The sequence below is a fragment of the Myotis nattereri genome (genome assembly GCF_964212035.1).
Source record: "Myotis nattereri genome assembly, chromosome: 18".
NCBI classification, from domain to species: domain Eukaryota; kingdom Metazoa; phylum Chordata; class Mammalia; order Chiroptera; family Vespertilionidae; genus Myotis; species Myotis nattereri.
Genome location: NC_138093.1, coordinates 9,143,001 through 9,286,258, shown reverse-complemented (window position 1 = coordinate 9,286,258; position 143,258 = coordinate 9,143,001). Strand labels below are relative to the sequence as shown.

The following is a 143,258-nucleotide window of genomic DNA, read 5'->3' as shown; positions in this document are numbered from 1 at the left end:
TAGAAAAGGGTGGGAAGATAGTTGACTGAGAGGGAGGAAGTAGCTAGAAGAGATTAAGTGGTTGGTGGCTTCCAGAGAATGCTAGTGGTTTCCTCGTTAAACTGGTGTCTAAACACTTTCCAGCTCTCCAGTTCTGGTGGAATGGGTTTTGTTTGGCAACTTGGGGGCAGATCTATTAATCAGCTCCATGGCTCCTCCGTTGGCCATCCATTTTATGAGCAATGGCACCAAAGAACCATCTCTGCCAGGGGAGAGAGGAATATTCCATTAATCTGGCTCTGGGTTATTAAGCCACTCTTTCTTCCTGTCACAAACAGATTGTGAAAAACACTGTGTTCTCTCCCATCCTCCGTCTCTGCCTCCTCTTCCCCTTCCACAGTCTGGGGAGGATGGTGAGACTAGCGACGTCTCACTGTTCTCCACCCTGGTGGGTGCTGGCCTCTCTGGCCCTTGGTAATGGGAAGGGCGCCCTTTGCCTCCTTCCCACAGCTGTCAGTCCCCAGCCACCTGAATGTCCCCTCCAGAAACCTGGCTTGCAGCGCTGGGCTGCTGGTCAGAACGGGAGCTGGTATAGCCTTTGGCAGGGGATCAACTCCAAGAGTCATTGATTTCAACTGCTCAGCATCTTGTCTCAGCTCTTCTTGTGCGTCTGCCTCTCTCAATTCGATTCTAATAACTTCATTGGCACAAGGAGGTGGAGAAAGCATTGCCAAAGTCAATAATCAAGTCTCTGCCACCGGGATGATTCGATTTCTTTTTCCTTGGCTGTTGTTTCATCGAGATAAGCACTGTAGGGGTTCACAGTGTGCTTTATCTTTGGGTTATTCTCTGATGAGATAGTTCGTATTAGGAGGCCTGAGTCAGATCATTTCTCCCAGTTCTGCAGCCTCATTATTTTCTATTTCTTGATTTATTCTTGTTTGTTTCCATGTCCTTTTCACACAATGTTTTTAATAATGAGAAAACCAGGTAAGCAAATATTTACTGAGCACCACTATGTCCTAAACAGTGTGATTGGGGTATTTAAACACATAGACTATTTTTTTTTTTAATTTAGAGCAGGAAAAAACCGGGGCAGGCTATACAGAAGTGACCAAGTGTGGCTACCCATCCATCCTAGGCGACAAATAATATCATCCCTGTAAGTTAGGAAGGAAAGGAGCTGAATGGCTGTGTGTGTGCAGCCCAGCTTTCCCCCCCACCTCTGTGTGACTCTGGGCAGACTTCCTTGTGCCTCAGTTTCTTCACCTACGAAAAGGGGAAAAGAACAGTAGCACCCAGCTCTTGTAGTGAGAGGCAGATAAAATGGGGCATAAAGTACTCAGAAAAAGCCCTGGCACTGAGTACGCACGTCATGAATGTTAGCTGTCGCCATTACGGTGACTTACAGAGACCCTCACGGTTTTCTTGTCTAAGCCAGAGACAGAAAGCCCAAGAGACAGACTGGCCCGAAGCCAGAGTTTGTGTCTTTAATTCCAGATAAGGATGCTCATTACCTGGACACCGTGCTGCCCCCTCTCCCCATCCCCCCCGGTCAACGGCGTGAGTTTTGATTCTGGAAACTCAAGCAAAATGTTGGAAAGGGATTTCTCTTCAGCCCACCATGGCATTGAATAACCCCTCGCCAAGAACACTGGGGATTTCATGGTCTCCCAAGCACTCAATTTCTTGGCGTGGAGTTGTATAGACATCACCAGCATCCAGCTGAACGATGGGACGCTGGCTACAGAGGGCGTCAGGATGGTGCAGTGGTTAAGGGCCCGCAGTCTGGAGCCAGTCAGAGGCGGTTCAAACCCTGGGTCTTCCCTTTTTACGTGCCGTGTGACCTGGGGCCCTCTCTGGGCTTTAGCTCCTCACCAGTGGGGGGATGATGCTACCCCTTATGCATCATCATGAGGATGCAACGAAAGCGTGTACAGAGAGCTTAGCCTGGTGCCCAGCACGCAGTGCCACTCACTACAGGGACAGTAATACGATTTTTATACTGTGTTTTAGGGATCTCTTGCTTCCATAGCCTCACTTTATCCTCAAGACATCCTTCTCAGAGAGAACGGAGAGAGTCTTTTATTCCTACTGCCCATCCGAGGGGACGTTAACTAGCAAGTGGCAGTGGCGGACCGAGCTCACGCGGGCGTAGTGACTTCCCAGCCAGTGCCCTGTCTCCTACAGTCACTAAAGCAGCGGTTCTCAACCTGTGGGTCGCGACCATCGGAAAACACATCTAGCATATCAGATATTTACATGACGATTCATAACAGTAGCAAAATTACAGTTATGAAATAGCAACGAAAATAATTTTATGCTTGGGGGTCACCACAACATGAGGAACTGTATTACAGGGTCGCGGCATTAGGAAGGTTGAGAACCCCTGCAAGGAACCTCAAAACAACCTCATAATTCGGGGGGGGGGGGATAAAAAACTAGAAACCTGAATAGGGGCATCATAAAGTGAAAGTTACAGCCACGCTTTTGCTATTGCGACACATTACATCAAAACACGCCCAAATGAAGCAGATGAAGAAGAGATGGAAGAGAGGAGGCTCCATACAACCCCGAAAGGAGAAGGAAGGAAGGAGGGAGGGAGGGAGGGAGGGAGGAAGGAAGGGAGGGAGGGAGGGAGGGAGGGAGGAAGGAAGGAAGGAAGGAAGGAAGGAAGGAGGGAGGGAGGGAGGGAGGGAGGGAGGGAGGAAGGAAGGAAGGAAGGAAGGAAGGAAGGAAGGAGGGAGGGAGGGAGGGAGGGAGGGAGGGAGGGAGGGAGGGAGGAAGGAAGGAAGGAAGGGAGGGAGGGAGGGAGGGAGGGAGGGAGGGAGGGAGGGAGGAAGGAAGGAAGGGAGGGAGGGAGGGAGGGAGGAAGGAAGGAAGGAAGGAAGGAAGGAAGGAAGGAAGGAAGGAAGGAAGGGAGGAAGGAAGGGAGGGAGGGAGGGAGGGAGGGAGGAAGGAAGGAAGGAAGGAAGGAAGGAAGGAGGGAGGGAGGGAGGGAGGGAGGGAGGGAGGAAGGAAGGAAGGAAGGAAGGAAGGAAGGAAGGAGGGAGGGAGGGAGGGAGGGAGGGAGGGAGGGAGGGAGGGAGGAAGGAAGGAAGGAAGGAAGGGAGGGAGGGAGGGAGGGAGGGAGGGAGGGAGGGAGGGAGGAAGGAAGGAAGGGAGGGAGGGAGGGAGGGAGGAAGGAAGGAAGGAAGGAAGGAAGGAAGGAAGGAAAGAACCTGCAGCTACCTACAGAGATGGACAAACAAACCAATGATCAGGAGCTCCTTGGAAGCTCAAGCCAGGAGAAGAGCCTAGTGAGTCACCCCGCCAGCTTATTCCAGGTCTCGGGCAAAAGCAGACCCGGAGGGAGACGAGCAGAGGGCTGGGTGGCCTGCGGGCCTGCACAGTGCAGAGAAATGATTGGGAAGATGAACCCGGTTGTTAAGACTTTAACCTCTGTTTCTGTGTGACCTTCCCCCCGGGGAAATGCTCATTAAGTCCAGAAGCAATCGATGAGGAGCGAAAGGATGCCTGTTTTCGGCAGATCCTTCCTCTCCCTCCCTCGCGAGGCGCCATGAAGGAAGCCCAGTGTAGACCTGCCGAGGGGACGAGCCATTTGTGTCCGAAACAGCTGTCTGAGGGGACCCTGGAGCCAGGAGGGAGCCCACCCTCCGCGCCCTGCTCCCTGTGCCTGCGTGTCCCCAGAACCTCCCAGATGTCAGCCACCCTGTGATGGGTGGGACCGAAGCAGCAGGGAGCGTGGGGCCAGCCCACATCAGAGGGCACAGGTTCCCAGCCCCAGGGGACCCTGAACTCCCAACAGCATCATGTGGCTCCGGCATATCTGAGACTCTCTCTCCTTTTTGCCTCACTGATAATGACTCTGCGTTGTCTTATTATCGGTGTGTGGGTACCGTCATGATGCTCTGGGTCACCCAACAGAATCTCCTAGTTCCGCACGCAGGTCAGCTGTCTGCTGGGGCTGGGAGAGTCCTGACCCACCACCGACCACACACCCTGTGGAGGCAGCTGCCAGGTCTGTGGGGCCCGGACCCTGGGCCTCCCACCGGCTGCCACCCCAGTGACTCCGCTGATGGCTCCCTGGTTCAGTGGTGAAGGGGTGGCTGCCAAGGCAGGTGGGCGTGGGAAAGAAAGAATATTGTGAACATCTGAGAAACAGGAGAGGAAGGTGGGCCGCACGCGGAGAGGAAGGGGGGATGGGAAGGAGTATGGGATGGAGAGAGAGGCCATGTGGTCAGGGACCTGGAGTTGGCATTCCTGCCTGGAAGGGCACAGGGGACTTGGAGAGCATCCACAGAGGGGACCGAGCAAAGATTAGACCAGCGGTTCTCAACCTGTGGGTCGCGACCCCTTTGGGGGTCGAACGACCCTTTCACAGGGGTCGCCTAAGACCATCGGAAAACACATATATAATTACAGATTGTTTTTGTGATTAATCACTATGCTTTAATTATGTTCAATTTGTAACAATGAAAATGCATCTTGCATATCAGATATTTACATGATGATTCATAACAGTAGCAAAATTACAGTTATGAAGTAGCAACGAAAATAATTTTATGGTTGGGGGGTCACCACAACATGAGGAACTGTATTCAAGGGTCGCGGCATTAGGAAGGTTGAGAACCACTGGACTAGAGGATGCCCACATGAGCGTAATGGGAGTCCCAGGGGGTGGGCACTGGTCTGGGATGGGCAGGGGAGGAGCTTCTAGAAGACCCTTCTATCCTCTCCCTGTCCCTGGTCTCGCAGCCACGTTGGCGTGTCCTGACTCCACCCCCTGTGAGTGGTGCTTGGCAGTGGGCACGGGGTGTTTCGGTTGGTGCCCCTTTTCAAACGCGCTGCTGAAAAGGGGTGCGGGGCTCAATGCATGAGTTTGAGAACAACCTTTGCTCAAAGAGAAGGAATCTTCCACTCCTCGAAACCTCAAGACACTCTTTGAGGTACGTCCTCATGGGGGCTCTATTTTGAATTCAGTCAGTTCAGTTGGGATGTAAGAGCCAGCGTGCTCTCTGGATGTATGGGCAATTAAGTTTTTAACCCAACATTTGTAAAGTGCTATGTAGCTCACAACCATCTTACACATGACCCACTTGGTCCTTGAGAAAATTCTACTGGCTCCATTTTCTGGAGGTAAGAGCGAGATCTTAAAGAAGATTCAGAGAAGCCACACAGCTAACGAATGCCCATCAGACGTCCTGATGTTGCTGTTTTGTTTTGCTTCTTTCCTCACACAGCAAATCTTTTGCCACTGCACCAACCAAGTAAACCACAAGGCTATTCCCTGGTGCCTGGAGTGAGTGAAAGGGTACTGTGAATCTCCTAACACTGTTTGCAGGATTTGCATGCGAGCGCAGATGGGCTCTCTCTCTGGGGAGCGGGTCCACAGCTGGAGCAGATTCATGAGGGTCCTCGATTCCCAGAGCGTTGAACAACACAGTATGAAAGGCAGGGCTCTTTGCTGAACATGCCTTTTGCAACCAGTGCCTGCCCTCTACACACAGCAGTGCACAACAAAGCAAAATTCATGGTTAGCACAAGATAACAACCTCCAAAAGAAGCTTTTCCTAATCCTTTCAATTATCTGGCATTAGGCTACGGAAAACATTCAGATCAATTTGCAAACAATGCCAAAAGGAGCCCCTTTAGAATGGAGCAGGAGATGTCACGCCCGAGAAGCCAACTCGCATGTCCTATACCTCAACCCTCGCAACATTAAAACAGAGCAAAATAACCTTTGGATTGGGCCTGAGCAAACTGTGCCCCCAAACCCTGTTTACAAAGACAACAAATAAATGGTGATGGAAGGAGACTGGACTCGGGGTGGTGAACACACAATACAATGTACGGACAGATGGGCTATAGAATTGCACACCTGAAACCTATCTACTTTTACTAACCAATGGCAGCCCGATAAATTTTAAAAATTGGGGGAAACGTAACAAAAAGCGGTTATTTTGACTATGGAATGGTTTTTGCACGGCTGCGTGGACGTCCTACTTATTAAATTTCTCAAAGCCAGTGTTGTTTGGGTCCCGAAAGGGGCGTTTGCAAGGTAACCTGTAAATCTGTTTCTCTTCGAGGCACATAGTGCATATTGATGTAGACTCCGCATCCATTCCTAACCTCGTTTCTCCTTTCCCTGCCTCCCTGCACTGCACGTGAGGTGTCGGCTGGCCAGTGGGACGTAAGCAGGAGCCTGCAGGAGTTTTCTGTGTATGTTTCGCTTTCCTGAGAGAAGGGACAAAAGAGGCAGGACCATGCTTGCCCTTGTCCTGTCTGGAGGGCGACGGTGTTGGCTGGACCTGGATCTTAATCTTCGGTGCCCGGAGGAGAAAGGCCAAGACATCGCAGAGATGTTGGCCCTGATGTTGTTGAGCTGCCAAACCATCGGCAGCACCATCTACCTCCTGACTTCTTGTTATGAGAGAGAAACAAGCCTTCTTTGTTCAAGCCACCGACTTCTCTTCCTCACTTAAATGCTAATATTTGCTCTCTACTGGTTGCAGAAACCGCTTAAGGTCATTGCCCAAACCAGGAAGGACCGGCCTGAATTCTAGCAAATATGACAGACGTGCCCATAAATGTACCTTCTGTTTAGTTTTGTAACATGAAATGTCACCATGTTAAAGAAGGTTGTTTCAATGACTACATAAAACCCAGAAACAAGGAAACCCAAGGACAGGTGCAGTCTTAGCCTCCCATTCAACCTACTTTTTAAATTTTGTTTTAGCCGCAGAGTATGGAGAGAATTCTAGTCACACCAATGAGTGGTTGCAAATATACGAATTTGTTCACCCTACGATTTCAGGTCACGAAATATAACAGAGGGATGGAAAGACAATCTCCTTCAGAGAGGAGTCAGACCCGCTGTCATTCCTTAACTGGCAAGCGTCCAGTCTTGAGGAAGGCAGTCAGGGACCAGTTGTTTCAACCAAGTGCGTCTTTGTTGTTCAAAGACAGATGCAACGAAGTGAGTAAGTTAGAGTTCAGGTTCTGACCAGTGATCTAGCATGAACCCTGAGCCTTTCCCTTGCAAAGGAGCTTAGCCTTTAAGAGGAAGAGAAAAGATTTCAGATCTTACAACAGGTGCTGAACCGATGCCTAATGTGACACAATTATTGGCCAAGTGTTGCTGTAAGACAAAGGATTGCGCCATGATCACACATGGTGCTGAGCAAAAGTACCTCTTACCTGGCGTTTCATTCCAGAAGGCCCACGCAAAGCTGCAGCTGATACTCGTGTGTACCATCTTATGTGAACAGAGACGGGAAGACCTGCATAAGAAATGATAATAATATCATGAGGACCAGCACTGGGCTACAACACTCTGCATCAGTGAACATGGGCAAAATATTTATGGCAGGAACTCTAGATACAGAATCCTGTAAAAATGAAAGAATAATTTAATATGTTGGTTGTTTCTAGGATATGAATGTTTGGCGTGTGAAACATTTAACTGTAATTTTTTTTAAATGATGAACAAAATTCTGAATGAATTTGAATCAAGTATTTGTAGGGTTCTAAAGCATTTCTGCATAACTATAGGGGTCCATTGGTCAGAGTTTTAAAATTACATAAATTATCATCAACCTCTGAACATGGTTGTGCACAGGTATGAGGGCTGGAGCTACGGCAGTCATATTGTGGCCATGAGGGAAAATGGCCAACATGGCGAGGAGGGCTGCGCAGAAAATACAGAAAAGGCCTCGGTCCTTGATGAGGTTGATGAAATACTGAATTAACCAACCAAGGAACTGCCCTCCTTTTAACCTCCATGTTATTGAGATAGCAAATGCCCTCCTGGTTTAAGGCATTTGGAATCGAGTTGACATTTGGTTAGTTGCTCATTATATATCTAACACTGCACTGGGCTCTAGGAAGTCTCGGAGTTTTGGTTGAAGAGGCTCCTCCCACCTGAAGAAGGAAGAGATGAGCTCTCTAACCAACTTTTCACAGCACTCAGGAATCATGGGAAATTCTCAGTCTCCACTTTTGTATAAACAAAAGGACTGGCTCTCTAAGTGCACTTCAAACTCTAGAGTGCTCTGATTGTGTATACATAATTATTTATGAAGACGGCCTCTGTCCTGCTTCAATGTCACTGTCAGTGTTACTGTCAGCAGCATGCAATGACCCCTGTTTCCCTGGCAGCTTAAGCAGTCATTACGTTAATTTGATGTGATGGGAGAACCAGAATGTTGCCTGGGAAATATCTTTTAATGAGAAGCAGCGCTACAAGCTTCCGAAGCAAGCACAGATGCTAGGAGCTTGGAAAAGAAAGGGAAAAATCAACGTAAGTAGAAATAAGAATTTAGAACTTGACGCTAACATTAATAAGCGATTCGTAAACATGGGACTTTTGTCCTTCTAAGATTCTGTCACTGGTCAGATGCCCTTTCAGGGACAAATGGGGCCCCTGTTTCTGAAGTTAGATGCTCTTCAGACAACCCCAGGTGCTCACTTTGAGCGACCGTATGTAGACACAGTCCTGTATATGCTCAATAAATCTTTAATGAGCATCTATTATGTTCCAAGCACTGCTGCAGGTCCTTGGGACATACACACAAAATACCGGGTCCTTTCCTTAGGATGCTATGTCTACTGGGAAAGATCAAGACTTTGAGTAAAAGTTGAAATTCACTGAGACAAGTTGTCAGAACTGAGGACCTAACGCAGGGGAGATACTGAGGAACGGAGGAGATGGGGTCGGTCCTGCCTGATGCAGGTGTCGGGCTGGGAGGGAGTGGGTGGTGGATGAATGAGAAGTTGCCATGGGAAATGGAAAGGCAACATTGAGTGGTAGGACAAGAGTCTAGTAAGTATCTGCTGAAAACAAACCCCTACTCTAGGCCCGTTTCAGATGTTGGACTGAAGGATTGGGGGGGGGGGGGTGGAGAGAAAAGGGCAGGCTGGGCCAAGACTCTCCTGATGGGTTATTGTCCTGCACAAACCACCAGAAAGGCCTAAAGTGAAGGTCATTTACATCTCAGTCAACTCCAGGGTGAGGTGAGGCACTTGTCCTGGGCCCGAAATTTGGGGAGCTTCATCAAGATAAAGAATATTTTAATGAATGCGAGAGCCATATTACAGCTCAAGGCAAAAGGCAAAAAATCGGGAAATCCTGGTCCTGTCCATATTTAAAATTTGTATAGTTTGTTCTTCAAGGAGCTTTTTCATTACTCTTGATTTTTTAAAAATATTGCATCATAATGTCATGTATTTTACAGATTCTGGAGTTTGTTGACTTGCTGTTAAGTTCTGTACCTCCGGTAAGCTCATCACTGGCCTCACTGCGGTCCCAGTGCTAAAGTATCTGGAAGGGTTTTACCAAACTCTGAAGGGAAGACTTCTTCAGTTTTCTTGTTCAGAATAATGTTTGTTGTGGGTTTGCATATATCCGCTGTAAATTAAGGGCTTTCCTTTTATCCCTGGCTTGCTAAAATATTTATTAGGAGTGGTCACTGAAGTTTAACGAGTGCTATTTAAGCGTCTATTAAAATGATCGTATAGTGTTTCTCCTTTAATCGAAGTAGTAGTGAATTACATGCATAGCAGTAAGTCAACATTTTCCCAATTTTTTATCATGAATAAATAATAAGCATATCGATAGATCAATGCTTTTCTGTCATTTGGATTCTGTCCTGAGGTCAGAAACCTTAACATTCTCATAAACAGTCAGTGGGTTGCCATATTAAGCTTTTTCATTTTCAACCCTGTTTCCCAATGAAACACGATTTTTTGACAAAGCGATTTGAATAGCAGTCCTTCTTCACTGCTGGTTTGGGGGAGTCTGACACATTCTCACTTCCTGGTGCCTCTCATTGTTTCTCTCGCAGTTTGTGCGTGAGAGACAGGCTGGCGGTACCGACAGTACAATAACCATTAAACCTGATGGAAATTTTCAATGCATTTTATGGGAAATAACAGAAAGTCCTCACATACAGCAGGTTATGTCGAGGGGATTTCCTGCTGTAGAATCCCCCGGCAGCTCGAGTGCTGCCGAAAAATAAAGTCAGAGTGTGGGTCTGAGGACAGGTAGCCAGCTCTCTTATGCCCTCTCGTCAGATCCTGGCTGGGGATGTGGAGTGAAGGTTATTTCATGACTGACTCGCCAAGGGCGGTTCAATCGCCTCTCTTTCTTTTCTAGGAGAATCAGCAGGCTGTTGATTAACCGTCTGTATGTGGTGAAGCTGTGGCAGTTCATGTGACTGTCCAGGAGGAGTGTGGCCAGTGGTAGGGAGTGGACTAGGACTACAGGGTAAGCACCGTGAGAGCAGGGGCCTCGTCTGTCTTCATGGCTGCATCTGAAGCACTTGGTATAAAGCCCAACACATAGGAACACTCAGTAAATGTCTGGTGATGAATAAAGGAATGAACCACTGAATCCCACCATCGAGGACTGAGCTAAGGAGAGGAATATGAGAAGTAATCAGAAAGTCCAGTGATATGGTGTCGTGAATGCCTAAGAAAGAATGGTTTAAGTGGAGGGGATAGACAACATTGTGTTAACTGCTGCTGAGAAGTCGTATGCGTGACAAAAGAGTTCACTGGAAGTAAAAAAGGAAAAGGTCATAGCAATGACTGAAAAGAAAGGCTTGATGTTGTTGTTTGTCTGGTGCATAATAGGAAGTTCAGAGGGAGGTAGTCTAAGACAGGGGCACTGGCTCAACAATGCCATCAGAGGCCCAGCTCCTTGCTCTCTGTCTGCCTTTTGCAGTGTGTTGTTTTTTCTTCTGTTACAAGATGACTGCTGCATCCCCAGGTATTGCGTCCACATCCAGCGCAGAAGAAGGGTTGGAGGGGGCGGGGGGGGGGGGGGCTGGGAGGGTGGACAAAATAGTAAGGAGCAGGCCAGCCACATGTGTCTGTTTTTTCTCAGGAACACCAAAGCTATCCCAGAACAAGCTTTTACTTCCTGCTCTTTGATGAGATCTAGGTCATATGGTCACCTTTAGATCAACTTCTGAACACAAGTCTGAAGATCCCATCACTGTTTTAATCTATCAGATTCATTCTCTGTGGCTGAGGAAGGGCCTGTCCCTGAGACAATGGTGACTGGAAAAAAACAAAAAAGGATTCCATTGGAGGGAATAAGGCACAATGTGTGTTGGGTAGACAATGGTGTCTGCTACAGAAGTTGCTTTGGGGGAGGAGGTGGGGGAGGGCTGGCTCTTTATTTTAAAAAGACTCTTGTCGCCCTAGCCGGTTTGGCTCAGTGGATAGAGCATCAGCCTACAGACTGAAGGGTCCCAGGTTCGATTCCAGCCAAGTGCACATGCCTGGGTTGCTGGCTTGATCCCCAGTGAGGGGTATGCAAGAGGCAACCGATCAATGGTTCTCTCTCATCATTGATGTTTCTATCTGTCTATCCCTCTCCCTTCCTCTCTGAAATCAATAAAAATATTTTTTAAAAAAGACTTGTCCATTTTCAGTATCAAAACAGTTGCACTGTTGGTTTCTCTTTCTCCCCATCAGCCCCCAAAGAGACCACACCAGAGAAGAGTACATTTTAAGCCAAAAAGCTGCAGAGTGCACACCTAACAGACCTCACAGAAACCTCACCAATGAGCGGGTATTTGCTAGGAAAAGAAACTTGTAAAGATGAGCACACTGCCAGCCAGACTTCAGCGAGATCTCACAGCCAGATGGGGTGGCCAGTGCACCCCAACCCCAGAGAAGCCAAGTTTCAAAATAATATAAATTTAAGACCAGTTTTGTACATAAACGATTCGAGCTTTCTCCAGCACGAACGGATACAAAGCACAGTGAGATGGCACTGTTAGAGGCAGCCGCTCCAGACCAGAAAAGGATGATGAGCTTCATGTGGCACCATCAGTGGTCAAAACATAATTTCCTTTTCTCAGAAGTTACAGGACCCGCTGAGTAATTCGTGGGGCCTAGTGGGAAATGAGAATTTAGAATCTCCTGTTCAAAACGTATTGAGAATTTCAAGACGGCAACAGGGGAGCACGGGGCCGAGCGTGGGGCCCCCTGCATGCGGGGCCCCGTACCACTGCGTTCGTCCCATGCCCACAAAGTCAGCCCTGGACCCGAAGCTGTCCACGGAGCTGGAGAGTGGGAGTTCACTGGTCAATTCGGGTGAAGTGGGGAGAAGGGGAGGAGAGGAGAACACAGGAGGGTGAGGCGAGGATGGGAGGTGAAGAATGGGAGATGGCAGCCACACTCCTGGGAGAAAACAGGCTGATGCCATGGGGAAAGCTGGCTAAGCCGGGAAGGAGAGAGCAGAGTGGGAGCGGCTACCAGTACCCAGCGAACGGCTGCCCAGGCATCTTCTCTCTCTCGGGGCCAGCTTGCCTGGGGGTGACGTTCACGCAGGGCAGGTGAGAGAGGGGCTGGGCCACAGCATTCCACCGACCCCTCAACGAGGCACAGGCCACTGAACCAGGAGATCGTGGAGCAAAGGGGAGAGGGCCCTGGGTCAGAAAAGCAGTTCTGCGGGGGACCACCAAACTCTGCGTCTCTGTCCCTGAGCTCACCTGTCCACGGAGGGCAGCGCAACTTCCGTCACGCAGGTTATGGGGGTGACGCGCTACACAGGGAAGGCATGGATAGTCCTTGTCCTTCGAGCCAACCCCCTCCTGCCCATCCCTCCACCGCTACTGTCCCCAACCCCTCAATACTGATTGTAAGAGGGGCGTCCATTTGAAGGGATTCCATTCATTACATAATGACCCTGTCAATATAAGTGGTAGGTGGGATGGTGCAGGGAGAGGAGGTAGGCATGTTCGTGTTAACCCACTCTGCTCGCTCCGTGCCCCTCTGCTCGCTCCATGCCCCTCTGCTCGCTCCATGCCCCTCCGCCCCTGCCTTTGCCACCCACTGGCGACGGGCTCAGGGCTTATGCCGCTGGGCGATGTAAACAGTGCTTCGGTGATGTCACCCCCGTGGATGCCAGGAGACATAAATTTCATTTCCCAGAAGATGCAGCAGCCAGTAGCTTCTGGGCAAACAGTGACTCTAGAAATAAATATTGGCAGAGGAGAGATCTTTAATGGAAAAGCTTTATGAACCTAGAGCAGCCAGGCTGTAAATCCCCAAACAGAGAGGGGTTTAATATTTTAGATCAGAAGGCAGCATCGTCAGATGCAAAACAAATCATGCCAAAGCCTGTCTGAAGGAGTCAGCTATTAAAACCCAAGTGCTAACTAAGAAGGACATCGGACTGAGGTCAGACGCCATAGACAAGAGGCAGCAGCCCCCTCCCAGAGCAGCGGGGAGTGTGTGTCCCCTGTCGCCCCCTCCCCCCCGCCCCCCCCCCAGACGGAGGCGGAGAAAGCAGAGCCAACTAGGTGGCGGTGGGCGGAGCCTTGCTGGGCCGGGGACAGGCAGAGGGGCAGGACCCAGAGAGCCAAAAGGTCGGTGTCACAGGGATGGAACTTCCCCTGACAGATTCCGAGCGAAAGGTGTGGGGGAGGACAGCGAGACTAAAAAGGACACGCTGCCGCTTAAATAAAGGTCAGGGAGTGTCCCCCAAATATCACTTGCCAACAAAATACACGGGAAACTGAATTCTGTGACATTTAAAGTCATTTAATGTGAATTTCCATTTGTATTCCTCCGCAGGGAGTTACTTCAAACACGGACTGTGGGAAGGAAGCCTGTCTGGGCACCTCCTGCTGTGGAACAGGTTGGCTCCTGCCAGCACCCAGGGACACCGCCTGGGCCTACGTGACCCAGGACCCCACACGCCCCTCCAGGCCTGGCCAGGGCCACGGGCAGACCTGCATCGGGGAAGACGGAAGGGCTCCCTCCGGTGAACTGCATCTGCACTGGAGTGACGGCGGCTGGGGGAGGCAGACGGGCCAATCAGCCTCAAGTGGCCGACAGTGCACACATCTCCCTCCTACTTGGAAGCAGCAACCGTCTTAAAAGTGTGTCTGCAACGATCATGCCGACCGGAGACCGCCCACCTCACCCCTGGAATCCAGGACAACGGCCACGCGTGGGAAAGTGTGTGCGCGCGCTCGGCAGGGAGGAATGGGGGTAACCCCGCTGTCGGGCACCGTGCACCCCGATGGCTATTAGCAGACGAGAAGATCTACGTGCACTTGTGCTGGAAACAGGAAGTGGGCCCCTTTGGGTGTGTTCCACCAGAGGTCAGTCAACTGCTGTGCTCTTTTTGCACGGCCCACGGGCTAAGAATTCAGAATGGCTGCTACATTTCCAAGTGGCTGAAAATCAAAAGGCAACTCTTTCATGACATGTCCGAGTTACATGAGACTCAACTGTCAATGTCCGCGAAATAAAGTTTTATCGGAACATCGCTCACCCGTGTTCCTACCTGCAGCTGCCCTCACAGTGAGACGAGGGCTGCGATGGAGACGGCAGGGCCCACGGAGCCCAAACTGTTTCCTCTCGGGCCCTTCACTGAAACAGTCTGCCCACCGCTGGTCTAGGCCTTCGGTTCGACAGTCAATGAGAACGGCCCGTGCCAGGCTCCGGGCTCACCCCTGGGCACCCTGAGGGGAGACGCGCTGCCTCTGTCCTTGTGAGGCCCAAGGGCGAGTTAAAGAGCACACAGGCTGAGCAGGTCGGGCTCTGCGTTCCCAGAGATGCCCCATCCATCCTGGGACCCCCGCTTTGTGTAGGGATCCCAGTTTGAGGCCATGTGGCCCCTGCAGAGGGTCCTAGTCACTCCTGCTCCCACTGAGGGCACCACACTGAGGGGTGCACCTGCCCACTGAGGCATGTGCAGGGGTGCCCTGGGGCTGGGTACGAGCTGGCTCTCACATCCAGCTGCCACCTGCACCAGCCTGTTCCGAGTGGCTCTTTGCAAACAAGTGTGGGGAGATCCGAGCACGATAGGTTGAAGTCCCTCAGGCCGAGTCTCCAACAGTCCATGGGGCACCTGGCCTCTGTGTATAGCTGTGTCCCCTGTTCCTTTGGTGGATTGTTTTATTGTTGCAATATTCCTGCTTTATTGTGGGCTCTGCATGCAATCTGGTCTCTTCCTCTTACTCCTCTCCCGGCCCCGGGGCAGGTAATGTCTCCTTCCCTGGCTGGACTCACCGTGTCTCTCCTGACGTCACCTTTGGTCAGAGGCTTCTCCTAGGGGGCAGGGGCAGAGCTGGCAACATGCAGCACCAAGCACGAAGCGGTAACAATGAAGGACCGAATGATAAAAGAACGTTCAACTGCCAGTGGCCGGAGTGTCCCCCAGTTTAGTGCAGAAGCAGAGGACCCTCCGGCTCAGTGCGAGGGAGGAAGTCTAAACTTAGAGTTATACAGGCCCAGGACTTCGGCTTCTTTCGATGTCCACCACCCCCACGCTGCTGCGCTAAAGGGGTTGATGAGCTGAGCTCAAAGGTCATGGGCGGGGCTAACTCGGGTACTGAAGTGAGCCCTAAAGATAACTAATAAGTTAAAGAAACTCCGGCCCTGGCTGGTGTGGCTCAGGAGGTTGGGCGCTGTCCCGTGCTCTGAAGGGCTGCCGGTTAAATTCCCGGTCAGGCCACATGCCCCAGTTGCGGGTTCTGGCCCCGGTTGGGGTGCATGCAGGAGGCTGCCAATCCATGCTTCTTCCTCACATCGATGTTTCCCTCTGCCCCCCAATCTCAACGGATACCTTGCTGCCCATTTCATGGAGAACAGAAGACAACCTCCTCACACTGGGCTTGTACCTGTGGGTTTCCTTTCAGTTACTAGGCATGTACTGCCCTGCTCCTTTTTAAGGCCAATCCCTACATCTGCGCACTCGGCCTCATCAGCTCTCACCCGTCCAAGGCCATCGCTCCGAAAACTACTGCCCTCACCGGCAAACATGCGCTGCTATTTTCCACCCCAAAACAGCAACAACAAAGCAACAAAAAGCAAAACCAAACTCCCTTGACCCCAAGCCCTTCTCGACCATGACCTCAATTCTGTTTCCCTTTTCAACAAAACTCTGGAGATCTCCGTACCTGCTCTCCTCACTCCCTCCTCTTCATTCTCTCTGGAACAGCAGGCCTCGCTCCTTTATTGCTCTTGTCAAGGTTAGCGATGACTTCCTGGCGCTTAATTCCAGCGGTGAAGTCTAGTTCCCATCTTACTCAGCCCACGGGCAGCATCCGACACGCCCGTCACTTCTCTCCTGGGACAGTGTCCATGGTGCTGACTACTGTTCTCTCTAGATGCTCCTTCTCAGCCCTTTCCCGCTGGGTTGTCTTTATAGCACTGACCGCTGAAGGCTGGGGAGTCCATCTACTCCCTCACTCTGTGTCGCTTCATCTGGCGCCGGGACTTTAAATGCCACCTACGTGTCAGGCTCCCTGGTTTACACCTCCAGCCTAGATCTCTCCACTAAAGTGCAGACTCGTGTATCCCAGGGCCTACCTTCCACCTGCAGATACATAATGGGCATGTCAACGTCAGCACCTCCAAACTGGGCCCCTGCTGCCCCCCAGAAACACGCACACATGGATACCAAGTTCTTCCTCCTCCTCACAGCAAAGGGAGACTTCCTTCTTCTTGGTCCTCGCACCAGAAGCTCCAGGTCATCTTTGACCCGCCTCTTCTCTCCCACCACATCCAAACCATCAGCAAATACCATCACGTCTACCTTCAAAATGTACCTACAATCTGACCCCAGGTCACAGCTTCTGGTGCCCCGACTCTGGTCCAAGCCACTCTCGCCTCCTGCCTCCACTCATCTCCCTGCCTCTTCCCTTGCCTCCCTCTCCCCACCCATCACCTGTTTTCAACACAGCCAGCCAGTGTGATGCCATTAAAATGTAAATCAGATGTCATTCTTTTTTACATATATATTTCTTAATTGATTTCAGAGAGGAAGGAAGAGAGAGAGGAAGAGAGAGATAGAGAGAGAAACATCAATGATGAGAAAGAATCATTGATCAGCTGCCTCCTGCATGCCCCCTACTGGGGATCGAGCCCACAACCCAAGCATGTGACCTTGACCAGAATCGAACCTGGGACCCTTCAGTCCATAGGCCGGTGCTCTATCCACTGAGCAAAACCGGCAGGGCTCACTCTTCAGCTTGAAATTGCACCCAGAGCAAAAGCCAAGATCCTCCTGCAGGAGCGCTGGCCCTGGATACGTCTCTGACATCATCCCCTCGCTTCTCTGCGGCCACACTGCCTCCTTGCAGTTCTCCACACACAGCAAATGCAAGTTCACCTTTCTATTTGCTGTGGCTCCACCGGGTACCCCTCCTCAGAACCATCTGGGCCCAGCTCCTTCCATTTCTGCTCCAATGTCTCCTGAAAGAGACAGACACCCCTGACACCCCAAAATGAAACAGAACAAACCCCTATCTTCACATGCACCCCAACACTTCCTCTTCCCGATTCCACCTTCATCTTCCGGTAGCGCATATTACCACCTGACGTATTATAGACATATCTGCTTAGCGTGTGTCTCTCCTCCCAGCATGTACGCGGCATGAGGACAGGGGATTTGCTCCCATTTCAGGACTCAGTAATGGAATTTGTAATGGGAAAAGGAGCTCCCATAGTAAACCAACTAATTGGCAACTGAGTTATACTTTGGACTCTTATGAGTTAGACTAGAGGTAGTCAGTCCTATATTTCCAGACTGAGCTTCTGATCGTCAAGGCCAAGAAACAGACTCTGAACTATGTTCTCCCCCTGTAGGTGCTGTCATGCCTAGAGACCCAGATAGCCAGCCCCTCTCATCTTGTCTCGGATTCCCCAAGTCCCGGGTCCCTAATATTTAAAGACACTGATGGCCAATTCTTTTTGCGACGCAGGTCATTGCTCCCTGATTGATCGAGTTTACCACCATCCATTCATGTGCGTTGTTTTTCTCCAAGCTGGCTACACAGGTACGCACCCACAAAGAAACGTGCCGAGCATACTGCACCCCCTCCTTTCCTGCCGCAAGGTAACCCCCACTCGGTTACAACAACCTGAGAAGCCAGACTAGGACCATTCCGATGACGGTGTCCAGTTGCTGTCAAACCATGTGCACCCTGACAAGCAAATGGTTGCTCGATCGGCGGGCCTCCCTCTTTGACTGCCATGGCTGTGGCTTTCTTCTTTGATGTGAGCCAATGTTTTCCTCATCCCCAGACAATGTGTTCTTGGGGTAAGAATAGGAAGGAATTTCAAACGGCAGGAATTTCCACGAGGAATGGTCTTGCCTGGAGCCCGGCCAGGGTGGCATTTGACACATGCCTGCGTGACCTGGAGTGGCCTCGCAGATGACCTTTCCCCTCTTCTGTGAAAGACTGCATTTCAGGTTTGGCAACAAGCCAACAGATCATGAGATTGGCAGGATGCGACAGAGGCACCCGACCGACCGGAAATGAGGCAGGGTGGTGGCCCGCCACCGAGAGGGATTCAACTGAGTAACTGGGTTGGAAGCGAAGGCAAGGGGTCTGGGATGCTGAGAGGGGTTGGCAAGGCTTTTATTATCTTGCCAGTGGTAATGCACAGGTGACCCTGGGTGGGAGCGAGTCACCTGAAAATAAGGCGAATTCCTTTCACTGGGGGAAATCTTTGCTGAACGGATCATTAATTCTCTACCCCTTGCGGCAAGAAACTAAGAGCCGGTTGGGGACATTTCGTTTTGAGCAGGTAGCTGAGCTGTGTGAAAGAAGTAATCAACACCGGAATGCCAATAGCAGGTTCACCCTGACTGGAACTGGGCCAAAGGCTGTGAGAATGGCCTGGGGCCACCGAGTGGGAGGCGTGAAGGAGAGAGAAGTGAAGCAGCAGGTGCCCCTGATGGTTAGGCTATTAGGGCTGGTTTTCCTTTACTTGTGCTGGACTGTGTTTTAATAGATGGAGGACTAGCCTGAGCTCAAAGTGCTTTGTAAACTGCAAGAGGCAAAAACAACAACCAACCAAACAAAAATCGCTGTAAATTTAGTTGCGCGTTTCCTCTGTCCCTTTCTTTCTCCTAAGCTCCAAGGGCCCTTCTCTTGCTGTAACTTGTTTCCTGAGCCTATCTCTTCTCCAGCTCACTTCTCCTACCTCTGTGACTGTCTAAATAAATCCTCTCTTCTAGTTCGAGTCTTGGCTCTGAATTCTTCTCTTAGCCAGAACTCAAGTACCCAAGTTGCTGAACTGAGGCCCTATCACCGGTAACAACTGGTGCCATTTTTGCCACCAACGTAAGCATAAACCCCACTGATACCAGGTGGCCACTGGGTGACAGATGGCCACGAATTCTCTGATCCTCCCAAAGGGACGTGGACTCTATGTCCCCTCGCCCTGACTCCAGGCTGCACGGTGGCTTGCTTCGACTGCAGCAGAAGTGACACCGTGCCGGTTGTGGGCACAGGAAATGGGTGTCTGAGGCAGGGTCAGGGTGAAGTAGAAGGTGAGGAAGAAATTGGAAATGTTGGGACTCCAAAGAAAGACCTTTCCTAGGGTCTGGCAGGTGGCTTTCTGCCTGGAACACTTGGTGTTAGAGCCCTGCCGGTCATTTAAGAGGTCTGGCCACCTCGCTGGAGAGGCTGTGTGGAGAGGCCTGGAGTCTGCATGCAGAAGGAGGTGCCCATGGAGTCTAGCCCAAGAGCCATCCCTACCAAGGAGCCAGCTGCGTGAGCAATATTGTTTTGGACGCTCCAACCCAGCCTCACCACTAGCTGAATACCGTTGTGTGATCCCAGTCAATGTCACCTAGAACGGGAGAGCCGCCCTGCTGAGCCCTGGCCTGATCCCTGGTGTACAAGACACAGCAAGATGATTGCTGTTTAAGTCACCGAGCTTAGGGGAGTCTGTTACGCAGCCATAGATAACCAGAACACTGTGTACACAGCGTCCTTCTTGTATGTGAAATTCTGTGCCACTTCACATGCGGATATTTGACACATGGCAGAGAAAATATATACAAATACGCACGTTCATCACATGGGCTTGTGGATGTGTGTGACATTTGGTGCTACTTCCACTGACTCTGATTTCTCGAGTCGATTAAATGGCCCGTGGATACGTTTCGACAGCCACATGCACAACCACTAAACACGGTGCCTCCTGGACGGTGGCGCCCACGGCCGGTGACCCAGCACCAAGGGCAAGGTCGGGCTTGCTGAGGACGCGGGAGAGCTGGGAATGGTAATGACGGCGCTCGGAGGTGCAGCCCTCACACAAAGAGGGCTTTGTCTGCTCCCGGACACAGTGCGGCCATTTCCCGGGGTGAAATGTTCAGTTGGGGAGAGATTTGCGATGTGAAAAGGGGGGGGTTGGTTTCCTCCTCTGCCCAACTCATTTCCACCGTCTCGGATCCCCAGGGGGCCTTTCAGGCAGCAGAATGAGGGCACGTGTGGAGGAAGCGCAGCCTCTTTTTCTGAATGTGCTTCTTATGTAAAGGCCGCGGGAGAGAAGCCACCCTCTGCTTTCCACCTTAATTCTGCCTTTACAACCTGCCAAGTGCACACGCAGGGAAAGACACCTTGAGAGCTCTTTGGGTTTCATCTGTTTTCCATTTTCACCTCAGGCTCCAACGCTGTTGTTTTTTTTTTAAATCCTTATTCTCTACGTTAAGCATATTTTATTTATTTATTTTGTTAGGAATTTATAATTTAATTAAGAAGCTAGACACAATTGATCTATTCCCAAATACCTTAAATAATAAAGAATGCTAAATATGCATGAGCATAAATAGTTTGGAGAATAAGTTAAGCACATTTTAAAAACCATCCTCTGTTGAAATGGGAAATAAAAAAAAAGAAAATGATGATTTCGGTCCATTTAGACACACAAGACACTTCAGAATGATCTCATAATCTTCAGAGTGCCGCAGTTCAGTAGGGCGGCCCAGAGCAGGGGCGTGAGGGGCATTTAAAGAGGCCCCTTCTGCCCGGCCAGCGTGGCTCAGTGGTTGAGCATTGACCCATGAACCAGGAGGCCACGGTTCGATTCCCGATCAGGGCACATGCCCGATTGCGGGCTCCATCCCCTCTGTGGGCGTGCAGGAGGCAGCTGATTAATGATTCTCTCTCTCCCACTCCCTTCCTCTCTGAAATCAATAAAAATATATTTAAAAATAAATAAATAAAGAGGCCCCTCTGAGGCTCCGTGCCCCTGCCCCAGGCCACAGTGCTTCTGGGGCGTGAGGGGGAGAGGAGGGAGAGAAGAGGCCTGCTCCAGAGTCTCTTTCAAAAGGTTTTCTGTTTCTTCCTGACTCCCTTCCATGCCCCCACTCCTGCCCTCAGGCGGAACTGGCAGGTATTCAGGGCTGGGGGCCCACCCACAGTGTGACTATCAGACTACCATGCAACACCTCACTGTCCTGACTTGTTCAGTCAATTCCCGATTGGGGACACACAGCAAAAATAATAAAGAGGAACGAATGAATGAATGAATGAATGAATGAATGATATGCTTGGGAGCACGGTGCGTAGACCATGTTCAGTGCTGCCCTGCAGGCCGGTGGGTGCTGGGTGAGGGCCCTGCAGCGCTGACTGTCCCCCACTGGTTAAGTCCCATCTAGGCTGTGGTTCTTGCTTCCCTTCCTCACCTCAATTTCTCAGGCCCTGCGGTGACCACAGCGGCCGCCATCTAAATTAATGATGAGAGAAAGCAGCCTCTCTCTCCTCAAATCCCAAACCGAGTTAGGAGGGAGAGAACAATAATCATTTATCATTCTAGCGAGCCACAGCCAGCCTTGGCCCCGCCCAGGAAGGGGATGGAGACAACATCCCCCCATCCCGCCGAGAGCTGGAGGTACCAGCAGGTGGGAGGCAGGTCAGCGCAGGCGCAGGTGGGGCTGGGGCCGGCCTGGCAGGGTGGCCAGGGCTGTGGCTGGAGGCGTGACCGAGCCAGCCCCGATCCCTTTTTAAAAATGTATTTTTTTATTGATTTCAGAGAGGAAGAGAGAGAGATAGAAACCAATGATGACAGAGAATCATGGATCGCTGTCTCCTGCGCACCCCCTCCTGGGGATGGAGCCTGCAACCGGGACATGTGCCCTGACCTGGAATCAACCCCCTCCTGGTTCATAGGTCGACGCTCAACCACTGAGCCACACTGGCTGGGTGCAAGCCCTGTTCTCAGGGCACAGGTGGGACCCCACCCCATCCCCAGCCCAGCCTCTGGGTACCAGCTATGAGCTCCCTGCGCTGTTGTTCTCCTCGGTGCCTTCCTTGTTCTCCCTCCCCGCCCCGCCCTCGGCTCCAGCGGCCCCTCCCCAGGTGCCTAAGGGGGGTGGGGGACAGAGATCCCCATGGACTGCAGTGAGGTGGGGGTCAGGGAGCGAGGGGAGGGCACCAGAGAGGCACTGTCTTTGTTGTCCTCTCCCCACCCCCTCTCCTGGCTCCTCCTTTTTTCCTTCCCTTTCCCCCTCCGCCTCCTTTTCCCCCTCCTCCTCCTTTTCCCCCCTCCCCTCTCCTCCCCCCTCCCCTCTCCTTCCTCTGCAGTCTCCGGCAGCCCGGACCACCCCAGAAGGCTGGTGTCACCGCCTGCAGTCCCAGCTCCCGCTGATGTTTTCTCGCTCTGCAGTGAGAGGCAGCAGGAAAGACAGCTCACGGCCAGCCCTGGCGGCCATGGCCCAGGAGGCCTGCGCCCCCACCCCCCTCAGGCCGGCTCCTGGGGTTCCACAGCCGCCACTGCCCTGTGTGCTCAGATCAGGCTGGCGCCCAGCCCCAGTACACCAGACACCAACCCCAGAGCCCCAGGCTGGGGAGGAGAAAGGTCCCAAAGCCAAGATGCCTTCCCTGTCTCCCGTGCCTCTGGGGGGCACACACTCCAGCAGGGCTCAGGCTGCTCGCTCAGCCCACAGTGGGGGTTGGAGTGTGGGTACCCGGGGCTGGGAGGGGGCCCCTCACACTAAGGCTGCAGATCCTGGGCCCAGGCCAGCCCAGAGCGGAGCGGAGCCTTATCCAGACTCAATCCCGCACCCGAGTCTGAGGCTTCCTCTGCTGCTGCGGGGTGGGCTGCGCTGCAGGGCATGTTGCTCCGGGAGAGACAATCATCGCGCTCACAACTGTGGCGGAAAGCGCTGCCTTACAATCTTGTTAAGGTTTATTTTTAGAGCCTGCGTCTGCTGGCCTTATCACCAGAGACCAATTCTGGAGGGGTCTCTGCTCTCTGACCTTTGAGAACAGCCTCCCGGGGGAATAGGTCTTGCTGTGCGTGCTGCCAGCTCACCTGCCCAGACAGGGAGGCAGCCCCAGGCTGGGACCCCCCGGCTTCCTGGGTGCACCCACAGTGCCAGGACAGAGGGGCTCCTTTCCAGGCGAGAAGGCACTGCCCCTCCCCAATTCTGAGCCTAGAAACCCTGCCTCCTGTTCTTCCCCCTCCCCTTGCCCCCCACCATGCCCAGTGGGCCCTGGGAAAGGCCAGACTGGACTCTGGGATGGTCTCAGAGTGACCCGCCATCACAGGGCTTCCTCACGCAGGCGCTGTCCCCGTGTTCTACAGTGACTCGCTTAATTCTCACCACAACCCCGTTCCCATCCCCATTTCACAGGTTAAAAATGGAGGCACAGAGGGCTTAAGCAGTTTGTCCAAAGCCAATCGGTCCAGAGCTTTCTGATGGTTTTCCTCCTCCTAAGAGAACCCTGCCCGCTGCCTGGAGGCACCCCACTGAGTCCTCCTGGCTAAAGCACTGCGGGGCAGTCCTGGTGGAGAGCTGGGCCCACACTGAGGACAGGGGGAGAGGAAGCAGGCGTGGGGAGGAGGGGAGAGGGAGGAGGATGGAGGAGGCGGAGGCCGCAGCGGGGCTGCTGCAGAGGCAGTGACTGTGCATCTTCAGCTTGGAGCCGTGCCAGCAGCTGCCTCTCCTGCCAGGCTGCGGACCCATCTCCCCGCCTCTTGGACTGCCAACGCCTCTCCTGAGAGCCACCAGCCGCCTAGCATCTCCCTGTCCGTCAGACTCCAGAGTCACGGGTCCCAGCAGCCCCCACAGACCCAGTTCACCAGCTGTGCAGGGCAGTGGGGAGGCTGTGAGTGAAACCCTGAGACCCAGCCCAGAGCCTAGCAGTGGCTCTGAGGCAGGGGTGGGCAAACTTTTTGACTCGAGGGCCACAATGGGTTCTTAAACTGGACCGGAGGGCTGGAACAAAAGCATGGATGGAGTGTTTGTGTGAACTAATATAAATTCAAAGTAAACATCATTACATAAAAGGGTATGGTCTTTTTTTTCTTTAGTTTTATTCATTTCAAACAGGCCGGTTCCGGCCCGCGGGCCGTAGTTTGCCCACGGCTGCTCTGAGGGATGCTGCTCCCACTGAGAGGGGAGGTGCCTGCCTGGGGTGGGAGAGGCCTGGTCAGAGGATGTGGGGGGGGGGGGGCGTGCAGAGCGTCATGGGCAGGTCCTGCCATGGCTCTGGCGACTCCTGGCCACTGTCCTTCCTGTGGCTCAAGCACTGTGTCTGAAGCAAATATTTGCCTGCTCACTTCCGATGTGGCCAGGGGTCGGTCCGCACGGTGGGGGCAGAGCAGGAGAGGAGAGCAGGAACCAGTGCGGGGTCCAGGGAAAGCTGGAGGGCCATTCCCTGCAGGACTTCCCGGCTCACCAAGAACCAGCTGCCTCCCTCTACAGGGGCCAGGGTCGCCGGGGGGCACTGCTGGGGGCCTCGGAGCAGCAAAGGTGAACGCCGGGGCGGGATCAGCCACCATCGCCGACAGACACGCGGAATGTATGCCCATGCACACCCACATCTACACAGCTGTATACCTCTGCCCGGCCCTCACTCACACTCTTTGACACACTTTATGCTCATATTGGTACATAAGCCCTGATGCGCGCGCACACACGCACACACATACACACACATACACACACACACACCGCAACCCAGTGAAGTGCACCTTCATGAGACACACATCTGATGACGCCACTCACCAGCTGTGTGACCCTGAGCAAGTTACTTAACCTCTCTCGGCTGCAGTTTCCTCAACTGTGAAATGAGAACAATGGTAACAACCACCTCCTGGGCTCTTGTCAGAGCTGAAGGAGTCCGTCGGCCAAAGGCTGCAGCGGTGCGCGCGGGGCCCTCCAAGGAGGGCAGGGCACTGGCGAGAGGCCCGAGGCCCAGGGGCAGGCGACAGGTGGCCGATGAGGAGAGGAGGGCGGGGTGGGGAGAGATAAATGGTCTGGCAATGACTGCAGACCTGTGTCTCTGTGCTGTCAACTCGGATATTCTGGAGAGAAAATAAATAAGAGCATGGAACACAGTGTGCTCGGAACACAGGGACATTTTCTCGTTATTATATAATAATACAGAAGATGATGTCCTCCTCGGAGCAGCCCAGAGCACTTAGAGATGGCACAGTCAGGGCCCGGCTTGCACAGGCTCGGGTTAGAGATGGCACAGTCGGGGCCCAGGTTAGAGATGGCGCAGTCGGGGCCCAGGTTAGAGATGGCACAGTCAGGGTCCAGCTTGTGCAGGCCCAGGTTAGAGATGGCGCAGTCAGAGCCTGCCTTGCACAGGCCCGGGTTAGAGATGGCACAGTCAGAGCCTGGCTTGCGCAGGCCCGGGTTAGAGATGGCACAGTCAGAGCCCAGGTTAGAGATGGCGCAGTCAGAGCCCAGCTTGCACAGGCCCGGGTTAGAGATGGCACAGTCAGAGCCCGGCTTGCACAGGCCTGGGTTAGAGATGGCACAGTCAGAGCCCGGCTTGCACAGGCCTGGGTTAGAGATGGCACAGCCAGAGCCCGGCTTGCGCAGGCCTGGGTTAGAGATGGCGCAGTCAGGGCCCGGCTTGCACAGGCAAAGAAAAGCTGTCCAGGATCAAGTGTGAGTCTGATGCAGTGAGGACTTGATACTTTCCTCCACTATGAAGCCACAGTCGATACTTTCCTTGCAGGAGAGAGAGAGAAGCAGGTGCCTCTTGCCTTGCCCTCCTGGGCTCTCAGATGCAAACACTCGTGCTGGGAGCTGGCCCCCAAGCGCCTTCAGTGAAGGATGGATGGGCCACTACCATTTCCTGAACATTGTATCTGGCACCGGGGGACCCACCGTCATAACACTTGCGGCCTGGATTTCCGCAAGATTCAGGTCTCACACGGATGTCATAAGACAAGCGCAACCACTGTATTCCTGGTGCTTACTGAGAGCCAGGCACATAGTAGGTGCGCATGGCTTGTTGAGGCCTTCCCATCGCCGACAGCATCATCAGAGCCAAGACCCTGACAGCAACAGCAGCCCCCCCGCATCGGCTGATGATGGGCTGGCACGGTTCTGCACGCTGAGTGTATGATCTCATTTAATGTTCTCCGCAACCCCGGGAGGCAGGCAGATGCGGAAGTTGAGGCACAGAGAGGTTAAGCTGTGTGCTTAAGGCCACACAGCGGTCGAGTAAGGTCCAGGCATTTCGCTGTGAGCTACTCAGTCCCCTCTCCAGCTGCGGCTCCTGTCCGTTTCTCTCTCTTCTCCCGGCGAATACTTAATTCCCTTCCCAGACTCCGGCCACCTCCTTCTGGAAGGCTCCCCTGATCTGAACGCCCTCCGTCCCCAAGGCCGAGTGGGGCGCCCCCCTTTGGTGCCTCCATACACACATGCACACATGTATGACCCCAGCACTGCACACGCTGCACTTGCTATTAGGGTGTAGCTATTTTCCGTCCCACAGCTCTCGCTCCCTCAGGACGACCATGACCTCTTACCTCTTACCCATCACGGCCTCACCAGCACCTGGCAGGGTGGTGGGTACTTGCTTGTTGAGTTGTGAACTTGACCTTTAAAGGGCCAGAGAGTAAACACAGACTTTGCAGACCCCATGCAGAGCCTACCACTTCCTCTACTCCTCCTCCCCCCGACCCTTTGAAAACATGAAAACCATCCTTAGCACCAGGATCACACAAAATCAGGCTTTGGGCCAAACTGTGCCCAGGTTCATAGTCTGCCAGCTCCACTGCCACTGGGTAAGACATTTCCCAGCAAGAATGACCAGCCACACCAATGTCGTGATTTTCTTGTGAGGGCCATACAGGCATCTCAAAAATGGGGTAGACATTCGTGGTTGTCACAGGACCGGGGTGGGGGGAGGGTCAGCCACACGTGGTGCCTGCCCCCAGGATGCCCGTGCTCCGGGCAGCCCTGCAGAACGGCGACAGCGACTCACCGAGGAGCATGGCTACCCATTGCCGCTTCCCTCCGCCTCCCGGCAGCAATGACACCGCCTGGGGAATTCACCGAAAGGAAAGACATTAGAGAAGCCGGTCCCTCTCAGATCCCATTATTCCGGGAGGCAGGAAAGGAGAAGTGAGAACGCGCCTCGAGGCGAGGCCCCTCATGGTTCTCCCTGGGACCCCCGCGTGGCACCAGCACACGTGGCCTCCGTGTCTGTGAATGTCGCCCACGTGCTCTGAGGCGTGGCAGAGGGCGCCACGCATCAACTAAGCACTGGGAATACAGTGGCTGCACTTGTCTCACGGCCTCCGCGGGAGGCCTAGAACTGCAGAAACCCAGGCCTGAAGTGTCCTGACGGTGGGTTCCCTGGTGCCGGCTGCAATGCACCAAGACCTGCTGCAGCTCTGTCCTCTGAGTGCCCAGAGCAGGCGGGCCCTGAAGCGCTGATGTCACCCGAGGAGGCTGGGGGGGCAGCAGGCTCCTGGGCCCCCACAGGCCAGGCCCATGTGGGAGGCCTGGCCGCTGTTTCGGAGGCACTGAGCTGCATGCTGGCAGGCTTCCTGGGAAATGCAGGAGCGAGCCACGCAGCGGAGAGGCGTGGTGAGCGGGCAGCCCAGTGAGCCCAGAGCACCTGCGGAGAGCCGGCTTGTCCCTCTGTCTACCTCACTCCATCCCACTCCACATCTGGACTCCATGCACACGTCACGACTGAAGGAACTAGGGCAAACTCTCACATACCATCACCATGAAAACGCATCGAATATTAGTGTAAGCCATTCCTCAAGTGCTTGCAGGCACTTTAGAAAAATGTGCCAAGTCCCAGAGGGTTCAATCGCCTTTCGAATAGCTTTAATTAGTGTCCCCTAGGCCAGCGGCCGCCAACCAGTGGTCCGTGGGCCACTGGTGGTCCTTGAGGTCTAAAAGGTTGGCAAATGCTGCCCTAGGCCATAGGGATCCGTTAGACCTGGACATAGAAGACAGGGTTCAAGGCTACCTCCAGCCCTTCTTAGCAATGGGTGAGTTCTTCGCTTGCGTAGTAGCTTCACTTTCCAGCCTTCTTTCCCGGGTGTGATTTTGGTAACCCAAGAGAGATGAGGCCTGCTAAACAGCTTTCACGAACTATAGAGTACCATCCTATATAATAAAAGGCTAATATGCAAATTGTCCCTTCAACCAGGAGTTCGACCAGGGGTTCGGGGCTGGCCAACCAACCTCCCATGTCCCCTCCCCCCAGCTGGCCGGACCCCACCCATGCACGAATTCATGCACCGGGCCTCTAGTAAAAATATAAAAAATCCTCTAGGAGGTCTTCATTTTGAAATGAGTCAATCTGGTTCTTCCTGAAAACTCTTTCTGCCTGGAATTATTCCTCTTTGAAACAAACTTGTTATCTGCACGAGAACTCAGGTCACAGTGACCTTATTTTGGGGCCGGAAAATAAGGTACCAAGATGAGTTCCAATTTCATAGCACTATTTGGGAGTTCCAGGACTGACGTTCATAAAGCGCTGGGATGGTTCACTCTGTCACTGATGTCTTCATGGCGTCCATTTACACCTCAAAGCTTCGGCATGTGCCCCGCAGTGCGAGGTGCTCTTAAGATCGCCAGCTTACGTTCCCAGTATCATAGCAACCCTGGGAGGGAGGTATGATCTCCCTGGTACAGATAAGGAAACGGAGACTTGGAGAGTTTAACTTGTCCAAGGAAATTCAACAAGCAATTAACACACACACTCTCACACATACAGACACAACCATTGTCTATGAAATGAAGTTTAGTTATTTCATCATGGCTAGGAGATGCAAAACAAGTGTTTTCTTCTTGTTAAATCACCAACATAGGCACAATCATTCTTCAGTAAAAACAAAACAAAACAAAAAAAAACAACAACAAAATATGAAGTGCAAAATAAATTAATGGGAAAATGCAAATTCCAAAATTCAGAAACATTGCAGTTGGTCTGCAAATCAGTTTTTGAAGCAAAATAGGAAAGAAAGTGAACTATGTCTGAACACTTCGGGGAGAATGAACAAGACCGGGTTATAGGACTTTGAGCTGTTAATTCTCACTCTCTTCAGGTTGGTGGATCTCTCCTGGGTCTCTAAGGCATGGAAGCTGTTTCTACCTCACGCACGAGCAAGGGCCCCCGGGCCTGAAGCACATGTTTCTCTCCCACCCCCTGCCATGCCCACTCCCTTTTCACCTGCCTGGCTCCTGTCAGCCAGAGAGGCCAAAGTCCCAACGTTAATTCCACTCGCGTTCACAACAGGGCGGCCTGCCCCAGGACCTGCCGAGGAGCAGCTTTACTGTCTGGACTCCTCGACTCCAGTTTCTTAGCTTAATTTCGGACAAAATGGAAGATCGGGCTACATCTGTGAGGGAAGTAGAACATTCTTTCTTTGTTGTTGTCACCTCACCTTCGCCTCTGCGGGCCCAGAAAACACTGACCATACCCATTGCTCCAAAGGCTTTCGGAGAGGCCTTCAGCTCTTGGAAGAGCCTTAGTCTAAAGAGTCCGATTAGTTCATGCCCCAGAGGAGTGTGAATTGAGCAGGCTCAGCTGGGCTCTGAGAGGAGAGGTGTCCATTGCCAGGCAAGGTTCCCTCTAACTAGAAATGGCCATCCCCTAAGACCTTCACAATATAGAAATCCTACCCATTCTCAAAGCCCACCTCACACTCTTGACCTTGACCGCCTCAGTTGCCGCGTTGATCTGCCCTACAAAGATGCATGTATTAGCGACCAGCATGCATCCCACTTTTTTGCATGAGCATCCTGGTTTCCCTCCTGGACAGTCAGGTCCCTGAAGGTTGGAGCTAAATCTCATGCAGCCGTGGGCTCCCAACAGCACCTACCCTAGTACTCGGCACACAAAAAGTGTTCAATAACTAATTCAGTTTTGTAAATAATGGCTATTTTAGATATCTTCTATTTCCCTAGGTTTCATGGCTTTAAAAGCATCTGTCTGGAATTCTCCAAATACTTGGAAATTAAACAAAACACTTAAAAAATCCATTATTTAGAGGGGAAGTCTCAAGGAAAATGAGAAAATATTTTGAACTGAATGAAAATGAAAACATAACATTTCAAAGTGTATGGGTTGTACCTACAGCAGGGCTAAGAGGGAATCTTATAGGATTAAATGCTTATGCTAGAAAAGAAGAAAGGTGTCAAATAAGCTTACACCTTAAGGAGCTAGAACAGGAAGAACACAATTAATCAAAAGCAAGCAGAAGGAAGGCAGCAACTAAATAAGAGCAGATATCAATGAAATTAAAAACAGAAGGACAATAGGGAAAGCAAGGACCCCAAAAGATGGTTCTTCAGAAAGATCTATAAAATTGATAAACATCTAATGAAAAGGAAAGAAGATATCCAGTACCAATATCAGGAATGAAAGAAGGATATCACTCCAGGTGCAGCAGACATTAGTCAATGAGATAATAAGGGAATTATTATAATCTACACACACACACACATCTGCCAATTTAGATGAAATGGACCAATTCCTTGAAAACCACAAACTACCAGTTCAGTGATGATGAAATAGAAGATCAGAATAGTCCTATACTAAGTAAAGACACTGAGTTCATAGTTAAAAGCCCTGTAAAAAATAAATCTCCAGGCCCACATGGTCTCACTGGTGAATTCTAGCAGACATTTCAAGAGGAAATAAGAGCAAATAGAAGAGGAACACAATGGACTTAGCAAGGTGATCACTTTGTAAGGTATATAATCGTCTAGTCACTATGTTGTACATCTAAAACTATTATAGTGTTCCTAGAGGCCCGGTGCACTGATTCGTGCACCGGTAGGGTCCCTCAGCCCGACCTGTGGGGAATGGGCTGAAACTGGCTCTCCGACATCACCTGAGGGCACAGGCTAGGCCAAGGGACCCCACTAGTGTACGACTGGGGCCAGGGAGGGACCCTGGAGGGCTCCAGGGTGTGTCTGGCCCATCTCGCGCAGTCCTGATCGGCTGTACCCCAGCAGCAAGCTAACCTACTGGTTGGAGCGTCTGCTCCCTAGTGGTCAGTGTGCATCATAGCAACTGGTCAAAAGGTCGGTTGGAGGGACAATCAGCATATTAAGCTTTTATATATATAGATATGTCAACTGTAAACAAAAAATTAAAAAACACACGAGAAATTCTCCCTAACTTATTTCATGAGGCCAGTGTTACCCTGATACCAAAACCACACAAAGGCAGTAGAAGAAAAATCCAGAAAAATCCAAGTCAATATCCCTTAGAGGCCTGGCTGGTGTGGCTCAGTTGGTTGGAGTATATATAGCCCTCATAAACCTACATGCAAAATCCTCAGCAAAATATTAGCGAATTAAATCAAGTGACATAGTCAAATAAAACTACACCAGGACTAACATCCTTCAATGAGTAAATGGAGCAATGACACTTTTCCACATCCTCACTGTGGTGAGGGTTACACAAATCTACACAAGTCATAGAACTGCATATGCGCACATGCATGCACACACACACACCAGTCAATTTTACTCTAATTCCTAAAATAAAGTTTAAAAAGCTGCGTTTTGTGTGTGTGTGTGTGTGTGTGTGTGTGTGTTAGCTCTGTGATAATGGTCACTAGCATTTGTACTATCCTTTCATACAAAGTCCTTTCAAATACAGTTCCCAGAGCTTTCTCCACAAAATCATGCTGGGCATGGATTACTGCTCTGTTTTTTTACAGATGGGAAAACTGAGTCTTAAAGAGGTGGAATGTCCTCACACATATTAGTGAGCAGAGCCAAGCCACAGCCCACTGGGGTCCTGGCTAATTGAAGTGGCCAGGAAGAGTGGGTGATGTGCCAGGAACACGCTACTGAGAATTGTGCTAATGAAAACTGTTAGATATTTGTATCTCTCTTCCCATCTTTCAAGTCAATTACTATTTATCATACATCTGGAGGGGTATGTGTCCAAGCAATTCTTTGTATCCCCTCTTCATCAGAGAAGTGGATCTCGATGGCCAAGGGCCATTTTTAGGGGACTTCGTTTTAAAATGGAGTAACAGCTCAAGACACGGCAGGAACTTTTGCCAAAACCCTGGAAGCCATCGGGAAACTGTGGACAAGCGAGGGGCCAGTGCGCTTCCCAGGGGTCACCAGCGCAGTCGGTACCCGACTGCAGTCACTCTTTGTTGGCTTCCGTGGGCTCGATTCTGGCTGTGACGTCCGAGGCTGAGTCATCGCCCACCATCCCAGCCCCACAGGAAGACGTCTGGCGTGGGGATGAGTGAGTTTTGGAAGGCACAGGAGATGTAAAACTGAGTGCGAGACTACGTCGGAGGGGCCTCCACAAGCTGTGTGTGGCGGCGGAGTACAGGCAGGCCACGTGTCGTGTACTGACACTCGCAAACCATGGCAAAAGGCAAGAGATGATCCCTTCTATTCTTACCGGGAACGAGGCAATGGGCATACTTTTCAGGGAAGCAACTGTGGGCTCCTGTGCCGGAAGCAACACACCCTAAGGGTTGAAAGAGGCGCAATCCCAGGACATACTTCAGGGAAGAGTACGAGAGAGCCAGGTGCTTGTCCGGCAGCCTGAGCTGATCCCGGGAGCCCGGGTCCCTTCTTCCTTGAGGATCCAGAGGGTAGATTTTGAAATAATTTTTTTAAATATCCCTATATCCAGAAGGCTGCTTCTTCTGGGGACAGACAGCCTGGCCTAGTGTTCTCCGGACGAAGCCAGCGCAAGGTCCCGGGATAACGCCGAATGAAGCTCATGATGGCGAGGTGCTTTAGTTTAGCTTAAGCAGCAATTTCTCAAACGCTGTCTCATCTGGTTTCCCAGCTCCCTGGGGCAGGTTCTGTGATCCCCATTCTACAGGGGAGGAAGTGGAGGCTCAGAGAGATTAAGGAACTTGCTCCCCCCTCTCAACAATGACGAGGTGGAGCAGAAACCAAATTCAGACCCGTGTCCAGCCCCTGCCCTATGTCACCTCTCCTTCCTGGAGGGCGGTTCTCACACTGCAGGGCCATCCCTAGGGATGGCGAAGTTGACAAATGCAAGATGAGAATGTCCTTTTGTTGTAATTCTGCATTTAACAAGGCAAGGTATGAATAGGGGCCTCACTACCGGCCGGAGCTATTTGTTTAAATGTTGCCCAAGTCCATGTCCTCCTCCCTCGCTTCCTTCCACAAACACGCACGGAGGGACCGCTACGATGAGCTGATGCTCGGCCCGTGGGAGTTGCAGGAATCAGTGAGACTCAGATCCTTCCCTGGAAGGCTCATAGGTAGTATTTGCTCATGAACAGGCGTCTTACCAGTAGACCATCATGAAGGCCAGGGAACCCACCAACACAAGCTCCCTGTGAGCAGAGACACATCCATCCTACTCACCACGGGATTCCCAGTGCCAGCCACGGAGCTGGTGCTCCACACATATCTGTGAACTGCTGAGTAAATGAGAAATCGACCCTCACTGGGGGCCCCCGGGAACGTTTTGAGGAAATAGCATTTGCAGGGGCCTTGGGGAAGGGGTAGCTCACAGGCAGGTGGGTGTGCAGCAGGGGAATGTGGGGACAGACAAAACAGCTGGGCTGTGAGCGAGGCCGTCAGCTCGGCTGGAGTGTAGGGTACGTGTGGGAGGGGAGCCAGGCTGGGCCCCCATCACGGAGGCCCCGGATGGCAGCTGACTGTTCAGTTGGCCACAGCAGGGGAGAGGCGGGCCAGAGCGGAGGGTTACGCGCTGATCTGGTGGTGACACTTGGTGTGGGTCAGCGTGGAGAATGAAAGCAGGGCTGGCGTCGGGGGTGTCCAGGGCAGCAGCGAGCGCCCACACGTGAGGTGACAAAGGGCCTCAGCTGGGCAGACCCTGAGAGCACGTCACCACCAGGATGTTAGGTCTCGGGAACCACGTGAACGTGGAGGCTGAAGAACAGCAAGACTGCAAAGCGGATACTGAGGTTCCCAGCTCAGAGCCAAGAGGGAAGAGGGGTAATCAGAGGAGTTGGCTAAGGGAGGGGAGGAAGTGATGGACGGTGTGTTTGGTTGGAGCATCTTAAGTCGGAGCGCCCGGTGGGATGCCTGGTGAAAATGGCCAGCCAGCTGTCAGCATGCAGAGATCTGGGTGTGGCCTGAGCTCGCTAATCACTGAGCCAGGAATCGTCATGGAGCGGGGCTGGCCTTTGATAGCAGCCTGTGCAGCACTGGGGGGAAGGGACCTCGGAGCTCACGCCTCCTCTGCACAGAAGGGGACTGGGAGGCCTAGGGAGGTGGGGTGACTGGCCTAAGGTCGCACAGCCAATGTGCCCTCCCTGCTCTTCAGAATTAACGTTCCGGCGAATGGAATATTAAAACTGAGCATCTCCCAGCGTGCACCTCTCTGTGTGCAAAGCTGATTCGGGGACGGCGGTCGTGAAATAAAGAGAACGCTCCCTGGACGGACAGCCGTCAGAGGGGAGGGGGTGCAGGGCTGGATGAACAAGGTGAAGGGATTAAGCAAAACAAAGCAGGAAGCAAACAAACCCACAGACACCGACAACAGTAGGGTGACTGCCAGAGGGAAAGGGGGTGGGGGAGGTAGCGGAGGGTATGGGGGGATAAATGGTGATGGAAGGAGACTTGACTTGGGGGGGTGGACACACAAAACAACATACAGGTGATGTGTTATCGCACTGTACACCTGAAACCTATCTCATTTTATTAACCAATGTCACCCCAATGAACTAAAAAAAAAAAAAAGACAGAAGGATCTCTCTTGGCAAACGCTGCTGCCACCCAGAAGAGAGCAAGGCCCAAAGGAATCGGGGAGGGTGGGCGCGGCCGGGACATTGGTTTGGGTTTGCCTTTGTCTGCCAGGGTCTCGGGCGCACAGCGCCCCCAGAGGCTGCAGCTGAGGCCTGCATTCATCTCATAACCTCTCTCAGAAAATGTCTGCAGGCTCCTGGGAGACAGAGGGCGGCAAGAAAACCCAGCCTCGCCCCGCACCCCGAGTCCCTCTCTTCCTCACCTAAAGGTCATCGGTCCAACTGCAAACCCCAGGACTTTTAAGAAAAGCAAACAAAACCTCAAGCACATGGCAAAGGTCAACTGGCCCGTGGAGAGAGTAAATAATTAACTCCCGTGAAAGTGAGTTTTGAGGATTTTGTTTTTTTACAGCGGTCAAAGGTGCAGCTAGGAAACATTCGCCCAGGGCAAATTCTAAGAGCGGCTCCTCTCCCACCCATCACCCCACGCGCTCCCCTGAGGACCGTGACCCAGGTCCATGTGAGGCGTGTCCTATGTCAAGAGCAGAGGCCCCTCCCGGGCAGCTCCCGCGCCCTGGGTTCCTGCCAGCTCATTTGGCTGCGAAGCCGGCAGGAAGGCAGAGGCTTCCAGAGCCTGGGGCCTGGTCACCTGCTCTGTGAGAAATTCCTAGGACAGATGCCCCAAACCTGGCTCTGCTCACCTGCGGCCAGGTGACCGTACAGGTGGCTCCGCATGCTCAGTAGCAAAGTGGGTTTCTGATGCCCACTGACCTCGAGGGGTTGCTGAGGGGGTTAAATGAGATAAAGCACCGCCTGGCCGGCCTGGCTCAGTGGTTGAGTGTTGACCTATGAACCAGGGAGGTCACGGTTCGATTCCCCATCAGGACACCTGCCCGGATTGCGGGCTGGATCCCCAGCATGGTGTGGGGTGTGCAGAAGGCAGCCAATCAATGACTCTCTCTCATCAGTGATGTTTCTCGCTCTCTCTTCCTCTCTGAAATCAATACAAATATATTTTAAAAAATGAGATTAAGCATCAAGCACTCCCCAAACGTGCCTGGCACATAGGACACACCAGCGCATCTGACCACCTTTCCTTTCCTGGAGCCGCCGCCCCTCACCCCTGCCCCCCAATTCCCTTCTCACCCCCCACCACCAGGACACGCGGGTTGCTACTCTTCCCTCTCCTTTCCTGCTGACATCACCTAAGCCCGTCAGCGCGGCTTCCTGCCCTTGCCCGGGTTCCCTAGTCCTGCAGGGGAGGCGGCTGAGCTCGCTGCGGTGGCGCAGGAGCCCGTGTCTGCGCGGACGTGGCCTTGATCCCCTCCTGCAATAAACACCCCCCCACACACACACACACACCCACACACACTGAAATGAGGGGCCCGGTCAGCCCTGACGCCCAGGGGGAGGCAGGGTCACCCCACAGGTGCGGGCTCGGTGGGGGCCGCTGCGGGCGGGGGCCGCCTGCTCCCTCAAGGGCCAGCGTGGGCGGAGGCCGCCTGGCGAGAACCCGCGAGCGAGCGCGCAGGGACGGGTGACTGCAGAGCGGCGGGCGGGCGGGTCCGCAGTGTCCCGGGCTGCTCTCGGCGGCGGAATTTTCCTTGCGGCGGGAGCTCTGCGCACTCCCGGCTGGAGCAGGAGCAGCCGCGGGCGCCCCCTGCTGCCGCAAATGCGCAGCGCTCCCCAGAGCCGTCCCTTTCCATCCCAGCCGGGCTGGCTGAGGACGTGACTGGGACCGCCCTGCGCAGTGGGGCGGGCACCCATTCCCCACCCTCTCTCTTGCTCCTCCTCATCCTTTCAAGGGCCCGTGTCCTGGCCACCAAGGGCACAAGTCAGTCATGGTAGCCCCTGGACAGAGTCAAGGGCAGAGAGCTTTCTGGATGCCTCACAGGACAAAGAACGCCTTGGGAGGAGGCGGGAGAGGAGAGGGGGGCCCCACCCGGGGGCTGTGATGATGGAGAGCAGCTCAGGAGCCCAGAGCTCAGCTCCCTGGTCCCCTCCCCCGACTACCACGACCACCAAGTGTCCCAAACCATGCTTTCCACCACCGCAGGGCAGCCTGGCTTGCTCCCCGGTCTCAGGTCCGAAACCCCACAGTGGGCACTCACTCGTGAACGTGCCAGGTGTCGGGTGCTCCACCAAATACCCTCATATCCCTCTGTGCCCTAAGAGGGCGGTGACTTTTTAAAAAATTGTTTGTATTGATTTCAGAGAAGAAGGAAGAGGGAGAGAGAGAGAAATATCTATGCTGAGAGAGAATCATCAATCAGCTGCCTCCTGTGCATCCCCCACTGGGGATCGAGCCCACAACCTGGACACGTGCCCTGACTGGGAACTGAACCTGGTTCATAGGTCATCGCTCAACCACTGAGCCACGCCCACCGGGCGGGGGGGGGGGGGTGGGGGGGGGATTTTTACATGATCGCTAAGAGCCTGCATTAGATGTTAAGGCGCTCTGCTCCTTTACAAGGACCTGCGCGCTCACAGGAACACTCCTCACTTGGTCGTTGGTACTCAGTGTTTAGGAGTTAGGCCCTGGTGGGGGGTGCACAGGTTACAAAGTCTGAGAACCGAATATTTAAGTGCACCAAGGAGAGTCACACGGCCAAAAATAAAGCGGGCTGAATGGGAGGAAATGAATGGTCTCGACTCGGAGACAAAGAGAAGGCAACAGAGACCTTCTGCCAAGACCACCACCGTTTGTCCCCACGCTTGGCAGGAAGGGAGGGGCTGGGCCTGAAGTCCTTTCTGGCGTGCTTTGTTTACATGCAAAGTGTGTGTGTGTGTGTGTGTGTGTGTGTGTGTATGTGTGTGTTGCTCAAACCGTGCACAGAGCGCTGGAGTCGGGTCTGGCTGGGCTGGCGGTGTCCAGCAGCACCAGCCACAGCACGTGTGCTTGCGTTCCTGCTGGTGGTGGTGGAGGCCGGGATGGCCGGGTCCCTGCAGCATGAGCGTGCATCCTGCGTCCAGGGAGCCAGGCCCTGCCTGGAGCAAAGGCTGCCGGAGCCACGGTAATTTTTCTTTCTCTGCAGCTAAAGATGTGACTCTCCAACCTTCAAGGCAGCACGTTGTAGGGGAAAGAGCCTGGCCTGAGTCAGAAGACCTGGGTTCAAGTTCGAACCCTGCCACGAAGCCAAATCATTCCTTCCTCCACTCATCCCTTCAACAAATACTGGGCGCTTGCTATGCACCCAGCATTGTTCTAGGTGCAGGAGACCCAGCAGCGAACAAGATGCCTCCCTGCCCACAGGGAGCTTACATTCTAACGGGACTGGGCTCCCCACCCGGGGAAGGGACCGGCGATGGGGCGCTGTCTGCGTTAGGCTGCCAGGGAGGAGCGGGCTTTGACATGTGGGCCGACAGGCACAAAGGCCGTGGGCAGGAATGAGCATGGCGGCTGTGCTGGAATGAAGTGACGGAGCGTGGTGGTAGGCGAGGGCAGAGAGAGGAGCAGGGGGCAGATCCTGGGGGCCTTGTTTTCTAAGAGGGATGGGAACTATTGGAAGGATTTGAACACCATGGTTCAATGTGCATGTTGAAAAGAGCACTCTGGCTCCTGTGTGGGGGACACTTGGGTGGGAGGGGGTGGGGTGAGGGTGGGTGTGAGGAGCCAGTTAGGAAACCTCTGTGGCAGTCCAGAAGGGACAGGAGGAAGGTGTGGCCTGGGGGTGGAGGCAGCCGAGGGCTGAGGGCTGCGAGTCAGACTTGCACTATATATAGAAAGCGGAGCCAAAAGGATTTGCTGGCGGATTGAAGGTGTTGGGTGATGAAAAGAGAGGGCTCAAGGGTAACGCCTGGGTTCTGGCTGAAGCGAGTGGAGGAATAATGACTCCAGTTACTGAGGCGAGGGGCACACTGGAGAGGAGAAATCAAGAGTTCTGTTTGGGCCTGTGTATGGCTCAGTGGCTGAGCATTGGCCCATGAACCAGGACGTCATGGTTCCATTCCCCATCAGGGCACGTGCCCTGGTTGCGAAATAAAGCCCCAGTAGGGGGCGTGCAGGAGGCAGCCAATTGATGATTCTCTCTCATCAATGATGTTTCTCTCTCTCTCTCTTCCTCTTCCTTCCTCTCTGAAATCAGTAAATATATATATTTTAAAAGAAGTTCCGTTTGGGACAGGATACATTTGAGCAAATTACTTCTTCTCTCCTCCCACAGGGGTCCCGCCCACACCGCCCTCCTGACAAGCAGGAAAGAGGAAGCAGGGTGGAGGGCGAGGGGCGAAGTCCCAGCCCCGGGCACCGATGAGGAAGAAGAGCCAAAGTTCGAGTTAGATTGTGAGACTGCATTTCCTCCAGGGCTCAGGCTTGCACTGTAGAAGGTCAAGGGCTTCTGAAAGGAAAAACATCTGGGCGTTTCCCTTGCAACCACCTCGGGGCCTGGGCTTTGAGGCCAGTCATTGACCCTGCCGGGACCCCACTCTCCTCCCAGCCACAGGCAAAGGCCTCCACCTCCTCTGCAAGCTAGAAACTCCGCGGTTCCGCTGCTTTTAAGGGAAGAAACAAACCAAATACATGGCAAAGTCCAAGGAGCTTGAGACCTGAATGGATCGTTTTTGAAGGAGTTTGGCAAACATTTTCATTCACGGTCCGATGTACTGGACACTTACCATGTGCCCGGGGTTGTAAATATACAGCCCTGAAAACACAGACACAGTCTCTTCTTCAGAGAGCGTTCACTCTGGTGGGTGCAAGACAGACAGACAGACAGACTGACAGCTAGATACTGTCCAGAGGGTGCTATGGAGAGAAATCAAGCAGGGAAAGAGGGCAGCTCATGTCAAGACCAGGTTGAGGTATATAAAATGTCCTATTTTACATCAAGCCATCAGGGAAGGCCTCCAGACACAGGGAGCCATAAGCACAGAAGTCCCGAGTCATGCCTGGCGTGTTCTAGGAAGAGCGAGGAAGCAGTATGGGTGAGGATGAGTGTGAGGGACGGGATACTGGTTCAGAGGTGGGGCTGGGGGCCATTTCGGGCTCTGGCTTTAGCATGAGCGGGATGGGCAATGGTTGGAGGACTGTGAGCAGAGGGCTACATGACCCGAACAACTGAGAGAGGCCCCGGATACTGAGTGGTCCACGGAGACAGGGGAGTCCCTGGGCTACCAGATACCGTGTTGAGATGCCTGAAGCTCTGAAGCTATCAGTTCTATTTGTTCCAGCAAATGCTTAAACCACAATCGTTGGCCTTGGTGAGAAGCCCACACCGTCCCCGCTGGAAGCTTCATCCGCTCATCCATGTAGGGTGGTGATTACTGGGGATGCGGGGATAAAAGGCATAATCTCTACCCAGTCTGCAGACAAAGAACTTGAGGTCTCGCCAAGTTGAGTAATAGCCAAGGCTATGGGCTAGTACGTGGCAGAGCTGAGTTCCAACCCAGGGCTGTCTGACTCTAGACAAGGCAACCAACATTGGCAATGCGGACTGATCTTCAGACGAGGGAAAGCCTTTTGAGAAACGAAGAGTTGTGCGCAAGATCACAAATCCGTGAGTGGCAGAGCTGGTCTCAAACGGATGCCAGGGGACTCTGTCCATGTGTCAGAGTGACAAAGTAAGACTACAAAGGGAAAGGGGGGGTGGGGAGAGAAAAGGAGGTGGAAGAGAATTAAAAGCAGTCAGAGAGAAAAGCAGACACCCTACAAAGAAACAACAGTCTCATGATTGACTAGCAGGCAGCAAAAAATGGAAGCCAGAGTCATACATCAAATAGGGGACCGGGCTCACCTATGTCAGGGCGGGAGGGGGCTAGGGAAGGAGGCGCACCTGGGAGAATTCTAAAGTTCTGGCTGGTAGTGGGCCATTTTTCCCACCCAGACAGTGAGCATGGTGTCCTTGTGAATCTTTAAACAGCTCAGACTCCCTCAGTAAACAAGTATGAAGAGCGGAGGAAGTGGAGACACGTACAGTAACTCGGAAAACTGGATCGCGGAGAGAAGAGAGGGGCAGGGGGCTGCAGGAGGACACGGCGATGCCAGGAAATAAAGGGAGGTGGCCTGCGAAGCTCGCGGCGTTGGTCCAGCGCAGGCGGAGAACTCCGCACGAGGAGGGATGCCTCCCCACGTCAGCAAGAGGGACAAGGGAAAGATGGGCGCACGGGGTTCGTACTGAAATGCTGTGCCTGCTTTCCTGGTGGCGGTTTTATACATGGGGCGGGGGTAGTTACCAGGATAGCAGCGATGACGGACAGCGTGGGGGACAGGTGTCCACAACACCAAACATTGATTCGACTAAGCACCATTATTCCATGGGTTCTCCTCACCAGTGAGGCTTCTCCCCCGAGGCCAGCGTTAGTTTCACCAGAACAGAGCACACAGACTGCACGGCCTAAACAACACATGCGATTTCCTCCCGGCTCTGGAGGCTGGAAGCCAGGGTCAAGGTGCCAGCAGGGATGGTTGCCCCTGAGGCCTCTCTCCGTGGGCTGGCAGATGGCCTGGTGTCTTTGCACACCTGCCCAGGATCTCTCTTCCTGAACTTCTAGGGACACCAGTCCTATCGGGTTAGGGCGCCACCCTCCAGGCCTCCTTTCCACTCAATCACCTCTTTAAAGAGCCTGTCTCCAAATACAGTCACATTCTGGGGTGTTGGGGGTTAGAGCTTCAACATATGAATTCTGGGGGACACCATTCAAGCCATAACAAAGTCCACAGAGAAATCCAGGTTTAGGAAGCTGGACGACTTGCCCAGGACAGGCAGTTACAGTGTCAGAGCTGGATGTGGAATCGAGCAGGTCAGTTCCTGCGGCTGAACACCAAGCACTTCACCATGAAACAGCCCTGCTCCCAGAAGACCGGAGATGCACAGAAAAGGCCTTTTGGAGAATTGAAAACAAAACAAACAAAACAAAAAGCTGACCAGAATAAAGGAGTAATATTATCGAACTTTTCAGAACTATGAGCAGAATATTCCAGAATCCCCACAATGGACTATACTTGCACAGGCTCCCTTTGTAAATCTGAGCTTTAAGCAGAAAGACTGTGAATGTTAGCCAAAATGGCCGGAAAGGTAAACAATTTTGCATCAGCTGAATCCTCTATCCCTGGCTCCCTTTCTGGAGGGTGACACCTGCTGGATGAAAACGCGCTGGGTGGGAACCCGGCTCCTTCATGTGTGGTCCCCGCCTGCCCTCTGCTGGCCAGAAGTCGGAACTCTCCGGAATCTGCCGACAGCCCTCCTTCCTCCAGAAACCAGATCCACAGGGAAAGGTGGGAAGAATCTACCGGAAGCAGCCGGCGCAGTGTGCCAGGCCCACCCTCTCCAAACACCAGCACACATTGGAATCAGTGGTACAGGCGACTCACACCTTTTGCGTTCTGTGAGGCTGCAGAGCTGTTTCGAAACTTGCTTCAGCTGTTTTCATCATTAACGTTTTAAAAACTTGCTATATCTGTCTGCTACCTTCTCAAACATGTTTCCCAAGATCTAAGAATAGGAGAATTTGAATGCAAGTCTGGATGATTTAGCAAAACACTGGTCTGCTCGTTGGTTCGTGTTGTCAAAATTATTAACTTATGCTTCGAAAGATCTCCCTCCATCATTCTGAAACCACCGTTTCCCATGTGATGGCCCAGGGACCCCACCGTTTGGTTACAGTATTTTTGTAAAAATAATTGTTTTCCTTTTCAAATGTGACTTTCCTTTTTAAAAAGGCAGCAGTTCATGCTTATAGGAATGTCACTGTTATATATTTGGGGAAAATGTTCTAAGTGATAAAGGGTTCCCTTAACGTGAGAAGCAGCACCTAAATGCCAGGAGAAACCACTGGCCTCACCAGGAACCAGAACTCCCGCCGACGTGCTGCCCAGGGTGGGTGGCCTCGGGACCTCAGTGAGAGTCAAAATGTGGGGCTGGAGAGCCCTCCGTGCCCGACGCCAGGGTGAGCCCCGCACCCTCTCTATGCAGATGCTAGAAAAGGAACTTAAAATGCAAATCGCATCACGATGCCAGGAGAGGCCAAATGCCTCGCCTTCAACTTTACAACAAAATACAAATTCCTTACCGGCGTCCCAAGGCCAGGGGATCTGACCCTGCGGCCCCTCCACGCCTGCACTCGGCGCCCTCTCCTTCCCCGTCAGTGCCTGCATCTTTATCCTCTGGCTCTCTCTGTGGCTCTATTTCAGTTTCCTGTTTATTTCCTCCGTGGCACTCGCTCTAATTTATAATAACGTGTTTATTGATCTCACTGTTCATGTCCTGTCTCCACCACTAGGCATCACCCATCGGGTGAGCCTGGTCCATCTTGCCCTTTGCCGCGTTCCCCATGCCTAAGGAGCACATACGTATCAATGAATGAGGGAGTGAATGACGGGAGCAAAGGAAGGTGCTGAGAGGTGAGCAGCACCCGAGCCATTCCATGCAGATCGCCGTACCAGGTTCCTTCATCAACACAAGGCAGTCCCATCCCTGACCCACGGCGTGGGATGCAAGGAGAGGCCAGTGGCTGGGATCCAGGAGGCAGACAGATCGGCCCTTTCACCTCTGACTGACACCTGTCATCGAAACCTCTCTTTCTCTGCCGGGTGACCACCAGCGAGACAGACGGAACCACAGGAGAGCTGGCGGGAAACACGCGCAGGCCCACGCAACAGACGCAATCATTTAATCAGCGGTCAGGCACTCATCCGGGATGCGAACGCTGGCCATAAACCAACAGCAGCACGGAGTGCTGATCCGATGCCTTCTCCTCGAAGGGCACCGCCCAGTCCGCGGGCTCTCGGCCCCGCCCTCAGGGAGGCACAGTCACAGTCCCATTTCACAGATGGAAACAATGCACCCGTGGCCGGCGGGCTGGGGACCAGGGCTGGGCAGCAGGCTGATGCCTGGCTTCCAGGGGCCCTGTCTCCATCCTCCCCGTCGGACCATCCGCATCTGAGCAAGGGAAACAGGCTCAGAACTGTCATCAGTTTGCTCGGGGCAGCTGGATGAGAGCTGTCCCCGAGAGAGGTAGCTAGCGATGGCGAGGGCCAGGACTTGCGTGGCCCAGGGAGGCCTGGTCAGGCCTCTGAGGTGCTACTGGTCGGCAGGACTCCCTTCGCCGCCCGGCGCTGTTCTCCTGGGCAGGAACCTGGCACCTGCCTGCACCCATCCACAGAGCTGGAGCCGGAGCAGAAGGTCAGGAGCCCACAGGAGGGCCCGGGGTCCTGCAGGAAGAGGGCCAGCCTCTGGGCCACGGCGTCCAGCTCGGCGGAGGCGGCGTGCTGCAGGAGGTTGCCGCTGCGCACGAAGAAGTGCTTCAGGAAGCGCTGGCGCACGCACTTGTGCAGCTTCCTCGCCAGGCGCAGGAGCCCTTTGCTGAAGGCCCGCCAGTCCTTGGCGTGGGGGTACTTCTCGCAAGTCCAGAAGAGCACTGTCTGTGGAGGGAGGGGGGGGTCAGACGCATGGGCCCCTGAGGAGGGCATCCTCGGGGACCCCGAGCTCACGTGACCCTGAGGCCAGCTGCTTCTGCCCCGAATTCCGGATCCCCACCCTCAGCGGGTTCCCAGCCTTGCCCGTCTCCTACGCCTGCCTCTCCGTTCAGGCCTTCGCTCCCCACGAACACGTCCAGTGATCACAGCTCTCCCCGCCCCTCTGCCTCTGCCTCTGCCCTGCAGGGAAAGCGGAAATCCTCGGGCCCAGACTTCGGCATCCTCCTCGCTGCCCCTCCGCTCCTCCCAGCCGGCCGAATCCCTCTCCTTCCAGAAACTGTATGTGACGGATCACCCGCTTCCTCGTTGGCTTTTAAACGGATCTCCTGCTCCCGCCAATCCCACCTCTCCTCCTGCCCTAACTCTCCCCTGAAGATCCAGGTTTCTCCAATCGTCCCGTCTCTGTCTTCATTTCCTCTGCACCATTCCCTGCCTCAGCCCCTCCGGCTGGACTCTCCCACCATCAGCCCCCACAAGCTGCTCTCCTCCAGGGCCAGTGACCTGCACACGGCTGAACCTCGCAGGCCTCTTCCAGCCCTCGCTTCACCCGGCCAGCCGGCAGATCCTCTCCTCCACACCCTCCTCTGGGGTTACTCCTCACGTGGCTTCCAGGCCACCACACCCTCGGGTTTCTCCCAGCATCGCAGCTACTCCTCGGCAGGCTTCTCCTCCTTAAGCATGGCGTTCCCCAGCTCCAGGCCCTCCACTCTATCGTCCTTCCACCACAGTGGCTTTCATTTCCACGAGACACAGGTGATTCCAATTCTCTCTCCAGCCCAGACTGCTCCACTGACTTCTTTACCTGGTATTTCTTGAAAATCTGAAAGTCATCTTTCAACATGTCCCAGCTGAGCTCATGGCCTTCCCCCCTACCTGGTCTGCCTCCAGAGCTGCTCATCCAGCCAGTCATGCAAGTCACTGACCTGGGGTCACCCCCGCCCTCGCCAACCCCAGGCAAGTCCTGCCAATCCTGCTGCCAACGCAGGTCTCAAATCCACCCACGTATCTCATCTGCGGCGTGGCCGTCCTCTTCGCCACATCGCACCCAGACCTGCGCAACAGCCTTCCCACCTGTCGCCAGGCACACGGAAGCCAACGTGGTCTTTTTGAAATATAAGGACCTCCAAGTCTTCCCATTGCTTCAGCTAAAAATATAAACCTTTACATAGTCTGGCTCACAAGGTTTGGTCCAACCTGCCTTTCCAGCCTCGTCTGACCCTGCATGCTCCTGAGCTTCTCCTTCTAGCCACACTGCCCTCGGTTTTTTAAAAATATATTTGTATTGATTTCAGAGAGGGGAGGAGAGGGACAGAGAGAGAAGCATCAATGATGAGAGAGAATCATTGATTGGCTGCCTCCTGCACACTCCCCACTGGGAATCGAACCCTGACTTCCTGGTTCCTAGGTGGACGCGCAACCACTGAGCCACACCATTGGGCAACACTGGCCTCATTTCATGCACTCTTCTCCCTCAGGGCGTTTCACACCCTACTTTCTACTTCAGCTTGGAGCACACCTACCTGCCCTCCCGTTTCCCAGGAAACTCATTCATCACATCCAATTGCCCTTTGACACCCATTAGACGCCCTCTTTGTCACTTATTTCTCATAAGCAGCAATGAGCCCAGTAGCCCTCATGTTCCTCCGTGCCATGGGGTCCCTACTGGGCGGTGACCTCCCTGAGAGAGAGGACTATACCTGCTTTTAGTCACTGTTGTGTCACCAGCCCCCCACAGGGGGCCTGGCCCGCACGGGAGGCACTCAGGAAATGCTGACCAACTGAGTGAAATAGTGAATTAACTAATGTGATGGTTTGGATGTTGGGTATGTTTAAAAATTCAGTCTAGACTAAAAAGTAAAAGAACAGTTTTAGGGTCACGGCAAGATACTACGTTTCGACTTAGATTAAACTGTTTGGCATAAACGAGTTGGAGGTCATCTCATGCTGGTCAAGATAACCTGGGTACGAAAGACAGGGGTGCATTCCTCTCCTGTCCTTAACCTTTCACCTCCCCCAGCAAACCGAGGCGAGTGAGCCCATGATAGTCCAGGCCCCGTGCCTCTGAGTGGGTTTTGGGAATAAACAAGCCAGTGGAAGGTAAGCTCTTGCTTCACGCTTCGGGGGAGAGCCTGTTGGGGGGAGGGGAGGACCCTTTGGGGGAGGGCCAGGCTTCAGGTGAGGTGAGCGTGATGGGCTCTTCTGTACAATCTCTTCCATATTTCCCAGCCGGACGCCCTGCAATGGTCCTGCACGCTCAAACCCTCCTCGGGGACAACCCACACCGCCACCAGCCGCGGCCATCGCACTGCCCGCTGACCAAGGGGGCAGACTGGGGGACAAGGCAGCTGCTCCTCTCATCCCACCCTTCCAACACCTGACTCCCTTTTAATGCCCCTTCCTGAGCACGTGCAGTGTTGCTGTGCTCTGTGGGTGGGGAGGGCAGAAGCAGAAACCCTTGAAGGAGTTGCCCTAAGACTCTAGATCAGCGGTTCTCAACCTGGGGGTCGAACGACCCTTTCACAGGGGTCGCCTAAGACCATCAGAAAACACATATATAATTACATATTGTTTCTGTGATTAATCACTATGCTTTATGTTCAATTTGTAACAATGAAAATACATCCTGCATATCAGATATTTACATTACGATTCATAACAATAGCAAAATTACAGTTATGACGTAGCAACGAAAATAATTTTATGGTTGGGGGTCACCACAACATGAGGAACTGTATTCAAGGGTCGCAGCATTAGGAAGGTTGAGAACCATAGTGATTAATCACAAAAACAATATGTAATTACATATGTGTTTTCAGATGGTTTTAGGTGACCCCTGTGAAAGGGTCATTTGATCCCCAAAGGGGTCGCGACCCACAGGTTGAGAACCGCTGCTCTAGATGCTTAGAAGCTACTGGGATGAAAGTGGTCCATGGGTGGGATGCAGTTTTGAGAGCAGTCACGGCGCCCTCGTCAATCTTGCCTTAAATATTCATGCCACTTCAAATGTCTCTATCCATCTTAATTGTAGAGCAATGCCACTGGGGTCAAGATGATGAGATTTTGCTCTGAGACAGACTGGAGTTTGCGTCTCAGCTCTACCTCTTCCCGGCGGAGAAAGACAAGCAAGAGAGAAGGTCAGGCCACAGGCAGCACGCGCCCCTCCCCCAGCACAGGTGTGTGCTTTCAGGGGCCTGTGCCCGAGAACATGTTAAGAATGTAGACACTAGAGGGAAAGGTCCCAGACATGAAGGGACTCTCAGCCAGACCGAGGAGGACAGATCATCAGAAAAGATAAGAAGGCGGAGCAAAGGCCAGTGGTTTTGGGAGGGGCTGTGGGGAAGCTGAACAAGATGTGGAATCACTCATGCACTCTGCCAACCAATATCTACCAAGCAACTACTGGGTGCACAGCACTGGGCGAGACAGGGGCTCAGGAGTGCATAAGACCAACATGGTGTCGTTGTCCATTGAGGGAGAGGAGGCACAGGTAGGAGCGTGCAGGGAGGACACCACATTTGGGAGAGAGGAGCGGAAGAGGGTAATCAAAGGCCACTCTCCAGGAGGGGCGCCCTGGTTCCCGGAGCAGCATTCTTCCTCTCCCTGGGGCTCCCTGTATCACGTGACTCCACCTGCAGAGCTGCCTGATCAATGCCCGTCTCCCCTGCTAGCCCGGGAGCCGAGAGCAGCACCATGTCTGTGTTTGCTCCCCAGGTGCCTCCAGGTGCGGCAGGTGTCTGGCTTGTAGTCATCTCAGCACACATTTGCTGAGTGAGTGAGTGAAGGTGGGCGTGAAGGTGCAATGCTGGGTTTGGGGGGAGGGGAGGCAGGTGCTGGCAGAGTGACGGGAAACCGTGCCCGATGCTGGAACCCGGAAGTTCCGGTCCTGGTCTAACCTGCTCACTCCCTGGTTTCCTCCTCTGCACGGAGCGTGTGCGCGTTGAGTGGCTGCACCTGGTCTGAGTGGGGACTGAGTCAGGACACGAGGAAAACGGGACTTTATCTGAGGTTTGAGCAGCTCGCACGATTTCCACAGACTGAAGACCTCTCGCGTGCAGAGGCCACGAGTTGCAATTCAGTCCTAACACTCAGCGGGGTTTCTGGCGCACAGTGGGCACTTGTGGTTTGTTGAGTGAAATAAAAGGAGGAGAGAGAGATAGAAAGAGACAGAGGGAAAAAAGGCACAAAGAAAGAAAAGGGAAGGAGGGGGAGGGGGGAAAGGGAGGGAGAGGCGGAGGAAATGGTACCCTGGCCAAGGGAGTTGTGGGCACACTTACAGCTGGTTTCTCTCTCTCCATGAGTGACCCTTTGTGGTATGGCAAGTGGGGACACTGGACGCCCATCCGAATGCATCACATGCATCACTCACACACATACACACACACAGGCCCAGTCCATGTGGCCAGGCCAGGCCCTACCAGACGCAGAGGGGACCCACCTCGGTCGCCCCGGCCACACACTCACCTGCAGGTGGTGGGACGTGATCACAGGCCTCCGCCCTGGACACCAGACGTCCTCCTTCATCTGCCGCAGCGCCTGGAAGCAGCGCCGGCGGCAGCCCCCGTCCTCGTCCAGGTGCTCCAGCAGCACCCGCTCGGCCTGCAGGAAGCTCAGCTGCCAGTGATAATGCCAACGGGCCAACAGGGAGAATCCAAACGACTGGAGGAAGAGGAGAACGCGGGAACGTGAGAAGGAGGACGCTGGCCGGAGGAGAAAGCCATCTCCGCAGCACCCACTGGTCTGGGGGCCAGCCCCGGGGCAGGCGAGCACCCCTCGTGGACACAGCGGGAGCCTCGGGGCCCGCCCCTCGCACGTGGGCAGTTAATGGCAGAAGCTGCGTTCGCTTCCTCTGGGAGGGGTTCTGCACCAGAATCACCTGGCGGCTTGTTAAAACCCAGAGGGCGGGGCCTGCCCACCCAGCCTCGTTCCGGAGATCAGAGGGGGCGCGGGAACCTGCATGTCGAACAGGTCCTCAGGTGCCGCTCCCCTGTGGGGCCCCCACTGGAGAACCGCGGGTCTGGGGAAACCTGTTTTCTTCGGGAAGCTGGCGGCTGTGAGGGCTGTGCGCGGCCTGGGGGCCCGCTCACCGGTACCTTGACGCACTTCGCCCTGTCGGAGGAGGGCCAGCGCGACAGACACCGAGGCCACGGGGCTTTCTTGGACCAGGCGGTGGGGATCTCCACTTCGGGGGCCAGCTCGATCTCCACCTGCCCTTTGGATGTTTCCATGGCAACATGGACTGTGATGCCGGTGGTGAGCACGCTGACCTTTCCTGGTGGGAAATGACAGACGGGCTCAGTAAAAGCATTCATAGAGGGAGTCTGGGAGCAGCGACTCTGACCAGCGCCCGCAGCAGGCCGGGCCATTTCCACGGTGTCAATGGCGCACCCAGGGGGGCACGGTTTATAGCAAAACTAGACAATGAGCCGAGTAAATATCCACAGAAGCCTTGCTAGGAAAATCGCATGGTTGGTGGGTTTTTCTGGTATCTTTCTCCTCCCTCCCCAAGGCTGTTATGGTACCTTTTCTTTGAAATTAATGGATTCTTTTCAGGAGGCTCAACTGAAAGAGACGCTGAATACAAACAAAAGGTAGAGTATTTGCTGCTGTAAGATGAAATCCGGCCATTCTTCCACATCCCACTCATTCCACTCGCAGACGGTGACCTCATCTGAGACAGCCTCGCCCCTTGCTAATTCATCGGCCTGTGGTGGCGTTCGGTTTAACCCTCTCTTGTCCAAGTCACAGGCTCCTGGGGGTATCTGTTCTCACCAGCATCACGCCAGCCCCGCCCCTGGCTGCATTACCATCCTAAGCCCTCGAAATCATAACCTGCTGCCCAGTCACTGGCTTCAAGAGTCCAGTGAGCCGCCCAGCGGATATGGCTCAGGGGTTGAGCATCAACCTCTGAACCTGGAGGTCATGGTTCGATTCCCAGTCAGGGCACATGCTCCGGGTGCCGGCTCGATCCCCAGTGTGGGCGGGAGTGCAGGAGATAGCCGATCAATGATTCTCTCTCATCATTGATGTTTCTTTTTTTCTCTCTGAAATCAATAAAAATATATTTTTTAAAAGAAGAGAGTCCCATGAGCAGAGGAAGCCCACACACCATCGCTTCCAACCAGGCGGAGAGAGGGAGAGAGAAACGCGCTTGGTCAAGTTTCCCAGCTCAGAGGCTAGAATCCATTTCTGATCTGTCCCCCTTCTTTCAAAGGATGCAGGTGGCTGTTGTTTTTTAATATATTTTTATTGATTTCAGAGAGGAAGGGAGAGGGAGAGAGAAACAGAAACATCAGTGATGACAGAGAACCACTGACTGGCTGCTTCTGCACACTCCACACTGGGATCCAGCCCACAACCCGGGCATGTGCCCTGACCGGGAATCGAACCCTGACCTCCTGGTCCAGAGGTTGCCACTCAACCACTGAGCCAGGCTGGCTGGATGCAGGCTTTTTGTCTGACTTCATGAGAGAAGGCCGAGCCCCTCGGTGGGGAGCTGGTACTTGCTCTTTGCCCGGAGAAGGGAACAGAAGCTCCCTCGCTGCCTGTGTGGGCTGCTCCACAGGGATCATTCTTTCCTTGCTGGGGTGGGAGGAGGAGCCTGTTGTCTCCTCTCAGCCGCCCAGACAGGAACACAAGGGCATCCGCCACTTCAGCATGATTTACTGACGGCTTCTCCTCAACCGGCTGGGTGTGACTCTCTCATACCCACTCTCCCTGCGCACAGCGTGGCAAAGCGAGCAGGTGACAGCCGGACCCGCCTGCCTGGCCCGCGCCCGGCTCCGCTCACCCACATGGCACTTAATCTCTCTACATCTCATTTTTTATCTGTAAACAGGTAGAAAAATAATTATTACTCTCTAGGGGTGCTATGCATATTAAATTAAATAATCCAGGGGACCATTCTCCCCATGGTCACAGTCCATTAAACACGGGCTATTTCCATCATGGAACCTTCCAGAATCCTTCTGTCTAGGCAAGGAAATGTGCACGGACCCCCATTCCTTCCTGTGCAGATGGAACAGGTGTTGCTCAGCTCTCTGGTTCTCCACTGACTTGTTCTCACCCCTGTGTGCGAGCACAGGCACCTCCCCTTTCTGAAGGCTGCACAGTCCCCGAGGCGAGGCAGCGGGATTTGCTCGGTCAGTGTTCCTGTTTCGGACCCTTCCTAGCTCCCCACGACCACACAGCCTGTGACCGTGGGGACCCTCGTACATATGTCCGTGTGTGTCTGTAGGAATCTCTCTAGAACTGGAATTACTGAATTGCCAAGTAAGCAGATCACGAGTCACCCTATAAAAAGTAGACCCCACTTTTCTCGGTCCTCTCACCTGACAGGTGACAGGTTTCGATGGCGGTTTCCACCAGTTTCCGGAACACCTGGAGCACCTTGGCGGGCACAATGTCCCCCTCGATGCTCACGTCTGCCTTGTGCCACTGCCACAGGTTCTTCGTGAACTGCTGCACCTCCAGCCACTGCTGCAGGCCCTCGGGGCTCCGCTGGGGGCAGGAGAGCCTGGCGCCCTGCAGCGTGTAGTACCGCCAGCGCTGCTCCCTGGCCTCCCGGTACCCGGACAGGCCTCTCACGGGGACTGTGACAAGGAACTGGCTGGGGGACAACACCTGGGGTCCGAGAGGAGAGAGAGAGCGAGTGTGAGTTCACAGGCTTGGGGGGTCACCGGCGTGCCCTGGAGCCACCTGCTGAGCCAGGCAGCTCCGTTAACCACTCCGCCCTCAGCAATGAGCTGCACTGCCTATGGCGAGGGCCCATCCTGTCCTGCCGCTGACCCCGGGATGCCTCGAGTAGCACATGACGTCACCGAGCCCTTGGCTTCGTGAGTCCGCAAGGAAGAGGCATGAAGGAAACCTGGGCTTTGCAGGGCACCTCATGTTTACGGGGAGAACTTTTCTCCCAGAAAGACATTTCCCAGGATGTAGTTCTAGGAAAAGTAATGTTGTGCTTCTATTCCTAGTCATGGGTCTACTTTTGTCTAATTTAGGAGGCAGTGGAAGTGGGTGGGAGAGGGGGGCGGAGATGTGCTGACATTCCAGGATCTAATCTAGCTTTCTCATTTGCATCCGGGGGTGAATTTCCCAAGATCTTGGTGTTTCAAAATGCAACAAGTCCCAGAATCTTACGGGTGGTCCCTACGCCCACCGACCTCGAAGTGTACGCACCAGTACATCATGTGCTCACATACTAATTCTTTTGCTCATTCATTCATTCAACAGAAGTTGAGTGTCTACCGCAGGCTGCACCCTGCTGGGGGCTGGGAACGGAGCCATCAACACACATGATCCCTACAAACGAGGGACCTAGTCTGGTGGGAGAGAGGGGCGTGAATACAGATAACTTTAACACAAATGAAAGGGGTTCTTGTGTGCCGTAAGAAAAATCGCGATCAAGGGGCACGGGGATCCAGAATAATCCAGAGCCTCGCTTCGCCTGTCCCTGAAAGGGAGAGAACCCTCGTGTCTGCTCAGCGAGATTGTCTGCAGGTGAGATTGTTCTGTGAGGACGGCTTCGCCCACTCCACGGTGGTGCATGAACGTGCGCGGGCTGGTCCCCTGGCGGCCTACAGCTCTGGGGGCTCCTCGGCAGGGACAGGGGTTCCGAGGCAGCTTGGAACCCCTGTTTCTAAAGGCCACCTCTCTCACTGCCTTCCCTCCCCACCTGCAACCCACAAAATACTTTCAGCCATTGTCTCAACAATTCCCTCTGCCCAGCCCCCAATCTATGGTTACTGTGAGAGTGGCACAGGCCTGGCTCAGGGCCCCAGGGTGCCTTCTGGCTTCCGCGCCCCAGAGGACTGACCGTGTCAGTCCGTCAGCTGGAAGGTGGAATGTGGGCGCTCACATGCGTGTGTAAGTGGTTAAAACCCAGTCCCCGAGGAAACAGGCAGTACTGCTAGTATTCTCAGTGGTATCAGCGCCTGTCACGTGCGGTTCCCGGAAGCCCCGCGTGGGCGCCCAGAGGCGAGGAAGACCGCTCACCGTGATGTTCCCGTTGTACATCAGGGAGTACGGGATGGCCTGGAAGCGGATGTCCTGGTTGCTGATTTCTGTGGTCAGGTGGCAGACGACCTTCTGCACCTCCTCCAGCATCTGGGACACCCGCTGGCGCCTCTGGTCCACCTGGGGGGCGGGAAGCAGCACAGGGGTTATTTCCGGGGCTGCCCCGGGCACTGGCATAAGGAAGTGACCGGACAGGACACAGTGGGGTGACCACAGGAGCAGGGGTCCGGGAGAGGTGACTCCAGGTCTGATGGTGCCTCAGTGCCTCAGAGTTCACTTCTAAAATAGAAGCACCCATCTGTCCGGCTGATGTGGCTCAATGGTTGAGCATCAACCTGTGAACCAGGAGGTCACAGTTCGATTCCTGATCAGGGCGCATGCCCGGGTTGCAGGCTCCATCCCCAGTGTGGGGTTTGCAGGAGGCAGCTGGTCAATGATTCTCTCTCATCATTGATGTTTCTATCTTTCTCTCCCTCTTCCTTCCTCTCTGAAATCAATTTTTAAAAAATCTTAAAAACGGAGAAACTAAGATGGCGGCATAGATAAACACCAGGAAATAGTCGCCTCCCACAGCAATTGAAAATTATCCCAAAGGACGGAGCAAACATCGTCCAAAACAACAGGAAGGCTGGCTGAGTGTACTTTCTACAACTAGAAGAAAAGAAAAGCACGCTGAGAGCCGGAGGAGCTGCGGAGGCTGAGTGCAGAGGTACGCGGCGGCTCGCGCACGTAGAAAGGGGGTGGCACCTGAGGACGCGGCTGTCTTTTTGAATCACAAGCTCCCGACTGCTCTGAACTCCGGTTCCGGGAAGTCTCTGGGGACCCAGGACTCATACGGGGAGAGGCTGCTCTGTCAGGCGGCAGCGGGCGAACTTGAGGGCGGATTTCCCTCAGAGGTGCTTGCAGCCATTACCGGGACACTGAGACGCGCGACTCCGGGCGCGGAGAATCAGCCATAGCTTCTTTCTCCGGCCTTTGACTCCCTGAGACCCCGCCCCACCCAGGCTGCAGCAGAGGCTTTTGCATGTGAATGTACCTAACTACAGCCCAGCCAAGCAGACCCGGAACTTCCAAGAGAAGGCCCAAGGCCCCGCAGTGGCTTGCATTGCTTCACAGCTGAGCCTCTTCGTGGCCCGCTGTGAGGCCTCAGGCAGGGGCTGAATTAGCACCTCCTTAGATCCAGGAGCCACTGTACCCAGTGGTCAGAGGGGGACCATTCTCCCACTTCAGACACAGCTGATTCCCACAGCCAGTTGGCCTGGAGGTCAATTCCTCCCAGTGATCCTACATCAACCAAGGCACCAAGAGTGCACCAAGAGTGTCCACCCCAGGTAACTGGGGAGGCTGAGCCACTGGGCCCTACAGGACACCTGGCGCGCAGGGCCACTCTATCAATACAGGGAAGCAGCCAAAATGCGGAGACAAAGAAACAGGTCACAATTGGCAGAAACGGAGGAGGCCAGACGACTGGATATAGAGTTCAAGGCCACGTTTATAAGGTTTGTCAAGAATTTTATGGAAACCGCCGATAAATTTAATGAATCCCTCAAGGAGTATAGTGAGACCATGGAGGACATGAAAAAGGACCAACTAGAAATTAAGCATACACTGACTGAAATAAAGAATAATTTACAGAGATCCAACAGCAGACAAGAGGATCCCAAGAATCAAGTCAAAGATTTGAAATACAAAGAAACAAGAAATACCCAACCGAAAAAGAAAAAAGAAAAGAGATTCAAAAAATATGAAGATAGTGTAAGGAACCTCTGGGACAACTTCAAGCGTACCAACATCAGAATTATAGGGGTACCAGAAGGAGAGAGAGGGCAAGATATTGAAAACCTTTTTGAAGAAATAATGACAGAAAACTTCCCCCACCTGGTGAAAGAAATGGACCTACAAGTCCAGGAAGTGCAGAGAACCCCAAACAAAAGGAATCCAAAGAGGACCACACCAAGACACATCATAATTAAAATGCCAAGAGCAAAAGATAAAGAGAGAATCTTAAAAGCAGCAAGAGAAAGACAGTCAGTTACCTATAAGGGAGTACCCATCCGACTGTCAGCTGATTTCTCAACAGAAACCATGCAGGCCAGAAGAGAGTGGCAAGAAATATTCAAAGAGATGAATAGCAAGAACCTGCAACCAAGATTACTTTATCCAGCAAAGCTATCATTCAGAATGGAAGGTCAGATAAAGAGCTTCACGGATAAGAAAAAGCTAAAGGAGTTCATCACCACCAAACCAGCATTATATGAAATGCTGAAAGGTATTCTTTAAGAAGAGGAAGAAGAAAAAGGAACTCTTACCATTTGCCACAGCATCGATGGAACTGGAGAGTGGATAAATACCACAAGATCTCACTTATTTGTGGAATATAATGAACAACATAAACTGATGAACAAGGACTGATCCAGAGACGTAGAGGCTTTGATTGGACTGTGGGGCCTTGGAGGGAAGGTAGGGGAGGGTGGGGGCAAGGGGGAAGGATCAACCAAAGGACTTATATGCAAGCATATAGGCCTAACCAATGGACACGGACAACGGGGGGGTGAGGGGATGAGCGGGGGGGGGGGGGTAGAGGGGACACATATGTAATATCTTAATCAATGAAAAAAAAAAGAAAGAAAGAAAAAAAAATCTTAAAAACATAAAATAGAAGCATGCGTTCAAGTGTGAGTTCACAGACTTGGGAGGTCACAGACGTCCCCTGCCGTGTGGTCCGTGCCCATTTTCACAGGCTGGCGCACAGTGAACAAGACAAGAGCGAACAAGACAGGGATACTTGCCCTCCAGTTGAAAATACAGGACCTAGGTATATATGTACACACATTTACACACGTGTACATATACATACAGGGTGGGGCAAAAGTAGGTGTACTGCTGTTCATGTGGAAAAATAATAATTAATAAATAATAATACAAGGATAAACTGTTCCGCATGCTCACAACTATAAAACTACTCATGCCCCCCTGTATGCGTGTACACACACTTCGTGTGTGTGTGTGTGTGTGTGTGTGTGTGCAATGTGATATCAGGAAGGGTAAGTCCCATGAAGAAAAGTCACATGGGATGAGGGATGAGAGAATAAAAAGGCTACTATTTTGGAATCAGGTGGCCAGGGAAGTCATCTCTAAGGAGGTGACGTTTGAGTGGGCCCTGCTGACAGCCTGGGAAAGCACATTCCTGGCCCCCAAAGCAGGAGCATGCCTGGCAAAGCCGGGGGGGGGCCAGCAAGAGTGCCCCTGGGGCTGGCGGCTGGGAAATGGCAGGGCCAGACCGTCACGCAGCGGTTGTGAACTGTGGGGAGACGATGACGTAAGGGGGCGATGACGCCTCCTGTCCAGGTTGCTGACTATGAAACGGGTTCGCACGTGTGGAGATTCAACAGTGTAACGTCCAGCGACTGCTTCCCGCTATGTCCATAAACCACGGCTCCCTTCTCCTCGGAACTCACCCCTCCTGGACCTGCTGACTCCGCACAGCAAGTCTCCAAAAATTGGGAAATACCCCCAGAAAACTGAACACCAAAAATGCATGCCTTTAGAGATATGTAAGGTTTAGGGAAATAGATGTTGGTGGGAAACACAATGGAATTTTTAGTCAACTCCAGGAGAGACAGAAAAATCCAAATAATCTTTGGATGGGAAGTCTGTAAGTATTTTTCTGAAATAGAGGTGTGGCTCCGTGGTTGAGTGTCGACCCATGAACCAGGAGGTCACGGTTCGATTCCCAGTCAAGGGCACGGGCCCAGGTTGAGGGGGTGAGCCGATCGATGATTTTCTCTCATATTGCTGTTTCCATCTCTCTCTCCCTCTCCCTTACTCTCTGAGATCAATAATTTTTTTTTTCAAGGGGATGGGAGACAAGCAGGTGAAGACAGAGGTAAGCAACTCCTCCAGGAAGTTGGCTAGGGAAGGGAAAGCAAACAAGGACACCGACAGGTATTTTCAAATGCCACGCAGGTTCAAGCACGTTTAAGTGCTGACTGAGGGCAGGTGGAGGAGCCGGGGTGGGGAGGGGAGAGCCACTGAGTAAGGGTTTCCCAGCCAGGAAGAGCTGGGCAAATGCAGAAACCTGGTGAGGAATCCACCGGTGCCAGGAGGAAGGAAAGATGGGTGCAAACACAGAGGAAAGGGCAGGGAATGCGGGAATCCGAGACTTCCTGTCTGATGACTGTTTTCTTTCTGAGCAGGAGTCCAGGCAATGGGCTGAGAGGGAGGACAGAGGTGGGAGGCAGGGACTGCGGGTGACAGACTTGGGAACAGCTTCTCTAAGGAGTGAGGGGCTGCCTGGACACATGTGAGGCTGCCAGGCAGTGGCCAAGACAGTGGTGGGTGGGCCCATGAGGCTATGGGTGGGCCCATGAGTCTGTGGGTGGGCGCATGAGTCTGTGGGTGGGCGCATGAGGCTGTGGGTGGGCGCATGAGTCTGTGGGTGGGCGCATGAGTCTGTGGGTGGGCGCATGAGTCTGTGGGTGGGCCCACGCAGCTGTGGGATACCAGTGGGCCCCACTGTAAGATGCTCTCAGCACAAAGGTAACAGTTGAGGGGCTAAGCCTGGGGTTTGCTGGGCAAGATCTGCAGGTGGATAGGAGAGCACGGGAGGGTTTCCGCGGCGGGCCATGCTTCGCACTCTGGGCAGAGAATGGACAAAGCCGGGTTAGTAGGTGAGGGGAATTGGATGACCAGAAGTCTGACCAGGAACAGCAGGGAAAAGTAACACAGGAGCTGACGATAGAATGTTGTGAGTTACGCTACACTGGTCAGCATGCAGATTCCGTCACTCTCACTAAGCACAGTTTATGCACAAGCAGCCATGAGAACACCCATCCATCCCTTAAGGGCGCCATCCATGGTTGGCCTCCCTCTCTCCAGGCGGCTCTATGTACGCGTCCCCATCCCGGGCTGCGTCCCTCTCCCCGAACCAGTGTCAGGCCCATTGCTGTCCCACGCATCACTTGCTACTATTAATAGCTCAAGTTTGTGGACAACTTTTACTGTTTCAAATATAAATTATTTGGACATCAAGATTGTTCCCTATAATAACATGCTGACCCACTTGCATTGCAAATAATTCCTTGAGAGAGAGGCACGGAGATGGCACTAAACAGTGTGCCAGGAACGAAATGTCACACAGGCGTGGTCACACCCCCGAGCATGTGGCCCGTGCAGATGTCACCCATGATCAGTGCCGCTGGGGAAAATGCTGAGGACTTCCTTCCCGACAACAGGAAGTCAGACTTTTAATTCTGGAATTGCATTTAAATCCAAGAACCGGTTTGTTTGTTTCTAAATGCCGGCCGGTGTGGCTCAGTGGTTGAGCATCGACCCAGGAACCAGGAGGTCATGGTTCGATTCCTCGTGAGGGCACATGCCCAGGTTGCGGGCTCGATCCAGAGCACAGAGTCTCTCTCTCGTAGCAGACCCATCCCAGACCTGTGTTTTGGGCACAGTATTCTGCACAAAGCAGTGCCCACTGTGTTTATGGAGATGCGTACAGAGGGGTTTAGCAGAAGAAATGCGGCTTTGGGGTAGAAAAGAGTAGACTGAAACCTCAGCATTCTCTGCCCAGCTGTGTGACTTCGGACCAGTTACTTAACCCACACAAGCCTCCGTTCCCTCCTCTGTGAACACGGGGGCGATGGGCACGCACCCCACAGCTGTTGGTTAGATTAAGTGAGACACTGTACGGGCCTCAAGCTGCCAGCACCTTTCACACTATTCCTGCATTGTCTTCAATGAGTCCTGAACATAATTCTGGTCACATATGTGCAAAGATACCATGTGAATTTCAAGGGGAATAAAATATCCAAGACTCTCTTCTTCACCCCAGAAACTGAGCAACAATAAAACAATATAACATTGACGTTACCACCCCAAGATAATAACAAGAACAGCCTCAGGAGTCCATGTACAATTGATTGTCAGATAAATGTGTTCACTAATAATACGAGAGGAGTCCACAGGAAGGCAAACACGGTTTGTGCTGCAGTGCCCAGGACATTGCGTTGAGAAAGTGGACTCAGCTGAGTTTGATGGGTGTCTATGGGGCAGAAAAGTGGGGAGCAGAGAGGCTTTCTCCCCTGGTGGGGCGTGGGGGGAAGCTGGGGCTTGAGACCTCATAAAAGTTCTGGTGGGGCAGGAGTGGCAGACAGCCCCCTGCAGGATGAGGAGGGGTGAGGAAGGGGTAGAGGGGTGAGAAGGAGTAAAGAGGGGTAAGGAGGGGTGGGAAGGCAGTAGAAGGTGAGGAGGGGTGAGGAGGGGTGGGAAGGGGTGGGAAGGGATTAGAAGGTGAGGAGGGGTGAGGAGGGGTGGGAAGGCAGTAGAAGGTGAGGAGGGGTGAGGAGGGGTGGGAAGGTGGTAGAAGGTGAGGAGGGGTGAGAAGGGGTGGGAAGGCGGTAGAAGGTGAGGAGGGGTGAGGAGGGGTGAGGAGGGGTTGGAAGGGGTGGGAAGGGATTAGAAGGTGAGGAGGGGTGAGGAGGGGTGGGAAGGCGGTAGAAGGTGAGGAGGGGTGAGGAGGGGTGTGAAGGGGGTAGAAGGTGAGGAGGGGTGAGGAGGGGTGGGAAGGTGGTAGAAGGTGAGGAGGGGTGAGAAGGGGTGGGAAGGCGGTAGAAGGTGAGGAGGGGTGAGGAGGGGTGGGAAGGCGGTAGAAGGTGAGGAGGGGTGAGGAGGGGGTGGGAAGGCGGTAGAAGGTGAGGAGGGGTGGGAAGGGGTTAGAAGGTGAGGAGGGGTGAGGAGGGGTGGGAAGGCGGTAGAAGGTGAGGAGGGGTGGGAAGGGGTTAGAAGGTGAGGAGGGGTGAGGAGGGGTGGGAAGGGGTTAGAAGGTGAGGAGGGGTGAGGAGGGGTGTGAAGGCGGTAGAAGGTGAGGAGGGGTGAGGAGGGGTGGGAAGGCGGTAGAAGGTGAGGAGGGGTGAGGAGGGGTGTGAAGGCGGTAGAAGGTGAGGAGGGGTGAGGAGGGGTGGGAAGGCGGTAGAAGGTGAGGAGGGGTGAGGAGGGGTGAGGAGGGGTGAGGAGGGGTGTGAAGGGGGCAGAAGGTGAGGAGGGGTGAGGAAGGGTGGGAAGGGGGTAGAAGGTGAGGAGGGGTGAGGAGGGGTGTGAAGGGGGCAGAAGGTGAGGAGGGGTGAGGAGGGGTGTGAAGGGGGCAGAAGGTGAGGAGGGGTGAGGAGGGGTGAGGAGGGGTGTGAAGGGGGCAGAAGGTGAGGAGGGGTGAGGAGGGGTGAGGAGGGGTGGGAAGGGGGTAGAAGGTGAGGAGGGGTGAGGAGGGGTGAGGAAGGGTGGGAAGGGGGTAGAAGGTGAGGAGGGGTGAGGAGGGGTGTGTGGGAGAGACGGGTACCCGTCCTCACCTTATCCAGCAGGCAGGCTTCGAAGCTGTCCGCGACCAGGGGTTGCATGGCTCCCTGCTGAGTCCCGAGTGGAGGCTCCATCCTGTGGCTTGAGGGGAGGACAGCGCTGTGAGCGGCTCCTCCCACCAGCGTCAGCCTCTCCGCTAGATTCTCTGGGGACGTGCGCGTGGACCAAGACTGGCCTTCTCGATTCTTCACTTAAGCTCCTATTTCCAAACAGGGAGCACCCATCTGTTATCTCTGGGAGGATTTAAAAACTCATTTAAAAAGGACAGGTGATGAAATAGAATTCGAGCCCACCCTAATTTTATTCCCCTCAGCGCTGCGCTTTGGCCGAAGTGCAGCGTTCCAAGCTGTCCCTCCGTCCAATACGTCGGGCAGAACGCCCTCAGCTGGCGTCTGCACCCCTCACGCTCCTGTCCTACAACAGGTGCCCCCCGGGGCTCAGTACCTCACATCCCCTCGTCCTTCTCCTGTTGACAGTAAATACCTCATGCCCGCCACCCAGAAAACCCGCGGATTGATTTTCCTTCTTTACAATAAACAAAGCAGGAAACTGCCCAACAACCAGCCTGGCACCCATAATTGTGCCCACAAACAAGCGATTAGGTCTTGTCAACCAGATCAGGGCACGATTTGCACATAGAAAAGTGCTCACGCACACACACACACACTCACACACAGGCACATACACAGGCACACACGCGCACACACAGGCACAGGCACACACACGCACAGGCACACACACAGGCACAGGCACACACACGTGCGCACAGGCACACACAGGCACAGGCACACACACACAGGTACACGTATGCATACCCACCAATGGCAGGACAGGGACCCTCTGCTCACCTGCTGACCTTTCACTATAACCTCCCTCTTCCCACTTGAGAGCTGGCAGTAAAAGTGAAGTCAGTGTAAACAGGCCCCTGGAGTGGGAGGAAGCAATCACGCCTGGCTTGGCCAGCAAGGCCGCGCTGGGACGCAGCTCAGGCGGTAAGTCCCCGCCTGACACAAACCCGCAATGGTCTGGCCCGCTCTCCCAGGAGCGTAAACATGACCTCTGCTAAGGAAACAGCGCCCGGAGCCCCGCTTAGCCTGCGGGTGTCCAAACCCACCGAGTGCGCCTCCCAGGGCTCAGCAAGGCTGGCTGCCCAGCAACTCCGCCTTCCGGAGCCTCATAATTTGCATATCTCACGCCCTGCCCTGCCCTGCCCTGCCCTGCCCTGGGGCAAGAAAGCCACCACAGAGCCCCCTGGCCGCTCTGTGCTCCACCCACTCCCTCATCCCAGGGTGCAGCCCAGCTGCTTCCCACAGGTCCCTCTGCGACCCTCCTCTGACAGGCACGGGGAAAGCCACCCTCAGCACTGCCTCAAGTTTCCAGGTCCTCCCATTTGTCACTCTGCTCCTCCTGCCATCAGCTCTGGGTATCTCAGCTTCCCTGACCACTGCCAGGTGCTCCCAACAGCAGGTGGACCAGAGCCTCTCACTCGGGGCTTCGCGCAGCTCAGAATCCTGCCCCACCCTAGTTGTAACTGGACCCAAGCCCTCCTGTTTCTCCCAGGTGCTCTTGTTTCTGTCCTCATTCCTGCTTCGTCCTGGTCGTTAGCTGGACTCCCTTTCCCCTGGCGGGGCCTTTCTTCTCGTTCTGCGGTCGCCCCTGACACGCAACCCCAGATGTGCACACTTCGTTACTATGTGCCTGTGGCTTTCCTACCGAGATTGCTCCGGACTGCAGCTGGTCACAGAGGATCTTCTCTGGCGCCGGGGCCAGCGGCACTTGCCAGATGTGAGCAGGGAAACCACCAGCAGGGCCAGCGGAGGAGCCTGGAGAAGAAAGAGGCAGGTGCTCAGGTGGCTTACTGCCGTCAGGCCTGGATGTAGGACCCGGAAAATAGGGGTGTTGTATAAACACAACCCATTCCTCACTCCATGACACAGTTCCTTACAGGCAAAGGTTCCAAACATCAGGCAGTCTCTCTCTCTCTCTCTCTCCCTCTCTCCCTCTCTCTCTCTCTCTCTCTCTCTCTCTCTCTCTCTCTCTCACACACACACACACACACACACACACACACACACACACACACGGGGCCTCTGACGAGTGGAAAAGACACTTTCTTCACAGATACCGATCTCTGGTTAATTGGATATTGGGTCAACAACTATGCATTGAGCAACAGGCTGCCTAAGGCACTGTCCTGGCCCTGGGAGGGATTCGCGTTGACTCAGATTCCTCTCCTTCCTCGGGATACACGGCTCCTCACTTCTCATGACTCACACCAACGCAAGTAGGCACAGGTCAACCAGCTCGACTCAGCTTCTGCTCTGAGGACGGAGAAGTTACGTTTTCAAGGCAGTTTAACAAGGTGCTCACAACCCCGACCGTCCAGAGGCGCAGTCCCGGGCAGGCAGGCGCCCTGGCCCACCAGCAGGGGCGTCTGTTACCGACTGACCTGGTGGCCCAGATATTTATTCCAAGAAGGTGAAGGGTTGGCTGGATCCAAATCGCTCTTAAACACACACGTTTGGCAAAGTGCACCAAGGCGACAAACTCTGCCTTATTCTCTCAAAGTTTTCCTTCAATCCTGGGATGACTCAACTGTGACAGTTCAGAGACCCAGACAGAGTTGCGGATCCAGGCTGGAGGGAGCCCCCAGCCTTGAACGAGACAGGGACCCTGTGTGCTCCGTGCCCCCAGAGTAGCTGAGCATCTAACACATAACTGACCCTCAGTTAATAGCGGTGAGTATTTGATTGCATTACACACTGACGTGACATTCTTATAGATGAAATATTTTGAGCTGCATGGAATCACTTTATAAAGTTGGGAACCCCAATTTTTCCTCCCTGGCTGCTTGAAGATCATGAATGACACAGTAACTATCCAGACCAGGAAGTTCATGACCAACAGACGACTTCAGCGGAAGCAAATGGTCCTTGATGGACTTCACCCTGGGAAGGCAACAGTACCCAAGACAGAAATTCAGGAAAAACTAGCCAAAATGTATAAGACCACACCTGATGTCATCTTTGTGTTTGGATTCAGAACCCACTTGGGTGGTGGCAAGAGCACTGGCTTTGGCATGATTGATGATTCCTTGGATTACGCAAAGAAAAACGAACCCAAACACAGACTTGCAAGACATGGCCTATATGAGAAGAAGACCTCAAGGAAACAGAAAGGAACGCAAGGACAGAATGAAGAAAGTCAGGGGGACTGCACAGGCCATTGTTAGTGCTGGCAAAGAGTGAGCTGGAGATTGAACTACAGGAGTCAAGATTCCTCAGTGACTTTATCTGTGATGGTTGTGCAGATTTTTCATGAGAGGATTAATAAACCATAAACTTTAAACAAACAAACAAATAAATAAAATTGGGAACCTTTTCATGTTTTCTTTGAAAGGACGCTCTCTTTGGCATATCCGAATTGCTAGTATCAGCACTCTTTTGCTCCGGGGGCCATCATTATGTAAAATAAGGGTTACCTGACCACAAGCACTGAGATACCCTGACAGTCGATCTGATAAGCAAGACAGCTGCGAAGTGGCTGGCGGGTGGTCACGTATACAGCACGGACGCTGGCAAAGGGATGAGGAGCGGCTTTCCCAGGCGGCACAGAGCGGGATGGCGCCAGATTTCATCACGCTCCTCAGAACAGCGCTCAACTTAAAACTTATCCATTATTCATCTCTGGAAGTTTCCATGTAATATTTTCAGACAGAGGTTGACAGCAGGTAACGGAAACCGCCGAGAGTGAAACCGTGGATAACGGGGGGGATCACACATTTCGAGGAAACTCTCAGTCATTATTGTTGCAAATATCTCTTCTGTTTCTTTCTCTGTTTTATCTCCTTCTGGTCTTTTCATTACATGTGTGACACCTTTTGTAGTTGTCCCATAATCCTTAGATATTTTGTTCTGTGTTTTATGATCTTGGTTCTCTTTGCTTTTCAGTTCTGGAGGTGTCTGCGGAGATGGCCCCTGGCCCAGAGAGTCTTTTCTCAGCCAGTCTACGAAGAAGCCCAGGCATTCCTCATGTCTCCTTCTACCTCCAGCATTTTGTTTTGGATCTCTCTTAGGACTTCCATCTCCCTGCTTGTGTTACCCATCTGTTCTGGCACGTGTCTACTTCATCCGCTAGGGCTCTTAGCATTTAATCATACTGTGGTTTCAAATTCCATATCTGATAACCCCAACATCCTGCCACATCTGATATGAATTATGGTTTCCTGCCTGTCATATGCTTGCAGTTTTCTCCAATAGTTGGACATAATGCACGGGTGCAAGGATTGCTGTGAACAGGCCTGTGGTGATGGGGGGTGCGCTATAGAGGAGGGGAAGCGTGCTCCAGTCCCCTGATGAGGTCTCAGTCTTTTAGTGCGTTTCTGGTCTGTGAACCCCACTAGTGTTGCTCGGTTCTCCTTTCCCTCCCTCCTGAAGTGGGGCGGCGTGGCCGGAGGGGCTGCAGCCGGCTGCTGTCCTCTCCCCTGCGGAAGGCTAGACTGTATGAGAGCTGGGTATTCCCCTTCCCCCAGGTCAGCTGGGCTCTGATGATACCCCAGCAAGTGGGGCTCTGGTTAACTAGTTTTGCCAACATGATTCTGCATAAGAAGAAGAGAGTCAGTCTTATAACATAAACGTTTGAACGTTGGAAATTATTATTAGCCCAACTGTGAAGTAATATATCTGTGTTAGTTTTCTTTATTAAGATGTATCATGCTGAGACAGGAAAGATACAAGCAGAAAAAGAAACTAAAATATATGTAGGTCAGCGGCAGTAAGAGAACATTCATAAATCATGTCGCAGTATACGTCTATATTTTCAAGGTAGCTACACAACTTCAAGGGCAAGCATTTAACAGAAATATTTGAAAGTACACTGGGAGCCCTACTGGCGTGGCTCAGTGGTTGAGCGTTGACCTATGAACCAGGAGGTCACAGTTCAATCCCCAGTGGGGGGCGTGCAGGAGGCAGCCAATCAATGATTCTTTCTCATTACTGATGTTTCTATCTCTCGCTCCCTCTCCCTTCCTCTCTGAAATCAATAATATATATATATTTTTAAAAATTAAAAAAAAGAAACGGGGTACAAATGCCTCATGAGTAGGGGACAGAGAGGAACTAGGCCAGTGATGGCGAACCTATGACACGCGTGTCAGAGGTGACACGCGAACTCATTTTTTTGGTTGATTTTTCTTTGTTAAATGGCATTTAAATATATAAAATAAATATCAAAAATATAAGTCTTTGTTTTACTATGGTTGCAAAGATCAAAAAATTTCTATGTGTGACACGGCACCAGAGTTAAGTTAGGGTTTTTCAAAATCCTGACACGCCGAGCTCAAAAGGTTCACCATCACTGAACTAGGCAGAGGGAAAATGGGAAGAAACTAAAAAACAAAAAGACTTCAAGCTACTGTTCACCATGTAAAACAGCCTATGTTCTCCAAGTAGTTACCTCAAGGAAGTAAGACTTCTGGTAGGTTTTTATTTACCTTATTTTCTTTTTGTTTATTTAAATTCTTTATTGTTGGAAGTATTACATATGTCTTCTTTTTCCCCCATTGACCTCTCCCCACCCACTCCCACCCCCGAGCACAGGCCGTCACCCCTACTGTCTGTGTCCATTGGTTATGCTTACATGCATGCATACAAGTCCTTTGGTTGATCTCTTACCCCCCACGGGTAATTTTTTTAATACTTTCCTGTGTAAAAAAACATTTTTTATAAGTATGACTCATTTACATAGTCAGAAAAAAAATTGCATGATCTATTTTTAAGCTATGTGAACAGGCCTGTAGTGGCTCAGGCACACGGAATAACAGCAGAGCTGCTGCACCGATGTCCTTTTGATTCTTGGCCGGGTTAACCTTTTCTTATCTTTCAGGTCTCAACTCACATGCCAGCTGCTGAGAATTCCTTTGAGGTGGGTTTGTTCTCTGTCGCACTCGATCCCGTCCCACTGTCCTTTGTGTCTAGAGCACTTATCACAGTTTGAAATTCTTTGTGTGGCTCTGAGACCAAGATCTGTCCACCCCTCTAGTGTAGGAGCCGCCAGAGGTCAGGGGTCAGGTCTCCTCGGCTCTCCGACGAATTCCCAGTTCCAGGCCCAGTGCTGGACGCATGGAGGCCTCCAAGACTCCTTGGGTCATTTCTCTGTGCTTAGGAACTTCCCACATGTTCCTAACTTGCGCCTGGATGAGACTCTGCTCGCTAATGTCTGGGAGTGTGTCTTGCGCCTTTCAGTGCTCAGTAGGTCCCGGCTGGCTTGGTGTGTTGACAGATAACCCTGGGTTTTCCCAGGAGCATTAGCGGTTTCATTCCCACGGCTGCTGTCACCTCCTCCTGCTGCTCCGGGAGAAAGATAAACTGGGATCAAGGTCTCAATTGTCCCAAACGTTTCCGTTCTTTGACCACCCTTCAGCTCTTTTTGACTATCCTTACACAGTCCTGGGTAAACTGCAGGTCGTTTTATGGGGCCTTCCCGCTCCTCCGTCCCTCAGCGTGGAGTTTATTGGCCTCTCTCGTTATAAACTAAACTATGCCACCCACCACCACCCCGATTCATGTGTTAAATTCCGAGACCCTAGTACTTCAGCGTGTGACTGTGTTTGGAGCCAGGATCTTGAAAGAGGCGATGAAGTGAAAAGCATGCCATTTGAATCCTAATCCCATCCAACCGGTGTCCTTGTAAGAAGAGGAAGAGACACCACGCTTGGACGGCACAGAGGAAAGGCCACGTGAGGGCACACGAGAAAAGGGGCCACCTGCCAGCCAAGGGGACGCCAAGCTTGATGACACCTTGACCTTGAACGTCTAACCTCGAGAACTGTGCAAAAATAACTGTCGTTGTTTCAGCCACCCAGTGCGTGGTATTTAGTCACGGCCGCTCCAGCCGACTAAGACACTTGTGCTGAGGAACTCACCTGGGCTTCCCAGGGCTGGGCGGAGAGGCATCTAGACAGACAGACAGCTCAGGGGCACCACCCTCTGTTGCACAACCAACTGCCCCAGGAAGGGGCAACGCTCTCAGGGCCTCTTCTGAAGGCTGGTTTTCCTGCTTTTCTGGGCCACATTTCTGCTTCTCTTCCCACCCGCCCCAGAAGTCGGGCCAGCTTTCTCATTCTCTTTTTTTCAATGCCAGAACCATAGAAAGCTCCCCGATACCAGCATCCGGGTCCCCCCTTCACTGTTTTTCTCCAGGAGGCCTAGCTGGAGCTCTTCACATGAGCCCCCGATGGCAGTCTTGGGAAGGAGAGTTCTTGGCTTAGGCATCCAAATTAGGGATCGACTACAGGAAGGTCTCTGAGCATTCCCTCGGGACCCCAGGAAACCAACGAGCCCAGGAAGGCTGCCCGGGACAACCCCTGGCCTTCCCCGAGAAAGGGAAACCCTCTCAAAGGCACGCGGGAGGGGCCCCCCGGGACGCTCAGGCCCCCCTCCCCGTCTCACTACTCAGGAGCCACAATATTTGTTCTTGAAACACGATTCAGGAAAACAACTGCCAAGGAACACGTGGCTTTCCCCACAGGTTACGGCAGTTTGTAGTCGACAATCAGGCTGAGAAAATACAATTTGACCTCGTGGGCAGGAGCTCCAATAAAAGTGATCAAGGTCAAAACAGCCAGACAAACAACAACAACAAGAACGAATAGAAAAGACGTAAGTGAAGTTGGTACTTAAACATCAACGAGTCTTTTCAGTATTAAACATTTCATAAGAAAAAACAAAAAACCAAACACAACCACCTGGTGGGACAAAGCGCCAAGTGATGGGACCAACTGCGACAACGCTTTAACATTTGGCTTTAGTCCCTCACCTTATCATATAAACACTCACCTTTTTCTTGCTGCCAAGTCTTTGCCTCAGGATCTAAATCTCCACGGGGTCATGGAGTGAGGACAGAAACAAGTCTGATTTGCAGGATGGTAGGATATTTGCACTCTAGCATCATGAATGACAACAAGGTATTTCAAGCCCAGGTCGGAGGAAGGCTACGACAAAGTCCTATTAACAAAGGATATGTGAGTTAAGTCCACAGTGCAATGCCTATCACAGCCACCTCCCAATTCATTCTCTCCCATCACCATGACAACCAGTCACAAGCAGCCAGAACTCTAGCAACCAAGAAGTAACTTTCCAGCCTGGCTGGTGTGGCTCAGTGGTTGAGCGTCAACCTATGAATCAGGAGGTCAGGGTTCGGTTCCTGGTCAGGGCACATGCCCAGGTTACAGGGTCAATCCCCAGTAGGGGGCGTGATGTTTCTCTCTCTCCCTCTCCCTTCCTCTCTGAAATCAATAAAAATATATTTTTTAAAAACTTTCCAGGAAAAAATTAAAAAAAAAAAAAGGAGCTCAGGGTCAGGTGGCTTCACAGGTGAATTTTATAAAACAATTTAAAAAGAACCTCAGTCACTCACAAACTCTTCCCCCCAAAAAAGAAGAAAAAGAAACATTTCCCAGCTTATTTTATGAGCTCAGTATTTTTTTTTTTGCATTTCTGTGGTTTTCAGTTTTATTTTTTTTTTAATTTATTGCTTAAAGTATTACAAAGGGTATTACCTATGTGTCCATTTTACCCCCCTACCCTAGACAGTCCCCTAGCCTCCCCTATCCCCCAGTGTCTTATGTCCATTGGTTATGCTTATATGCATGCATACAAGTCCTTTAGTTGATCTCTTACCCCCCTACCTCCTGCCCCCCAACCCTCCCCGGCCTTCCCGCTGCAGTTTGACAATCTGTTTGAGGCAGCTCTGCCTCGAGCTCAGTATTAACCTAATACTAAAACTAGACAAAGACATCGCAAGCAAAGAAAACTATAGACCATTCTCCCTACGAATATAGATTCAAAAGTCTTCAAAATACTAGCAAACCAAATCCAGCAACATATAAGAAAGACCATACACATGACCAAATCAGATTTATCCCAACAAGGTGGTTTCAACACATGGAAATCAAACAATGTAACACAACTTATTAGTAGTATAAAAAGCAAAGCCACATAATCTCAGCAGGTGTAAAAAAAAGTATTTGACAAAAAGTCCAACACATTTTCATGATTAAAAAATGATCAACAAATTATAAATAGTTTAATAAGGCCCTCTATAAAACACCCACAGCTAACATCATCCTTGATGGTGCAAGACTGAACGCTCTGTCCCTAAGATTAGGAACAAGACACCATGTTCACTCCTACCACTTCTATTCAACATTGTTCTGGAAGGTCTATCATTACATATGTTTTTTCTTCCTGAAATTTAATTCCACAATATCTTATTCACTTCCTAGCAAATACACATTAAAAGCCTCCTGTGCCAGGCATTCTGAAGCCCTAAGGATACAATAAGACGATAAAAAAGGTTTCCAGCTCATTTTTGGAGAGGGAGGAGAAAATAAATAAGTTAGTCAATAAACAAGACATTTTCAGTGAGTGGTAAGTGCTGAAAAGAAAATAATGATGGAATCGGTTGCCTTAATATCGGATAAAACCTAAGCTACTGCACAGCAGAGATTTTGGTCTATTTTGTTCATTTTATCCCAAGTGCGTAGAGAATCACTCAATAAATACTGAATGAAAGAATGAATAAATGGATGAGTGAAGAAAAGATAAATGTATTTCTCTGAAGGCAGAAAGATAGCAGCTGACTAGAAATGCTCAGTTAGAGGACCACTGAACAGCAGACTTCCAATCAAATGGCAAAATATGACTGAGCATCCCCTCTTAACCCCAAGCAACAAAATGACAAATAAAAAGATACGTGGTTCTTCAAATTCACATGGAAACTAAGGGGTGATACCAGGAATATGTCACCAACTGCAGATCGATACAAATCAGAAGACCCTGAGTGCCAACTCCCTAAGTGTTATACATTCTAGTAGACCGGGGTTCTTCCAAAACCCATTAAGGGTCCCCAATGTGGAAAGATCCAGACAAGAACTGTTTCCACCTCCCAGGTCCCCGTGCGGCGCCACTGCCATCAGCTGCTGCATTGGGAGCCTCTGGAGAGGAAGCCAGTGACCCTGCCAGACAGGCCTGGGAGCGCGGACCAAGAAGAACCCAGATACAGACACATGGACCATCTGGCCTGGAGTCAAATCAACAGACATCCTTTTTCTGATAGGTGTTTCTGATTTCTTGGGATATATTCCTAGAAGTTGGATTACTGGGTCAAATGGGAATTCCATTTTTAATTTTTTGAGGAAACTCTATACCAAATCAAATAGACAGTTAAACTCAGCAAAGCAGACCTTGTAGAGGCTTTGCCAACCCGGACAAGACCAAGTTCCCAGCTGGAGCGGCCGGCAGCCCCCAGCCCTGTCCCCCTGCCTTTCGGGTCCTGGAATGTTAAACCAGTTAGGCAAACGTTTACCAACCATCTCCCAAAGTTCAAATCCCAGGAGTAAAATTCTCATTTTAGGGGCTCCAATTAGAACCCCTCAAATTTGCTGGCAAACGTCAGAATTGGATTTGTCCTTTTGTTACAGATCCGTGAATTACTAACATGGAATCATGAAAATATTACATAACCTAGAAACCTGGAGGAAAAGCATGCCCAGGACATGGGGCCTGGGGATATTTATGAACAGATTTACTATAACAAAGAAGACAGGTAACTTCTGTTTGCATGCTGGCGATCAAATTCAAGAAAACAGGGATTGATTCATTAAAAGGTCAATGGTGACACTCTAATGCAACAGACAAAGAGGGATCAGGCTGAGTTAAAGGAGTGTGAGAAATACAACAAGAATTGAAAATGAATTCAAATCAGAACTTGAATCAGTGGGCCAAGGTGAACGACTGAGCAAATGGAAGAAAGGAAGTGCTCAGCTGTTCAGAAAACAGCAAAGCCAGGTCCCGGTTCCCTCCAAACACTGACACGAATTCCAAGTAAATTAAGGAGTTAATATAAAAACAAATCATAAAGCAGCCAGAAGAAAAGGGAGAGGAACATTTACCTACACGTGTGTGTACGAGGAACATAGGCTGACGGTCCTGCAAACTTTAAATAAAACTTCAAAATTAGAAAACGTGATTCCATAATATAGAATAGAGAACCCAAGCAGGCAACCCATGCACAAAAGCAGGAATACATGGAGTTAATAAGCATAAAAACTCTTACATCTCTAGTTACACCAGAAACATGCAGATTAAGCCCTAACCCCAGACACACACCAATGTGATAATCTGGCAAAAGTCAGAAAAAGGTATTGGTGCTTATGAGGGAATATGGCCCTCGTATATTAACAATGGCTGAGTAAACTGGCAGGGCAAGGCTCATCAACAATTTTAAAATCTTAAAATTTATTGAAAGGAAATGTGAGGAATGCCAACTCTATATGGACCTAAAGTAAATAGTTAATTGGACGCTGGCTAATGATACATCCATCTGATGGAAGACTAAAACATTACCCACACATGGAGAAAAGTTTAGGAATGGTTTTCTCTGGGTGGTGGGATTACATCTAATTTTTATTTTCCATGTTAGCTTTTTATTATTATCTTTTTTTTTACAGTTAACATACTTCTATTTTCATAATCAGAAAAAAGAGATAATATGCAAATAATACCACTCCATAGTCAGAGCAGAGGATGTTGGGTTGCGCAGGGAGCAAGTAAAAAAGGCCAAGAGCCAAGGATAGAACCCAGGTGACCAACTACATATCAGTGAGTCTGGTAATACGTTTGTGCCCTCAGAGCAATGAGCCGTCCACCATCATCAGGGTGGTGCAGATGCCATGTAACTGAGTTTGCTCCCTGCTCACTCACCTAAGGCTCCCTTGGATTCCACGACTGAAACACAGAAGACACTCTGGTCGGGTCCCTCTTTCACAACTGCAGCCAGAAGGAAGCCTCAGGAACCACCTTCTCTCCCCAAGGCCCAGGGAACGGTGCAGACGGCTCCTAGCTCCCTCTCCCCACTTCCCTGCAGAGCTCTACCTGGAAACTCCCTCAGGCCTGCACTTACCACTCCACTCTGGTTCCCAGGAGAGAAAACTGCTGCCCAGGCTTAGAGGAAGAGCTTTTGTATAATCCTGCCACTCCTCCCACCAGAGGCGCCTGCCCCCTCCCCCACCCCAGGACCTCAGAAAAGGGGGAGGGGAAAGGGGAAGTCAGCTCTCAGGCATTTTTCCATGGGAAATGGCAAATCTTCAAGGACAATAAAGAGGAGAAAGTGGTCTCATGAAAGTCATATTTCTCCAGTTACTTCCTCATTAGTTAGCAAATGACGTGGATCAGGTGAAATATGTTTTCTGGAAACATGTCATATCCATTTCAGTTTTGGAAAAACATGGCATCATGAGAATTCACTTAAAAAAATTTTTTTTAAAAAATGGGTGGATTCAATCCTTGTCCTAAAATCTTCGGTAGTTCCTAATTGGTATGACTTACTGAAGCTGTCCCCCACGGCAGCTGGACTTTTACATATATATTACTTGGAAATCAGCACAACAGACTTAGAATTATAATAAAAATGAGGTTAACATTTCATGTTAAAGAGAAAAATGAGAATGAGAAATAAGTCTCCCTGACTCTAAAACTATATTGATGAGATATTGTGAAGACTTCAGAGGATATTTAAAATGTCTTCTAAACTACTCCAGAGCTAAAAGTTGTTAAGCATCAAATAAAGAGTTTAATGAGGTGTGTGTGTGTGTGGGAGGGGAGGGGGGTGCAAGTGTGCCCATGAGAGACTTGGTGGCAGTTGCTCTGGGCTTAAAAAATGCGGCTAATCTGCCCAGCCGGTGTGGCTCAGTGGTTGACTGTCAACCCAGAAACCAAGAGGTCGTGGGTTTCAATTCCCAGTCAGGGCACATGCCCAGGTTGCCAGCTCGACCCCCAGCAGGGGGTGTGCAGGAGGTAGCTGATTGATGAAGTTTCTCATTGTTTCTATCTCTCTATTCCTCTCCTCTTCCTCTTTCTTTAAAATCAATACAAACATACTAAAAAAAAAAAAGGGGGGGGGGGCGGGGGGGGGAGCCCAAAGGGCATCCCAGAGATTTTGTTCCCATTTTCTCTATGAGATTGTATAACTGGATTTGGCCCCCAAACGAGGAGTTTTGACAAGCTTCTCTACCCATATTAGTTACTGACAAAAATTAAATTTCGATTGATTTAATTGTGAAGAAAAAAACCCTCAGTGGTTGTAAAACAGGATCCTTGCTTTACAATCCTCCTTACAACGCTCTGTCCCCAGGGGGGGCCTCATTCAAACATCTGAGCTTGGCCGCACCAGGGTTCCACCAGTGTCCCCTCCTCTCCGCTCCCTGTCCTGGTCCTGAAAGCCAGGGCGAAGTTGGGGCCATTTCTAACCGTCTGAGGGAGAGAAGTGTCCCCTCTTCTCTCGAACGAACCCTCCTTCACAGGAGGCAGGTCAGAGGGAGAATGAGGTGCCTGGGCCGTGGCACAGGACAAGATGGGATCTAGGCCTCGCATCGCCACTTACTAGCCGTGACCTTGAGAAAGTTATTTAATGCGCGAGAGCTTCACTGTTTTCATCAACAGAGTAGAAATTATTAATCGAACAGACTTGTGAGAACTGTCTGACATAGCCATAGAATAAATGTATCTAACATGGCGACACGGTGCAAGACACTCAATGCATGGCAGGTACCCTCGCCATCAACATCATTATCATCAAAACAACCCATAGAAAAAGCAGGCCTGGCTGAATGAAATGCGAGAATCCTTCAAGAATGATAGCAGTACAACACAGTCACTTAAGCAGTGACATCTGAAGTCAGACAATCGAGGCTTTGCCAGTGAGTAGTTACCTGACGGGGGCAAGTTACTTAATTCGGGACTCAGTTTCCTCATCCATAAAATGGAACCGACAATAAAACATTTCAGTTTTCTTCTGAGGATTGGATGTGCCAAGGAGTATAAACTGCTTAGAGCAATGCTCAGTACATGTTCTCTCCTTTAACCCAGCACCTCGAGTAGGACGCAGCAATAGCAGGCATTCAAAATATTTGATGAATAAATAAATGTGATCTTTCCTCCCCTGAAACAATCTCTTGACTATGAGAAACGCTTAAGGAAATCTTTTGATGTTTTGTGCACATCTCCCTATAATAAACTTGAAGCTCCTTGAGGTGGTTTGAGATTCCTGAAAGGAAAGTGACAGTCGGACAAAGCCGAGGTGGCCACTCCACTTCTCCTGGGATGTCACTCTATGACGCCTTTGGCAGCTAAACTTGCTAATGATTCTATTCCTTAACTCAAATACTTAGTTGCACAAGAGAAAAACAGCATGGACTTTGCTCTTTCACAAATAATCCCCGCCTCCCTCCACCCCCAAATTCTCTGCTACTGCCCCAGGTCTTCACCTGTGACACAGTCACTGTTCCTGGTCAGCTGGGCCCTTTCCCAGCCTTATCCCCTCCCCTGACGGACCGGGTTGGGAAGATCATAAATTCTTTCACTGAGAGAACGATGCTGCTTTGTCACGTTTCTGCTTGAAGATGTTTGGGAACCTACTCAGTGAATAAAGGGCTTCTTCTGAGATGTGTCAGGAGGGAGAAATAAATTCAACTACCACAACTGTCCAACTTTCCCCGTAGGCATCACTTTCAGTCACTCCTCCGACAAAGCATTTCTCTGATAAATCAAAGGTGACCTACATTTTAGTCAACATAGGAGAGTCAGTTTTTCAGCTACCGAGCAAACAGAAAAATCGAGACATTGATCCAATACCTAATGATTTTTTCTTCTTTTTTGTTAATCCTCACCCGAGGGGTGAGACAGAAAGAGAGAAACATCGATGTAAGAAAGACACATCGATAGGTTGCCTCCCACACACACCCCAACCAGGGACAAGTATTGAGCCTGCAACCGAGGTACATGCCCTTGACTGGAATCAAACCTGGACCTTTCAGCCTGCAGGCCGACGATCTATACACTGAGCCAAACCAGCTAGGGCTGATTTTGTTTTTCTTAATGTGCTGATCCCTTACGTGCCTGGAATCAAATGGACAGTATTTCCAAACTTGTTATGTGTGTTTCCCTGATGAATTATTTTAAGAGAACTGAATGTATAACATTGATGGTTATGCCAAAATTTCCTCTCAAGAACACCTTCATAGGGTAGACTGCCTCTCAGTGGGGGCAGGGAGAGGTCTCTGTTAAAAAATCATCAAATTCATTTATTCTACAACCAGTAGGGTGAATGGTACTTTAGTAATGTCTAGAAGTACATGGACAATTTATTTAATAATCAATCCTTCTTTGCTTACTTCCATTTTCAAGGTAGAAATCTGAGACCCTGCTAAAAGGGATCGTTTCTCTCTTAAATGTATTCTAATCTTAACTCTAACTTTGCACAGAATGGTGAGATTAAGGACGAAGAAGGTTACATTGGAATGAAGGTTTTTCTGGTTATCTATAAGGGGCTTTCCTGAAGCTAAGTAATCCATAGGCCTCCCTCGAAAATGGATTTTGGGGAAGTGTCCCTTTTGAGTACATTACCTGCTCGACCAGTTAAGTCAATCCTGACTGCCTTCTGCCTGGGCATGCATTCATTTAAAAAGTTAATAAATGCCTACAGTGTTCTAGATATTGTGCTAGTTCTTGGAGTTACTAAGATGAATAGGATACAGCCTTTGTTTGCTTTCCAATGTGAGGGAGCAACAGCGCTCATATGGAAAAATGGTGAAAGATTTATGCGTTCTTTCAGAAACATTTGAATGCCTAGGACACGCTGGGTCCACGCAGTAGGAACGAAAAAAGACCTGTACCCAGTTTTCACAGAGCTTACGACCTACCAGGGGAGGCATCATGATGTATTAAATCACCATAAGCGCTATAATGGAAACTTGGGGATGCTTAAGAGCACACAGCAAAGCAGAGGTAATAACAGCACTGATTTTCACTTTTAAAAAAACCTGCTGGAAATTGTTAAGATGCAGCAAAAATAAACTCAGAAATGAAGGCTTAGTGGGGTTAAAATTCATCCTTTCAAACAGTAAGTGAGAATCAATAAGATCAATAATACTAATAAATGCAGATTTGAGGCTGTTACCAGGGTCTGGGGCTGGCTTCTCCTGACGATGACTAGGTTATTTTATAAAACTTAAAATTATACACTGAAGACTCCAACAGGTTCCCTCTAGTTAGGATTACTTGCTGATACACATAACACACCTGTGGTATCAAACAGCAGGGTGGTGGTGGCCAGAGGGAAGGGGGTGGGTGGGGCGGGGGTGGAAGGAGCCCAATATATGGTGATGGAGGATGATTTGACTTGGGGTGGTGGGCATACAGATCTTGTAACATAGAAATCCACACCTGAAACCTGTATGTCACCCCAATAAATCTAATTTTCAAAAAAGACACCTGGGATAGGCTAAATAACGGCCCCCAAAGAGATCTCCATTCTACTCCCCATAACCCCTGAATGTTACCTTTTATGGCAAAGGTACGGATCTTCAAGTGGAGAGAGAGGCCTGAGTTATCTCGGTGGGCCCTTCCTTACAGGGGGAGGCAGGAGACCAGAGTGAGATGAAGGCTAAGCGACCACAGAAGCAGAGACTGGAGGGATGAGGCCAGGACCAAGCCATGCTGGAGCCTCCAGGAGCTGCAAGAGACAAGGAATGGATTTCCCCCTGGAGAATCAGAAGAAACCGGCTCTGCTGACATCATCGTTTTACCCCCGTAAGATTCATTTGTTGTCTGACCTCCGGGACAGTAACGGAGTAAGTTTGTGTGGTCTGAAGCCACTAGGTGTGTGGTCATTTGTTACAGCATCAGCAGGAAACCAATACAACCCTCAAGTACTAAGAAGGTCCTTGGGAGCCTTTATGGAAAAGTCAGCGTGACTGTGGCTTCCTAACCTCGGCTTTCTGCTGCCCTTCTTCCTGTAAAAGCGGATGATCTTCATCCTCCTCTTCTCCCTCGGTGATAGTATCCAATCAGAGGAAACTACAATGGAAAAATTAGTTACCATAAGAAATGGGAAGAATATTACTCAAAATGAACTGCCGTCTGCTGTTCTTCTCTATAAACTTTAGAATTAAGTTTTCCAATCTAACTATGTTGTACTAGAAGCAAGCGTATGACAGGCATACTTCATTGCAGGTCATTGTTTTCCTGTTTTATATATCGAGCAAATAGACGTGAGACTTTAACGTATTTGCTGATGACAGTCCATCTGTTTCCTCAAGAAAGGATCATCAGTGAGATGTTGTTAGTATTTCTTCGGTACCACTGACCTTGAGAATGTCATGCTAAGAAAATAAGTCCGATGGAAAAAGTTGAGAGCCATGTGTTCTGACTCCTATGTGGGATATAAAACAGAAAGCAACAAACGAACAAACAAGACAAACAAAAAACTCACAGACACAGACGACAGTATGGTAGTGACCAGAGGGAAAGGGGGGGTGGAGGGAGGAAAAGGGGGTCAAATATATGGCGACTTGACTTTGGGTGATGAACACACAATACAATAGACAGATGACGTATAACAGGAGTATACCCTTGAAATCTATATAATCTTATTAATTAACCAATGTTACCCTAATACATTTAATAAAATTGTCAGAAAAATAAAAAAAAGGACTAGCGTGGAGAAGGAAAGGTGCTGGTCAGATCACACGCCAGCTGTGGGCAGCGGGCCACGCGTTCTGCACCCTCTTCTTTCACATTCAGACACATACCGCTTGATCCTGCTACACGATTAAATGGAGGCGTGCCACCTGCAACAGCAAACAGGAGCGGGCATTCCTATCTGTGGGGAAATGCATTCATAATTAAAGTGGCTCTAGGAAGTCAAGGAACCTGTTGTATTATCACCAGCAAGAATAGCTGAGCTTCAAGGATTAAAAAACCCTAATATAACCAATGTCACCCCAATATATTCAAAAATTAAATTTAAAAGTCTGTTATTCCAATGTTTAACATCAACCGATGTTCTAATATTAAGTCTTTTTAAAATTAACAGGATAAACTGAATTTGGCTAAAAACCAACCAACCCCTAATTATCTGACGTGATGGATGTTCACCTCCTCTCAAGTGCCTCCCGTGCTGAATGTTTCCTGTTTACCTCCCTGGATGCACTCCTAGCCCTGTGCTGTGCCCAGGAGGCTGCCCTATGTACTACAGCAATGGGCTTCCTCTGCATACAGCCTCTATGGGGGTTTCTGGAAGCTCTGTCCACCTATTGGCATTCATTTATTAAGCTTCCCTCCGAGTTGGGTGTACATTTTTTTTTTTTTTGCCATCTACACATTCATTTCATTCAACTTCTTGAAGTTGTATTTTGAAGCGAAGCGATTCCACTGGAATCTATTCTATTTGAAATCAATTGTTCTGCGGGGCCTAGACTTGAAGTTACTGTAAGACTATTTGGCTTCGTCGGCCCTTGAGATTTTTCAATAGATAAGTAATGTCTCCTAAGCTTTATCCTACAGAGCTCTAGGGTCTCAGCTGAAAAGTTTTCCAAATGTTTCCATGCTGCAAAACACTTGTTCAAAAGAAATTCAGGCCCACAGGGAAGAGGAATAGCTCCTCTTCACGGTGAGAATAACTGTGAGACTTCTGTATTTCTACAAGACAATATCAACAGTCTTGATTGTGAAGTATGACATAAAAAGCATTTGAATCTCTTTAATGAGCAAGGACTCCAGTAATTCACTAAATAATTTAACCTTGAAATGACCTTGATCTAGCAAAAATTTGCTGCATTTGGGTTAATGTTGTTGGGATTCATCCACCTCAATACACAGAACTCCTATGTTACTCATTCCATTCTATGGATATAAAATAGTATCTATACATTTGCTTAGGGAAGGTATTTAATGTCACTTTTCACTGCAACTACATCTTTGTACACACCTCCTTGCACATGTGCACTAGGTAAGTAATAAGGAAAACACTGACGGTATGATGTTTCATTTTTTCCACCTGCATGTTCTGGTCTGCTTGTGAATTGTGAAATCACTTGTGTGTTTTCACCAGAATTCTTTTCATTTTAAAGTAAAACAGCAGAGAAAAGGCAATACAGAACACAGGCTTAGTATTATTCTATAAAATTTTGGAGATACACACACACACACACACACACACACACGGACATGTATGTAGGTTTGTGTATTGTACGTGTCATAGTGTAAAACATTTTTCTTATGATGGGTTACAATCAAAATATCTGAAAAAAGATCCACAACATGGACATAGAGCAGAATTTCTATATCATAGAATATTCACATTTTCAACTGGCTGCTATTAGTACTTTGTTGAATACATTTATGCTTCCATCAGGATATAAGTACATTCTTTTCTCTATATCTTCACGTTTTGATTTTATGACCCCCTCCTCCCTGAATCTTATGGATTTTAAATATTTTTGTTTCAACTTGCATTTCTCTGATTCTCCAGGGAGGCTGAGGAATTGCCTAACAGGATTTTTTTGTGAGCTTTTCTTTCTGATTTCACTAATTTTTAATATATTCTGGATACTAATCCTTGTCTCTTAAAGAAGTTGCAAATACTTTCCCCAAATCTATTGCTTTTCTGTTAACTTCCTTCAGTCAGTCCCAAAGCTAGCTCTTTTCTATTCAGCCAGGGGCAGAGGGAACCTCAGTGCCAACCCAGAGACAGAGTCCTAACTGGTTTTCAAATAGAACCAAGTCAACACTGGCTGTCGCTGGGTATTGAGCCGATGAGTAAGACATTCTTTAAATTCTGGTTTCCAACTTTTCTATAATGGGATGCACTACTCTGACAATGCAAAGAAAGAGCTCCAAACGACCCCAGACCACAAGTGTCTTAGTTTACTGTTTTATTTTGAATGCCCCGACCACCGGAGAAGAGCTAAGTGTCCTTGCAAGTTCTTCCTCGCAGGTGGTGGACAGGGTCTCTGCTTCCAGAGAAGCAGAAGCAGGACTCCCCAATCTGGGGGTTTGGGTTGCATCTGCCCGGGCTTTACAACACTGGGAGGAGTTCCATAACTTCCCTGAAGGCGAAACAGTGCCTCTTACTAGTCCCTAGGGCATCCAGGCCCACGTTCTGGGCGTAGCACAGAGATGTAAAACGTGGTTGAGATGCCCTGCTTATGAAGAGCGCAGCACATCGTCAGGGCGTGAGGAACATGAAAACACTTCAGCAAATACAGAGGATAGATGGATACAGTGCGAACCAAGAGGTCGATGCGGAAGAACAGGAGAGTGCTGCAGCCGGTGGGGTGACGCCTCCCAGTTCCCAGAAGCAGTCATGGCGACGTCATCTCTTTTCCTCTTATGCAATCTCTCTCTCTAAGAGATCAGTAGAAATGGCAATTCTGAAAACACACATTTTCCTGGGTGGGAAAGTGACTTAAAGCGCTGCTGCCCAAGCCCACTGACTCGGGGTGAATATTCCGATGTGAGGTAACAGTCAAGTTTCATGGGGAATCAGATCTTCTTAGTGCAAGATTTTAGGAAACTCAGTATGATTTTGATTTTCTTGAAATTGGTAGTACTTAGTGAAAAACCAAGTTTTCCTATGAAATTACTGTGCCTTCCACTTGACTACATGGGGAGGGGCGGGCCTCGGACTAAAAGGGTTCAAGTTCTTAAACGTTGCCCAAGTCCCTCACTGCATGACACTGAAAACAAAGCACATTTAAAACTTGCGGAAGGTCATTTTCTCTTCTTCCTTATTAAAAATGGCACCTTCCCCCTCACCGCCAACATCCACGTGCTCAGCATGTCATTTTTGGTAAGTGCCCTCCACCCTGAGAAAACTCCGTCAGGCGCTGGGTGTGATTTTGAAGCCACTGCTGGCACTAGAATCTGCGATGGAATTTTTCCAGAGGGGCACACAGTGGGAACTGAAGAAATCCCACAATCGGAGCGTTGACGGGGCTCACAGGGAGTTGCTGGCAACCTCTGACCGAGAACGTGTTGGTACAGTTGGCTTTTCCTAGAGGATTCTCTGTGGGAGCTCAAGCCCACCAGGAGGCTGCAAACCAAGGCAAGGCCGCAGATTTCGGGAGGGGGGCCCCGGGCCACACAGAGGCTGGGTTTTCCTCTGCGCAGGCCAGCGTGCCTCACAGATTCCTGGTGAGGAGCAACCGGTGAGGGGAGACGTCAAATAGGATATAAAGATGAATCGTAAGGACCTAACAATGAAACCTTACGGGAGTTTATCTTCTGTTACTGAAACGGTGAGAAAAACTTTTCACCGATCTGCCTTCAGGTCCTGACGAAGGAACAGCAGCCCGATCGCACTTCTAGAAACAGGTGGGTTTGCCGCTCTGGCTGTGGATTTGAGCGTCAGGCCAGAGGTCGTGATTCTGAGCTAAACCCGGATGCTGGACACAGTAGCATCTATGTCCTCAATGCAGTGATGGCCTCGCTCAGGAACTCTCTTCTCCAACTCGATCTGGGCCTAGAAACAGTCAGCCCCGAAGCGGAGCACCTTCGACCGGTGTCCGAGCACAGCTCTCTCCAGTTCCCGGCAGAACCTGCCTTCGCCGGAGGCATGAAAGATGGCCCCCTGCCCCGGAGGCGGAACCTGGGGCCTCTCACTTGATCATGTGAGTCCCTTCGTCCGCATCATAAAACTCTTCCTCTTCGCTCTCGCTCCCCGGAGCGCCGCCCTTGTCCGGGGACTGCAACAGGAGAGGACAGCAGCGTGAAAGGATGTCATGACATTTCCAAAATGAGAATTACTATCGAGCGTCTAACTGACACGTCTCTCTGTGACATCTATTCTCCTAGGAATTAGCCCCAAGGTGTCCTAAGGAAGCTAGTGAACCATCAATCATCTTTATTTCTCTGAAAAGCAGTTGCTATGACACCCCACCTTTTTTTTCCATGAGTTTTGCTCAGATCTGTTTCCTCTAACCAGACACACTTCCCCTTCCCCCGCCCAAAGAAAAATGACCATCATCGCCCAGCCCGTGTGGCTCAGTGGTTGAGCGTCAACCTATGAACCAGGAGGTCACGGTTGGATTCCTGGTCAGGACACAGGCCCGGGTGGCGGGCTCAATCCCCAGTGGGGGGCGTGCAGGAGGCAGCCCATCTGTGATTCTCTCTCATCATTGATGTTTCTGACTCTATCCCTTCCCCTTCCTCTCTGAAATCAATAAAAATACATGTTTAAAAAGAACTTTTGTCCTCTAAGTGGTGATTCTGAATGTGTACGACACGGCCATACCTGTGGGACGTCCAGGGTCTGCAAAGACAGAGCTTCGTCCCCCAGACTCCGGTAGGAGTACACCTGGAGGTCAGAAACGGTCTCCGGCAACGGGGCGTTCAGGGTTTCAGGCAACAACAGACTCAGCAGGCCCGCGGCCAGGCCCGTGGCTCCAAAGACAATGAAAGGTAAAGACCACTGCACATATTTCTGTGGGGCAGGGAGTGGAATGGAAACAAACAGAAACTCAGCATTAGTTTCCCTGGAGATGACCCGTCCTGCTTACTGCCCCACCCATGCCTTCCACCGGAATACACTACAAACCAGTCTCTCCCCAGAGAGAATGGCCCTGGGGATGGCGATCCCTCAGGCACGGAGGGGAGTGAGAGTAACAGCCCTGGGGGTCAGGGCAGGCTGTGCTCTGCATGGGGCACCCCCTGGGGGCGGGGCAGCCAGCCCCCACAACCAGAGTTCGCAGGGAACCTGGGGCTCAGCTTCCGTTCCAGGGGTGCAGCTTCCAGCACAGTGACCACACACTCTTCACTTAGGACACGCCCCCGATATTTGCTGCTGGCAGTTTTGCTGATTTTTCAAAAGTGAAGAGATGATGGAAAAGGAGGAGGGGGAGGGGGAGGGAGAGGAGGGGAGGGGACAGGCCGGGGAGCAGCAGGATCTCTGACCTCTGGCCGCCTCTGGGCAAACACACGTCCAGCACATGGGCGTGTTGCTCAATCAAAGTGAACACACACTCTCGCCTCTTCTCTGCCTGGCGGGAGCCAACAGAGACCCAGAGCTGGGTCTCCATGCTCCAGGGTGGCAGCCGAAGGTGGGTCTTTAACCATGAACCCTAATGTCAGGCATGCTTTAGAGGGAACTCATATGAGTCCTTCGAAAGAAGGGTCTTGTAACCTCAAATGAAGCACGAGACACAGGGAGAGGTACTCAGAAAAAGGAAGTGCATCGAAACTCAAAACAAGGAACAGCTACGGTGTGTTTCAGAGACGTCCGGGGCGAGGAGGCGGTGGGTGGTGGACAGTTGTCCCCAGAACATCCACAGCGCCACCCAAACCTGTCCCCGCGAGTCTAGGCGGGGAAGTGCTAGGTCAGACCTGGCAGAGACGGCCTGGTCTCCGCGGGCCCCCAGCTGAGCCTGAGCCCTTCCTGGTGGGAAGGATTCGGGCTGTCATTTAAGTCTAACTCTTCGCTCTGACTGTTACATTTAGAAAATGGCAGAAAGTATTCATAGACACACTGCTAGGCGTGTTTCTCCTCTGAGTTTCTTTTCCAAGTGGTGTGCGTGGGGAGATATGCCACCTCTTCCTGCTGCATTCTCTCCTCTAATCAGGGTTGCACACCGCCCACCTCTGTGTCGCTGTGACTGCAGGAGGTGACATAGGGAGGGAGCTGAGCACGGAGTCCGCACACAGCAGGCGCCTCATAAGCGCTCCCTAATGGACTAGCTTGTGAATGGGGACAAGAAGGGACAAGCTGGCTTCAGCTGAGAGTCCAGTGAACACGGATGAGCGGAAAATCAGAGCCGGGGGGTGAAAGCATTCCGGGACGAGTCCGTCCGCCCTGCAGACTCTGCCTCTAAAAGGCACACGGTCCCGGGTGCGTCAGGCTGATCTTAAATGGCAGCGGCCCATGACCTCTTTCTACGCAAACCCACAGGCATCTCCAAAGCAGAGGATCAAGAAAAACAAGGCGAGGAGGACAAACCAACCAGAGAGGGGACGAAGGGAGCAATGATCCCACCGACGCGGGAGAACATGGAGCAGGTGCCAAGCCCAACATTCCTGAAAGGCAGAAGAAAGTGACAAAATTCAGTAAGTTCTAGGGGGGCAATTTGAAGACCCTGGGGTGTGTGTGTGGGGGGGGGGTGGGCCTAGAATAACATCCTGCAGTAAACACTCGGGGTCCCGGAGAGCAGTGCCGCCCACGAGCCCTGTGGTGCTGCCGGTGTCTGCGACTGACCGCCCAGCGTGGAAGCCACTGGATGCAGCCACGGAGCCTCCGCTCCAAGTGGGACGAAGGATGGGGAACTGCATTGGTACCTTTTATTTTCCATCCTCACCTGAGGGTATTTTTCCATTGATTTTTTTTTTTTAAAGAGAATGGAGGGGAGGGAAACATTGATGTGAGAGGGACACATCCATTGGTTGCCTCCCACACGCACCCCTGGCAAGTGCGACCGAGGGAATCCGGCCCAGCTCACAGGGGCGGTTCCGTAAGGACTGAGGTGCATCCCGGGCCTTCACATTTGCTGGCTTTTGTTTTCAGGCCCATTCTCTGTGGGGAAACTTGGGATGGAATAGGTTCTTTTTAATATAAGCCTGTCCTACTCATTAAATCCACCTACTACGCATAGCTGACATTTACTTATGCCTCTATGGAACTGTCCTCTTTAAAATGTGTATATCTTAGAATGTTATTAGCCAATGTTACCCAATAAATTTAATTTTTAAAATGTGTACATTTTGCACTAAAATGTAGGCTCCGTGAGAACAGAGACTTTGTCCCCTTGCCTGTCATGTGCCTTGACACGGGATGGGTGACTTTATTAAGAAATGAAGTCACCAAAATGAGACGACATTCGGGCACTATTTGGGCGACAGGACATGTCCAGAGCACAGTCCTCATCTCACGATTTCCATGAGAGAATTCAGCTCAAGTGAAGCTACAATTTCTTCACCAGGAGGCCGAGAGCCACCCACACAGTTTCTGAGCTCCGCCTGCTTGCTGACCTGCTGCTGGCCGCACTGGGATGCAAGCACCTAGCCACAAGGCAGGCTGTGTGTGTGGGACGGAGGCTGTGCGTGTGGGAGGGAGGCTGTGAGTGTGGGAGGGAGGCTGTGCGTGTGGGAGGGAGGCTGTGCGCGTGGGAGGGAGGCTGTGCGCGTGGGAGGGAGGCTGTGAGTGTGGGAGGGAGGCTGTGAGTGTGGGAGGGAGGCTGTGTGTGTGGGAGGGAGGCTGTGCGCGTGGGAGGGAGGCTGTGAGTGTGGGAGGGAGGCTGTGTGTGTGGGATGGAGGCTGTGTGTGTGGGAGGCAGGCTGTGTGCGTGGGACGGAGGCTGTGTGTGTGGGAGGGAGGCTGTGTGTGTGGGAGGGAGGCTGTGAGTGTGGGAGGGAGGCTGTGAGTGTGGGACGGAGGCTGTGTGCGTGGGAGGGAGGCTGTGCGCGTGGGACGGAGGCTGTGTGCGTGGGACGGAGGCTGTGCGCGTGGGAGGGAGGCTGTGCGCGCGGGAGGGAGGCTGTGCGCGCGGGAGGGAGGCTGTGCGCGCGGGAGGGAGGCTGTGCGCGCGGGAGGGAGGCTGTGCGCGCGGGACGGAGGCTGTGCGCGCGGGACGGAGGCTGTGCGCGCGGGAGGGAGGCTGTGCGCGTGGGAGGGAGGCTGTGCGCGTGGGACGGAGGCTGTGCGCGTGGGACGGAGGCTGTGCGCGTGGGAGGGAGGCTGTGCGCGTGGGAGGGAGGCTGTGTGTGGGAGGGAGGCTGTGTGCGTGGGAGGGAGGCTGTGTGCGCGGGACGGAGGCTGTGTGTGTGGGACGGAGGCTGTGTGTGTGGGAGGGAGGCTGTGTGTGTGGGAGGGAGGCTGTGTGTGTGGGAGGGAGGCTGTGTGTGTGTGGGAGGGAGGCTGTGTGTGTGGGAGGGAGGCTGTGTGTGTGGGATGGAGGCTGTGTGTGGGAGAGGGAGGCTGTGCGTGTGGGAGGGAGGCTGTGCGTGTGGGAGGGAGGCTGTGTGTGTGGGAGGGAGGCTGTGTGTGTGGGAGGGAGGCTGTGTGTGGGAGAGGGAGGCTGTGCGTGTGGGAGGGAGGCTGTGCGTGTGGGAGGGAGGCTGTGTGTGTGGGAGGGAGGCTGTGTGTGTGGGAGGGAGGCTGTGGGACGCGTACCTGATGACTGTGGGGTAGAGCTCAGAGGTGTAGATGTACACAACGTTGAAGGCGGCGCTGATGGTCAGCTTCCCCAGCAGAGACAAGGACCGGCTGTTCACCACGGCGAACACGCCCGTGTCTGAGGAGCAAAGGGTGACACCCGTGAGGTCGTGAGGTCGTTGGCGAAACTAGGCTTTTAGAAACGACCCATCTCGTTCTGAAGGAGGGAGGGGCATTCATGCGGATCTGGAACAGCCAGGAGGGAACGTCAGTGAATCCGCAGTCCGAGGTGTAACGATCACCCACACACACATGCAGGTACGTCCCACTGTGCTGCTGTTCCCAGAGTCTCACATGGTGAGGTACTCTGTGACCAAACCCGCACTCCCTCCTGAAGGACAGGGCTCCCTGAAAACGTCCCCACTGGAGGAGAGTGAGCCGCCGGGAAACTGTCCGCTTCATGGACCACAGACGTTAACTGCGTCTCCTTTCTTCCCAACCTTGTTCAACAATCAAAGCTGTAAATGGTCGGGCCTGGCCGGCGTGGCTCGGTGGTTGAGCATCGACCTATGAACCAGGAGGTCACGATTTGATTCCCGGTTAGGGCACATGCCCAGGTTGTAGGCTTGATCCCCAGTGTGGTGTGTGCAGGAGGCAGCCAATCAATGATTCTCTCTCATCATTGATGTATCTCTGTCTCACTCTCCATTCTCCCTTCCTCTCTGAAATCAATAAAAATGTATTTAAAAAATAAAAAATAAATAAAACAGTGGTCAGCACAGCCAGCGCTGGCAGTGGGAGTTCAGGCTGACAGAGAAGATGAGCAGGGGCGAGGGCTGAGGGCCAGGAAAACGCCTCTTCCATTGGCCATCCTTGGTGTCCCATTGCAAAAGGAATAATCCCATTAAATCACTACCAGAGATATGAAACATCAATGTTTGTGAAAAAAAAGAGAATTAAATATAGAACCACTTTCGATCCTTCCTCCTCCCAAACTTACTTGAGTTACTAATCAATGATATTTGAGTTTCTTAATGTCCCGTTTTCACATAACATGAAGAAATACATTTTATGTCAGTTCACTTCTCTATTGAAAATACAGTCAGCCCTAGCCGGTTTGGCGCGGTGGATAGAGCATCAGCCTGTGGACTGAAGGGTCCCAGGTTTGATTCTGGTCAAGGGCACATGCCTGGGTTGCAAGCTCGATCGCCAGTGGGGGGCATGCAGGAGGCAGCCAATCAATGATTCTCTCTCATCATTGATGTTTCTATCTCTCTCTCCCTCTTCCTTCCTCTCTGAAATCAATAAAAATATATTTAAAAATAAAAAAAATACAATCAATTTTCCTGTGGGTCTTTCCTCTATTAACAATATCCCCTCTGGGACTTTGTAATTTAACTAGAGGCCTGATGCACGAAATTCGTGCAAGGGGCTCGGCCGTCGTGCCCTGGCTGCCTCGAGGCCCCACGGCCTCGCCCCCGGTTGTTCAGGAAGGTCATTCCACCATCCAGTCTAATTAGCATATTAGCTCTTTATTATATAAAATATATCCTATTGCACAGAAAATCTCTCATGCTACATAATTTACATTTATTTTTTAATTTTAAGAGATATTTTGTATATATTGTTCCACTAGCATTTGCTGACAATTGAGTGCAGTATTAAAAATACAGGATTGCTCCCTTTCAAACATCGTTAACCTCCCCTCTTCACTCGCTCACCAGCTTCTACCTCCAAAATAACAAATTTCTCCCGAGAGAAGAAAAGATGCTCATCGTCTCTGCTGTACTTTCCCCCCTTCACTATCCAGCGGTGACCACCCTCCACTTCCTCAGAGGCAGCTGCCCGTCACTCACCACCATGTGGCTCCCAAGGCCATCCTCCCCTGAAATGCCTGCTCCTGAAGGTCAAGAGCAATGTCCTGATCACCAAGGTAATTGCCTCGCATCCTCCTTGACATTTCTGCCCAAGAGAACACGCCCGGCCCCTTCCTTGGGACTGCGTGCATGGCTCACACAAACCACTGTTCCCTTAAATGACTCAAATAGGCAATGGCCTCTCCTTCCTTGGACCTTCACTGCCCCTATTTACCAACCCACTCAACCGGCATGCGCCAGGCTCTCTTGCAGGTGCTTGCTCTTCCACCTGGTCTGCCCACAATGTATTTCGAGTTAGCGCAGGCGAAGGCGGGTCTAGTTTGCTTGCAGCATCTCCCATAGTAAGATACTCAGTGATGCTCGCTCAATATTTGTTGAACAAATCAGTGGAAGGGCCATGACAGGGATTATTGTTTTTATAAAGTTTTATTTTGATAAAAGAAATCTTATCCTGTAGAGGTTATTTCTTCTCTTGTAAACTTTTCCTGGAGTGACCCTTACAAGGCAGTTCCTTCTGCATTTCAGGATTTAACAGAATGTAGCAAATACTTACTTTGTTGTTGTTGTTAACCCTCACGCGAAGGTCTATTTCTCCATTGACTTTTAGAGAGAGTGGGAGGGAGGGGGAGAGACAGAGAGAAACACATCGATTGGTTGCCTCCTGTATGGGCGAGGGATGGAGCCTGCACCTGAGGTACGTGCCCTTGACTGGAATCGAACCCGGGACCCTTCAGTCCAGGGGCTGATGCTCTATCCACTGAGCCAAACTGGCCAGGGCTGCAAATACTTTTACCTAGCACATGAAAGAAAAAGTATATCCTACTGCATAGAAAATCTCTCACGCTCCATAATTTATACTTATTTTTTTTAATTTTAAGAGGTATTTTGTATATATTGTTCAACCAGCATTTGCTGACAATTGAGTGCAGTTTTAAAAATATTACTTGTCATGCACTATTGAATCCTCATGAGAGGGACTAATTCAGTGGAATGAACCTGTGTGAGGAGGAGGCCTGCCATACACTCCGTTCTACAATATGTTTCACCTCCGCTGCTTGACAAGGAAATAAATCTTCATTTGCTTTAAAGATGGCGCCTGCACACCGCGGCCCAGCACTGCCAGCCGCCATCTGGGCTGCTCCTCCCGCCAGGCTCTCTGGAAGGAGCTGTCTGGGATGTGAAGTACTGGATATATTATGTTAATCCCTGAGGTGCTCCTGGAAAAAGATCCCTGCCTCTGCACCTACCCCGAGATCTGTATCTGGACTCTTGTTAGCTAACAACTTCAATTAAACCAGTTGTGCGGGCAGATGAAATCCTTCAATTATTCTCCAGAAAACGTAGTGAGTCAGGAACGGGTATTGGGCGGCGCTGAAGCAAACAGGAATGTGCACATGTGCCTGATTGCCAACGACTCGGTCTGTTTTCAACCCACACCAGAAGGCATCCTGCAGAGCTGCATGGAGACACACTACCCTTTCCCAACAGGCCGGGGGCGGCCACACTGGAAACGGACATCACAGACGGCTTATCATCTACACCCACGAGATCCAAGGCTGGACGAGGGCCCCCTCCCCCGTGGGGCTCCGGACACTTCCAGCTGTGGCCCGTCTGGGGAGCCTGACTCAGCCACAGGCCCCCAGAGCATGCCCCTCAGCCTGCCACCATTTGTTGGAAAGATGACCTTTTTCTCATTGAGTTGACTTATCTGTGTTAAAAATCACTTAACCATGTGTACTTTCTCTATGTATAATTAGATAAAACATTTTCTAAAGGTGAATAAAATCTCAACCTCATTCTCAAAAAAAAAAAAAAAAATCAACTGGCCATATATGTGGATCTATTTCATACTCAACGCTGTTCCATTATCTATACAACCAATCCTATGCCAGTATCATACAGCCTTGATTCATGTAACTAGTAGTCATTTTTTTATCAGGCAGGGTAAGTCCTCTAACTTAACCTTGGGGATTCTAGATCCTTTGGATTTCCATAAAATTTTAGGTGCCCACTTGTCATTATCAATCAACAAAAAGAAGCCTGCTGGAAATTTTATTGGGATTGTGCTGAAAATGGATTGATTGGGGGAGAATGGATATCTTTTTTTTTTTTAACATATTGTTATTGATTTCAGAGAGGAAGGGAGAGGGAGAGAAAGGCAGATGAGAGAGAATCATTGATTGGTTGCCTCCTGCACGTCCCACACCAGGGATCGAGCCCGCAACCTGGGCATGTGCCCTGACTGGGAATTGAACCGTGACCTCCTGGTTCGTAGGTTGACACTCAACCACTGAGACACGTTGGCCAGGAGAGAATGGTTATCGTAAACAATATTTTCTGATTCTTGATCATGGTAATCTCTTCATTTATTTTATTATTATTACCACCAATTCATTTATTTAGTCTTTATATCTTTTCAATGTTTTACATTTTATAGTTTTTCATAGGTCTTACACATATTTTGTAAAATGTATCCCTAAATATTCTATATTTTATTATAAATGGCATTGTTTGGTTTCCATTTTAAATTGATTGCTGCTAATACCTAGAAATAACATTGTGTGTCACATGACTTTGCTATACTAAGTAATTCTAGATTTTGGGGGGTGTATTCTTAAGATTTTCAATGGAGACAATTGTGAATTAAGAGTTTTACTCTTTCTTTCCAATTTGGATCCCTTCTCATTTCTTTGTATCACTTACTGTATCTGCTGGTAGTTTCAGCACGATGCTCCATAAAAGTGGTAGAATGGACACCTTGCTTTTTCCTGAACGTAGGGAGCAGGCCTCAGGTGTGCCGGTCCAGAACACAGGTGAGAACAGCACTGTCTACACAATTTCTACACAGGCTCAGGTGAGGCGAGATGAAGATGCCTCAAGGGACCTTTCTGAAGCTGTGTTTGCACAGCAAAGCTCTCAGTATATACAAGTACCAAAGTTTCCCGAAAATGTTTTACTTATACTTTATATGAGACTCAGGCAATGCCCATTGTCACTAACAGTGCATATTCTGCTTTTTGTCGCTATTACTATTATTGGGAGTATTGGTGGAGATACTGAGAGGTGCCAAAGCCACCTCTGACCACACTGGTGACTCTGAGGTCCCCTCTCGTGATGGGCTGGAATCACTAAGATGTAGCCCTGGACGGAGCTCCTTTCTCTACGGAACTAAGCGGTCCCCCTCCTCCTCAAATCTGCAACCCTAACAGCACAGTGCTTCGGCCCAGACACCCCAGATGGTAGCTTAATCGCCTGAAAGAATTAATAGTGCACCTCGAAGCACATCATTCACCCAGAGAGCAGTTCAGGCGAGGGAAGAATCTGGCCCATTATACCCCACACAATTGCTCAGTCACATGCAATCACAGGAATGAAGCCTGGCATATGGTAATCTCCCGGCTAGATGGAGATTCATTGTAATAAGCGTGCTGTTCAGAGCCCTTCAGTGGGAATCCGGAAGGCCTACCTTTCTTTTCTGGAAGAAACATTACGACGAGACAAGCCAGTCCTCCCAGGCACAGAAATGCTGCTAACGTCCTCCTCCGACCAAACCTGGATAACAGAAAGCAATGACCAGTTTCTCTTGAGGTCATGACCCATTCGTCTGCTTCTTCCCCGGCCTTCCTGTTAAACGTCCTGTTTCACGGTACACGCTCATCTTTTCTTAAGGACTGGGCGGCAAATGTGACTGCCCAGGGAAAAAATAAGTAACCATCCTAAGACAAAGGGAAAGTAGCTGGGTGGCAGGGCTGTATAACGTGTAAGGGGGAAAAAACCATTCTGTCTATTTGTGTGTGTGCTCTGTTCCAGGAACTGTTTTAAAGGCTTGCTACCTATGACCTCACTTAATCCTCATAATAAACCACAAGGCATGTACTGTTTGTTCCACTCCCCATCGCTCAGAGAATGGAGCTAAAACAGGGAAAATATAGCCTATTTTGCTGCTCACTGTAGCTCATAGGAGTCCTGTAGCTCACTTCAATTTCTGGGTACTTGAATCTTAAGCAGTTAACATTTTAAACACTGTCCTTTCCCCCTCTTAAAAATACAAAATGTTTTCTTGTTGGTGGGTCAGAATTAAGTGACATTTATTGCTCATTTATTGGGAGAAGCAATTTTCAAGTAAGGGCTCTAGACTTGGAGAAAGATGTTCAGATCAGTAAGCCCCCTTTTCAGGGGCTGCAGCTTGTGAGGTCCTCTGTGAGGAAATGCAATGTTACCTGTAATTTTCATGACACCTTCACCAGGGGGATGTTATAACCCCTCCTTGAAGGATGAGGACATGGGGGCTCAGGGAGGTGACCTGTCAAGGTCATAGGACTGACACACGGCTGAGCCTGGATTTGACCTCCGGCCTGCCTGACCCCAAAGCAGCAGCCCTTCTGTCTGTCCCCGACTTCAATCCTGACCCTGGTGGTAGGAGCTGGGAGGCCAGGAAGGATGTGAGTCTCTGGGCACCTTGTGTAATTTCACAGTCAGCATCAAATGCCTTTGAAGCAACAGGTCCCACGCTAGGCAGGCACTGGGGATGCAAAGACACCTAGGATGCCCTCGTGGACAGCGTCCTGAGGACACTTTAAGCGGCCGCCAGAGCCATGCACAGGAAGCCAGAGCAGCACAAAGGAGGGTGCTGGCACCTGGGGACGCTGGGACAGATCTCTCTCTCTCTGAATACGCTGCCTAACCCGCTCTCAGACCACGATGAGCATAAGCTTCTTCACAAACAGAGTGGGCAGCGGAGAAAAGCCTTCAACTGAGCTGCACCCAGGTCGCCCCCCCCCCCATTCCCAATGTGCCAATGTGCTGCGCCCACTCTCCTTGCACCAGCGCCAAGTGCAAGGCAAGAGGAGTGCTGCTTGGGAACGGGGGGCCTGGGTTTCTGGAGAATGAGAAGTGGCACCGTCCAGCGGATTCCTAGCTCACACTAGCGGGACTGCTAGCTGCCCTGGCCAGGGGCTCCGTGACAGGAGGGATCCGAGAAAAAGAGAGGAAAGGGTGCTCTACAGAAGAACTTTAAACTGTGTCCACTAACAAGGAGCAGCAAAACAGGCTAAATTCTTCCCCTCGACCAAGTCACGCGGGTCTTAGATGTAGCAAACACCTTTCAGTCCCTCCAGCTCTTTGTCCTGAACTAAACAGCGATGGGGCTGGTGGGGTCCTAGTTCCATCTGCACGGAGCCACCAGTCCCACTGCTGGAACGACCAAGTCACGCAGAGGTGAGTCCAAAGCCGTCAGGATATGATGCCTTTCAACCCTGGATTGCACGCCCACATAAATACTCGGAAACACGAAAGCCTAGAGATACTGTACAAAACATGAAAAGAAAAGAATTCTAATCACTGTGGTATAATTAACAGATACTGTATGTTGGCAAAGACAGTCATATTTAGGGACTTACACATGTGAGTGTGAGTGTGTGTTTGTGTGTGTGTGTGTGTGGGGGGTACACTTCAATCTTCATCCATACTCACCACTTGTGGTTAATCAAGTAGATGCAGAGAGGGTAGGAGGGGATCTCTATGAGGCCAGACAGGGCCAGGTTGGCGTAGAGGTTCCCGCCCAGGTCCCCGGCACTCAGAGTCAGGCCGTAGTACACCAGGCTGCACACGAACCTGCAGGAGGAGAGAAGGGACAGAGGGAACGCTCATGACAATCTGCCGGGGATCCCAGTGCCGGTTCGGTAGACTGCGATCTGCCTCAAGCAATGGGTCCGACTCCCCCGCTAACATTGCCATCCTGATCTAAATTTCTGAACGAGCAGAAGACGAAGAATAAAGGGCCCTGGAAACCACTTGTCTAGATGCTGGTCGAAGCAAAGGCGCAGTCTGCTGAGAGAGAAAAGACCTGGTTTGTGCCGTCACCAGCATTTCTGCACCGAATAGCAGACAGGGACTCCAGTCTTACTTTATTTAACACAAGTTATAGAACACTGGCCTTAGGCAATTGCTGTGAGATTATCAAAATGACTCTAGAAAAGAAGTCCCATGGGAAAGCCGACAGAGAGTGGCGTTGAGGATGTGGGCTGAGAAGTGACTGGGTCGCCAGTGTCACCTGGGGGCCAGAAATGATTGCACTGCAGCCCCCGCCAGGCCCTTAGCCCCACCCAGCACTCAGCAGGTGCACGTGCTGCAGATACAGAACAGGAGAGAAACGGCCAGGGGATGGTGAGGGCAGATGACCCCCTCGGGAACAGCCCTTTGAAAAGGTGTCTGGCTGCCCTGGCCGGTTTGGCTCAGTGGATAGAGCGTCAGCCTGTGGACTGAAGGGTCCCAGGTTTGATTCCAGTCAAGGGCACATGCCCGGGTGGCAGGCTCGATCCCCAGTGTGGGGCGTGCAGGAGGCAGCCGATCAATGATTCTCTCAATTATCACTGATATTTCTATCTCTCTCTCCCTCTCCCTTCCTCTGAAATATGTATATATTTTAAAGTTGTTTTGCTGAAACACCTCTGAGGTGGCAGGCGCTGTCCCCGGCCCTGAGCCCACCTCCCCTTCCCAGGAACCACGGAGCCAGGCGCTACGCCAAGGCCCCACCCTGAAGCTGCAGGTCGGGCCTTCCTCAACCACAGGGAAGGGAATCACGGCAACGTTTGTGTCTAGGAAACTGCATTCTTAAAGCCAAACAGAGCAGAACACGCAGAACACCCCCTGAAACGAGGCTGCAGGGCACGTGCACACGTTCTGTAAACCGTGCATCCTCCGCACGCAGTGACACACGGGGCTGTGGAGGGTCGCCAGGTGTCAGGACGTCGCCATTCGCTCTGACAAGTGTTTATGACGGCGAAGTTCTCACGGGCTTCCTCGGGTTTCCCTCAGACAAATCTAATGAGCTGCGGCTCTGATGAGATCAAAGAGAAAGGGAAAGCTTTCTTCCCATCCCTGCCAACACGCGGAGCGGCCCAAGGCCCAGGGCGAGGAAGACTGGGCAAGAGTAACAAGGAGAAGGCGGGAGGGGGGGGAGGGAGGGAGGAGGAGGGAGGGCCTGCAGCTGGACTGCCTGGTGCTCATGCCTCTCTGGCCAGTGAGCCGGGCAGCAGCTACTTCCGTGACTTCTTACTGGGCAGAGCTGTCATGTGTGTACTAAGGGCCACGAGCAGTGTGGTAGCCAGGACATCACAGGTAAGGACGCAAGGTGCCACCGAGTTGTCTGTTTCCCTTGTCCCCTCGCACTTTGCCCGAACAGAGGACACGAGCTGGGAGATGTGGACATGAAGGGAAGCTTTCAAAGCCAAACCTGACCGCACAGCACAGGAGCTACTAATTCGAAGTCCTACCTGCTCTCAAGTCAATTTGGACCCATGCAGTTTTCTGAAATATTTTAAAATCCTTTCTACCTGCCGAAGAGACCCTGCCCTTCCATGATGCTGCTCCTAACGTGCTGTGGGTGCTCCTGCGTGTCTGCTCTGCATGGAAAACAGAAATCCCGGGAAGGACTCCCAGCCAGGGAAGCACACGCCCATCTAAGCCAAGCTGCGATGGTAGCAACCAGGGCGCGAGTGAGCAGAGCCGGCTCAGGACACCGGGGGAATTTAGTCACCAGCTGGGGGTGACAGAGGGGAGGACGTGGGCAAGGAAGGCTCTGGCCCCAAGGCGGACTCGCTCGCTTGTTTCCTTGATGGCAGAGCCGGTCGCTGAGATGAGTGACGACAGTGTTTAAAATCATTGCAATCCTCGTTATGGGCCCCGAACAAAATTTAGAATGCTTGCACAACCTTCAGCAGTATATTCAGGGCGCCAAGCAACCACTCAAAAAGGCACCACTGAGGGAGGTAAGCCCAGAAACAGATGCTAACACAGGAGTAATCACAGGTGGCAGTCTTTAATGGCGGGGACCAGAGGAAGGATCCAGAGCTTTCTAGCTCCTTCCGGGAGAACCAGTGTGTGCCAGGACACGTCTCTGTTATCGTGGATTTTACAATTCTGAGCCCGGGGGAGAGAATTTCATTTGCGAACAGTCCCTTAATTGTGTGAGACATGATATAAGCAGGGACGTGCTCCCCGGGCTCTAAGTCCAGTCTGTTTGTTTTTTCACCTGTTTATGCTTTATCCCCTGAAGGCCAGAACCCCAAAGTTAATATGCCTCGAAAAAAAACACACATTAAAAACAAGATATAAGTACTCCCCAAGAAGTAGGAGCTCCTTCGAGGCGGAGGGCTGGCCTGTCCATGGGACACACACAGGGAGAGTGTGTGAAGCCCAAGGCACCTGCCCGTGCTTTGTGAGTATCTACAACAGGGAGCATCTCAGACTAGCAGCTGTGATGTCAGGCTGCACTGTTGACGGTTCCCTTCATCTCCACGCCTCCGCGCCCGTGTCCTTCGTGCAACGTGCCAAGCATCTGTGCCACGCCACTGGCACCGGGAGGGAGGGGCGGTCGGTGTGACCAGCCCTGACCACACAGGTGGCGGCCAGTGCTAGGTGAGCCAGTAAAGAGAATACTGACGTAGAAAAACATCGCCACGGCTTCTTATTCCCGATCCTCCCGTTCCCTTTAGCTTTGGACCCACGATCACGTTCCTATAAAATTATTCTTCTTTATCCCCATGATTGCAGCCTTCATGGTCAACACACACAGACCACAGCACACAGTCCTCCGGGCCTGTAAACCTGATGCTGACACCCAGCACTGGACCAGGTAACATCCATGGCACCAGCAGAATGCACACCATCACACACACCACACACCGCACGCACTGCCCATCCGCTCCTCCCCTCGCCCTGAACCTTCACTGCCATGTACACTGATGCCGAGAGCACGCTGAGAGGTGGGCTGGAATAAACCAAACTTGAAGATGAGCTTCAGAGAGGCCGACCCCTTCATCCCTGATCTGCACGGGGGGTGCTGAGTCCCGCACTCCACACTCCCAGGGCCCCACTTGTCCAGTGGACAGTGACAGGCCACCCGTGAGCAAGTGGCGATGCCACACGGGGTGCAGCCCAACCACAATGTGCCCTCCCACCGCTCGATGCCAAAACCAAAGCCTATTTAGAAACACTTCCGTTTCTGCTATGCTTGCTTGCTTTCCTTCTTTAAAAAATTGATTTCAGAGAGAGGAAGGGAGAGAAGAGAGAGAAACATTGGCTGGCTGCCTCCCTCACGGGCCCTGACTGGGGATCGGACCTGCAGCCAAGCTATGTGCCCTGACTGGGGGTCAAACCGCCACCTTTTGGTGTATGGGATGGTGCTCCAACCAACGGAGCCACACTGAGCGGGCTCGGTGTTTTGTTTTGTTCGCTTTTTGGCAGGCGACCAATATTGGCGTCAAATGTCTCAGGAGCAGAGACGTGCTTCTGCCATCAAAGTCGGTAAACCTGCCTTTACCATCCTTTCCTCCTTGAGGGGGAGGGTGTGAAATAGAGCCAAGGCCAGGCATTTGGGGAGGGGGCCTTGTGTCTGTGAAAGTAACTCTGTGCTGGCAAAAGAGGTAAAACGTATGTCACCCTGAAGGACCGGATTCCCAACAGACCCTTCGCAGCGGGAGCTGGAGATCAAACCTCCCCCCCGCCCGCCCCCCCCCCCCCCCCCCACGGCTATAGTTACCAGATGAACATCAGAGTCAGCGTGTGCCCCAGGAGGACCCGGTGCCGGAACAGGTCCAGGAAACTCCCCGACGCCTGGCAGCTCCTGTTGGCCGGGTGAGTGAGTGAGAACGTGCACTTGAGCTTGTGGTTCCTCCTGGCGATGAGGTACAGAGCCCCCTCCGCCTCGCTCAGTCGACCCTGGGAGTATAACCAACGAGGTGATTCAGGAATGAATCTGAAAGAGACGTCATGAAAGGCTGTATATTCACACAGGCACACGTGACCAGGCGGGGGCAGCTCACCCAGGCCACGCTCGATTCCCTCACCACCGCTGACTCCACCGCAGGCCTAAAGCCGACGCTCCCAAAGACACAGGGAAGACAGGGCGGGCGACTCAACAGCTGCCTGGGCTAAGCGGTGATCTACTCTATGAATGGGAACTTAGACCCCGCTTCCCAAATAGCAGTGACACTGGTAAACGGTGGGCGGTCTTGTTTAAGACCATTTAATACGAATGGCAAGGTCAGACTATAGCACTAAATACTACCAATGCCTCCTGAAGCAGGGGTCAGAGTTACGGCCCTAAATCACAGCCAGGTGTTGCTGGAATAACACTGTGGAGGTAGCAGGCGTTTTCAGTTCTCGAAAAGCCCCATAAAGAAGATAAAAATCTTTATTATCTCATCAGAGAAAATAAATTCGTACAAAGTGTTTTAAAGGTAGTGATATGTGACCATAAGGGCAGAGATTATTTGAAGGCCACACATAAAAGTTAAACAGGGTTTATCACTATTCAGTTACTTTTGAGCATTTACTGCTTCAAAATATTCAAAGCATCTGAGGACATTTCCTGAATCCCCCCCAAGATCTTATGAAACAAAAGTGACTTCTTTATTAACTTCCAGTTACAAAACAGCAGTTCCTTTCTACTACAGCACAACGTACTGGACATTGATATCGCCACTGACATCTTCCAACAGTTTTAAGACCCGTATATATATATATGCAATTTCAGAGAGGAAGGGAGAGAGAGATACATCAGTGATGAGAGAGAATCATTGACTGGCTGCCTCTGGCACGCCCCACACTGGGACCCGCAACCTCAACATGTGCCCTGACGGGGAATCGAACCATGACCTCCCGGTTCATAGGTCAACCCTCAACCACCGAGCCACGCCGGCCGGGCACATATGTCTTCTCCTCCCAGTTCTGCACGCACCCCTAGAGGACTTTTCAAAGACAAAACGGTGGCAGGAGCACAAAGCCTTGTTTACTAAACACAACATCAAGTACCTCTGGATCTAATGTGGCCTGATTGGCCTAAAATGAAACGTGTGTAAATCACATTGGCTACTGAGGGTGCCTGTCAGTAAGGGGAGTGAATTGGCAACAAACACCACAGAATTCGGAGCTTCCTGGACAGCCAGTCTATCAATGGCCATCTATGGAGCCGTCTCATTCTGACCCCCAGGGTGGCAGGTGCAGAGAGGAAAGACTATGGAAACAGAAGGCAGGGTCTTTCCCAGGAGCTCTGCTACTGGGGAGGGAATATTCATGTACAACGTTAAATTGTCAACAAAAGCGGGACCTGGGGCCTTCCACAAGATCCTGAAAAATCCCTCTACCTCCGTCCGCATTACCACGTGGTTATTATTACTTAACACAAGTAAATGATCAAGTAAAATATTGTTCTGTTGGGCGTTACGTGTGCCGATCATCCGTCGAATCAGCTGCCCTGGGCACAGGTGAAGTGCTATGTACACTAGCTGATTAAGTCTTTAGTAAATGGGCCACTTTAAATAGAGGTCAACTATTTCTACTCTATTCATTTCCGTACTTGCTTTTGAACCTGAATAAAGAGCTGCTAGGTTAAAGATCTAGGTGAGTGAAAATTCTACCACAGCTATCCCTCACTGTCTGCCACGGAAGAGAGCTGGGACCATGGCCTGAACATCGCATTTAGCCCAAAGGTTTTGATGATTAAATTGAGAGTCTGGCTCCTCCAGAGAAACCCTTTCAGAAGCTCCTGAACACTTCTGGGGAAGCAGCTGAGGCTGGCGGCTGGCCTTTACGCGCGAGAGCACCAAGGTAACACTGTGGGTGAGTCGTCTGTAAACCCTGCCCTGACCAGGGCTCGTCCGTTTACCCTGCTGAGCCCATGCACCTTAGCTAAGGATTCCTCCCGTAGCTGAGAATTTTCCCGCATCCACACGCAAAGGCCCTGAAATGATACTCATCTGTAAGGTGAACAGTTGACAGTATATATTACTATGAATAGGTCTTTTATATAAAAAATAGATTTTGTAAAAATACTACTCTGTCGCACACCCAGCCCACACTGTGATCCAGCCGGAAGGCCTTTAAGTTTGAGGCATCAGGTTAAAAAGAAATTGGACCCCGATGCCATCATGTGAAGGCTAAAATGCAGTTTTTGGAGAGGTTACTTTAAACAAGGGATACCTGCATTCTGAATTAATTTAAGCATCTCTCTTCCCAGAAGCTGCCAAGCATGGGAGCGCTCGCGGAATTTAGTTCTTCACCCGAGTCAGTGTAGGCGAATTCCTGCAAGGGAATAACGCCGCTCACTGACCCGCATCCTCTGAAGGCATTCCTTCTGCTTACTGAGCCTAAACTCCGCGAGAGGGAACTACTTACAAAGATAAGAGAAAGACCGCTGTCCCCTGCAGGTTCACCAGCACGGCCAGGCTCCTCCAGGAGCGGATGAAGTACCCCAGCAGGGCGCACTGGGCGATGCCGACTGCGAAGAAGAGGCCGCCGATCGACCCTGGTTCAGGGAAGAGAGGCCTGTGAGTGGGGAGGCCCCGTCTGGAGACCATTCCCAACCCGAGTCATAGAGCCAGTTCCTTCCTCATGAGATGTCAGCGGGAAAGAGAAACCTACACAAATATCGAGCCTCAGACGATAAACTGGAAGGGAGGCCAGCAACCGAGTGAAAAGGGGGGAAGGACAGATGAAAAATACACACCCCACGCGGTCCAGGCGGATTTGAAGGCTGTGCCTGTCGGACTGGCCGAGGCACGCGCCTGATCCGTGGCCGAGGCTTGGAAACATTGCTATATGACCGGGAGGTGGTTAGGTCATGAGATTAGTGCAATACTGCGACTTCATTTCGTCACAGACGCTGCCCCTGGAATCCTTATCTTAAATCACAACCTACCTCCCAATTCTCCCTTTTGCCCTCCCTAACTTAATTTATCACCATCAGATATGACACTTCATATTTATTTTCTTGTCTATCTCTCCCAAGTAGAATATAAGCGCCATGAAGCATGGATTATTGTCAGCACACTAATAGGGGGAAAAACCAACCATGGGATTGTTAAAAAACTCGTATTTTTTAAAAGAAATGCTGGGTGGGTATTAAACCCACCGGCTTGTCCAATATACTTGCAAAGTCTATTCCTCTGTCACGCTTTCCATACCTGCTATCGCTGACAGTACCAGAAGTAGCTACTATTTATATAATAGCCACGATTTATTGAGCAGTCAGCCTTTTGCATATACTGCCCTAGACCGCAGGGACCATCATTAGCCGTCTATGAGTGAGGACAGAGCTCAGACGGTAAGGTGCTGTGGGTGGCAGGGCCGGGTGGCAGGGCCGGGACCCGAACCCGGTCAGTCTGACTGGTGAGACTGCATTGCCTACATCCCTCTCTCCTATCGCCCTTCGAGGGAAAGGTGAGCTTCTGTGGGCATCTCAAAGCAATGGGCTTTGTTGAACCTGTTACAAAAAATCTCTACAAAAATCCTGTAAAACAAATGTTTTATTCTGTTCGTAGATTATCAAGCGGTAACTAAAAATAACGACATGTATACTGTGGGCCCTGTGAGGCCAAGGGGAGCCAAAGGGAGAGCGATGCTCAGGGTTCAGAACATGTGGCCCGATAAGCAGGGGAATGGGCGAGTGTGATTTCCCTGGAAACGCAAGATAATTGATAGCTATTACTGGTTCATTACGGCGCATCTGAGAGCACCTGGTTCCCAAGAATGAGGCCTCTGTCACTCGGATCGGTTCCGAGTGCCAACATCCACTGACAACAGTGTCGGCAGACAGAGGTGGCCACAGGAAGAGACCTTTTCTTCACTGGACTTATGATTTCTGAAATGACCTCAAATCTATTCAGTCCCTCCTGATGAAAACATAAGCTCCAGCTCTAGCTGGTTTAGCTTAGTGGATAGAGCGTCAGCCTGCGGACTGAAGGGTCCCAGGTTCGATTCCGGCCAAGGGCACGTACTTCGGTTGCAGACTTGACCCCTGGCCCTGGTCAGGGCGCATGAGGGTGCACCGATCAATGTGTCTCTCTCATATCGATGTTTCTCTCTCTCTCTGTCTCTCCTCCCTTCCACTCTCTCTAAAATCAATGGAAAAATACCCTTGGAGGAGGATTAACAACAACAAAAAGGATGTTTTAGGTTTATACAGACACTTTCTTGTAACTACTTTACTTAGCATTTTGGATGTACTGCAAACAGTATTTTGTAATCAAGCGTCATTTTCCAATAATTTTTTTACTGTGAACAATGAGACCATTTCCAATCCATCCCCTGCTGCTGAGCACTCAGGTTTCCCCACCCTCTTGCCAGTCAACAGCCTATCTGCAGCCGCAGCGGCGTGCACGACTGCTGGAGAGAAACCAGCTGCGACCTGAGGGCCAAGGACAGAACCCTGGGGACGGCCCGGATCTCAAAAGAGCTCCAGGTGCCGTCAGAATCCTGCTGTCCTGGGTGCGGGTCAGTGGGCGGGCTTTCTGGGAACTCTCTCACACTCGCTCTAATTCTACCGTGAGTTTGGCAACGCTCTGGTTCCACTGTTGCAACGGAACAGGAATAATCGGAATGGTCTGGCAGCGAGGGGGCAGTGAATGCCCCTCAGGGAAACCAACCCTTTCCCAACAATCTGGAGACACTCTGTGAGGGTGGGCCGAGCGCGCCCGCCGTCTGTGAGGCAGACTTTCTACAGTGGAATTCAAGTGACTCCTTCACGGTCAGGACTGCAAATCCAACGGTTGGACAGAGCACTTCCAGTCCAAGTGCATCCTTAGACTCCAGGGTTAAACTGGTTCCCTGCAGTTTTCAGAAGCTGCTCACCACCTCCCCATCTACGTGGACCCAGCAGTACCTGCGAGTGCCCAGTAGGCGGCGCCCACACATTCGTTCAGCAGGACAAAGGCCACCAGGGACATCCCTCCATTCATCACGCCCACCAGGAAGCGGGTCATCACGAAGAACTCGTATGAGGGCGAAAACCCATTCGCAATAGCAAATAAGATGTCAAGCGCAAGACCTAGAAAGAGGGGAACAGCATTCAGTGACCCACAAACGAAACGGCACCTGGTGGGAGGAAACAATCCTATTCATTAGTTTGCAAACGTAAACCTGTGCACGCTGAAATTTTCTGACGGTTTGTTTTAAAAAAGGTTTCTCTTAACAAAAACTGAGCTTTTCTTTCTCTGTCACAGGTTGATTTCTGTGGATCAAAAATGCTGGTAATTTTTTTTTAAAATTCTGTTTCAGCCCTAGTTGGTTTGGCTCAGTGGCTAGAGCGTTGGCCTGTGGACTGAAGGTTCCCAGGTTCAATTCCAGTCAAGGGCATATGCCCAGGTTACAGGCTTGATCCCCAGTAGCGGGTGTGCAGGAGGCAGCCAATCAGTGATTCTCTATGATTCTCTCTCATCATTCATGTTTCCATCTCTCTCTCCCTCTCTCTCTTCCTCTCTGAAATATATATATGTATGTATGTATATGTATGTGTATATAGATAGATAGATAGGTAGATAGATAGATAAAGATAACCCTAGCTCATACTCAGCTTGTCAAGAGAGCTATGCTGAGTCCTGTAGAGCCCATTCAAAATGAATCAACAACACAAGATAGAAGGAAATGGGCCTAGAAGACTGTCTCAATCGTTGCTCTCTTTAGGAACGGCATAAATTACAATTTGGGGATGACAGAAAGCACCATCATCTCTGAAAAGCTTCCAACGCAAATATCTGGCCTTTGCCATCCCTGCTGGCCACTTGAAAACCCTGGCCGGAATCCACGCTGGCTGCCGCTCGGCCTCTTGCCAGTGTAATGAAAAACAGCTCCTCGTCCACATGGCCACTCCCCGGAACCTCGGGGAGACGTGTCCTCCTTCGGTTCGCGCACACTCGGGTGGGTTACCTGTGAGGTAGACGTTCTTCCTCCCGAAGCGATCGGAAAGCTGCCCGAAAGAGATCACGCCCACAAACACGCCGCCGAAGAAGAAGGAGCTGGCCGCGCTGACCTTGTACGACCTGTTGGCGATCAGAAACCACTGGAGGAAGGAAGAACAAGAGAGACAGTTAGGTCACCGAAAAGATGGGTGGACTGAGTCAGCTACGAAAAAAACAAACGTACAACGAAGCCTGTACACCCGAACTTCTCTACTGCCTTAGCCACAGTGAGCCACCTTGTGAGTGCCACAGCCACTGCCTGCTTGTCAGTATAGCGAGGCTGCGGGGCTGGCACACAGCGGCTTCCCCACGCCCGGCTGCAGGACCCCGGGCGCTCGGCACCGCTGGGGAGCTGGGGGCTGTTCTGGGAAATATTCGGAAGAATCCTGATAACCATTCCAACGCCACTCCGTTCCCCCACTGTCCTGAATTACCCCCCAAAATATTCCCAGTTGGGGCAGGAAAAATCTCACTTCGGGAGACAATCGGGGGCTCAGAGGCCTCCTGTGATTAGGAAGAACTCGGACAGGGTGTTTCAGGAACAATTTCATGGCGATTAACGAACTTGCTTCATCTCGGTGCAGTTGTCACTCGGAATTACCACTTTCTGGGTGAAGTGTGCAGTCTAGAACGGTCAGAAGCACAGGCGTACGGAAGCAAGACATTTAAAAAATTAGCCCCTCAAGCAATTATTGCGGCCAATTTTTCAATACTTTTACTATTCTGTCTTTTGACCCCAGGGTATGACTTGGAAAAATACATTAATCTCAAGATAATAATCAGTCAATTTCGGTTGTTACATCTACCATGATATTGAAGACTCCGCCTGACTCTTTTTGGTTGCAAACATTAATTAAGCACGATAATTGCATGTCTCCGTGATATCTGGTCCTTTCTCAATGAGTCAGAGCTCGGGGAGTTATGTGAATACGGCAGACAGCAATTTGCTACATCAATTCACCCCAATGGCTATTAGCTCGTTTTAAAATAGTCAAGACTCCTAAATTAGAGGGTTTGTTTGTTTTTTTTGCATTAATACCAAGTTAATCGTATCTACATAACCTTTTATTCACCCTCCCCCAAACCCTCCATGAATAACTCCTGCAAGGCCTGACCTGAATGTAATAAGGGGCAGGTGAGAGTTTTAAATAAGCTGACAAACAAAATAGAACCAGAGGCAGGGATCCATGGAACAGACTGACAGATGTCAGAGGGGAGGGGGTGGGGGATTGGATGAAAGAAGGTGAAGGGAGCAGCCAAAGAACATACATGCACAGCCCAGCCCACGGACACAGACGACAGTGTGTTGAGGGCTAGGGGAGGGCGGAGGGTGGGGGCTGGGTAGAGGTGGGCAAAGGAGGGGAGGGATGAAGAATATCCGTAATAGTGTCAACAATAAAAAATAAAATAAATAAATAATAAGCAAGTAAATATAAAATGAGTACTCTTAACGCCATCTCAAACTATAGAGTTCTGCAGGCTCTATCTGGATAATTACTTTTAAAAGTGCCTACAAGACTTTATACTTGCTTTTTTAAATCTAATTTTATAGCAAATAAGTTCAGGAAGCAGCATAGATTATCTATGTGCCACAGACTGTGCATTAAGGATATTTACCAACGTAATGACAAGTTTGGTACCAGCTTCCATACGGCCGCTCTGGGGATTTTGAGGAGCAACTGCAGCACCAGAGAGGCCATCAGAATGCAGTGAGCGCTAAGAAAGCGGGCGGGGGCTGGGTTTGGGACTGCACTGCAGTAAAGGTGAACTGGACGGAGCGGCTCTGTGGCCACGGCCCGGCCCTGCTGGCCCTGCTGCTAGGGATCACCGTTCTCGCTACTCTTCCCTCTGCCACCGTTTCTCTGCCAGCTCCGGCATTTCTGGTGGCGGCGGCAGGAAACTCGGGAGCCACCCATCCCACCTCTTGGAACCACTCCGGGACTTGCCACGCCACCCAATTAGGGCTCCGGCGTCCAAGGCAGAGATAGAGTGTGTGGACACACGTGTCACTCACGCACTGGGAGTGGGGATGACGCATGGAAAGGGCGGCACCTCATCTGTACATGGAAATAAAATAAATGACTTGGGGGGAACATGAGATTCTGCACTGAAACGCAAAGCAGACGAGCTCTCCTTGGATCTGCCTGAATACACTCCGAGTGGAGACGGGGCGATGCTGTTAACCCATGGGCGGCAGCTGCTGGGGTCTGAACACCCAGGCGGCCCCTGAGCAGCACAGAGTCAGCATTCATTTTATTTCATTTTCCTTTGTTATTTTTTTGCTATTTCAGGAAACCTGTATGTTTATTTGGGCTTGACAAATTTTTTTCCTAAGTTGTACTTTTACTGTTTTTTTCTTTCATTACAGGATAGCTGGCATCAAATATTATGTTAGTCCAGGTGGACAACACAGTGATTCGACGTTTATACGCCTCACGATGTGATCATCACCGTAAGTCTAGTGAGCGCCTCTCTCTGCACGGTTACTGCGGAATTACTGACTGCATTCCCTGTGCTGCACATGGCATCCCCGTGACTTCTTTACTTCATAACGGGAAGCTGGTGCCTCTTAAGTCCCTTCCCCTCTTGACCCATCCGCCCAGCCCCCGCCTATCTGGTAACCATCAGTCTGTTCTCTGTATCTGTGAGTCTGTTTCTGTTTCCTTTATCTGTTTGTTTTGTTCTTTGCATTCCAAGTATAAGTGAAATCACACGGTACCTGTCTTTGTCTGACTTATTTCACTTAGCATAATACTCTTTAGGTCCATCTATGTTGCCACAAATGGTAAAATTTCATTATTTTTATGGCTAAGCAGTATTCCTTTGCGTGTATATGTGTGTGTGTATGAACAACTCTACACATATAAATTTGACAACTTAGATGAAATGGACAATTCCTTGACAAGCCCAATGCTATAACTCACAATACAAAACAGAGCATTTAAATAGCCCGATAGTTATTAAGAAAATTGAATTGATAATTTTAAAACTCCACAAGAAGAAATCTACAGGCCAAAATTATTTCAATGAAGAATTCTACCAAATGTTTAAAAAACTGACACCAATTGTATACAGTCTCTTCCAGAAAATAGAAACCCTTCTTAATGCATTTTATGAAGCTAGTATTACCCTGATACAAAAATCAGACAAAGATAGTACAAGAAAACTATAGGCCAATATCCATCATGAATATAGAAGCCAAAATCCTTAGCAAAATATTAACAAATAGAATTCAGCAATATATGAAAATAATTACATGCCATCCAGAGATTCAAGGCTGGTTCTATATTTGAAAATTAATTAGTATAATCCACCATGCTAGAAGCTAAGGATGAAAAATCACACAATTATTACAATTAATGTAGAAAATGGTGAATTGATGTATAGGACAGAATTCAATACACAATGATAAAAACTAAAAAAAAAAAAAATGAATGGGGGGAGGGATTTCTAGGATGGCGGTGAGCAAACGGATAGCTGTGGGAAGCAGGCAAAGGACACGATATTTTAGCATTTTAACAACCAGTACGGGTGCTTTCCAGCTGAGCAGGAGCCGGCCCGTCTCGTCCCAGGGTTTCTCTCCACCAAGCTGCCCAGCCTCAGCATATTTCCCTCTGGCTGGCTCAGGAGAGACTGTCCTTGTAAGAACCACCTTAACCAGCAAAGCCCCACTTGAACGTAAGGCTTCCTGCCCACACGAGCTGGCACGTTTGGCCTTGAGGTTGTACAGTCAAGGTGCCCCGCAAGGCCTACACACGGGACTGGACTTCAGCATGAACCATGGACACTGGCGATGGGTCATTCCATTTCTCGCTACTTTGTTAATCTCTGTGTCTGTAATAAAGAAACATGGACGTTTTTCTTCACCTTTCCAAATGGCACTAGCATTGAAGTACAGCTCTTTTGGAGTTGATAGCTTACTAACTTGGTAAGACTCGTGCTTCTCTCGTTTGTAGACGGAAGGAAAAAGAAAATGCTTTCATAGAACAGCCTCCTTTAACTCTCAAATTCACTAGACAGTTACCTGCAGATGTGGCTGAAATTTAAATCAACAAGACAAAACAGCGGTTCCGTTTGGACAAGGAGACGCCTTGGCTTAGCGATCCCCATGGCCGGGTTCTGCTCCGCTGCTCCCCGCCCCGGGCTCACCTCGGAGGCGATGGAGGTGAAACTGCCGCTGAAGTGCAGGTGCTTGCGCACCTCGCTGCCGTTGGCCTTCAGGAGCCAGTCCCCCAGCGCCAGGTCCTCACCAGCCCACTGGCTGCCGTGGCTCTGGTTCGGCAGGAGCTCGGCCAGGTCCCAGCGGTAGGAGGGCGTGGCCCCCACGAGCGCGATGAGGATGGCCTCCGTGGCCACGTAGAGCTGGGGGAGCAAACACACAAAACCATCGATGCGGGGGAACGCCCGCCATAAGCTCACAGAGCTGGAGACGTCTGTTTCTGGCTTTTGTGGGTTTACGAGGCACAGAAACGAGACACAGGGGCAACGAAGGAGAAAGGCGTTCAGAGGGAGCTTCGAGATGGGCTACTGACCAGCCATCAGCAGCCCCACTTGTCAGGCACCCGCCACGTTTCCGCGGGTTTCCGCCTGCACGCTGAGGACGCTGCACATCGCTGGCTCACACCGTGGGAGGAGGGAAACACCACCTGCTGATCTAAAGACTCAGTTCAGACAGGAGTCACCAGCGGCCAGGAGTCTCCTGGCCTTGAATTCACGATCTAAACATGAGGACTTTTTGTGGCATAGTTCAATGTCTCCAAAAACAGTATACACACACACACACACACACACACCCCCCACAAGCAAGAGTGCTTTGTTAAAGCAGGTAAGCATAATATATACTTGACTAAGTTATATTTTAAAATATAGTATAAAAACTTACAATACAATTTAAAGAAATTCAAAATTCCAGGGATAGTCCTTTATAACCTTTGACTGGACTTAACCACTGTTTAATCTGCACATAGTTGTCCACCCTCCACCACCCTTCACAAGGTTTCCGCTGCCCATTCCATGCACACGTGTGCGCACACACGCACCCCAACTGAGCACACAGGGTCATGGCTTCATGCCACCAGGAGGATCAGTGACGCGCAGCTCTTCTATGCCGTGCAGCCTCCATAAAACGGCACCAGCCTGTCTTCTCGGACACGTGGGGCTATGCTTGGTTTTGCTACTGGTCCGGGAGTCAGGCGGCAGGCAGCTCTGACATTATGCGATAAATGCCATGGAAGGGGCCCCGTGAGGAACAGGTGAAAGGTGATGCGTAAACTGCATAGAGATCACCGTTAGGTCCTCTGCCCCAGAGCCACCTACACGTGTCATGTGGTCATCGGAAGTCAAACGTGTAGCACTCATCTAGTCACGGGGATGCTCCACCTGCACGCAGAATGCAGGGGTGGCTTTCCGTTCCTCCACTGTGACGGTGTCGCAGAACTCACCACCCCCAGCCCCCAGTACAAATCTTCCCTCACTCTTCTCTGCTGTTTCTCTATGACGACCAGGCACACGCGTGCCCACGTATTCCTGTCTAATGAATCGCACCCATAAGCAGATGGGCCTTCGAGGCACAATGAGAAACCACCATCCATTCTCCTTCGGAGTGGGACTAACAACACCTCAAATAAATCATTATCTTCTCAAGTGCTACCTCCAGGGAAGGCGAGCAGGAGCCACAGATGGCTGGGGCTCTTTCCCTCCCCGTGTAATTATACCGAGAAGAGTGACTAAAACGCACTAGGGACTGAAATTTTAAAAGTTTCAAAAAGTGGAGGTTTTAAAAGTAACTTTATACTTAACAGCATTACAAGCTTTCCTAATACTCAGGAAACCAAAACTGTCTCCCATAATGATCTCATTACAATATCTCGTCTATGAAGTCATGGTGAGTAGGATGTTTACATTGTGGCAGGAATGATGAGCGACACAGCGATTAGTGACTCATTCAAGGTTATTGACAACACTAATAGCAAAACCAAACGTTGGGGCCAGAGCTTTTCTCCGAGAATAAAAGAAACAGAAAAAACCAAAGGCGATTTTATTCTTGACATTATTGTCAGTCTTCCGGGCACTCGGTCCTCGGTTATCTAAGTGACTCAACCAAAAGCATTATATGGGCGAGACCGTATCACAAAGGCAAGACCAAATGCCCCTTACCCAGAACAAAGTGAGTATCCCACAAATATTTTGGGGTGACTTACTAATACTACGTAGCTTTGGAATTTAAAAGAATTTAGCCCTGGCCGGTGTGGCCCAGCTGGTAGAGTGTCATCGATTCCCGGTCAGGGCATATCCCCAGGTTGCAGGTACAGTCCCTTTCGAGGTGCGTATGGGAGGCAACCAACTGATGTTTCTTTCTCATATCGATGTTTCACTCTCCCTCTCCCTTCCTCTCTCTCTCTCAAATCAATAAAAACATATTTTAATCCTTGTGTCCTGAATAACTGGTGTCTCTTAAGTCTTGTGTCCTCCTGACTCTCATCCCTCCCCCAGACCAGTCTCCCTGAGACACCCATGAAACTCCTCTGGTCAAAACGTATTAATGGATGAGTAACAGAAGGCCCAGCATTCCAGACCCAGCACATGGCCCAGCTGCTGCCTCGCCCGCGCTCAGGCTTCCCGCCGGCCTATTCAATTCTCCCTGCGCGGTGGGTGGGCAAAGAACGTGGAATCTGTAAACCTGAGTCTGGAGCTCGGCTCCAGTAAACTTTCAGCAAATCGAAACCTCAGTAAACTTCATGGATTCTTCTAGAAAGAATGGACACACAGTAGCACACCTTTATCTAACTCATTCAGACCCAGCCAATCTATTCTGAGGGTCAGCGTGATGCGATGCTTCTTCAGCCAGCAGTCCACGGAGCAGCGCCACACAAACGGCATGTATCAGCGTCTCCCAAACGCTGACGTGCAGTGTGATCCCCGAGGCCGGGGAGGGACCTGAGAGTCTGCATTTCCAACAAGCTCTCCCGGGGTCCAAGCTGCAGGTTTGGGCCACACCATGTGTAGCAAGAGTACAGGTTATTCCCTCTTCCACACTTTTTCCAACCGCATGTTTTTCCACCTGAAATGACCTACCCATTTCTCCCTAAATCCAAGCCTCAAAGTTCAGCTCAAGCTCAGCCAGTCCTCTGAGTCAATGAAACACTCTAAACTACGCTGATGTCTCCTTTCTTCATTCCCACGCGTGCAATGCCTGCACTGTTTCCTGGGGGAATATTATTTCGTATCATTATTTAACAGTGTAGAAATATAATGACAGGGGAGGGTAAAAAATGAATTTTGAAGTAAACGGATGTTTAGGAAGTTTACACCTAGTAGCCTCTATTTCACTCATAAAGTTGGAAAAAGAACATCTGGGGAGAACAAGAGGAGTGGTGCGAGGAGAAATTTGGGCTTGAGAAGAGTGGTAAACATTCAACTGGGAGAAGTGAAGGCCGGAGCCAAAGAATGACCCCAAAGCATGGGCTGTGTGGGTTTGAGAAGTGTGAAAAAGAGGCGACCACCAACCTGTATTTGCAACATAAGAGGACTGAATAAGCAAATGACAGGACAGCCAGACACTGGAACACTATGCTACAGCCATTAAAAAGACATATTTGCTCATTTAGGAGCTCAGCAAGGCATTCACAATATTGTTGAGATGAACAAAATCAGGATAAAATATACATTTTGCAAAAAAAAAAAAAAGATAAATGTACACATTTGTGTAATAAAAATGTCTGGCAGGTCATACATCAAAAGGTAAGCATGTTTTAGTTTGCAGCGGTAGTGTTCTGGTAATTTTTGCTCCCCCCCCCATATTTTCCCTTTTTCCTATAGTCTACGCTATCTGTTGAGTAGCATATGGTCCCCATGAATGCAGATGTTAGCTTCTGTTTGAGGGTTGGGTCAAGGAAGCCAGAGAGAAGATTCCTGAGTTGTGTGTGTCTTTGATCGATGGCTCTTTCTTGGAAGGCAGCGTCTAACTGTGGTGAAGAAGCAAGCTGGTATTCTGAAAACCTCAAGCTCAACACTGACACAATGCCCACTGCTGGGCACTGCGCACCTTTAAGAAATTTTGAACTTGCAAACAAATGAATTAAACTTTTATGATCCAGCCACTCCCAAGACGCGGTGAGGACAAGGGGTCGTCTGTGAAGTTCACTCGGCCACCTTGCAGCCAGCCGACTGTCACAGCGCTGGAGCCTCGTGCTTCTTCTGCCACAGTCACACTTCCTGTCGTCGTATTTTTAGTGACTTTCTGGGGCTGTCTTGGGAGATAATACTTTCTCTGTCAGGCACATGTCAAGCAGCTGTGGGTGGCCCTGGTTGACATGCTTGTAGAGGTGCTGTAGAGGTGTTGGGCGAGTTGCTTTCCAAGACACATCCAGTTCTTGAAATGCTCCAGGCTCAAGGGAGCTCCCTAAACCTCCAGAGGCCTCCGGTACCTCCATCCACCCCCACTCCCCACTCCCCACCCCCATGGAAATCCGAGTGTCTCATAGATTCGCAGCTTCACCCGCCTTACGACAGGGGCAGTGTCTGTCTACAGGCAACAACAGCTTCCTGAAGACATACTAAGAGCAAGGGCAGCGAGGTGTCTTTGACCTATGGTGCCCCACTCAACCTAAACTAATGAAAGGCACGCCCAGCACACGATCCCCAGATTATAGTCCAAGCTCCAAGCCACTGCCTAAGGGCAGACAGAGAACTAAATTAGAGGGTAGCCGCCGCATAAAACTTGCTCAGACTAGCAGAGAACCCTGGTAGATGGTCACATGTTGCAGTCATTGTAGCGAAACTTGCTGAAGTTTCTCATCATGGCTGAGCCCCTGGTGGTGGTGAGAACGCCCTGGGCATGAGCGCTGGTCTCCATGACTGCAATACATAAAGGCCTTCGCTTATGTGTATGGCACGAACTTCGTCACCTGCTCCTGGTTGCCAGGTTGGAACCATCGGCTATCCACCTCAGTGACGCCTCGTCAAAAGGCCGTCTGCCTGTGAATTTCTGGGGAGAGTGGGGCATGGCCACAAATGCAAGCAGGTGGGCGATATAGTTGTGACAGCATTCTCTACGAAGTTTCATAAAGCGCCCTGAGTGCACCTCAGACCTTTGCTTTACCATCTTTTAATTTAAAAAAAATAACACTGAACAAAATACGGATCATGAAACCAGAGCCACAATTAACACTGTATCACACTTGCTTCAGGTTTTCAAAACGTAATATTAGGGATAAAGAGGAAATCTCCTCGCACCACTCCCCTCCCCTACCCTTCCTGGGGCCACTCCCTCCCCTCCTTCCCAAGAGATAGCCAATCTCATGAACTGGGCGTGGCTCTTCTACTCCAAGTTCTCATATTTCCATGTTGTTCATACACATTCACACACCAAATAGTCCTGTCCCACCTGTTTTTAAAATCTATGAGTATGTGTCACATTTATATAGTTTGTTGTGGGTTTTTTTGTAATTTAACTTGGTGTTTTAGAGATTCATCCACGTATCTGTATACAGATCTGGTTCATTCATTTTAATTGTTATGTTCTAACAAATTTATACCACACTTTAATCATCCAGTCCCTTTTTGAGATTCATTTAGGGGGCTTCTAAATTTTATTATTGCAAACCATGCTGCATAAGCATCCTCTACCAATCTCCTTATGCACCTGTTTAAGAGATAGTACAGTGGGGCCTTGAATTACGAGTGTCCCGACTAACGAGTTTTTTGAGATACCAGCTGTCTCTCGGCGGATTTTTTGCATTGAGTTGATAGAGTAATTTGAGTTAACGAGCTCCTTAACGAGCACGGTCTTGGAACGAATTAAACTCCTAAGTCAAGGCCCCACTGTACAGGGCGTATACCTAGGAGTCCCACACTGGGTTTGGATTTTATTAGCAAGACCAAATCGTTCTCTAAATGGCAGTAGTTTCTACTGCTCGTTTTCATCACACTTGTACTGTGAGACTATTCAATGTTTGCTAATCTAATAAGTGTGAAATGATATTTCATAGTCATTTTAATATGCCTGCCCCATATGACCGCTGAAGGGAAACATCTTTACATGACTGTTACAGTTTTATCTTCTGCAAAATACCTGTTCAGTCCTTCCACTCTCTAAAACACCGTGAAAAGGCACTTCCTGCGTGGAGGGTGTGAATGGACTGGGAGCGCTGGGGTTATTAACAGCTGACATAAGAATAATGCATTCGGGAACACGAGAACCGCACCTCAAGCTGAGGCTCGCCGCAGCGTCACAATTTTGCTGGTGAAACGAATGCTTGTTACAGGTTACATGTTCCTGTTGGTTAAGGGATGTTTTAAATCCTGTGCAAATTATACTACAACCTATGATTCATGATCATGAGGAAAAGGGAGGCGCTGGAGTCTCTGGCTTAAAACAAAGAAGTAGCATCCACTTTCATTTACGTCTAAAGAGATCAAAAAAATAAAGAACTGTACTCCAGCCTTCCTCCTCCAGACAGCCTGGCAAACACACACACAAATAGTGGTGATGACATCAACTCTGAGTCACCATCAGAAAACAGAAACAGTAATAAGCAGAATTATTCATATTTCAATACCACAAATAACCCCAGGGAGGGCATGTATATTTGGGGGGTAAGAATTTTTCTAACTGTAAAATTGTAAAGCCTACTGCTTGTTCTTAAGACAACTGAACTGGCAACGTTTTGGTGCATGGAATGAAAACTTACTCACCCAACTGAGCCACACCCTCACCCATCATGCCTGGGCTGTGGGCTCGATCCCCAGTAGGGGGTGTGCAGGAGGCAGCCAATTGATGTTCCTCTCTCACATCGATGTTTCTCTCTCTCCTTTCCTCTCTCTCTAAAAACATTTTTTAAAGACTTTAAAACCACATATCACTATTACAGAGCATTTGCATCTTATCACACGCAAGGGAAATCTATAAAGTCTACACATATTCTTTATGTATCTGAAAGCCGACCACTATGGAGATACCACAGTTCGTGCGTGTCTGCAGGAGTGTGCAGGACTGTCCCCCAGCCAAAGGTAACTGCGTACTGAGGTCACTTCTTGAGGAGCTAGATGACCGTATCAGCACCAAGAACACAGTTAACCGAAAGACCTTTAGAGCTGGCTTTGTAAAGGGGTTTTGTCCTCTTATTTGAACTTGGATGTGTCTGAAGTACAGGGAGTTCAAACCATTTAAGAAACAATCACAGTCCCAGAAGGAATCACACACCACAGGACCCGTGCAGTTTGCATCTCTGTCCCCCCGCCCCCGTTCTGTGTTTCTCACCTGTGGCTGGTCATCACCAAATCTCAGGTGCAGAGATGGCTTCTGCTCCCGCAGAGCTCCCTCCCTCTGGCATGGTCCCATCCGCCATGTGCAGGGCTCTCTGGCACCCCCCCACCCCCCGACCCCCGCCCCCCCCCGGCCAGTACTGATAGCAGTTGTTCTGTACCTTCCTTGGGCAACAGCAGACAAGTGCTTTGGTTTTAAAAGCAGACATCAACCTCCTTCCTTGTAACTCTGAAAAGGGCTCCTGGCTTTTCCCTCCCTTGGAGGAAGCACCCCCCTCCAGAATGATGACAGCCTCGAGCTACGACTGTGTAAGGCGCGCCCAGCACTGGCACCTGCAGGCCAAACCTCTCCAACAACAGACATGATGGAGAGGTCTTTGCGGACCTCCACATCCATATCCAGGAAAACTTGGGGCGATCCTAGGACCACTTGCTCACTATCTTAAAGGGGCGGTTGGTTCCTCATCCACATGTGACAGCTGTGAAGAATTAACTCCCTTTTGCCTGTCCTGGGGCCTCTCCTCCGTTGACACTGGCACAGCTAAAGGCACCTCCCAGCCCACACCTACAAAATAAACAGTCACTTCGTTCCCAACACTCAAGACCTGGTTTTTCTACGGCAAATACTGACCACCTGTTGGGCCTAGAGATCAATGAACAGTCACGGTCAGGTGCTTAGACCTCCTTGGTGTGAAGGAAAACCCCTATTCTGTAAAATTGCTGTTTGGAATTCTCTGCTATTCTTTGGATGGCCTCTATCTAATTCTGAAAAAGTAACTTTGCTTTCTGGCCTGCTTGAATAATGGGGGAGATAAACTTAGCTGTCTGAACTTGTAGGCCAGAGACTAGATACACCCAATGCCATGCCAGGTGCATTTTTTAATTGATAGAACTGTGTCGTTGCCAAGGCCGCCGCCAGCAAGCACACAAAGGGCTGGCTCTTCCATAAAAAGGGAAGTTCTGCTTGTAGCTTTGCTTAGAATTTGGATTCATTTCCCTGAGCCCGCCGCGGTGAATAAAGTGTAACTCCAAACTCTCAGAGCGCTGTTTGGCTCTTGTCCGGTTTTTCTGTAACATTGGTACCAAACTCTAACCGACTGAGTCAACCGTAAAGAAAAGTGAGGGGAACCTAACGGGTCCTGAGCCCCGAGCAGTGGCCTTTTGAGTGCCGCACTCCACTCAATACAAACGTATCCCAGGTTGCTGGGTACCTGGCCGGGCAGGTGAGAAGCTAATGGCACCAAAGGCGGAGTGCAGGGATGGGGAAGCGGGAGGCGGGATTTCTCGGCCAGGGATTATGTTCCTGCGATTCTTGGTTAGAACGGGAGAAGAATTTTCTCAAGGAGGAAGTATTACAAATGACATCAGGCATCATGGTGACTATTCTATTCTCTCTGTTTTAAACACACTTTTGTAATTTAGCACAAACACTTTTTTTTCCTCGTAGGAAAAGTACACTTAAAGCTAAAACAAACTTAACAAAATACTGCATATTAATCAACTGAGAACTTGCTTTGCTAGAGAAAGAACTGACGCCATCTGTCAGTCCATTTGAACAGTTCTCCTAGCTGGTGATGAAATCAACTGAACTTTCAAACATTTCAAAGGAAAACAGAATCAGTAAGTCCACCCTTACCTCTCCCCACCCCATTTCCGATTGAGCAGTTGCCTTATGCAAGGTTTAAGCAACTGATGAACTGTACTTCTCTCAGAATCTCTAGCATTACATATTAACTGTAATTACTTACCTGTCACCCCACCCCACTAGAATACAAGCTTCACAGGACTGGGGCTTTGATTTGTCCACCACTGTAGCCCCTGCTAAGCACGCAGTAGGCACTCACATATGTGTTGAATGAAGAAGTACAATGGTTGACTCATAGTCAATACTAATAAAAGGATTTGTGAATAAAATGCCTTTAAGAATATTGGGAGCGGTAAATGATGTCAAACCGACCCTTTAAGCTGGCAAAGGAGTAACTCTTGCCTGGAAAAGTGTACTTGCAGTGACCTTGAGCACGGGGAACCCAGGCTTTTAGTTGGGATGTGCAAGCGTTTCTGGGAATTCTGTACAGTGAAGAAGGGGTTCCATTTTATAATCACACACTGAGATGACACTATACGACTTACTCAGTCTCAACCGACACTGGCCTCTAGGTAGAATGGCCCAGAAGAACTTTAAAAAAAACCCAACAACCTATGCATTGACAACCTCAGGAACAGGAAGCCCCTGGAATCCAGTGAAAGGCAGCAGGCAGATGCCCAGAGCAGAAGGAGGTCGCTCCGGCGGCTGACCGGGCGGCCGGGACGCTCAGCTGTCGCCACTCCCAGGTGACAGCCCGCAGGTTAGAGCAACAATTCGCTTTCGCATTCACAGTGGCTCACCGGCAACAACAGAATTTTCATGCCTTAGTAACAGGCTGGTCTGATGAAGTAGTCCCACCCCTAACTCCCGACTCTCCAGCCCCCCTTGCCCCACCCTCCCCACCCTCCACACACAAACACACTCGAGGGGAGGGCTGGGTGGGCCTGGGGAACCGCCACAGTTGCAGGGTCTGCGGCGTCAGGCCGGCGGCGACCTTGGCCTGCTGGGGGAGCCAGCCCCGTCCCGGCGCGGGGTGATGCCGGGAGGCTCCCCGCGCCTGGGGAGGGGGTCCGCAGAGCCTCCGCGTCCGGGCCCGGCGTTGGGGGGGGAGAGGGGGCCCCCCGGGGCCGGGGACAAGGGGCACAGTCGGGGCGGCGGGGACTCACCTGCAGCAGCACGGCCAGCAGGAAGCACAAGTACATCTGGTAGATGCCCATCTCCCCCACCACCTGGAAGGCCTGCTCCACCTCCATGGCGGGCCGCGCCCCCCTCCCAGCACCCGCACCCGCACCCGCACCGGCTGGGACTCGCGGGCGCCGCTGGGGAGCGCGGGGCGGGCGGGGCGGAACCCGGGACGGGGCGCGGGGCGTGCGATGGGCGGGAAGCCGGGGACCCGGCCGGCCCGGCGCTTCCTGTTACGGGTTGTTTCCGAGACAAACAGAAACGGCTGGTGCCGGCGGCTCGGAGAGGAAGAGGAAGTGGCTCCCCGAGCGGCATCCTCTCTGATGGAGAAACCGGGAGCCGGGAACCGCAGCCGGGGCCACCCCCGGCCCCCGCTTGGGGGCGCGGAGGCGGGAGGAAGGCTGGGCGACCGGGTGGCGGCTCGGCAGTATTTGTCCTTTTGTGTGAAGCAGTTTAATGCGAGGGGGGGGGGGGGCGTTCTAGATCCTTCGCGTTTCTTCCCCGTCCTACCGGCCTTGCACCGCTGACAGCTTCGCTCATGCAAACGTGCCTTATGCAGACGAGCACGAGGTGCAGAGGGCGCGCGGAGAGCAAGGACCCACCTGCGGGGCGGCGGCCCTGGCTGCCCAGGTGTGTGGGTGGGTGGGAAGGTGAAGAAGATGAGGCAGGGCCGCCGCCCGGCCCCTCATTCCCCCACCTCCTAGGGCTGGTTTTGACAGCTGCAGAGTGTGCCAGCGTCCAGGCCATGGCCCCCAATACAGTATTGGGAGGAGGGGGCGACCCGCTAATGTTCTAGCCTCGATTTTACATCCTTTCTGCCTGCTGACCTGGTCTGGATTTGGCTGTAGGATTATGGTAGTTTAGTAAAACGAGTTGGAAGTGTTTGGTAAAACTCTCCTTGAAACCATCTGGACTCCTCTTGCTTTTCAGAGTGAGCCTCTTTATGACAGAGATAGGTAGGTAGGTAGGGAGGTAGATGGCGCATGCCTTTGCGACTTTGTGCTCTTGAATTTTTTCTCTAGAAACGTTTGTTCATCTTTTTCTCTTAGGATTTTTAAAAATCATGCTCTATTTGTGTTTATGACCCATTTTTCCAATCTTCATATTGTTCGTTTTTATTGTTCTGTTCTTATCAGTCTTACCAGGTATTATTTTTTAAAGAACCAGTTTTGTGATTTTCCTATCTATATGTTTTTTTTATTTTCTATTTTATGGATCCTCTCAATTCTTTTCTCTTTCTCCTTCTTTTGTTACTCTGTCATTTTCTTCCTAGTTATATGACTTGAAGGCTTAGCTTACTTGCTTTCAATTTTCTTCTTTTAAGAATAATTATTCTTAAGGCTATATGCATTTCTTTCTGGGTACTACTTTTCTGTGTCTCTCAGTTTTATCATGTAGTACTTCCATGTCTTTAGTTTTTTGGGTTTTTTTTTTTTCTTTTAGAGAGAGAAGAAGGGAGAGGGAGAGAGAGAGAGAAACATTGATCAGTTGCCTCCCAACTAGCCCTGAGGAGGGATCAAACCCACAACCTAGGTATGCGCCCTGACCGGGAATTGAACCTGAAGTCTTGGTGTACAACACCCCAACCAACTGAGCCACCCAGCCAGGGCATTACTCCTACATTTTTAACATCCACATAACTATACACTGTTTCAATGTTTGCAGTAATCTAACATATCTACTCTCTTTTCAAACTCATAAGAACTTAGACAAGACTCCAGGAGTGCTTTACCTGAGAAAACTTAGGGGGACATGAAAATGCCGCTCTGGAAAACTTGGATAGGTGGCTCAAGAAGTGATTGTTGTAGTGTGAAAACACCGGTGGACGCGATTTGTGTGAAGTGTTTTAATAAAAAATGTCTATTGTTAAGAAAAATTATCGGGCACTCAGAAGAGGCCTGTATGTCCTTCAACGCGGTAAGGAAGCCGGGATTATTTAATTCTGTAGGGAATTTCCCTGGGTTTGACTCTGCTATGTGCTATGAGTTAGAGCCCAGGTACTGTGCAGTTATGTGTAAATTTGTAGATTTTTGTTCGGTAGAGATAAAATTATTATATTCAATAGAAAAGATCATCTATTATTTCATTACCCCGTAAAACATTAACTCGTTTTGTATCTGATCTGGCAATCTTATTTTAACATTCTGGGTTTTTGTTTTTTTTTTGTTTTGCCTTGAAATAACCAGTTCCTCAAATGCTCTTAGAATCAGCTTTACCATCCTACTAATGCTTTCATTAATTAAAATAAAATCTCTGACATGGGTTCATTCTATATTGGTTAGAGGCACATTTTTAACTTTTGAAACTTTTTCTTTGACATCGTGATGTGTAGGAGTGAAAAAAATTATAAGTTAATATAGGACCTACAGATAAATTAATAAATTAAGTAAAAATGGGATTATTTCATCTTACCCTAAAAGTGTACATATTTTAAGTGGGCCTGAGCATAGAGGAGTTGGTTATTGCGAGAGCATAAAGTACAACCCGGATGGTGTCGGGATGAGGTCTGATGGTTGCTAGAGGCTAGGTGTGCAGTGCTGAGGAGTTTGAACTTTTTCCTACAGGAGATGGGAACCACTGGTGTGCCATAAGCTGGAGGAGTGTGATTTTTAAAGATGATTTGACCACAGTGGGAAATACAAACAGCACCAGTTGCAACACTGTTGTAATGGCCCAGGCAGGCCTCAGACCCAGTGCGGGCGTGAGGGCTTATACCAGAACAGTGATACCGGGGATGGAGAAATAAAGTCAAATTTAAGGTAAAAATTGATAGTGATTGCATTTTGCAGAGGCAAACGAGTAATGAAGAATGACTCCTAGGTTTCTGGCTTCAATGACTGGGAAAATGGAAGTACTTTTAACTGAGACAGGGAACATAGAAAGTGGGATAAGTTGGTGGTGATAGGTTGGAGGGCCTATGACTGGAAGGAATAATGGGACTGAGAGGTATTCCTCTTTTATTTAAAAAAATTTTTTTGAGGAGCTGCTTTATTTTTATGATTTCAGAGAGGAAGGGAGAGGGAGAGGGAGAGATAGAAACATCAATGATGAGGGAGAATCACCTATCGGCTGCCTCCTGCACGCCCCCTACTGGGATCCAGCCCACAACCCAGGCATGTGCCCTTGACTGAAATAGAACCCGGGACCCTTCAGTCTGCAGGCTGACCCTCTATCCACTGAGACAAACCGGCAGGGCGAAGTGTAGCTTTTTTAAATGGTCACTACCCCTTTAAGATCGTGCCCTTCCCTCTTAACCCACCCAGACCCAGCTGGATTTCCATGCCCCAATTTACTGTCATTGCCAGAGCTTCTGAGGATGCGCTGAAGGCAGAGCTGGACTAACCAATGCTCTCCTGGGGCTCAAGGTATTGCATCTGTGGCTCTCGGCAAAGAGCTCCATTTTGAGAGCACATTTTCCCCATCTAAACATTCTTTTCTCATTTTTTCTCTTAAGTCTTTTCAACCATAATTTTACAGTACCTGTCTCTTTCTTTTATAACTCAAGAGTAATGAACATCTGGGGTTTTTTAAATAGTAAAAAAATTATAAGACAATGTTTAGAATAGGGTATCTATCCAAGACACAGCTTGGGGGCTATGAGAGGAAAAAAGGTTAGCTTAACTTGGTGAACTACATAAAGCTTTGAAGCAATTATACTCAATCATTATAGTTTTATCATAAAACCTGCACACCTAACCACTGTGTCCTGTCTTTTGCTTCACAGCTAATGTGGTGTCCCAGAAGTCAACTGAAACTTGCTGTGCGAGACAATAGACTTCATGTATGTTAAGCGTTGTATCAGATCCTTTGGGAATCAGTGTTGTACACCAGCCTAAATGTACCTGGAGTTATTGTCTTTTTAAGAAATCTGGCCGAAACCGGTTTGGCTCAGTGGATAGAGCGTCGGCCTGCGGACTGAAGGGTCCCAGGTTCGATTCCGGTCAAGGGCATGTACCTGGGTTGCGGGCACATCCCCAGTGGGAGATGTGCAGAAGGCAGCTGATCGGTGTTTCTCTCTCATTGATGTTTCTAATTCTCTATTCCTCTCCCTTTCTCTCTGTAAAAAATCAATAAAAATATATTTAAAAAAAAAAATCTGAAGAATGTTGTTCCTTCTGCAGGAACCTTCATGCTGAGATGACCCTAGAATTCAGCCGTGGGCCGGATCCGGCCCGTTTGAAATGAATAAAACTAAAAAAAAAAAAAAAAAGACTGCACCCTTTTATGTAATGATGTTTACTTTGAATTTATATTAGTTCACACAAACACTCCATCCATGCTTTTGTTCCGGCCCTCCGGTCCAGTTTAAGAACCCATTGTGGCCCTCGAGTCAAAAGTTTGCCCACCCCTGCCTAGATTGTTAGTTTGTCACAGCAAGATGCCTTAACGTAGTCAGAGTGCAGATACCTGCTAACCTTAAATTGATATAAACACAGCAAATACAAGGGAATAATCAGATCACAAGGAAGCCAGATTCTGTGGGTAGATTTCTGGAAGGAGGGAGCAAGAAGACAAAGGGAGGAGAAGCAAAAAGAAAATGGACTTTGCAGTGAGATGGACATCATGTGTCTGTCATCTTGCTGCTCAAACCAACAGCCATCATTCAAAAACCATCCCTAAGTTGGTGAAATATATATATTAAAACAGATCGAAGTTTAATGCGGAGAAATAGGCCATTTCTATGTCTCAAACCTTAGCAATAAAACAAAAGAGTAGGAATAGAGGTAGGTCTAAAATTCAGGAGTTACAGTAGAGAGATATGAAATATGGGGGAAATTATGTTTGAGTTTAGATACTAGAGTGTTTTGTTTGCTAAGAGTCCAAATTTACATGTTTTTCAAGAGGCTCTGAGCTTAGATAATAGGACATTCATTTAATTCAACAAATTCATTCCTGAGTGCCCAACTTTAATGAAAATGTCAGTGTTGTTGTTGTTGCTGTTATTGCTGGTGTTTCTTACATGGGAGAGTTGTACAACTATGTAATACAGGCCAAAATGGTGAATTTACTATACTCAGGGATCAATACATTGAGGCTGTGATTTGATGGGGTGGATAAAAATGTGCCCTATAGAAGGAGAAATGCCTCAATGCTCCCTATAATTAAAATCTGGATGCTTCTGGAACAGTCTGAACCTCTTTAGTTGGTTAAAGTATTGCACAGAGAGGATGGTAACCTGCGTATCAAGAGTCGTAGCTCCAAATGGACTGTATAAATTAAAACCAGCAATCCACATTGCTTTCAGAAAATAGAAAGCCAAAGTCGATTTCAGAGAATCAAGTCTGCTACACTCAACCTACTCAGTCTCAGAAAGAGGGGTCGCCAATCCTAAACCATTCTGAAACTCCTAAGTATTACAGTTCATTCAACAAAGGCTGGCTGAGCAGTTAGCTCTACTGGGCATTGTTTTACAACATTAAACTGGCAAGGCCTCTACCAGTCCCTGGCGGTGCTTACATTCCAGAGAAGACTTTCTTCTTGGCCATAATACTGGATGGGATGGGTGGGGCGAGAGCCAGGAGAAGGAGGAGTTGTTGGCTATGGAAATTACACGCTTGCTGCTCTGTTATCTGATCATGAAATCAACCCCAAGTCAACACATAACAGCCTGAACCAAGTGGATTAGATTATAAAGGAGACTTTATCATCCATTAAGTCTTCGAAGGGCTCTTGTCCCTGTGTTTATCGGCTGTAAGAAGAATGTAGCCAAATCTTGTCTCCCAATAGTGAAAGCCACTGAGTAGAAAGTTACATGAATGCACAAATTCACAAAGAGAATTGGCATGATTTTCAGAACCAAATGAATCCCTAAGGTGCTGGCATACAGCTATTTGAGCCAAAGGATCATATTACATTTTAAACCATATAAACTCATCTTCTTCTTCAGTCTTCATTTGCATGAGAAAAGTGTCTTATTCTCAGCCAAATTAGCAAATCAAATCCTCCTGTCAATTTTCTGTTCCAGCACAAGATTGCGAATATTCTGTTTCATTTTCCTCTCCCACCAGGCTGAGACTCTTCCTTTAACCTTTGTTAGTCACAGGACCTTCTGCCAATCTAAGGAAAGTTAATGGTTTATCTCAGGAAAATAAGATGCTGGAGAGGGTGCCCTCATACCCACAGACACTGTTAATGTCATTTTTTAAAAATCGCTGAGTCCAACGCCCACATTATAAAAAAGATAGATTAAGGCTACAGGAGGTTAGATAATATATTTACTGAAAGTCACACCGTTGGCAGAACAACACATAAAACCAAGTTCTCAGAAGTGTGTGGGCTTTTTGTTTGGTTGGTCGCTTGGTTGGTTGGTCTTACAATCTGAAGCCACTCTCAGGTATAGGCTCTGCCTCTGAACCTTTTTTCATCTGGAAATACTAATATAAAACAACAGTATCTTTGTAACACATCTGTGCTCTAATTCCTTTGTAAACAGAGTAAATAGGTCAGTTTTAGGGTGGGGCTGTCGCTGAAGAGGCACTTCCTGCCTCCCAAGCCAGGACGCTAGTTGGGATATGTAATAACTCGGCAACCTGGCTACAAGCACAGACCCGTGAAGAGAGAGTTCTCATCTGTTGTGTCTGAGGCCAAAGAATGGACTCGTGTAGCTTTCCTTTGTGGACTGTTCCTTACTCAACAGCCATTCTGCCTTTGACCTGAAAAACGGCCACGGAGCCCCTGCCCCATCAGGCATATTTCTTGTTGGTCTGTGAGAGGGTAGCATATGGCTAATTACCATTTACACCTTCTGCAGTGCTCTAAGGATCCACTCACGGCTGTTTTGTGTCTTTGGTTTACTGTTCTAGCAGTTTTTGTAGACAGAGCAGTAAATGGTTTGTTTGTTTTTTGGGGGGGGGGTTTGTTTTTTTGAGGTCCCTTTTAATTTCAGATGATGGAGAGGATGATCTGTGTGGGCTGCTAATGGATTCTCAGCCTGGTGTGTTCAGTGACCGTGTTCCTGGTGTGTCATTGTCATCACCGTGTCCTCGTGACCAGCTTTCCTTTTCTCTCCTCTCCCTCCCAGGGGAGACATGTTTATGGAGGACAAAATGAAGCACTAAGGCAAGTGAAAGAAGAGATTTTCAGAACAAAATGTCCAAGGCAAAACATGCATTCGTACAGGTGAGAATAAAGATATTTGAGTTGTTCTGTGTTTATGTTTTTATTTTTAAAACATACCCTGTTTATTCCCAACTCTGTGTGGTTTTGTGAGATAAAAATGTGCTCTCTTGCAAGGAGATGGGTGTCTCTTGAAACAACATATAATGGAAAGATTTTTCATTAATTTATTTTTTAATTTGTTGGGTATTAAACACTTGAGCAGAGAAGTTTTCTATTTGGTGAGTGGCTTGCACAGGGCGTAGATGTTCTGACCCAGATGTTCTCTTTGAAGCTGGATGGAGCTCTCTGCTGTCCCTGCCAACAGGTGACCAGCTGGCACCAAATATAAGCATGACAGCTTGGGGCACTCAACTGAGACCCATGTTTCTATTTTCCTTCATCCAGGGAATAGCTAAAAACACGATCTCCAATTCTCTTACTGGCATGGGGCAGTGCAGAAATAAACGAGTTTTCAGTGAACGATCCTAAATAAAAATAGGTCCAATCATTTATCATTTTAACATTTAAAGTTGGTAGTAGTGTTTCAGGAACTAAGGTAATGTATGGACTAAAACTTTGTGAGCCCCATGAGTTCTTCACCACATGAACAAACTTAAAAAGCTAATCATATGGGAGACTTCAAATTTGAAAATTCAGCTTTGAGACCAGTCAGTGTAAGTATGTTGAACATAAGGGAGACCTGTACCTCCTTGAGGGGGATGCGGAGCTAGGTGAGAAGACCCAGGCCTTCTCCTTAGACCCTACATTGCTTGCTTTGTCTGAGACTCAACATAGCTATGATAGAGACTTTCACAAATATTTCATATCATGTCTGAACTTTAATGCTTTTAATTAACATTGCTTTTATCGTTTTAAGTGCTCCTTAAAAAGTTCCCTTTGCCCTAACTGGTTTGGCTCAGTGGATAGAGCATTGGCCTGCGGACTGAAGGGTCCCAGGTTCGATTCCGGTCAAGGACGTGTACCTTGGTTGCGGGCACATCCCCAGTGCGGGGTGTGCAGGAGGCAGCTGATCGATGTTTCTCTCTCATTGATGTTTCTAACTCTCTAGCCCTCTCCCTTCCTCTCAAAAAAATAAATAAAAATATATTTTTAAAAAGAGTTCCCTTAAAGGATGGTGAAAAGGAGAGGGGGGAAGATATTATGGCCAGCAATTATGAGAGGTCTGCCACAATAAGGCTCAGCCCATTAGACTTTAGAGTCAGATGGGCCAACAGGCAGGTGGACCTGACATACCAACCTGTTCTCAACCTGGTCATCCCGCAGCCTTAGCTCCTGCTCTGTCCTCAGGGACCTAGAAGTCCTGTACTTTTTACCAACAATGTCAGTGTGGGGCAGAAAGGCATCTGGAATTGTCACAGTCATGCCTTCCTCCTGCTACCCCCAGCACCTGTCAAGGTCACTTCAGGGTTATACATAATGTATAATGTTCCCAGGACAATTCTAAAATACTTCCACACAGGGAAACAAACGTACAAAGTTTCATGAGACAATCTTTTATAGAAAAGAGGCTATAGGACTGGTTATAGTTTGGGGGGGGGGGGTTGTGGAGGGGTAGGGGGAAGAACTTTTACTATGATTGCTTATCATTTCTTTTTTTATATCTTCCACTTCTCATCAAAGTCATTTTTTCCTTTAAATACATGAGCATATTTATAATAACTTCTGAAGTCCTTGTCTGCTAATCTGCTAATTCATACTGGTATCTCTTCATTTCTGGGTTATTTCTGTTGACTGATTTTTCTTTTGGTTATAGGTACCAAATTTCTGCTTCTCAACTATAATAATCTATAATAATAAAAGCATAATATGCTAATTAGACCAGACAACCCTCCAGAGGAAGCCAGGGCTGCGAGGGAAGCCCGGGTCTTTTTGCCGGAGGAAAGCCGGTGCCAGCAGCTGGGGGAAGGAAGGCCTACTCTTGCACGAATTTTGTGCATTGGGCCTCTAGTATATAATAATTTCTTATCGAATGCTAGAAATGGTGAGTTTTCATTACTGAGCACCAGATTTTGTTGTCTTAATGGAAGAGTGGTAGACTTTGTTCTAGCGGGCGGTTAATTTACTTGTGCATCCACTTGACCTTCGAAGCTTGTTCTTAAGCTTGGTTGAGGTGGGTTTGGAGTAGTCTTTACCTGAGGACTAATTGAGTCTTCTGCACAGGCATGGCTCCAAGGGCCTTGAGCCTGCTCCAGGGGTTCACGGTAGACTCGTCCCATTTGCCTTTTCTGTATCCTGGAGTTGCTTTCTGAGATCACCAATGACTTAGCATCCAAAGGATACTTTTCAATGTTCATCTTCCTTGATCTGTTGTTGGTGGTGGCATTTAACATTGTTAACCACCCCACCTTCTTGAAACACTTCTGAGATGTCTGTCTCTTGACATTCTCCTTATTTTCCTCTTCCTTTCGTAGCTATTTTGCTGGTTCTCCTTCCATCCTTTGAATATTCCTTGAGCTTTCTTTTTTCCCCAGCCGTCTTCTAACTTTACTCTATAGCCTCTCTTTCTCCAGGGGATCTCATGCTGTCCCATTGCTTCCACTACCATCGATTTACACCGAAGAAACCACATGTGTGCATGTACCACTCAATCTCAGACTCTTCCGAGCTCAGACTCCTCCATTGCCAACCACCTCTTCAATGTCTCTTCTTGGATACTTTGAACACATCAGGGTCTAAAGAGACCTCATGAATCCAGCCCTCTGCCCCACACCTGCTCCTCTCCCAAGGTTCCTGTCTCATCGAAAGGCACAATCCAGTTTCTCATGTAAAAAAAATCTAGGAGTCATTCTTGAAGGCTCACTCCCGATGAATCTGAACCATCCCATACCATTATTTTTCCTTCTAAGTGTCACTTGTTTGTGTCTCCAAGATCCTGGCTGGTCCTGCACACCACGCATGGGTCTAGAGAGGAAGAGAGGCCGGGACATGCTGCGGAGTGTGGCCCGCAGCCAGAATGCTTTGGAAGAAGCAGAACATTTTCTATATCCTCGGAGAACAGTTTAGGTAGGAATCAGGGAACCTGGGGAGGTGTCAAGGTAGGATACAGGGTGCAGCAGAAAACTGGGTGAACCTCTAACCATAGGTCAGATGGACCCAGAATGCATCAGTAGATTCCAGGGTAGATCAAGTCCAGATTAATCACACTACAGTGCCTTGTACAAGATCTCAGCATACACTTTTGGAAGAGACCCCCCCAAAGTGACTGAAATCACATTTCCAACTTTCCGAAGAATGGAGGCTTGAAACACAAATTCGCTTATATAAAAAAAGAGAATGTTCTGTTTCTTTGTAGAGGAACAAAAATCATACCCAACATATGAACTACATCATTGATAAAGACTATATTTAACCTAAATTGTGAACAAGGGCAAATGCAAAGATTAAGTAGGTTCTGTAATGAGGGAATCTCTATTGCCACCAACCTCACCCAAGCCACAATCATCTCTTGCCTGAATCACCCCCTAAATGTTCTCACATTTACCTCCAATAACCACTCCACACCAAAACATGAGTGATCTTTTTGAAATGCAAATTTTATCCTATCACTCCTCTGTTTATAATCCATTAACAGCTTCTCTTTGCCTGTAGAGTTCAAATTCATTTACCAGGCCCTCCAGGGCCCTGTGCTATCTGGCTAGTTCCCCTCCAGTCCTCTCTTCTTCATTCTCATTTTGCTCTCTATGCCCTGGACTTCTTTCACCTCCAGCTAATTCCACAGAACTCCTTCTGCCTGGATCACACCCTTCAGTCCCTCTCCACATACACACCAACCTGGCCAACTCCTAGTCATCCTTCACTTCCTTGCTCAATTGCCAGTTCCTCTTCGATATCACCTTCCCTTATCCTTTTCAGTCTGAGTCCTCCTGGGAGCCACTCTCATTTGCCCCACGTCATAGCACTTCACCACCACTGTGTTCTACAAGGGCATGGCCAGGGTCCATCTAGCCTCCATACCCAGGACAAAGCCCCCCCGCCCCGCCCCCATGGGGCTATCTGGCATAGAGAGGGCATGCAGTAAATGTTGGGTGAAGAAAACGACTCCAGAAAACTCATTCCCACCAAAGTATTCCGTGATCATGGTCTAAAGTGCTCCCTGGAGGGTGGAGGATGTCCAGATAAAGTTGGTAAAGCTCCAATGACTGGCATATTTCTTAGCCAGAAGCTTTCCAGCTCCTGACACCTCAGGCTGTCCCCCTGGAGAAAAGGGGATAGAGAAGTCTGCCATGACCCTTGAATCCCTAGGTCATCTGCCCCCTGCCTGTCTCTCTGACTTCATCCTGTTTCATCTCTCCTCCCCTCCCACTGTGCTCAACCTCTTGCCCACCTGGGTCCTTTGAGTGCTGTCCTCTGTGGGATGCTCCCTTCCCCGACACCTTGCTCTTTACAAGGTGAGCTCCTTTGCAACACAAATGCCACTTTCCAAGAGAGGCCAGCTCTGCGATTCGCTGTCACTGCACGCTCTGTCTCGTCATAGCACTTAGTCACACATGGCAACTTATTTACTGGTTTTAGTTTATCCCTTTGCTAATAATCTATAAATGAAGGCAGCTGTCTTGTTCAATGTGTTTCGCCAGATCCAGCACAGTGCCTAGGGCATGGTTGGTACTCAACAAATATTTGTTGAGTAAACGAATTAATGTTTATAATAGGCCATGAGCTGATCATTATAGTTCTTAACTATCGTATCATACATAGCTTGACAAGGAAAGCTGGAATGCTCTGGTTAACATTATGGGGGCTTGGTGAGCCAGACTTAAAATAAATCTGAAGGCACATCTGGATGGAGTGCTAAACTAGAGATGGAGGGATTTTGGGAGGTCAGGGAAGGACAAGGGGGTGGAGAATCCAAGACTAGAGAGTGGGATAAGAGGTAAGGAGAGGAAAGGTGAGGGAGCACCTAACTCTTTGATTTGTGTTCTCTTAAGACCTTTGTCTTAGAGATTTCTATTTTCCCTGCCTTAAACCTGTAAAAACTAATGTGATTGAAGGGGGAAATGCAGCCTCTAGGTTAAATTTGGCATGTCATTGGGATCCTGTCTTGGTTTTCTTTTGCTGCCATAATAAACTGCCACAAATGCAGTGGCTGAAAACAACTTCACAGAGAAATTTACCCTGTGACAGCTCTAGAGGGCACAGGTCTGAAAGGAGTCCCAGGAGGCTGAGCTCCAGGTGTCAGCAGGGCTGGGTCCTTCTGGAGGCTCCAGGGGGAGTCCGCTCCCTGCCTCTTCTGGTTTCTGGTGGCTGCTGACATCCCTTGGCTTGTGTCCCATCTCTCCATCGCCTTTTCCTCTTCTGTAGGCAGGTCTCCCTCTTCTTCCCTCTTAGAAGGACACTGGCATTGCATTTAGGGCCGGCCTGGGCAGCACAGGGTAAGCTGCCTGCATGGAGGCTAATCTTTCTGTATTAGGATCCTTCACTCAATCACATCTCCAAAGTCCCTTTTTGATATAAGGTAGCATTCACGGGTTCCAGGGACTAGGCCAGTGATGGCGAACCTATGACACGCGTGTCAGAGGTGACACACAAACTCATTTTTTGGGTTGATTTTTCTTTGTTAAATGGCATTTAAATATATAAAATAAATATCAAAAATATAAGTCTTTGTTTTACTATGGTTGCAAATATCAAAAAATTTCTATATGTGACACGGCACCAGAGTTAAGTTAGGGTTTTTCAAAATGCTGACATGCCGAGCTCAAAAGGTTCGCCATCACTGGCCTAGGATGGAGATTTCCCTGAGGGCCATTACTTAGCCTACTCTGGGTCCGTTTCAAATTTGAACGTCTATCATACTGCCTCTTTTTTTTTTTTTTTTTAAGTTTGTTTGGTTTTGATTTGGTTTATTTTTGGCACCCTAGAAGGTTTTTGTTTTTGTTTTTTCTTAAGAGCTCTCACAATTTCCAATGCAAATCAAACCTCAACTCTAAGTGTAGTGCCTCTCATGCCTCACAGACCCAAGCTTTGTTTTTACAAGAAAAAGGAAGTATGTTGTAAAACAACAACTTGAGTTTTGTTTCACATCTGGCCTCTCTTTTGAAAGCCCCTCCTGTGAAACTCAAATAAATATTTATCTGATTCCAGTTTTTCTGGAGATGTCGAAAACAAAACGTGGAGAGATCTCTGTTCGGCCAAGTGCCCAGCGACAAGTTTTAATATGTTTCTGATCTAAACAGATCCAGACCTGCCCGCCCAGGCGAAGAAGAAATTCCCTGCAGGGCGCTTCTGCTTTTCTGCTTTGACTCAACAGAACTGGTGCTTGATGGTCCACTTGCCTTTAGGCCTTTATCTACCTGAAAACCTGGGAAGTTACCTACCCCCCGGGGAAAGTACTTACTCTTAAGGAAAGAACTTTCGTGACCACTCCCTGAAGGCACATAATTTGGAGCCTGATTCCAGAGGCTGCTCTTTAGGTTCTGGAAAGAACCCAGCCTTCTCAGCTCAGTTGCCACAGGCATGGCAACTTTCAGCTCAGTGCTGTCCGAACATTATGCTTAAATACATAACTTAGAATAAAAAATTTTTTTTAATAGTAATAAAAATAAATACATAACTTAAATGTTTTAGTAGCCACATTAAAAACAGCAGAAAGAACAGTGAAATTCATTTTAATGTTAGTTTATTTAATCCCATATATCCAAAATATTTCAACATGAGTAAATAAATAATTGAGAGATTTTACATGCTTTTTTTCCCCCTTCCTCACCAGAGGACGTTTTCTTCATTGAGTCCAGAGAGAGAGGAAGGGAGAGGGAGAGAGAAACATACATCAATTGGTTGCTTCCCGCACACACCCTGACCAGGGATTGAACCCACAACCTGAGCATGTGCCCTGACCAGGAATTGAACGGGTGACCTTACAGTGCACAGAACAACACTCAACCACTGAGCCACACCAGTCAGGGCACAGCATTGTTTTTGGCAAGTGGAGTTGAGGCAACACAATCATCTATTACTGCAACTACAGGCCAGTAAAATGTATGTGAGGGATGCTAACCTTGGTCAAATGATTGCAGTGTGCCGGGATGTCTTCTCAGTACCTGGTGTGTATTAACACAACTGCCCTCACAGCAATGCTACATGGTATTCATCTCATGCAGAAGAGATTCAGATTAAGGCAGAGGTTGTGTGGACAGTGAGGAGGCAGGGCTGGATTTGAACCCAGGCATCTGGCTGCAGCAGCCAAGCACTGAACCGCCTGTGGCACGGGGCTGCCTGCTGTCTGTACTGTGTCTCTTCCTGAGACCTGCCCTTGGTCTGACCATTCCCCCCTTCCCAGCCAGTCCCTTCTGCTATGGGCCTTCTTTTCCTCTTCGAGGGGAGACAGCTTCGTGTCTAATGGATGGAAACACACGTTACCTGGGCTCTGAATGATTCTTCTCTTATAGTGAGAGGGTGTCCTCCCGGCCTCTCTGGCCTTCAAGACCCTGCTGTGAGGACCCGGGGCCTCAAGCAGCCCCTTCCCTAGTCTCTTGAGGTTCATTTTCAAATAATCCGAGACTGTCTGGTGGGTCCCTTCTGTGGATCCAGTCCTGACAGGACCTTTCAGAGACACGCGTGGTGCATGTCTGTCCGCCAGCCGGCTTTAGAGCACGTGAGTGTCGGTCATTGCCCTGGGCTGAGGACTCAGGTCTGACCTGCACTAAGATCCCAGACAACTAAACTCTGGAGTTGTTTTTCTTATTTTTATAAAAGTTTCTATCTTCTAATTTATATGGGGTGTCCCAAAAAATGTATACACACGCTTTGAATAATTATAAAGGCAGTGTTTACTAAAATACATTTCATTTTCAAAACTGAGCTACCAGCTATTGAAGTGTGCACACATTTTTAGGGGACACTCTGTATGTCTCTTGTCTCTTCCAGGTTTGTCTCTCTAAACCTGGTCAGCACGTGTCCCCCTTTGCAGGGTTCTCGACTGCCTGCCACAGATCCGATGGCCCGTCTTGGTAGAACTAACTGCCTGAAGACGTTAGCAGGTCCTGAGCCAAGCACTGGAGGATTGCATGAGCACCGTGCAAACTATTTTCAAATTTAAATTCAAACGTTTGTTGAGTCATTAAGTGCCACACTGGCCGGCACTGTGCTGTGTTTCTTACCTCATGCCCAGGACCACCCTGCGAGTGGGCAAAAGTGTCCCCATTATGCAAACACAACTCAGGGCCAGTGAGGGCCCTGCCAAAGGTCAAACAATGAAAAGGATGCAGAGTTGGGATTAAGCCCAGGCCTTTTGGCACAACTTCCGCCAAGTCCTCCATTCCTTTTGTTGTTGCTGAATTGTGGGCTCTAAATTGCCAGTTAATTAACCTCTGCTTAAATGGTACTTGATTTCCTTTTTTTCTAAAAACAAGTTACTTATCATTGGAAACTCTTTCTGACCTTAGCATATTCAGGGGCCTAGTAGAGATTAATTAGCAAATGGACATTTTTTGCCAGGAAAAAAAAAATCACTTTATAACAAACAATTACAACTCAGTTCGTTTCAAACAAATTTCTACAGTCTGGCAGTGCTGTCAGGGGAGGAGGAGCTGCTACCTGATTGAGCAGACACTTACTGGACCCTTTACAAATAATAGCTCCCTCAGTCCCGCAGTAGAAACTGATTATGTTCCCTACATATTCCAGACGAGGAGACTGAGATTTGTCAGTGGCACAAGCAAGATTTGAGCCCTAGAAGCGTGTGTCGAGTCCAGGGGTATAAACACTATACCACTGTTCCTTCTTTGCTAACTCGTGTTCTGTGCTGTGCCGATCAAAGCAAAACCATAGCACAGAAGAGGGAATAGGAACAGGGAGGGGCCAGGAGACCCTTCTCTGGCAGCAGAAAGGATCCAGCGGTGTGTGTTTAGAACACCTTACACCAGAGGTTCTCAACCTTCCTAATGCCGTGACCGTTAAATACCGTTCCTCATGTTGTGGTGACCCCCAACCATAAAATTATTTTCGTTGCTACTTCATAACTGTAATTTTGCTACTGTTATGAATTGTCATGTAAATATCTGATATGCAGGATGTATTTTCATTGTTACAAATTGAACATAATTAAAGCACAGTGATTAATCACAAAACAATATGTAATTATATATGTGTTTTCCGATGGTCTTAGGTGACCCCTGTGAAAGGGTCGTTCGACCCCCAAAGGGGTCGTGACCCACAGGTTGAGAACCGCTGCCTTACACCTAACTGGAGCAGGTTGCTAAATCAGGGAAAAAATATTTCATAAAGAAGTGGATTGATGTGTCACATTTGAAGTTATGAAATGGAAAGAGAAAAAGAGAAATGCATTTTGCTTCTGTGTTTAGAGTTCGGAGGATGAAAAATAACCTCAATTCTACTTTTGTCCACAGAGGGGAGCAGAGGGTTACAAAGGCCCCAGGCTCAGCACAGTCTACTCCAGTTCTTCCCTCCATTTCCACTTTCTCTTGGTTCCAGCCTTAGGATTAGCTAATTCGCAAGAGGAAGAATGGGGGTAAAGCTAAAGAGATGGTGACAGATTAGTTCACACGTTTTCTTTTCAAAGGTTGGTGAGAAAGAGGGTTTCAGACAGGATCACGTGGTTGTAAGGAACAGAAATCCACCAGTTTCCTGGAAAATCCCGAAAATCCCAGAAGCCCCAGGGCTGGGCCTCTCTCTTGGCATCTCTGCTGCTCTCCTCTCTCCCCTCAGCCCTCCCCTTCCTTTTTCGCTCTCTCCGTGTCTCTGTGTCTCGCTGCACCTCTTCGCTCTACCAATCACTTCCTTGTCCTCTGTCTTATGGAGCTTAAATTTCACCTCCTCGGAGCATTAGCTTTTGTGTGATTTCGAATCAGGCTGACATCAGAGCCTCCCTTACCTTCAGCTGCACTGCTAACCCGCCCACACTCTCAGGTTCCCAATTCCTAGTTCCTCGAAGATCTACCCGAACGGCCCATCTTTACAACGCAGGCTGCACAAGCCACAGGCTGGTCTATACACTCGTGGCCTTTGGGCAAGCTGTCCGTCACGCGTCAGCTGTCCAATCAGTATAGAAAATGTGTGCCTCAGCTCCAGGGACTGGGTGGAGGCGGGACTTCCTCTTAGAAGGCACGTGGGTGGACAAGCTCCACAAGGAGCCCAGTGCCAGGCGGGGGAAGCTCACTGCCTGGAGCCACACTTTAAGAGCAACTTCCAAGTGTGTGTCACTGACCTCACTGCACATTAAAAAGCAATCGGTGTCCTTATGGTCCGTCCAGAACAAAGTCCTTTGGATGGACTCCAAGGTAGATGCTTCTGATCTTAGCTTCAATTCCGGCTGAGCAGGCTGGTGGAGATGTGGAAGGGAAAACCCTCCACTTTTATTTCTGATGGTGTAAATAAATGGCCATTTCACCACGTGTGACCGGTCTTCAGACCGGCTTCCTCACCCAGAGACACAGATCACACAGCAACCTCTTCCTCAAAGGAAGACATGAGAACTAGGTCCACACTGGAGCGCTTCTCTAGCACCTGGCTCATGTTAAGCTCTCCATCAATGGGATTTGCGAGCAGCTAGATCCCTTTTCCCAGGATATCCTTAGGGCGTATACATTTTACGGAGAGGAAGCCATTAAATAGAGGCTTGGTAAGTATGGCTTGCATTCTACTAACTATTTATCTCTGGCCATCTTTTGATACCCTCAACCCCAACAAGATCAAAGGAAAAAGAGAAAACCTCATTCTCAATGAATCAAACAACCATGTTTTCAGTCAGATGGCTTAGGTACGAACAACAAAAATAGGTTCTTGCAGATACAGACAGGAAAATGATACGGAACAGATGTTGAGCTGCTCGCTGACTCACTGAGAGAGTTGGAGATCCGGTCAGAAATGACCAGAAACAAATGGGTGAGGCAGTGAGAGCCACCACCATGATCAAATGCACCCCTGGAACTGCCTGTGGGCAACCCACTGCTGCGCTGTGAATAGTGGCGTCCGGGCTGTCCTACCCCCCAGCATTGCTGGCCTGGGAACCGCTGGGACTGCTGCAGAAATTCATTCTCCACTGCCCCTGCTTCTTCTTTTTTAAGACTTTTTTTGTTTTGAGTGGTTTTACGTTTACAGAAAAATTGAGAAGATAAAGAGATTCTCCAATTACCTGCTGCCCTCACACATGCATAGCCCCCCCCCACTATCAACATCCCCCACAGAATGGTAGGTACAATTGTTACATGATGAGCCTACACTGATGCATCATTATTCCCTGAAGCCCGTAGTTGAGATTAGGGGTCACTCCTGGTGCTGTACATTCTATGGCAGTGATGGCGAACCTATGACACGCATGTCAGAGGTGACACGCGAACTCATATTTTTGGTTAATTTTTCTTTGTTAAATGGCATTTAAATATATAAAATAAATATCAAAAATATAAGTCTTTGTTTTACTACAGTTGCAAATATCAAAAAATTTCTATAAGCAGCAATAGGTACCAGAGTTAAGTTAGGTTTTTCAAAATGCTGACACGTCGAGCTCAAAAGTTTCGCCATCACTGTTCTATGGTGTCTCTTTTTATAAGGCACTAATCCTATCAGACCAGGGCCCCACCCTCATAACCTCATCTAACCATAATGACCTCCGAAAGGCCATTCTCCAAATCCCATCACACTCAGCGGTTGGGGCTTCAACATATAAATTTTGGGGGGACATAAACGTTCAGTCTGTAATAGGTACTATTTTTAGTAATATTTACGAATATAACATTTTCTTTTTTCTCAAACTTTGAGGGAAAAAGTCATGCATCTATCCATTGATTAGGTGGTTATTTTCTTTTTAAAACAATTTTTATTTATAGATTTGAGAGAGAGAGAAACCTCGATTTGTTGTCCCACCCATTTGTGCATTCATTAACTGATTCTTGTATCTGCCCTGATGGGATCAAACCTGCTAGCTACCTTGGCAAATTGGAATAATTCTCTAACCAACTGAGCTACCCGGCCAGGGCCTAGATGATTATCCTCATTATTTTGGAGCATCCACTGTGTGCCACACCTGTGCTCTTTCAGGACTCACAGAGCTCCCTGCAACCCAGTGTAAACATCCCCTCACCTGCTTTCTCACTGGCTTCCATGATCACCTATTCTTTTTCATGCGTACTTACTGAACAAATTTCCCAAGAGTTTTTAAATATCTTTTTTTCTTAGATCCCCACCTTTCTTTTAATGTGACACAGCAAACGGAAAAGGACAACTGCTTTGCGCACCCCATGCTTCCCAGTGTGACTTCCCCGCAGCTCTGTCTTTGCAATTAATTTTTACCTCCTCAAAGGAGAGGCCCCCTCTGCCCATAGGTACTATATTTGGCCGTTAGGTGTTTAATAATTAATTGCTTAGATTCACAATTTTTCTCCTCATTAATTCAGCAGGCATCCAGTTCACTTGTAAGAATGATTCCGATTTGTTATTTATTTCTATGTTTATGTATTGGTGTGAGTCTAGGTTTTTGATTAAAGACTGCTTTAACAGCCCTAGCCCATGTGGCTCAGTTGGTTGGGTGTTGTCCTGAGCACTGAAAGATTGGCAGTTTGATTCCCAGTCGGGGCACATGCCTGGGTTGTGGGCTCCATCCCTGGTAGGGGGCGTGCGTGAGGCAGCCAATCAATGCTGCTCTCACATTGATGTTTCTCTCTGTCTCCTCTCTCTCTAAAAATCCACTGAAAATCTTTAAAAAAAAAAAAAACAGATGGTGTTTACATGTCAACTGAAAACTATGAGAGAAGTTATCAGAATTTTTCAAAACATTTGGGTCATTTTGTATATACACATTGTAAGAGGAGGAAAATTAAGATTTACTAAGTACTCACTCTAAGTGTCAGTCACTTTTACATCAAGTGTCTCATGTAAACTACGTAAGTACCCGGGAGGAAATCTACCCATCAGGGTTTGGTGCAGAAAACAGTAATACTCCGGCTACTTTAAACACAAAGGGAACTTGATCCTTTCTAAAGTCCTGAAAGAACTAAAGGAACAAGCTTTACCTCCAGGAATAATGGCTCCCCAGACGCCACCATAGACCGGCCACGGGAACTGCTCCCTCTGCTGCCTTGGAATGCCAGGAGCCCAGAAGATTCCACATCTCCTGCAGCCTCTGAGAGCCTTTCATCAGAGCCATGCATCTGGGACGTGACTCCAACCTCCCAGAGGGGTGCTACAGCTGCCAGAGTCACACCAGCCAAAGTCAAGGCCCTTTAATGCCCTTTAAGCTGTTGCCTATTTTCCTACTTGATATAGTTTCAAAGTCATTCCTCAATGTGCACATCTGATTGGATGAAGCTAAGTCACATTAAGAACCTTAATTGTAAGGAGTCCGATAAACATATAGTAGTCTTTCATCTTTTAAGCCTCTGTAGGACAAAAATTCATATTAGAAGGAGGGTACAACAAGTACAATACAAAATAATTCAACACCTTTAGGTTCCCTACTCCCAGGGAGAATGTCAGAAAGGAGGCATAATAGACTGGATGCCTTGGAATGAAGCTACCACCATGATAGGGGGCCCAAGGAGCCTATGGGAGGGTAAAAGACTGTGGAGAGAGAATTCCAGACCCCAGCTGTCCCAGTAAGCCTTAGTTTAGTTAAAATACATGCTTGCACAGTCATGTGCCACATAACATTTTGGTCAAGGACAGACCACATATACAATAGTGGTTCCATAAGCTAATGGAGCTGAAAAATCCCTATCACCTAGTAACACTGTAGCCGTAGGAAGGTCACAGTGCAACCCATTACTAACGTGTTGGTGGTGCTGCTGGTGTGAATAACCCTACTGCACCGTCAACTGTGTAAAAATATAGCACATACGACTATATACAGTACAAGTACTCGAAAATGGTGATAAACGACTGTGTTGCTGGTGCATGTATTTACTATACTGTACACTTAATCATCCTTTTAGAGTATATTCTTTCTACTTGTTAAAAAAGTTTGCTATAAAATAGCGTGCCATATTAGACCGGGCAGCAGCCTCATACATCTCATGTTTACCAAGTCTCTTGATTGCATGATTCTCTCTTGTGCTTGACTTAATCTCGTGTTGTTTTATAAATGTAGTGTAGCCTCAGTGTACAGTGTTTATAAAGTCCCTATCAGTGCACAGTCATGTCCTGGGCCTTCCCAGGCACTCACACTCACTCACCCAGAGCAGCCTCCAGCCCTGCCAGCTCCATTCAGGGCAGGGGCCCTACACAGGCGCACCATCGTTGACCTTTTGTGCTGTATTTTTTATGTCCCTTTTCTATGGTTTGATATATTTAGATACACAAATACTTACCATTGTGTCCCAGTTGCCTACAGTATTCAGTACAGTAACATGCTGCACAGGTTTGTATCCTGGAGCAATAGGTGAGGCCATAGAGCCTGGGCGTGTAGGAGGCTGTACCATCTGGGTGTGTAAGGGCACGGTGATGCTCGCACAATGATGAAATGGCTTACGTACGCATTTCTCAGAACATACACCTGTAGGTAAATAGGGCATCGCTGTTCATAGAAACAAGACCAGCAGTCGAAGGAAGTCCTAAAACCGGCAGTGCAGTTTTAATTAGTTGAGTATAGAGACTAATTAACATGCAAATGAGGAGCTTACCAATATTAATCATCTGTTTTACTAGGCAGCTTTTACTAAAGAGTTTCTAACGAGTTTGCAAATTAAGTTTCTTTGACATTAAAAATCAGCTAAATGCCTGTCTGAGAATAATCTCTTCTAACGCAAGGGCAGGGAGGGGGGACTTTTTTTTGGACGAAAAACAGCAGCGTTTAAAACCAATTCCCGTGTTGGCAAGCGCCGCGCAAGAGTTGGGAGGCAAGCCTTCCAGGCTCTAATTGAAATCATTTCAGCGAGAGAGGCACCAGGAAACAGTGGGAACAAGAGACAAACAAGAGTCACGGTGGTTTAAAGGTGCGTGGACTAGAAAGCTGCATCGCAACATTTACGTTGGTGATTGGCACTGTTAAAACCCCCAAGAGCTTACCCACATTTTAAAAACTATTTTATGGCCTTTATCATATTTGTAGGTTGGGCATGCTGATGACTGGGTTGGACCCTGATTTATCAGAGATGACTGGAAGCATGGAGATGGATTGTAAGGTTTTCCTGTGGTCGCTTTACTTTCAGGATTCATTTCCATTTTGTTTGTAAAGAAGTGTATGGGATGGGGGAAGAGGGAGACCTATGTAATACTTTCAATAATAAGGATCTTTTTTGAAAAGAGAAGTGTATGGGAGCTTGGGCTCGATTGTGTAAATCGTTTTCAGTGTCAGCTAACTTTCTTATTGTGCCATTCAGCCAAAAATACAAAACAAGACAATACAAAATAGCCAGTACCTCTAGGTTCCCTACTTCCAGGAAGAATGTCAGAAAGGACATTCTGTTAAGGAGACAACAAAATGGATGCGTGTTTCTGAACCTCTGCTCCAATAGACATGCACTTGCCCTTTAAGAAATGTTTTCTCTCTGATCATATCCCTATGGAAATTCAAAGGAAGCTTTGAAGTGACATACTTTCAATCAGCTCACAATCTGTGTTTCTTCTCAAATTTTTGCACCTCTTATGCCCTCCCCCCTTTTTTACAGCTATCAGCTCAAGTTTACCAGGCTAGCCAGATTAGTTTACTGGGACAGTGCAGATATCAGTAGTGATGTTGGCTCTCGGTTCTTGAATTCAGCAAAGAAAGAATTCCGAGCCAAGACCTCTAGTGCAAGAGGAAGTTTGTTTAGCACACAAAGTGAAAGTCTGCTGGAAGAGATGATTTGAGTGGGCTGCTCAGAGAGCTGTCTTGGCCTTTTAGAAAAAAAGTCAGAGGCAGAAGAAGTGAACCAGTTGGGCTGCATGGACTCAGGAAGCAAGTTACAGAGGCAAAAGAAGGGCCCTTAGAGACAGGCTCAGGGAGTTAGTCCAGGACAAGCTGACACTGCCCACTGCTCCCCTAGTTGCAAGTCTCATAATAACCCTTAGAGCAGTGGTTCTCAACCTTCCTAATGCCGCGACCCTTTAATACAGTTCCTCATGTTGTGGTGACCCCCAATTTCATTGTTACAAATTGAACATAATTAAAGCATAGTGATTAATCACAAAAACAATATGTAATTATATATGTGTTTTCCGATGGTCTTAGGCGACCCCTGTGAAAGGGTTGTTCGACCCCTAAAGGGGTCGTGACCTGCAGGTTGAGAACCGCTGCCTTAGAGCTTAGGAGAAAGAAAGCAATGATACATGCCTGAAGAAAGAAGGTGTGTGTGAGAGAGAGAGAGAGAGAGAGAGAGAGAATAAGAACGCACTGGGGGAGCTCTCAGAGGAGCATCTCAATAGAATATTCACCAACTTTCCAGGTGTGCCTTTAATATGCTGATTCATCAAATGAGCATATAGGGTCAGGGATGTGGTCTCTAATGATTGGTTGGTACTAGGGTAGGGAGTCACTGGTCATTGCATCTGGTCCTGATGTCAGCCATGGTGTCGCTTTGTCTGGATTTGCTGCTTTTCTGGGCCTGCAGCTGAAATATAACTGAGGCTAGATGTTGTCTCCAGTTTGACCAAAACCCTGTCTCTGTGGTCAACAGACCGGAGGCTTTATTCCTCAGATTATTTGATGCTGATCATTGTCCTGAGGGCTTAATGCTTAAGGGAGTGGATGTGCAAGGAGGGGGAGGCAGGTGAGCCAGGATGCTGGATAAGGTCAGTTTGAACGGGCTATTTGTCTCCATTTTCCCATTCCACTAGCTAAGGAATTTTCCTGGTTTCTTACTACCCTTCCTCATTGAGTCTTGGGCCTAGAATGGAAAAATACCAGGTGACCAGAAAGCCACATTAAGACCAAGATGCTGGCTTATCTGGCCAGAAGGACTGCCAGGTAACTGACTGAAAGAATGTTGTCACCTCTCCACTCCCTACTCAAAAACACAGAGGCCACTGGTTTTGTCTCCCTTCTGTCTGCTTCCTTGAAACTACTGACTGGCATGTGCAGTTGATTAAGATTTGACTGCTATATGACCTTGCGAGGGTGGCATTAATGAGTGGTCCACCATCTTGCCCTCCCCAGTGCAGGCATGGACATAGTTACCAGGCAATGAAGCTGGAAAAGGAAATCACACAATCCTGAACTGGAAAATTCTGCAAGCCCGCCTTTTTAAAAAGGCCTGCCTTTTTGCCACAAGGCAGCTTTGTCCCGTTTGTAAAAGCAGCCAAGCAGAGCCTCTGCTTTTCTTCCCTCTGTGTGACTCCCGTGTGCTTGAGCATAAGCTTAATAAAATCTGTCTGGAAATTTCTCTGGGGTTTTCTCTCAATTTCTATTTTGAGGAACCCAAGAATCCTGGCATCGGTAACATTACTGGTGATCTCCTTATTCATTCATTCATCTGCTTGATAAGTATTTGTTGATGGGGCTGAACCAAGGTGCTGAGCACTCCCTACTGTATCAAATACTTGTGGGATGCAAATGTGTATTATTAGCAGTTTCAGGGGACTTAGAGTCTCCTAAGAAAATAAAACATGTTCCCAATAAAGCCTGCTTTGAAGAATCATGTGATAAAATGAGTTGTATATCGCATGTGCTTGCTGTAATTGACTAAACAATCTTATGCAAACGTTCTGCCTCAATCTCCTTCCTAATATAGCAGAGACAGTCCTAGTGAGATACACAGATGAAAAGAATATGATTGGTGATTTCTTATTTTTACATGTTTTTTTTTTAAAGAAACAAGATGCTTTTAACAAATTTTTATTTATTATTTATTTCAGAGAGGAAGGGAGAGGGAGAGAGAGAGATAGAAACATCAATGATGAAAATCATTGATCGGCTGCCCACTGGGGATTGAGCTTACAACCCGGGCATGTCCTCTGACTGGGAATCAAACCGTGACCTCCTGGCTCATAGGTCAATGCTCAACCACTGGGCCACTCTGGCTGGGCTATTTTTATGTTTTTATAAGTTTGAAGTGGCTGATGCAGCAAACACTGGAGACTGTCCCCACCTTTTTCATCCTAGAAGAAGACCTTTCACCAGCCTGTGGATAAGTTTACTTGCTGACTAGCAATGATGATGAGCCAATGAATGGCAT

At 49.8% G+C, this 143,258-nt stretch overlaps 3 protein-coding genes across 9 annotated transcripts; 1 reads left to right on the top strand and 2 right to left on the bottom strand.

The window, feature by feature from the left end:
• Positions 1-42,859: 42,859 nt before the first annotated feature.
• On the bottom strand, positions 42,860-78,723 carry MAB21L3 (mab-21 like 3). 7 transcript variants are annotated; one of them, XM_081112550.1, is made up of 10 exons: positions 77,301-78,723; positions 76,872-77,044; positions 68,311-68,478; positions 62,189-62,298; positions 60,469-60,674; positions 53,102-53,242; positions 51,439-51,730; positions 49,201-49,379; positions 48,572-48,766; positions 42,860-44,056 (listed from the first exon to the last, which is right to left on the bottom strand). In XM_081112550.1, the coding sequence occupies exons 5-10, from the start codon at positions 60,547-60,549 to the stop codon at positions 43,700-43,702; spliced, it is 1,245 nt and encodes a 414-aa protein (XP_080968676.1). In that variant the 5' UTR covers positions 60,550-60,674; positions 62,189-62,298; positions 68,311-68,478; positions 76,872-77,044; positions 77,301-78,723; the 3' UTR covers positions 42,860-43,699. The 7 variants fall into 7 exon arrangements, with proteins under 7 accessions (XP_080968676.1, XP_080968679.1, XP_080968678.1 ...); XM_081112553.1 differs by lacking the exon at positions 62,189-62,298; XM_081112552.1 differs by lacking the exons at positions 76,872-77,044; positions 77,301-78,723 and having other exon boundaries at positions 60,469-60,708; positions 68,311-68,445.
• LOC308534576 (small ribosomal subunit protein eS24-like) lies at positions 63,336-63,707 on the top strand (the record flags this gene model as incomplete). Its single annotated transcript, XM_081113115.1, has 1 exon — positions 63,336-63,707. The coding sequence occupies one exon, from the start codon at positions 63,336-63,338 to the stop codon at positions 63,705-63,707; it is 372 nt and encodes a 123-aa protein (XP_080969241.1).
• A 1,442-nt stretch (positions 78,724-80,165) lies between the features above and the next one.
• SLC22A15 (solute carrier family 22 member 15) lies at positions 80,166-118,169 on the bottom strand (the record flags this gene model as incomplete). The annotated part of the gene is made up of 12 exons (XM_081112555.1): positions 80,166-82,058; positions 82,607-82,795; positions 84,309-84,381; positions 86,471-86,591; positions 91,796-91,881; positions 93,802-93,942; positions 97,871-98,086; positions 100,507-100,636; positions 102,992-103,156; positions 104,035-104,167; positions 108,216-108,428; positions 118,083-118,169. 12 exons carry the CDS (start codon positions 118,167-118,169, stop codon positions 81,972-81,974), a joined length of 1,641 nt encoding a protein of 546 aa, XP_080968681.1. The 3' UTR covers positions 80,166-81,971.
• Between the last annotated feature and the right edge of the window lie 25,089 nt (positions 118,170-143,258).

Coding starts and splice junctions, on each gene's coding strand:
- MAB21L3 (XM_081112548.1), bottom strand. CDS start 60,549: ATGGAGCCTCCACTCGGGACTCAGCAGGGAGCCATGCAACCCCTGGTC. Junction 53,243..60,468: donor AAGCCTGCCTGCTGGATAAG/GTGAGGACGGGT, acceptor CCCGCCCCCCAG/GTGGACCAGAGGCGCCAGCG. Junction 51,731..53,101: donor TGTACAACGGGAACATCACG/GTGAGCGGTCTT, acceptor CTCGGACCCCAG/GTGTTGTCCCCCAGCCAGTT.